The sequence below is a fragment of the Amia ocellicauda genome, chromosome 10, assembly GCF_036373705.1.
Source record: "Amia ocellicauda isolate fAmiCal2 chromosome 10, fAmiCal2.hap1, whole genome shotgun sequence".
NCBI classification, from domain to species: Eukaryota; Metazoa; Chordata; class Actinopteri; order Amiiformes; family Amiidae; genus Amia; species Amia ocellicauda.
In genome coordinates this window covers 17,376,121-17,520,299 of record NC_089859.1, presented here as the reverse complement: position 1 = coordinate 17,520,299, position 144,179 = coordinate 17,376,121, and the positions used below count along the sequence as shown (strand labels likewise).

Below are 144,179 nucleotides of genomic sequence, written 5' to 3'. Positions count from 1 at the left end.
AAATGAACTGCAACAAGTGAACAGACCAAACAGAATGGAGTGGTAGGTGTGCTAAAATAGGTTCTCACACTTTAGAAGTGCTGACACAGCCACACTCCATAATGTGAGCTGGGAGGGAGAGAGCATTGCACAGTCTTGGTGCAGAGGAACAGTGTGTGTGATCTCCAGCAGCACAGCGATCGTGTTCTGGTAATGAGGCGACACCGTTCTCCCCAGATCCCATGGGAGGGGGGCAGCAATGAGTGGCTGCCCCATTCTGACCCAGTTTCATCTCTACTGTCATACAGAGAGCCTGCGGCAGATTCATGAGATTCTAGAGATACGAAGGTTTGATTGGCATTTGAGGTAAATCTTAATGTATCCATCTTGCAAAGAGGTGCCTGAGAGCCCCAGAGATTACTAACTCGGGATTTATACTCCTGGTGTCAGAGAGGGGAGGGATATTTACTACACTGTGAGCATAGGTCTGCTGCAGGGATAGGGCATTACATTACCAACTGTCGCCCTGGGACTTCCAACACATAGGATTGGATTTATTTATTTATTTAGTTTTAAAATTGAATGCAAATCAGTTGCAAGATCATATTCACTCAATAATGGTCGCTCAAGACATAGATATATGTCTGACCAGTGCTTGTTATGAATGCACTGTGAATGTTGCTCTGCTGTAAACTGCTGAGGAAAGACACTATATAACAGCCAGGTCAGTCTCTCACTGTGACAGGTTCACTAACTAAAAATTGAACTAATTAAGAACGTCTTAACACAAAGAAAGGGTGTAATAAATTAACATTTAGAATTTAACAAATAGTGATTAAATGAAAAATAACACAGCAACAAACTACCAAGTAAAAAATAATTTAATCAAAAGCTCAGCAAAGAAGGATGCATTGTAATATAATCTGAGGGCACCTGGAGCTGAGTGTGTGCATGTATGTGTGTGTGTGGGGGAGTAATTTTGTATTGTTTTTGTATTAAGACAGCCATCTTTAATTTCACTTACACTCCACACTCCATTCCAAGAACGTGAGAAGAAGAAACATTAAATTGTACAGTCCGTCTTCAGAAATATTTAATAATTAAGACTCACAGACTGAGTAGCCCAGGGGCACTCAAAAATCCAGTCCTGGAGGCCCTTATGCCTTCTGGTTTCTGTTCCTCCCAAGTCTCTAAATAATGTATTTTAACCAATTATGTACTTATTTGGCCACAGCTATCATCCTCAGGAGGTAGGGCTCTCAGACTCTGCCTTGAGTTCCAACCCACCTGGCTCCCAGTCACTGAGCTCCTCTGATTAGCGGACAGACTTCACACCATTCTCCAGCCTGCAAGACGAAGTTACAGCTAGTGCACTTTTTCAACTGTTACCGGCCTTGAAACAATGTTTTATACATTATAACATAATGAAGATTAATGAAGTCACTGAGAGAGCCCCACATGGAAGTCTAACCAGAAGATACTGTGACCTCGCCAGCAGCAACTGAGTTTGAGGCCTCGGATTAAGGACACCTGTGAATCCTGCAGTCTCTCTTGCCTCTTCCTTTCCTCCAAATTAACAGACAGATGGCCTTTCAGCCAAATGGTCTTCTCCATGCCGCCTTTTCAAAAAATAAAATAAATAAAATAAGATAAAAGAGTGAGCCAGTCGATTGTATACACTGCAGCTATGGCGGCCCTCCGAGGGACGGCTCTTGCTGCCGCTCTGACCTACTTCTACTTCCTCAGTTGCCGCCTCGCTGAAGACAGAGCAAGCTGAAAATTCATTTTAATTAAATCAACCTCACGTCCGGGATTGAGGAGTGAAATATGGGCCTCCTACACGCAATCAGGTCACATATTCCCAGTTTCCAGAGGGACCAGTCTGAATGTGGAGCTGGGAGAGCTATCATTCCTCACCCTCCCTGCAGAATGATTTTCTAAAAGGAGGAGTGCCCCTGTGACACTCAAGCCTAAAAATAGGCCCAGATTGTCATTGACAAAGACCCTAGGTGCTTGGAAAACAGTAATCACGTCATGAGCTAAAGAGAGGCGCACTCGCTCCCAAAAATAACCCAACAGGAGCCCTGCCTAAGTCATATCAGAGACCACCACACCACAGGACCGACTTATGAATAAGGAGCCTTCTAGTGCATTGGAATGCTGAGCTTTATAAGCACTGTTCCCCAAACTGGTTAGTTGAGCATTCTGCAGCTCCATTAATCAATTAGGGAGCTGGATAGCTCCTGTGTTGGACTACATCAGAATATCCTCCTTTTGAGATCCACTGATCTGGGCTCTGGTTCCTGGCCTGTAGAAAATCAGGTTATCTCGCTGCAATAGCTACGCTTCACACAGTACAATAGCTGTAGTGGCAGGGTAACACTAGATTTTATCTGACCTCGAGTGGAAAGAAAAAAAAAACTGTTTCCATGGTGCTGGCAGAGACACTTGAACGCCAAACCAAAGGCAATGCGCTAAGAAATGTCTCCCTCACACCTCTCTCAGTTAGCCTCATCAACACTGACAGACGGGGCTTTGAAAAGACTGGGGGGCTGAGGGGATGACAAATAAGCGATACTGTGCCACTCCGAGGTAACTGAGAAGGGAGAGGAACAGCTGACCCACATTAGCTAACCAGCTGGGGCTCCTCTGTGTCTGTGACAGGTAGGGTTGACTGCATTGGCTGTGTGACGGCAAGTAGAGGCTGAGGTAAGGGAGGGGGAGATGGGACTGAGATCAGCTAGCAAGGGACTTTGCGAAACAGAGTCGATCTAGAACCTTCCTCACGTCCAGCATTGTTGGTTAGAGGCTGGGTCACCTGTTGTCAGCAACTCCAGTCCTGGAAGGGTCGGATTCCTGGAGCTTTTAGATGTACCATTGAACTGGCAGTTGACTCTGCATCTACCTTTGTGTCATTTTCTCCACGGTTTTCCATCGCTCCCCTCTTCCCTGCCCATCTCTCTCTGTCTGTCCCTGCTCACCCCCTCCTCTCACACTCCCAGGTCTGTATTTTGTCAGCGCTCCTCCAAGGAGCTTTGTTTCCACCCTTCCTTTGGTCGTCTATTTTTGTGCAAATTAAGCTTCACTTCAAAGGACTTTTGTTTTGTTAACCTTTCTGCAAAACATCAAAGTACATTTTCTCTTTGGTTAGCCTTGCACATTCAGCTTTTGCAAGCTGATTTTATGTACTATTTTGCTGCCGCCACACACTCCTGAAAATTAAATGCATAAAAAAAACACAAACACACACAAAAGAAAAACACAGTTTGCCAGTCAGTGTGCTTGTCTGTGTGTCTTGCAGCGCCCCTGCTGTGAGTTCTCTCCAGCTGAGTGCTCTCTCTCTGGCAGCTCTTAGCGTTCCAGAATTGTCTACACATCCCGGCTGGGCACTGCCTGTAGGTTCCGCTGTGTCTCGGTAACATCTGCCGCGCTCACCCCACTGCCAGCCAGAACCCCGGTCCTGCCGACACCGCACCCAGCTGCTCCCCTTCCGCTCAGGCATGTCAGCTCTGATCACTGTCTCTGTGATGCCTTTCTTGGCCAACCTGACGTCAGCAAGGCAGAGGTGTGAGTGAAAGGGAGAGAGAGAGAGAGAGGAAGAGGGAGAGGCTGCCTCTGCCACAGTGCTTTTTTAATTTATTTGTGCTAACAGAGCAGGGAGGGGACCCCAGTGCGGCCACAGGATTGCCCCTCCCAGAGATCGGACCATCCCCAACAACATGGCCCCATTCTTCCCATGCGCTGTTCAAACTGTTCTTCTGACCCCTCATAAAAAGGCACTTTCACCATTATATCTTACAAAGTTATTACACCCAGAACAGACCCACAGCTCTTGCTGCTCTGAGACAAGAGCAGCGTTCTGCGACTTATCGTATAAGACACTGCCGCCAGGCTACAGACTCCTTCGAAGGACACTTTCTAAGAGACCAGAATGCACCAGTGAGACAGTGGTCAGTGTGCCTAATAACAGTGCAGTCAAGTTGTCAAGAAGCACTGTGGCTCTCATTTTAGTCCAGATCTGCAGCTTGTGTGGACCAATGAGTGAAACCTGGGAAACAATGCGTAATCTGTTCAATGAAACAAACAGAAACTGCATCAATTCGTGGGGAGAGGTGAGGATTGCAGTATGAGCACAGGAGGTCTCTGCAGCCCTACAAGATCAGGACACCAGTACTGCCCTGCCAGGCCTGAGCACAGCTAGCCCTAACAAAAAACAAACAACAAACAGACAAACAAAACAACACCAACCAAAAATTCTTTAATAATCCCAGCACAAGTGAGTAATTATTTGCATTTGAATTGGAAGTATGACTGAGAGATTAGACTTTCCTGCTCTGGGACTATCAGAGACCAGGCTGGCTAGTCTGCTCTTTCATTCATTTGGAATTCCTCGGCTGGGAATTGAGGTTTGCCTTTTAATTGTTGTTCCGTGTTTGTTTGTTAATGTGAAGATGTCTTTGAAGATGCTCTAATTAAGACTGCCGGTGTGGAGGACAGTGTCCCTCTGCTTGCCGTGTGCATACTTTGATAATGGACACCATTGGGGCTTGAAGAGATGCAATGTATATGTCTGTCCTTTGTAATATAAGCAGAATAACACTACTGCATATCAAAACCCTTAACTTGGTAGCCTAATCATCTCCCTGATTCACATGAAACAACATCAGAAGACTTTCTGAAGCCACATTTACACACCCAAAGCCATCCTTGATTTGACAAACTGTGATTGTTTCCACAACCCTCAGTGTCTGTAAGTCTGTAAACAGCAAAGATGAGACAGATCCACTTAGGTCAATGAATTAGGGCATTGAGACAAAGCTGGCCAGCCTTGGTCTTGGAGAGCCATGGTGTCTTCTGAACTTTATTCCATCTCAACCATTAACTGCTTAACTGATCCAGTTTGTGGGCTTAATCAGTCCAAGGGATAGAACAAACCAAAACTTTGACTTACCCGTGAATCTCAAATTTCAAATCTATACCCTATCGTGGTTTCATGTATTGTCAGATGCCACTTTCTTCAAAAGCAAAATGCAATAGGGTACAACTCTGTAATTTGCCATTTGCAGAGGGGTCAAGGTTATGATTCGGTCTAGCCACAAGGTATTCAGCAACTGATGTTTTAGAGACACCGGAACTTTGGTAAAGCCTGCCGCCATACAGCTTCTCTCCAGACACACGGCGGACAAGCACTGCCTTAAAGAGCTCAGATTATAAAAGAAGCACCCCTGTGTCTCTGCAGGACCAGAAGTGAGTATCGCCCCCTGCTGATGGGTACACATCACAAAGCACAGGTTGTAAGGTAATGAGCCTGCCATTTTGTATTTATTTATTTGTACAGGTTCCTATAGTATTAAAATATCTTTTAAATGTATTTGTTTTTCCTAGGATTATTGCTCTGTATATAGTACTCTGCAGCTGTCTTTAGCTGGTTAATATGACCCATATCTCAGGAACGGTATCAAGTTATTAATACCACGCATGTGTGTTACAGGTTGCATAGTTTAAGGACCAAAACTGACAGCAGAGGTCAGCACCTGATTTAAAATTAATGAATTATATTGTGATTATAAGTTAAAAGATTTGTATTAATTAGTTTGCATGTGAGAAGATGCAGGGTCATGTTCTCTTGCAAGATCATTATTATTATTATTATTATTATTATTATTATTATTATTATTATTATTATTATTATTATTATTTTATTAGTATTATTATGTAATGGTCAACATTAACTCTTCCTACATTTCTTGCATTACACATACCAAACTTCATAAATTAATTCACCATGATACCAATTATATTTACTTTGTTTTGTACAGGTAGAATCGATAATTATTAATTTATAATCAAAAGAAAACACCAAAAACCCACATTGACAACAATGGTGGAACCCGCACAATTCATTCCAAATGTTGGAGAGCCAATTTCCAGTAAGGATGTTGTTTGAACAGATGCCCTTCCTTTAAATTAATGGTCAAATAACAAATTAACAGTCTCCTAATTTTTATTATCTTCACATTGATGTCCTGCACTGTGATTACACATTGTGGTACTGAAACTGCATGAAGTATTTGATTTCCTGTTAGAATACTACGAAACATTGACAGACACATAGGCTACATTAGGCTACCTTTATCCATTCCTTGAACTATTGTTGGAGTCTACTCTGTGAATTAATCTCTCATTTTAGATCATTATTTTGTGAACTTCGAAGAAATGCAGATGACAAGAACATGTTGCTGTTCAACTGCTCCAGCTCTTTTATTTAAGCTTTGTTCATATTGCCAGTCTTTTTGAACATGTCGAAGCTAAATCAATCAACTGCCATCTTGAAAATGGTTGAGCTCCAACATCCTGAACCTCCACAAGAGACAGATGTCTGAGAGTTTCCTTCAAGACTTAAGTAATGTTTCTTAAAGCAACAGGACCTACCTGTCTTCACAATTAGAAGATACATACATTTTCTATACTCCACCGAATGCTTATCCCATATTCTGTAAACACTTTTTTATTTAACAGTCATTAACATTATATACTACTACTGCTGTTATTACTACTACCGATTCTACTACTGATAACAACAACAATACTAATAATAATAAATGTTCCTAAACTTATTATTATTCACTCCTGACAACTACTGACACAGCTTTTCCGACAGATGAAACTTAGTAAAGTGATACTAACCCCTATACCAAAGGTTTTTTTTATCCATTGATCTAATCCAGAATGATTGACTGAAACAGATTAAAAATTCAGACAATGCCACTGAAAAAACAAGCTGACACACAAACACAGATAATGACAGACTTATACTGAAACACTGGCACATGGTGTAGTGATAGCCTACACTTTACCATTTATAACCCGATTTTGACCATGATAAACTATGATTTACCATGTACTTACCATGCTAGATCACTCAACATCTTACTGTATTGTTACCACAGTAAACCACAGTACAATCTCGTAGGGGACAATAGTGTCACAGCCTCATATTTATTCCATCGTCCTGTATGTCGTTTCTTGTTCACTAATGACACTTTTAAGCTGCCTTCTACAATAATTTGTATTTTCCTTATTGGGCTCGTATGTTCATATCATACAGGGGTTATGATGTAAAAACAGCTTAATGACCCTTGGGGCTATTTCCACTATATGATCAATAATAATACTTAAATATATAGTACTTACATACTATCATGAACATGCACATACCTACTATTATACTGCAGCTTCTAGCCTACTTACCTTTACATAGAATTACTGATGCATACTACTTCCTATACTACATTCTACTGCTACTACTCCGATTAGAAACAATCACTGATATTAGTCTGCATATTACCATAGAAATAATGCATATCCAGTTATATGTCATGCAAAAAGTAGTGTCACATACAAAGCTAATATGACTCCAGCTACGTTTCTCCTTGTATTTAATTTCTATAGCTCCCAGCAGATTTCCTTATCTATAGAAAGACAGCAGACACACCAAATCAGAAAATTAAAAACAGAGAAGGTAAACAAAAACAAGCCCACACAATCAGACAAGCACACATCCAACAGGTGCAGCCCCAGTGTTGCAGGATCTTGGCCCTCAGATTCAGAATCAGCCAGGCTACAATAAAGCATAGCCTTGGATAGCGTCCAGGTAGCCAGGGCCCTTTTACCACAGTCAATTTGCGTGGAAATTGGTCAACCTCCCACACCGCCCCTTGTTTATTTCACATTTCTGACATACATGGACTTTGCTGTGGCCTGTTTGTCTCTAATGGTTGACCTCTCCATGCTCTGCCCTGACCTGTGATTTTACCATGAATTATACCAAGGGTTAACCAAGGGTGAATCCTGGTGGCCGATGCACAGACTGGGCTTTACTAGATTCAGAGAGGACTGAGGACACTCCACCATCACTCGTCCTCCTCGCTCCAGCAGGAGAATCAACCAATCAGAGAACATCAATCAGTCAATATAAGCCTCCCAGCCCCTTCGCAGCTCCCCAGTGCTGTCGTGCTGGTTATCCCACAGTGTGCAGTGAGGGTGATGCACTCACCTCTCATGACCCCCTCGGCTAGCCCCACTGCCTAGCAAAAGAATGGGAAACAGGCTGTAGTGTGGCATAGGGGACAGGAAGGGGAGTATTCCCAGGGACTGCCATGGTGGTGTTTTCAGGCAACAGTTTGGAAACCTGCTTTGCCCTGAAAAACTATGCTTTCTTTGCTTCCCGTGTCAGGTGAGTCAATGCCCAGCGTGCACCATATACGCACAGGTTTTCACAAATCACTGCCATTAGGGGGCTTGGTTTACCTATTAAATAAGTATGAAAGTTAATAAAATAGGCTGTAAAAAGATAAATACTCTCCCACAGTCTGCCTCACAGCCCCAGAGAAAATACTGATTGTCTCCTGCTGCTCTCCTTGTTCAGCTCGTGGAACCTCTGCATATATTCCCCATCCTGTGTGCTCACTATTATCCCTGTGGTCTTGCAAGACAGTACTACATCATCGCATATTTGTGAGGTATCGCTCGTATATTTGTGAGTTGGATTGAGAGTTAAATCACTGTCAAAAATACGTCACAAAAGTCACAGGCCAAGATTGTGGATTGTGGAACAATTGATGAGGATTCAACAGCGCATGCTTTCAGCTACGGACCGCCAGTGTTGTGACAGGCAGATGCTCATGGGAAATGCCGATACTTTTTTCTTTAGCTTTTTTCTCTCTTAATAAGTCAATGCCAATCTTGTCAAAATGATAATGCTATGTGCTTATTGTAAAAACTATGCATGTGCAGGGCTCACAAACCAAACATTTGCCATGTCTTTTGAAAAGTTAATAGCTCATTTGACTTCCTCAAAGGTGGAAATCTTGCAGACATTTTGTAGAAACGTTAAGATAACAAAATATGGAATTATTAAATAAAAAATAACAAACTAGCCTACACATACAAAATTGTTTTTAATTGGATGCATACAAATTATTACACCGACTATTAAATGTCGGTTGTAAAATACAGTAAAGGTATTTTGCAGTCAACATGGTGTAATAATCTTTATACATCCAATTGAAAATGATTTTGTTTGAGTTTGTTATTTTTTTATTCCATCATTTTCATTTTTACCTTAAAGTTTCAACATAATGTTTGAAAGGTTTCCACATGAGAAAGTCAAATTCCCTATAAATATTTCCCTATGAACATAATTGGAATTTTAATTTTGTATGCCCTGCACATGTGCAGTATTATACTGTTGTTTTACAATTAGCATATAGAATTGGCATTTTGACGAGATTGGCAATGATTTACTACAAAGCACACAAAAACAGCATTAGCATCAGCATTTCACATGAGCATTTTCACGTCACAACACTGGCATTCCGTAGCTGAAAGCATGCGCTGTTAAATCCCCATCGATTGTTCCACAATCCACAATCTCGGCCTGTGACTTTTGTGACGTATTTTTGACAGGGATTTAAAGCTCTAACCAACTCACAAATATATGAGTGGTAACTCGTAATTTTCGGATCTGTATTTTGTATTTGTTATTTATACCTGCATTTAAAGCACAAATTCTTTTTACGCATATTAATGTTTTTGACAGTGATGTAGTGTGTGTCTGTGTGTCTGAGTCTGTGTTATGGTTTCCCCCTCTGGTGTCAGTACCCGAGTGGATGTTTCCACAGCTACAGCCCCTCCTCGGAAACCAATAAAGGGAAAACCGAGAGCCTCACACTGTACCGTTGCCGTGGCAATTCTTAATGTCAGGACTCCCGTCTCTGTTGCTCTGATGAGCTATCTCGCAGAACTCGGTTAGCTCTCTGCTCGCCGCAGTAATCCAATTTGGGTCCGTGGTGGGCCTTAGTTGACAGTATTTGCTGGCCAGAATGCTTGGCAACTGTTGCTAAGCAATCCAAAGACAAACCCTCTTTAAAGGAGCGAATTACCAGTGATACCTTTCCATACTTTCCAATCAGATCCTGTGATTGGAGGTGGAGGGGCTGTGCTGTGCTGTATTCTAATGTACTCTACTGTACTGTATTTTGCTGTGCTGTGCCATGCTATGCCATGCTGTGCTGTAGTGTACTGTACTGTACTGTACTGTGCTCTGCAGTTGTGCTGTGCCATAGTGTGCTGTACTGTACTACACTGTACTGTACTCTGCTGTGCTGTGCTGTAGTGTACTGTAATGTACTGTGTTCTGCCATGCTGTTCTGTGCCATGCTGTGCTGTACTCTACTGTACTGTGCTCTTTGCTGTGTTGTGTTGTGCTGTACTCTACTGTATTGTACTGTACTGTGCTCTGCTCTGCCGTGCCGTGCCGTGCCGTGCTGTAGTGTGCTGAACTCTACTATAATGTGCTCTTTGCTGTACTGTACCATTCTGTGGGTACTGTTCAAACCCAGCTCTCAGTTTCTCTGTCTGCCCCTTAAATTAAATAATAATTTACTAATGTTTTTAATTCCCCTGTTCTCCAGATACCACGGGCAGTCTGACAGTGGGCCACTGGGACTGCCTCCAACCGGCCCAGTGTCACCACACAGAGCTGCTCCTAGCTCTCCCCTGGCCTCAGATTCTCAGACTGGGATGTTTGAAAATGTTACCTGCTGCTGCCTGGAGGATGCCCCGTGTGACCAGTGGCAGACGGTGTCTGTGCACACAACTTTAGCAATCAGCAAGGGTGCAGAGAGAAGCTTCTTCTTGCCACTGGGGGGGCAGCATGTCTGTAAAGAAGATTTTTTTCGAATCGCACAGGCTGGGGACACCAGCTTCCTGCAACATGTCTCCTCTTCAGGATTAAGCACCTGCATTTGACAACAGGAACGCAATCCATATTCTGAGCCATGCACAGTTGCAGCTGGCTGGCATATGTTGTCCTATGTAGCTGTATGTATTCACAACCCGCCCCATGTGTGTGACACTATGTTGTCTATTTACACACTTCATTCACCACACCTTGTTAATTAATCAAAAACTGCTTTATCAACAATGTCTATTTAGAGTGTTTCTGGTGGCTGACGACACCCAGAGCAAAGACTGCATTCCGAGACTCCAAAGATCCCAGTGATCTAATATCCTGTAGTTTCTCTCTCACGCTAAAGGCTGCGCGTAGATCCCTGCATTTCCTGCCCAAGAAGCTTTAAAAAAAGGTAAAAAAGTGGATTTGGGCAGGATTTGGGGGCTTGGGGGCTTGGGGCTCGAGGGCTCAGTGGCTGTGATCTCAATGTGGGGTTAGGCTCAGGGCCTCGGGGGCCTCGGGTAGGGACAGAGGGGAAGAGGAGCAGAGATCTACTGTTTGGAGATGGTTTCATAGATGTACCAAACCTGTGACAGTAAGCAAGAGAGAGAATTTAGAGAGATAAATGGAGAGAGAGAGAGAGAGAGAGAGACAGGGAATATACACTCACCTAAAGGATTATTAGGAACACCTGTTCAATTTCTCATTAATGCAATTATCTAACCAACCAATCACATGGCAGTTGCTTCAATGCATTTAGGGGTGTGGTCCTGGTCAAGACAATCTCCTGAACTCCAAACTGAATGTCTGAATGGGAAAGAAAGGTGATTTAAGCAATTTTGAGCGTGGCATGGTTGTTGGTGCCAGACGGGCCGGTCTGAGTATTTCACAATCTGCTCAGTTACTGGGATTTTCATGCACAACCATTTCTAGGGTTTACAAAGAATGGTGTGAAAAGGGAAAAACATCCAGTATGCGGCAGTCCTGTGGGCGAAAATGCCTTGTTGATGCTAGAGGTCAGAGGAGAATGGGCCGACTGATTCAAGCTGATAGAAGAGCAACTTTGACTGAAATAACCACTCATTACAACCGAGGTATGCAGCAAAGCATTTGTGAAGCCACAACACGTACAACCTTGAGGCGGATGGGCTACAACAGCAGAAGACCCCACTGGGTACCACTCATCTCCACTACAAATAGGAAAAAGAGGCTACAATTTGCACAAGCTCACCAAAATTGGACAGTTGAAGACTGGAAAAATGTTGCCTGGTCTGATGAGTCTCGATTTCTGTTGAGACATTCAGATGGTAGAGTCAGAATTTGGCGTAAACAGAATGAGAACATGGATCCATCATGCCTTGCTACCACTGTGCAGGCTGGTGGTGGTGGTGTAATGGTGTGGGGGATGTTTTCTTGGCACACTTTAGGCCCCTTAGTGCCAATTGGGCATCGTTTAAATGCCACGGCCTACCTGAGCATTGTTTCTGACCATGTCCATCCCTTTATGACCACCATGTACCCATCCTCTGATGGCTACTTCCAGCAGGATAATGCACCATGTCACAAAGGTCCAATCATTTCAAATTGGTTTCTTGAACATGACAATGAGTTCACTGTACTAAACTGGCCCCCACAGTCACCAGATCTCAACCCAATAGAGCATCTTTGGGATGTGGTGGAACGGGAGCTTCGTGCCCTGGATGTGCATCCCACAAATCTCCATCAACTGCAAGATGCTATCCTATCAATATGGGCCAACATTTCTAAAGAATGCTTTCAGCACCTTGTTGAATCAATGCCACGTAGAATTAAGGCAGTTCTGAAGGCGAAAGGGGGTCAAACACAGTATTAGTATGGTGTTCCTAATAATCCTTTAGGTGAGTGTATATATAGAGAGAGAGACAGAATTTAGAGAGGGAAAGAGATGGCGAGAGAGAGGAGGGCGGCTGTGGGAGTTAGATATGGAGCCCAGAAGTGGGAGAGAGTTAGTGAGGGAGACAGGAAAAATGTGGAGGAGAGAGAAAGAGAAAACAGTGTGGTTACAATAAAATAAAATAATATATATATATATATATATATACAACATGGCCAAAGTTATGTGGATACCCTTTCTAATTAGTGGATTCAGCTATTTCAGGCACACCAATTGCTAATGGGTGTATAAAATCAAGCACCCAGCCATATGATCTCCTTAGAAAAACATTGGCAGTAGAATGGGCCGTACTGAAGAGCTCAGTGACTTTCAACGTGGCACCATCATAGGATGCCATATTTCCAACAAGTCAGTTCTTCAAATTTCTGCCCTGCTAGAGCGGCCAGGGGGTCAACTGTAAGTGCTGTTATTGTGAAGTGGAAGCATCTAGGAGCAACAATAGCTCAGCTGCAATGTGGTAGGCCACACAAGCTCACAGAATGGGACCGCCGAGTGCTGAAGTGCATAGCACGAAAAAATAATATGTCCTCTGTTGCAATAATCACTACCAAGTTCCAAACTGCCTCTGGAAGCAACGTCAGCACAATAACTGTTTGTTAGCTTCATGAAATGGCCAAGCAGCCGCATGCAAGCCTAAGATCACCATGCATGATGCCAAGCGTCAGCTGGAGTGGATAAAGCTCACTGGCATTGGACTCAGGAGCAGTGGAAACGCAATCTCTGGAGTGATGAATCATGTTTCACCACCTGGCTAGCAGAACACTACCTGCCCGAATGCATAGTGCCAACTGTAAAGTTTGGTGGAGGAGGAATAATGGTCTGGGGCTGTTTTTCATGGTTAGTTCTGCTGAAGGAAAATCTTAACGCTACAGCATACAATGACATTCTAGATGATATTGCGCTACCAACTTTGTGGCAACAGTTTGGGGAGGCCCTTTCCTGTTTCAGCATAACAATGCCCCCGTGCACAAAGCGAGGTCCATACAGAAATGGTTTGTCAAGATCAGTATGGAAGAACTTGACTGGCCTGCACACAACCCTGACCTCAACTCCATCGAACACCTTTGGGATGAACTGGAACGCCGACTGCGAGCCAGGCCTAAGTGCCCAACATCAGTGTCTGACCTCACTAATGCTCTTGTGGCTGAATGGAAGCAAATCCTTGCAGCAATGTTCCAGTATCTTGTGGAAAGCCATCCTAGAAGATTAATATTAATGCCCATGATTTTGGAATGAGATGTTTGATGAGCAGGTGTCCACATACATCTGGCCATGTACTGTATATTTATACATAGAGAGTAGAGAGAATGAGATTGAAAACATGGACATGGAAAGAAAGAGAGAGAGGAGGGGGGGAGTATCCAGTACCAAAAGCAGCTGCAGGAGAGCACTGTGGTGATTCGACAATCACATATCAGCTTGTTATCCGAGACATTCCCCAGCAATGCTGACCTTGTCCACAGAATCAGGTGAGACAGAGGCAGAGACAGTGCTTCCAGAACAGACGAACACAGCTCCAAGGCTCGGCCTCCAAACTAACGGTACACTCCAGCATTTCCAAATCATTTTGCAGCATCTCCTGAGGAACCCCTCCCTCCCTCCCTGCAGGCCTGCTCTTCCCTGCAGTGGTCACGGCTCGAATGGGAAAGGGAGAGTGACCCTGGCCTAATTGAATGATAATTCACAGCTGAACATCATATAATTAGTGCAGGGGTAGGTTCCTTCACGACTGATGTGACAAAGCAGGGTGCGTGGTGTCTGAGTAATAAGGAGCATTGACGTTACTAATAAGAAAGCAAAGGACAGGAAAATAATGTTCTGCTGGTTTATCATTCTTCTCTCATTATTTATGTATCTATCTATCTACCTATCTATTTACTCGTTGGTTTTGTTTTTACAGACAAATATACAAAAAATATGTAATTCAGTGATGTCAAAAGCTTCACAGTACAGAGCTTGTGTACTGACAGGATCAGGTGGGTCTTCCAGAGGCTGGAATCCACAGAAGATGGTCTTGAGTATTCTACAGAAGGTACAGGACGGACCGCGGAATGTGGAGAAACATAATTTCACTTTATTTTATGACAGCACAGATTTCCCTGCTCAGAGAGGGACTAGATAATAGACAGATGGATAGATCCATCTCACCTGGTTTGCTCAGAAACACATTCACACACACATGCACACACAGACATACACACATGCAGAGTGAATTAGGCTGCACAACCCTCCCCCCCCCCCGGCAAGCAGCAATCTCTCTCCGACAGTCAGAGTGGTGATGGGCTCCCTGGCTAATGGACTGTGAACCAGTCTTGAATTTGCAGGCAATCACTCTCATTAATAATCAGACGGGAGCCTGTGGATTGTTTTTAGTAAACGCTCTGAAGAAGGCCTGGCCTCTGGCGTTCCCATGGGTAAATGCAAAAGGCATGAATCAGGACTGTGCAGGGGAGGGGGAGGGAGGGGGTCCCTCTTCAGTCCACAGGCTGGCCACACCATGGATCGCAATGTCTGAGTGATCGTCCCCTTGCACAGCCCAGCCCTGCACAACCCTGCTGTTCATGACCACAGAAGACTTCTCACAGTGCAGAGAACAATGCTGTAAAACCCCTTCCGGCTCTATCCTTGACCACCATTTTATTTCAGTGTTTTTAGACAAATTTGTTTTGCATTGCCGTTCAGCACTACCAGCCGACTGGGTCACAGTACAGCATTAAAGACAGGTTCATTGACAAAAATTGCTTTGTCATGGGTGAAGGTCTCTTCATTCCTGCAGTCCGCTCTACTGGCTGTGCTTGATTTGCTATGGCCTGAGGCAACACTTCCAGGCATTGAGAATCAGCTTTCTATTGGGAATCCCCTCCCAGGTTTGCCATACTGTTCTGCACTCCACCAGCAAAGAAGGAAGGCTATTTAACTCAATGGTAAAGTCCTGTTGCTAAGCAGTACAATCTGATTTAATGATTTATTTGCTCACGGTCATATGCAAAGCATATGAGGTGTTCCCCCAGACAAAGTCCATGATACCATAATGAGAGAGAGAACAGCAGAGTGGAGAGGAAAGATCAGAGAGATGGGCGAATGAGAGGAAGGGGAGAGAGAGAGAGAGAGAGAGGGAGAGAGAGAGAGAGAGAGAGAGAGAGAGAGAGAGAAGAGAGAGAGAGAGAGAGAGAGCAGAGAGAAAGGTGGGGTGGAAGGGTGGGGGTTGAAGGTAAGCCTTGAATGCAATGTTAATATTATAAAAAAATATGCCAGGCTCTCCACTAAATAAAATACATTTTAAAATACAGGCAAAAAATAACAACAACAGAAACAGTCTAGCCTGGAAGCGGCTCCCTCGAAGCTGAAACGTGTAATTATTGAGAAAGAGATCAATGCCTCTAAACTAATCAGTTTACAGACTGCATTAGCTCTCATTCGAGAGTCCCTTCTCCCTCTCACACTGCAGAGAGGAAAATGTGCCAAGGAGACGAAATTATAATCGCTGCTCAACATACAAGCTGCATCCAGTACTGTAGATTATGCAGTTTCCGAACCCCATAGAGACAGCGCACCCTCTTCTCCCCTAGTGAGCAACTGGCAACTATTGTCAGTCATTCTGAAAGGCATCAACCACTGGATGTCTCAGGTTACTGTGACAGTGGAAGTCAGAGGTGAGGTGGGGGGGGGGGGGTTAAAGCCTTTTTCTTTTTTAAGTGTAGATCTTATTTTCCCGGTTTCCAGGAAATAAAAAACAAAGGCAGATCCTATTGACTGTGTCCTGTGCAATAAACAAACATCGGTTGTTAAACTGAACACACACCAGTGTCCCTTCCTGCAGCACACACACAGACACTCAGCTTCAGGAAACACTGTGAAGTCTGTCTATGCATTCATTAAATACTGTTGATTACAATTTAACAGCAGCATATATGTTGTGATACAGACAATGCAAGAATGATTCAGTGATGGGCTGCGTCATTGTGGCTCTCACTCACTTCTGCCCTGTCAACACCAGGCAAACACACAGTTTATTGATGCTGCAATGTATTCATGGTTCAAAAGAAATCAAATCAAATAATGCAACTAAAGAAATCAAATTCAGGTTTATCGCAAAGTCTGTTTCCCACGGGACTGATTCAAATTAATAGCATTTCACAGGAGTTGAAACAAGATGATTAGCAGAAACCCTGTGCCAGCCCAGGGCCTGTCAAGTTGCTTCCTGCTCCTCCACCACACATGACGAGACAAACCACTAAGTCCTCTCTCCTGCTAGCCATAGGCTCCTTCTTACTTGCTGCTTCTCTGCACCCACCCCAAAGAGACAGACAGTAGACAGAGCACACTCACAGCAGCCCCTTAATTAATTGATCATTTAATTGCACTACACTGTTTGTCAATTAGACCAGGGGTTCCCAATTTTGTTTTGTCCAAGGACCCCTTTGCCAACCAGATTCTGGCTGAGGACCCCCACCTACAAAAAATGCAGCAACTGCCTCATTATACTATGTTAATAAAAAGAAAAATAGAGAACATAATACCTTATTTTAACTGACAAGTTCAGATTCAATGAAGAGTTCAACTCACTCATAATGAGATGGATGAGCCTCTACGTTCTTTCATAATGGATCAACTAAAATATGTATTTTTTTTATAATACTGAAAATTACTGGCGGGGGGTGGGGGGATTTTGCTGCGGACTCCCTAGCGCCCCCTCGCGGACCCCTGAGAACCTCTGAATTAGACCTTTCAAATTGTGATTTATTGTTTTGCCTTTTTTGGATTTTTGGATTTACTGGAAACCTACAATTTATTTAATTTATTTATTATTATTGTTTGTTTTTTAGAATCTTAAAGTCAATTAACCAATTAAAATCTAATTCATGTAAATACAAATCCAATTAAGGCATTTGGATTAGGTAATTGAGAGCTCTGCTGGAAGACTGTGGGCATCAGGACTGGGCAGCCCTGCTCTGCTGTGTTGGAGAGTTTCAGCCAGTAGAGGACCGATCGCTCTCCTCCTGCCATTAGCCGGGTCATTATAATCAGGTGTTCCTCCGGCAAGCTGCTGTTGCTGTGGTGATTTAGTCGTGACAACAACACTATTTCAAGGTTGAAAGTGTGTGAAAGGGAGAGGAAGAAAAGGGCAGAGAGGGAGAGTGCAAGAGAGAGGGTGAGGTAAAAGGAAAGGGTTAGAAAAGTGGGAGGAGGAGAGGAAGAGGGGGACAGAGTGATAGAGAAAAGGACAGAGGGAGAGAGATAGAAAGAGAGAGGGACAGAGATGGAGAAAGGAAGATGCACTGAGGAAGAGAGATGTGGAGAAGGATAGGGAGATGAAGGCAGTACAAAGTGAGTCATCGTGCACAGAGATTGTCTTCTCTTTAATTGGTGATGGTTCAGGGGCATTGTGCCTGACGCTTGGTTGTTCAGGAGTCACAGGGAATACAATTCAATTTCTAACAAGTGGAGCTTCTCCATCACTTGTCCCTGTTGTGCCAGACTGACAGCTCCTAATAGAATTTCTACTAGAATAAGCAGAAGAAGAAGCAGAAAACTAAAAAAAAAAAAAATCACACCATGCTGATCTCAGAACTGGGCTTTGTTGTTCTGTTAACACTCCAAAACATAAAAAAAAAAAACATTAAAAAAACAATTGTAATTGAATGTGTGTGTCACTAGACCTGCATCCAAATTCTCAAAGAATGTGGAAGGAGGCGTACAAATCCAGTCCATTTTTACTAAGCAACTGAATCACACTGCTTCCCCTGAAAACATGAACCTGTCTTTAAACAGAATCATCTCAGTCCAGCTGCAGAGAGACGAGGTGGGATGTCACAGAAGCCCCCAGACACTGTGAGCTGTGGTGCCATTAAGCAAGAGAATGCAAAATAACAAATCACAACCAAGCCAGGGGCCTGGAAAGCCACAGTCTTGCAAGGCTCACAGAAACCTTTAAATCCCCAATGGTTTCAGATCCAAAACAAACAAACATAAGCAACGGTAAGTTACACCAATGAATGGAAATAATTGATCCAATCAGGAAGGGACAAATTCAGGCAGAGTGAACAGCAGAACACCCTGTGGCTTGCCCAGGCCCAGCTTAGATCAAGCCATTGACCCACCAGACGTGCACAGATTCAGAAAACATTAATTGATGGGTGGATTTCCTTTGGACAGCCTCTGGCAGTCAGTGAGCCATTGCAGTTGATTTATGAATTTTGATTTTCAGGGAAAGAGCTAGTGTGTTTATATCCAGGGCCATAGACTTGCTGCCTATTGGCCTGTCCGCTTCAGTGCAGCACTTCATTGGCAACTAAGTCCTTGATTGTGCATCATTTAAGCAATAACACAGCTGTATGGGACCCGTGCTGAGAATGGGGCCCTGGTTCTTGGTCAGACTTAGTGGATTTAAATGTTTTTCCCCTCCTTAAACTGGTCCAGCTGCTTTGTGACCAACAAACCAACACAATGCTGCATAAAGTAATGTTAAACAAATGAAGTATAGGTGTTTACATTCCTCCTTTTCTCACTTCACAAAGTGATTCATTTATTTTTTATTTTTTTTTAAATGTGAAATGCACTCCTGGAAAATATATAAAATAAAAAAACAAATAAAACCAACCAGCAAGAAAATAAATCCACCCTGAACATTGGTTAACCTCCCAGACTGAGCATTTTTGCAACTTCTTGGGTGCACAGGTGTAGCTGAGGTGCAGGCAGCAGTGACACACCCACACACAGTGACCTCACAAGCAGGAATCTGGGGGCCTGTGGACAGTAGCATACCCCCACAACTTTTCCCTTAACTAGCGTGCTGCTCTCAGATGGACGTTGTGCAACACTATGGTCTTAAACTGAGTAAACACTTAAAAGGAAAACTAAGAGAAAGTGGCATTGCATTGCTTTGTGTTCCACAGAGCTCTGACACATGGAGCGAGACCAGATGGTGCTCCTTCATCAGTCTTTCTCCCTGGGAAGATTGCTCTCCAAATCTGGGGCACCTGTTTCTAGTTGTTTGAAAACCAGGCCAGTGCAAACAGGACTCCATTAAGGTGTTAAGCTATTGAAATTCTGAAATCGGGTGGGCAATTAAAAAACATTATAACGTGTGGCTACAACACAGTTAGCTTAGCTATGTGCATTTTCAATTCACTGCATAATCATCATCATCATCATAAGAGTAGTTGTGTTGTTTTTCTACAAAGCCTTCTCTGCCTTTTCCTGGAGTGGGGATTTAAGAGCTGCTGTACTCACTGTCGTTTGATTTGATATAATTGGGCCTATCTAGAGGGACTGTCTCGTTATAATAATAATAACAACAACAACAACAACAACAACAACAACAACAACAACAATAATAATAATAATAATAATAATAATAATAATAATAATAATAATAATAATAATAATATAATCTCCCTTTTCCTGCATTGTGATTTGTTAATAGGACAAAATCTCTGTCCCCGTTTTGAGCGCAAAGCAGGTTATTCCCGTCATTTATTTTCTCAGGTGTAAACCCCACTTTAAACGTCGTTCAAGGGCCTCTCTGCATTGCCAAAACGGGTGGTGGGTAGGGTTGTGTCTTGCCCTTGGAGAGGACTCTGATTTTTTTGGGGCATGGGAAGCATCTGGGAGTCCTTTTAGGTTTAATATCTCTATCTGATGGGTATTTGCCTGATAATGCTTTTGATAAATATGTAGTATCGTGCGGGGATGAAAAATAAAAACGAACAAAACCTGTAATACCCTGTATACATCTAGATGCTGTATTTCGTATTTGTTCCATTCATTACAGCTTGATCAATGTAGGCTACATTTTATGCAAGAGCGTGGAGCTCGTAAACTGCTTATTTCTATCCCTGCATTAGTGTTTCTTCTGAAAATCCCAGCTCGGGTTAACAAGCTGCCGGGAGACATGCACGTCGTGACTGAGCTTGGCCGGGGCTGGCGGACGGCGTGTTATCATATCGCCAGTCCTCTCCGGCAACTCTGCTTGCAGTGCGCATGCGTAACGAGGTAATCACGATATTGTTTGTACCAGATATCTCCCACCACACACACACACACACACACATAAAAAAATGAATCATGTATAACCGAATGATTACATTGCTTGTTTAATTATAGTGTTAATTCGAGGTTTTTGGCTGGAGTGAGGCCAGCGGGCTTTGGGCTTTCTGCATGTATTTATACATAGCCTATATATTCAAATCGACCCAAACGGCACAGACTGGTCACAGACTGGTGAGGGGCCGCCACTGGAGACGGAGCGTGCAAAACCAATTCAGCATCGCCTAGTGAGTCTGGTCTGAAACCGACCTCAAACACAAAAGTGGCCATTAAAAGTAAGCTTCGTGTGAGAAATTAAGTATCGGAAATAAAGAAATATCTTTATGAAAAAGGTTTGTAATTTAGGTTATTTCCCGACAGGGTTATTTCTGGAATCGACATGATAACGCTATACTTACAAAAAGGCTATAGAGAAATAACATTGAGAGCACTTTGTATTTGCAATATAAACTCTGAAATACGGAACAGAGCAGTGAAGAAACGATTTGGAAAGCAAATCAATCTTTGGCAACAACAGTACTACTTCTACTACTATTAATTATTATTAATATTATTTTCGTTTATTAGACATGGGAAATGTCCTTGACAAACTTTTTTTTTTTTTTTATGATGATGTAATTCAAAATTGCTGCTGTAACTGAGGTGTTTCTGTTTGTAGTGACTTGAAATAAGAAAACACAAAATCCGCCATTTCTCATTTCTGGCTTTAGTGGTTACAGCAGGGAAAAAACTTTCACATGTGCTTGTGTCATATAGAACATCAACTTCAACTGATACGTCTACGTGATACTGAACGTCTTCTATGACGTATGAATTCCACATTTGTGTATGATTAGAAATCTAAAACTGTATTATTCATATAGTTAAAATGTGTAATTTAGCCTGTGCGAATTTCTATTAATAATACTAATACATATATTTTTACAGTCTACGTAAACCAGATACTAATAATAGCTTTAGAATTACAGGTATACTGAGATATAATTTATATTAATATTTTATATTATATATGTATGTGTGTGTGTGTGTGTGCGTGCGCGCGAGAATGTGTGTATAGGAAGATATTTGTGGCTTCCATGATTATAATTATTGCAGAACATTTAAGTCGATTAAGTTGTTTTCCCAAAAGTGCAAGAGACAATTAAAACTGCAGGATCAGTGCAACTGCAATTTCTGCTCCTGCTTGATTAAACATATTGAAAAATGAACACCTTGAAGTGCATTCGTCAGCCGCAGTAAACACACATAATGAAATAGTTTAACACCTTTACGGCCGATGCAAACGACGTAGCAGCTCTCGCACGACGCGCAGCCCGTAGCTTCTGGGTTTTTATTTTGTTATGTTTTTTACACATCTTGGCAGTCGTCATCTTTGCCCAAGAACATGCATGCACACACACCCAACCATGCTCTCTCTCTCCTGTCTTTCAGAGGGCTGCAACAGAGGCTGTCCCTGAGCTCTCCCCTGCCTGCCTGTCCAGGAATGTGCGAGTCCCAGCGCACCCAGGGCGGGACAGCGGGCTGCGACTACGCCACCGCCGCCACCACAACCTCATTAAACCCATCCGGCTTAAGCGACATCCTCGTCCCCGGAGGCGATGTCCGATGCCAATAAAACTCACGGCTGGGCACTTTAGCCAGGGGCTTGCAGGCATGGCTTCTCATTGCTCCAAATACTATAACCAAATGTGAGGATTGTGGCAGCCCTATTCCCTGTTCCTGAGCACTACAGGGCACAATAATAATAATAATAATAATAATAATGGTGATGACAATGATGCATTCCAGCATCCTGACCTACTTTATCTGTGGGTTTACTGAGAAGGATCTGAGCTGATCACTCCACATGCCGACAGCCCCTCTGACACCCCCGCTGCTGAAACCTAAACAGCCCCATTCAGATCATTCAAACTGTCGGCGGGGAGAAAATAATGCGGGTTTCCCCCCAGGAAACATGGAGGGAGTTAGAGGGAGAGACCGAGAAAATGAGAGAGAGAGAGAGAGAGAGAGAGAGAGAGAGAGAGAGAGAGAGAGAGATGGAGTAGGGCAGGATTCTGAACACTGCCTCTTCTGAAGCACTTTCAAGTTTAGGATCCTAGATCCGCTCCCCCGTTTCCCACCCAAATAGCCCACTTTATTTATCCATGCATGTATGTATGTATGTATGTATGTATGTATGTATGTATGCATGTATGTATGTATGTATGTATGTATGTATGTATTTATTTCTATTATTTCGTTCGTGCCAAACGAGGAGTAAGCCACACGAATTATCACTTTTCATTCCGTTAGGCTAACTGAATTATCCAGCGTCAGGCTGCTATGACTGCTGTTAAATTGTGTTTGCGGTCGCCCCCAATAAAGCCAGTAATGAGAAAATTAGGAAGATCTGGAACGGCTTCCATTTAAGGCGAGCCTGCACTGTCCATGGTGCTAAAGCTTAGTGCAATAGGATTGCGATAAAGGAGGGAGAGAGGGGAAGAGAGGGAGAGCAGAAAAATTATGATCAGCAAAATAATCGGATGAACCAAAGCGGCCGATACCATATAAAGACACACACAGAAAGAGATAGGCAGCTGCAGATGTGTTTCTGTCATTGAAGCCTTTCTTGTTGCGATTTAACTCAACTAGTAAATCCATCAAAGAGATAAAGCAAAAGCAAATCTGGCGGAATTATGCCAGCACTTGGTCACAAGTCGCCGCATTAACCCACCTGATCCATATTTTACAACACACACACAGAGAGAGAGAGAGAGAGAGAGAGAGAGGGGGGGGGGGGCTCATTGATCATACAAGGCAATCCGAATCACGATGCACACTCTCCCTACTGATTTGCAACAGTTTCACAGCCGGCAGTGACTGTGCAGCGGTGTAGTACAGCAAAAAAAAAAAAAAAAAAAAAAACAGAGAGGGAAAGAGAGAGGGGGAGAGATGGGGGAAGGCCAATTTACTCCGAAATGAAACCGGGTTTGTGCACAGCGGAGGACATGTGTACAATCCGAATGCCACACGCAGGCATTTTTTATTCTGTACTCCACTGGCCAACTTGGCATTACCATGTTAAATCAGCATCAAGTCAAACAGACGACAGATTATTTGCAAATGATTCCACAAGATACATATCCACTTAAATAAATGCAATCGCATATATCCGTCTAAATATACATATTACAAAAATATTCGATTACCTTTCATCCAATCGAGCACTTGCTTCGGTGTCCATTTGCTGATAGGCTCCATTACCAATGCCATAATCGATGTCACTGTTCTTCGTAATACACGCCAAAGCCTCCGTCTTAGTTGAGCGAGTGATACAAAATATAAATATATGTATGTGTAGGTCTCTCTCTATATGGATATAAAATCAGACAACACTAGAGTGCAGTGACAGGCACAGCTTTTCACAGCATGACTGGCTGTAGGTACTAGGGTATGGATGCGCTGCTGCAATCCACGCTTGCACACATACACACACGCTCGCTCTCTCTCTCTCTCTCTCTCTCTCTCTCTCTCTCTCTCTCTCTCTCTCTCTCTCTCTCTCTCGTTGTCTCTCAGCTGAGATGCCGAGGCTGAATCCCCCTCCTGCCTGCCGCCCCGCTCTCCAACACTGTAATAAACGGCGCTCCTCCGCCGGAGCCCAGCGCGTCTAGCACCTCCCAACTGCACTCTGCAGCATCACAGGCCGTGGCGCTGTGTGAGAGAATGAGGAAATGGTGCAATACGAGACACACAGCCCAGCACAGCACAGCCCAGGCCAGCACAGCCCAGCACAGCCCAGCCCAGCACAGCCCAGCACAGCACAGCCCAGCCCAGCACAGCCCAGCCCAGCCCAGCACAGCACAGCCCAGCCCAGCCCAGCACAGCACAGCCCAGCCCAGCCCAGCCCAGCACTGCCCAGCCCAGCCCAGCCCAGCACAGCACAGCCCAGCCCAGCCCAGCACAGCCCAGCACTGCCCAGCCCAGCACAGCACAGCCCAGCCCAGCACAGCCCAGCACTGCCCAGCCCAGCCCAGCACAGCCCAGCACTGCCCAGCCCAGCCCAGCACAGCCCAGCACTGCCCAGCACTGCCCAGCCCAGCCCAGCACTGCCCAGCCCAGCCCAGCACAGCCCAGCCCAGCACAGCCCAGCACTGCCCAGCCCAGCCCAGCACAGCCCAGCACTGCCCAGCCCAGCCCAGCACAGCCCAGCACTGCCCAGCCCAGCCCAGCACAGCCCAGCCCAGCACAGCCCAGCACTGCCCAGCCCAGCCCAGCCCAGCCCAGCACAGCCCAGCCCAGCCCAGCCCAGCCCAGCACTGCCCAGCACTGCCCAGCCCAGCCCAGCACAGCCCAGCCCAGCACAGCCCAGCACTGCCCAGCCCAGCCCAGCACAGCCCAGCACTGCCCAGCCCAGCCCAGCACTGCCCAGCCCAGCCCAGCCCAGCACAGCACAGCCCAGCCCAGCCCAGCACAGCCCAGCACTGCCCAGCCCAGCCCAGCACAGCCCAGCCCAGCACAGCCCAGCACTGCCCAGCCCAGCCCAGCACAGCCCAGCACTGCCCAGCCCAGCCCAGCACAGCCCAGCACTGCCCAGCACTGCCCAGCCCAGCCCAGCACTGCCCAGCCCAGCCCAGCACAGCCCAGCCCAGCACAGCCCAGCACTGCCCAGCCCAGCCCAGCACAGCCCAGCACTGCCCAGCCCAGCCCAGCACAGCCCAGCACTGCCCAGCCCAGCCCAGCACAGCCCAGCCCAGCACAGCCCAGCACTGCCCAGCCCAGCCCAGCACAGCCCAGCACTGCCCAGCCCAGCCCAGCACAGCCCAGTCCAGCCCAGCCCAGCCCAGCCCAGCCCAGCACTGCCCAGCACTGCCCAGCCCAGCCCAGCACAGCCCAGCACTGCCCAGCCCAGCCCAGCACAGCCCAGCACTGCCCAGCACAGCACAGCCCAGCACAGCCCAGCACTGCCCAGCACAGCCCAGCACAGCCCAGCACTGCCCAGCCCAGCCCAGCACAGCCCAGCACTGCCCAGTCCAGCCCAGCACAGCCCAGTCCAGCCCAGCCCAGCCCAGCACAGCCCAGCCCAGCCCAGCCCAGCACAGTCCAGTCCAGCCCAGCCCAGCACAGCACAGCCCAGCCCAGCCCAGCCCAGCACAGCCCAGCCCAGCACAGCCCAGCACAGCCCAGCCCAGCCCAGCACAGCCCAGCACAGCCCAGCCCAGCACAGCACCATACATTATAGTACACTACACCGAACTGACCTGCACTGCACTACATTTCATTACACTCAACAGCCCTAAACTACACTGTACTAACTACGCTTGCACTACATTGAACAGCAATAAAGTACACTGTGCCATACGTTTGCACACACACCCCCCCCCCCACCATTTTCCTAATTTACAGAAATGTGGAAATTTGGATTAATCACCGTACATATTTGTACATTGTTTTCTTGTTGTTTGACATTGCTAAGGGGATTTTGAGGCAACACATAAATAAAGTACAATTTCTGTTAGAAAGCGTGCGTGAAGTGCCACGCAGTGTGTCGTCAATGTGACGCGGCGCAGGAATCTCCAAACTGGGGGAATCCAGTAAGATGCAATAACTGATGGCCCGAATATATGATGTGGAAGTCTATAAAACCTACGAAATATGTGGCTGACAGGAATATGAGGCAGCTCATCAAACCTGACAGAGTTTCTAAATCGTCAAAACAGCTGAATTAGTAATTTGTTAAACGTGATTTGCTTTTCTGTTTGAACAGATGTACTAATTTTATGTTTAATTATTTGTTAGCAGACAACCCAGGGTGACACGGTTTTCACAAGGAAAACATGAGTTTAATGAGAAAGCATAAGAGCAAGAGTGCTGAGCTGCCAGGGACAGGCTGCGGGTTTGCAGGTATTGTTGCTGTTGTTATTAGCAAACTCAATAAGCAGTGCAATGAGTGTTCAGCGTCATTCCATCAATCACAACAACTACATCAATAAATTATGATATGCCATGATTAAGCAACATATGTAATCATGAATTAAATAATAATGAATTAAATGGCTACAGAAAAAGCACATCGAATGCTATCCACTCAATACACGCGGAATGTCTTTAGGCACATAGCTTCAGTATGCAATTATATAAGAGACGAAGTAAAAAAAGAGAATAAAGAAAAGACGAAAAACATAAAAAGCGTTGTCTTCCTGGAATTCATGCAAGATAGCCTACAGTATTGCAGTGTCGATCGAGTTCTTACTGTACGCTACAGCGCCCTCTGCTGGTGAAACATCGCAGAATTAGCAACAATATAACAATAATAATAGCTACTTAATTGTCGGTACTGCTAATAATTTCTACTCAAACCAGAGTATTAAAATGACATATTTGTAGGATACACAGTATATACGTTTTGTTGTATGCGACTATGAGCTGCCGATTCATATAAACACTTAATAAATGTGTTAAAAGCCCCAGTGATATCCACACCATTGCTCCCTTTAACTTGCTTGTGTTCACACTGTGAATAGTATTTGTCACTGATGCTTTCAATTTATATTCACCAGCATGTTCACCACAAAGTAAAATGGTTAAAATCACATCATCAGCACAATCTCACCATCATAAACACATGGTGTTGTTTTTATTTTCACAATATATTAGTTTATGTTGTTTGTTGTAAAGTACAATTGTATTAAATATAACTATATTTATAGTGTAACTTTATTGCCAGGTTTTTAGAAGAACCGGGTAGCACATGGGTTTCAAGTGTGCATTCCGAAGTCATGTTGTTTTGTAGCACACAGAGAAGCAGGTCTGTTCAGTGATCAAACGCAGATTATCTTAATCAGACATTTGCCAGCTGTTCTTCCCATCTAACCACAATGGCAAATGTTTTAAACATTTAAAATTATGTGGTTTCAGTAAAGTATGTACATAAAAAAAACAAGATGCCCGAGAGTGCCATTAACAATAGTAGTCACATATGTAGTCCCACACAAGAGTCCACTGAAAGGGGCAGCTGAATATTTTCAGCATAAGTATAATATTGTATTATGCCAGATTTCTAACATTGCACTGTATTTTTGCAATTTTGTGTCCTGGAAATCATCATGGGTAAGGGTGTCTGACAATAAATTAATAATATTCTTCTTCCCCGGAAACATTTTTTTGCTTTACATTTACACACATTCACAAACTCTGAATCACAAATCAAAGAACCACAAAATGACTGTAATTTGTTTTTAAGTGATTGTATTAAATATTCATTCAAAAATATAGAAAATATTATATATAAACATCAAGAATCAGAGTAGCCAAACTGCATTCAAATATTTATTGAGAAAATGTTGAAGTTGTGCAGGAAACAGAACAAAAAGGCTGAGTTTTTCCTGTAGAGTATATCATCTCATTCATTTTCAGTTTTACAAGAGAAGTTAAACAAGTGACCTCCATTATTACACACTGACAAAGCAGAAATGATTTTAGGGCACACCAGAGAGTCAAAAGATAAGGGGATAAATAAATATGATACAATATCGCACCATGTGACTTTAGCACTATGCAACTTACAGTTTATACTGTAACCATGCTTTTGAAAAAGGGTCACCTTGTTATAAAGATAACAGTCAAATACATAATGATTGCAAGAAAAATGTACATATTTGTATATTCTATGGTTTTATTATGCCACTGTTTAATATTTAACCTTGCATTTGTTTTTTTGTAGAAAACGAATTACATTAAATAATAATAATACATATTAAATAAACTGATCTCCACACCCCCTGAGAGTGAATCATTGACCGGCCACAAGACAAAAGGGATAATTTGCGCTGCCAGTTACATTAAAATGGAGGAAGTATATTTGTGCTGGGTTTTATTTTAGTATTGTTGTAACAGATAATAAACATGTGTTTCAAATACATGTCTGTGGTTTCTAACACAAATAGCGAACCAGAGGACTAGTCACACCGCTCCAAACATAACCACTCTCTCTCTCTCTCTCTCCCTCTCTCCCTCTCTCTCTCTCTACCCCACAAAGTCAATGGTGGGCGGGCCAGTGCAGCTCAGTTTTCAGGCCGGCTGCGGCTGTCACTGCCTTGATCTTGGCCAGCCATTGGCTCCTGTCTGCCGCCACGTCACAATCATGATTAGAATTGATGATCGGACGTTTTGATTTCATTGTCTGGCGCAGGGAGTCGGGAAGAAATCTGCTGAATTCGAGCGTTCGCTTGATTTCTCACCAAAAAGAAAGGTATCTAGCATATTATTTATCTCCTCGCTTTCCGTACCTTTTCGTCAGGCGCTCGGGCTGCTCCCGGGGGAAAGCACGGGCTGAAACTGTAGCCCAACTTGGGAATGGGAAACCGCAAAAGACATTTAAACACAAAAAAGTTTAGTTGTATTCAGGCGCATGGCCTCCAGGGCCTCCTAATCTGTTTTTCGTGTCGGCACCTCGCCCGGTTTTTATGCGCGGCGGCTCGCCTCTGCAGCTGTGATGCGCCGCACATTACCCGGAGCCATAAGTCTGAAAGTTACCGCGCTGGTTTCCTGTGCACAGGCTTTTCCATTCCGGCGACCAGTTTCTGCCCTTGTCGTGAACTGGGTGGATGTGTGTTGTTCTTCATCAGCAGGGCTCTTTGTAAAGCAATCAATAGCACACAACGGCCATGCGCACTGAAGCGCTAGCTAGACCAAGGGGAGGAATGACGTAACCCTTTCATTACCCCACCAAAAGGCACTTTCGAGTTTGTATTAGTAGTGCTGGTAATAGTGGGCGCTGTACTTGTAGCAGTTTGTTGACGCTTCAAAAGCATTCTTATTTTTTTAAGTATATATTGTTATTTTGTATACTCTGCAGAATAGCATGTGAACAGTTATTACCAGCTATTATTTTTTCTTTTTATGTCATTAAACGCAAATGCAATTTATATTTACATATTGTAGGGTAATTGGAGTTTTTTTATTATTATTATTATTAATAATAATAATCATTGATTTGGTTTTATTTTTATTAAGGGAGAGGACAATCGAAAAACAACAACACCAAAATAAATAACATTTTTTTAAACATTTGGATTTGCAAACATCCTAGAAAACTGCGTTCGGGGCAATAAGGGAAGACGTGTTATAGCCTACTTGTTTATTACAGTATGTAACCTGCACAGTGTAATAGATTTACACAAGTTCATCGTCGAGTGTGTCAGACACTACTACTACTACTAAATAATAATGGTGGTACTGCTAATAATATGCTTGGTATTCCTCTGATTAACCGATGGAGACATCGAATTTCGTTGTTTCTTTATTAATATTAATAATAATAATAATAATATTAGATTTCATACAACTTAAAACAAATAAGTTTAGATTATCCCCTAAATTGCTGACATATATTTAAACTGGTAAAACACACCGATCGCACTATTAGCGGGGCGGTGCGGGGCGGTGCGGGGCGGTGCGGGGCGGGGCGGTGCGGTGCGGGGCGGTGCGGGGCGGTGCGGGGCGGTGCGGTGCGGTGCGGGGCGGTGCGGGGCGATGCGGTGCGGGGCGGGGCGATGCGGGGCGGTGCGGTGCGGGGCGGTGCGGTGCGGGGCGGTGCGGGGCGATGCGGGGCGGGGCGATGCGGTGCGGGGCGGTGCGGGGCGATGCGGTGCGGGGCGGGGCGATGCGGGGCGGGGCGGGCTTGTGATCACAGCGCACAACTCGAGGCCTTTACGTCACTTTTCTTGACTCCAGCTGTGCTAACTTTAGCTGGTGCTAATTATTCAGTATAAATAACAGCGATTTATCGCCACTTGAAACTGCGTTAATCGAAAAATGGAATAAAGTCATCACCCCGTTTGTTTCAATTAGAATTACAGAAATGTTCTCTTATATACTATATTTATATACGTGGCGAAGAGTTTACATAACGCAGGTGTGGCCACGGCCAGAAACTGTATACTTTACTTTTCCATAGTAACTTGTACTGTGGAATAATAATAATACTAGTAATAATAATAATTACTTAAGGGCGATTTGATGTTAACGATCTAGACAACGCGACTTACACATAATAATACAACTGAAATTGATAATATTGTAGCTTTTCCATCTCCAAGTTGTGTGTGGAGCTGCATGGGCGCACAAGGGAAAACTTGTTTTGGGGAGACAGACAGACAGACAGATGGACTCTGTGATGCATGGCTTTCCACTGTATTAGTGCTCTGCTCAGTCCTATCTGTGTTTTAACTGCCCATGGCCATTCTCTCCATCGCAGCCCCAAGGACCCTCTGACTGAAGCACAGGGCTGTCGTTGTTTGTCCTTCTTGTTGTATTACCACGTTTTCAATACATATTTTGTGAACCCACCCTAAAAGCAACGAGAAACAGGTTAATTCTCTCTGTTACAGCAATTACAGGTACCAGAACATGTGAGTGTGTATGTGTGTGTGTGTGTATTTCTGAATGCCAGTATTAAACAGTGCAGATGATTTTAAATTGAGCAGTGAATACTGTTTTATTGGGTTTAGTATTTTACATTTCAAAATAATAAAAACATTCAATTTTTTTCAATACTCATGATTAAAAAAATTGTTTAAAATCAATCTTCTAAAATCACTTAAAAAAGTGATTAACTTAAACAAAATACATTAACTCAAATAAACATGTGCTTACATCAGTAAAACAATAAACTTGTGATAAAAGGCAAACTGCCAAACCAACAAAAAAAGGTCAAATACATTGAAAGTAACTGAAAATGCATCAGATAAATCAAAAAATAAATAAAACCATAAAATAAAAAACAAAAACAAAACAATCTGATGCATTTAAAATTAAAAACCAAACGGCCAATGTATTTGACAAAATAAGAAAACAAAACAACCAAAAAAACACAAAAAAACAAGTGCATTTAAAATCAACTAATTCTTTAAAAACAATTAAAATTCATTTTTCAAATCATTTTTAAAAACAATCTTTTCATTAAAAGTAGTTAAAAGATCTTGGACTCGGGCTCGGGCTTAAATTGAGCATTGAGGTGCTGAGCCATGGGTGTTTCTGCTTGGATTGCAGCTTGGGGTCAGGATAGGAAGACAGATGTGGGGGTGAGTGGAGGGTTGTGTAGGCTGGGAGAGGGTAGGGGAATATTAGGGTCCTTATACATGCAAAGGTCACTGGCTTCCAGGGAAATAATCCCCCCGTGGAAATTGAATAGTCTATTTTCTGTGGTAGAGCAGGGCCGGCTCACGTCGCTGAGGGAGGGGAGTACTGACCGCTGGCCTGTCTCCCCCCGCAGATGAACCTGCGCTCCGTCTTCACTGCCGAGCAGCAGCGCATCCTGCAGCGTTACTATGACAACGGCATGACCAATCAGAGCAAGAGCTGCTTCCAGCTGATCCTGCAGTGTGCCCAGGAGGCCAAACTGGACTTCAGTGTGGTCAGGGTAAGACACTGAGCACACTATAGAGTTTTGTTGCTCACTACACTGGCATTGACACTGTCTACTGTCATTGTATATATTACTGCACTCTAAAAATGTATTACTGTCTCTTTGTACAATACTACACTGTGACTGTCTACACCAGTGGTCTCCAACCCCCTATCCAGCAGGTGTTGTGTCTATCACCAATTTATAAACCTGAAACTATTTAATTTGAAACAATTTAGCAGGTGATTTGGTCAATTCAGTTATTTAGAAAGTATTGGAGCCCCTGGGGTCAGGAAATTCCTTGGTTGATTTGCTTAATTGATTAATATCTTCCATGTGTTCCCAGTATTAAGAAATTGGTGATTTAAGGTGACCTATAAGATAAAGTGGATTGGGGATCTCCAGGACCAGGGTTGGAGACCACTGGTCTACACTGTGCAGTACTGTGACTATTCAATGTAGCACACTCCAGGTGGACTTAAGTGTGGCCAGGGAAAGACACTGAGCACACTGCTGCCCTGACACTGAGCTCCCTTCCCACACTGTCTGTTTTCTCTCTGCAGACGTGGGTAGGGAATAAGCGTCGGAAGCTGACATCCAAGACCGAACAGAACGGAGTGGCTAATCATAGCCTAGTGGGTGGGGGCGGGGGGGGCGGGGGCATGGGGGCGGGGGCAGAGATGGTGGCAGTGCGAGGTGTGTCCAGCGTCCCACGAGGGGTGCTGTCCGCTCACCTTCTGCCTCCCACCTCCTCCTCCTCCTCCTGCTCCCCCTCTTCCTCCTGCTCCCCCTGCAGCAGCAGTGGCGGCGGCGGCGGTGGCGGCAGCAGCAACAACAACAACAACAGCAGCAGCGATGTGATTGTGACGGGGGTGTACACGCTGGCGCAGTCCTCTAGCCGTGCCGAGCTCGCCAAGACCGCCCCCAAGCCCTCACAGCGCACAGAGGCAGACACGCAGGTGGCGCAGGGACCCACTCACACTCCTCTGAGGAACGCCACCTCCCCCGTTTACAGCAAGGCGGCGGCGCCCCCCCCAAGAAAGACACCGACACAGCTCAGCCCAGTTTACTGCCATGTCAAGAAGTCCTTCCCCCCATCGGGAGAGCCGGCTGGGCCCCCCAGGACCTGGGCCAGGCAGTACCCCCCTCAGCCACAGCCGCACCAGCAGCAGCAGTGGCCCTTCCCTGGGGAGTCTCAGCAGCAACCACCGCCCCCCACCTCCCACTCCAGCCTGCCGGCCCGGCCGCGAGAGCCCCAGTCCGGGGTCCGGATCCAGCAGGTGTTCACGCTGGCACCTGAGGAGGGGCAGCAGAAGCCAGTGGGGAAGCAGGGGCATCTGTGCGGGGGGCAGGTGGGGAAGCAGGGGGGGGGGCACAGCCGGACACAGTTGCCAGACAGCATGAGTTGCTTCTCTATCGCCATGGAGACAGGCGACGCGGACGACGAGTATGCCCGTGAGGAGGAACTGGCCAACATGGGGGCTCAGATGCAGATCTGTTCTGCAAGGGGCAGCAGTGGAGGTAGCAGGGCAGGCAGCAGCAGCTCTGAGCCCGGCGCGTTACGACAGAGGGACAGTCCTGGGGGGCTGGGATCAGGCCGTGGGTGCGGGGGGGCACCTGTGGGAAACACCGCTGCCCCCACCTCCTCCCCACTGTCCTCAGACTCCTCACCAGTGCTGCACCCCGGTAGCAGGGCCTACCAGGTGCCCTCTACCTCCTCCCCCTACCCCTCTGGCCATCCCGCCTTCTTCAGCAGCATGGCGGCTCGCAGCGGATTCCCTGGCAAGCTGCAGAGCCCTGCCCCCAACCATGGTTCACCACAGAGCATCGGCAGCTTCCAGGTCAGTGTGACATCATCCTGTTTGCCACCTCACCACACAGAGCTGTGGGCAAGTCCATGTTGTGCGGTTCCAATCCCAGTTCCAAATCTGGAACTGTGACGCATCTTCAGTTTCAGTTCCGGAATTGAGGAATTGTCCCCAGCTGCTGCTAAGTAGAGGAAGCACGGGTGGGATAAATTGTAGTCTGAGGTGTTATCCTTCAAACGGTGTACTGCTTGCCTTGAGAATCTGTTTTTTCAGTAATTATGAAGACCTTCCTCACGGGCCGACCAGTCATGGCCTCACGCGGTCAGACCTCCACTGGGCCACGGCTGGGTGGACAACAGATCTTAAGGATGGTGTGAAGTCTAAAATTATCATAAACAGGGCTTCGGTAAGGACTCAGTGTCTGGCAGTACAGTGATGCCCAATCCAGAGCTGGAAAACAATGCCATTGCCTGGTGCCAGGTGTCTAACTGACTGATTAGGAGATGTAATCAATGGTGAATTGTTTAACTGAAGAATAAATAATGTGTTCACAGTCTCCACAGGTTGGTGATGTAAAGTGAGCTATTAAACTTACTGCCCTGTGGGGCTAGACCAGGACCTGGGCTGCAATACCCCTTGAATACATGAGTGTAGGCAATCAATTCTGCAGTGATACGGCTTCCTGCACTAGTGACTCAATGCAGTGAGCTCATGTGTCCCGATGGTCTCATTTTATTGGTGTTACAAAAAAAGGGCAGGGTTAGAGCAGCTGCTTCTTTGTAGGTTTTGAGGTGGGGGGTCTTCAGGCTGGCGTGAGCTATGCCCCCCCGCTCCTCTACCCCTGTGCCGCCGTGATACATCAAAGTGCCATGCAGGTTCACACTGTCTCCTCTGTGCTGTGTTTGCAGGTGTCGGGAAATCTGAGTGTCCCCTGGATCACCAGCAACTCCCGGAAGAGGACGGTAAGTGTCAGCATATCGTTCAGCAGAGTCACACACTCATCCACTGTGCACCCCCCTCTTAGGACATGTGCATTTAGAGTGTCAAAGAGTGGCACCCTAGCAATGTATCAAAATTATCATCCTAAAATAATATTCATTATTATTAGTCTGCATGTGATAATGGACAGAGTCTTTTTCTCTTGCAGGATCTTTAGTATTGTTATTTATTATTATTAATATTATGTTCCTTCATCATCATTCCTCCCAGAGTGAATTGTGACACCTGGATAAGGGCGTCTGCTAAGAAATAAATAATAATAATGAATTGTCAATCAACAGTCAATGATAATTTCCATAGCCAATTAGCAGTAGGGGTTTACAGTGGTTGGAGCCGCTGCTGAGCAATGATTTCCAACCACGTTCTCATATACACTCACTTTATTTCACATTTGCTATTATTATTATTATTATTATTATTATTATTATTATTATTATTAAAATGTATTCTCCCCACACTGCTCTCCTTCAACAAGACAGTTTGTTAAATTAAAGCAGCTACACTGGACACACCTGTTGGTAACTACACCGATCATCCATAACATTATGACCACTGACAGGTGAAGTGAATAACACTGATAATCTCGTTATCATGGCACCTGTCAGTGGGTGGGATATATTAGGCAGCAAGTGAACATTTTGTCCTCAAAGTTGATGTGTTAGAAGCAGGAAAAATGGGCAAGCATAAGGATCTGAGCGACTTTGACAAGGGCCAGATTGTGATGGCTAGACAACTGGGTCAGAGCATCTCCAAAACTGCAGCTCTTGTGGGGTGTTCCCGGTCTGCAGTGGTCAGTACCTATCAAAAGTGGTCCAAGGAAGGAAAAGCAGTGAACAGGCGACAGGGTCATGGGCGGCCAAGGCTGATTGATGCACGTGGGGAGCGAAGGCTGGCCCGTGTGGTCCGATCCAACAGACGAGCTACTGTAGCTCAAATTGCTGAAAAAGTTAATGCTGGTTCTGATAGAAAGGTGTCAGAACACACAGTGCATCGCAGTTTGTTGCGTATGGGGCTGCGTAGCCGCAGACCAGTCAGGGTGCCCATGCTGACCCCTGTCCACTGCCGAAAGCGCCTACAATGGGCACGTGAGCATCAGAACTGGACCACGGAGCAATGGAAGGAGGTGGCCTGGTCTGATGAATCACGAGTTCAAGGTGTTGACTTGGCCTCCAAATTCCCCCGATCTCAATCCAATCGAGCATCTGTGGGATGTGCTGGCCAAACAAGTCCGATCCATGGAGGCCTCACCTCGCAACTTACAGGACTTAAAGGATCTGCTGCTGACGTCTTGGTGCCAGATACCACAGCACACCTTCAGAGGTCTAGTGGAGTCCATGCCTTGACGGGTCAGGGCTGTTTTGGTGGCAAAAGGGGGACCTACACAATATTAGGCAGGTGGTCATAATGTTATGGCTGATCGGTGTATAAAGCCACCCCTGAGGCTGCGACCATTCACTGAGCCTTGTGTGAATGAATGCACGCAGAAAGCATTTTAAATTAGGCTGCTATTGACATGATGTGATGCTTAAAATGTAAATAGATTGAAACATGAGATTAATCTATGAAATGTGGCTAGACTGCATATCGAGTGAACTTGGAGAAATGCCGCCTGACTGGATTGATCTCTTTTGATGTGTCGGGAGAAGCGCTGTGACTCTGAATTATGCGTTAAGAAGAAAGCACTGCAATTAAGCCTTTTCCCTTTCGCAAATAAAAGAACTGGGTCAGGTTTTACCCTGGGCATCACGGCACTGGGTTGGCGCAGTCCAGCTGCTTCCAGGAATTATTTTGGTGACCACGTTTTTAGAGTGATTTAATAGAGAAATTGTAATAAACCTAATCAAAGCAAAAAGGTGAACATGAAGCAGGACTGCCGGTTACCCTTCCTGCAGCCTTTCAGTATTGGTTAAAGTTTGTGGTGTGTAGTTTAACATTGCATGCCCTGTATATGAAGTCTCTGCTTGCAAGCTGGCTGGGGATCCAAATGCACCATGTCTGTTAAGTAACTAAGGGTCAATTAAGTAATGAAAAGCCAATTAAGGAATTAAAGTCCCAATTGGCCTACAGTCCTGTAATGGGCTGGATGTTGGAAGAGCCAGGACTGCCTGCCCCCGGGCTAAACATCCCTGGTTGTAATGCCACAGATAAGCCTCCAGTCACCATGTGAGTGACCATATCTTAATGACCATGGTGTTGCAGCCAGGACAGTACTGAGATAAAGAGGTTTTTGGGGGTGCAGTGGAAACAGTAAGCATGAAGACTTTCTTATAAATTAATCAGGTGCTTTTGCTGTGCATAGCAGGATCTGATTAATTTCACCAGTGCTGTCAATATTCAGAATACTATCTACACTCCATCCCCCATCCCTGCTCAGGTGTCCTGGAGGGGGGGTGAAAGTTGCATGAGCGTTTGAAGTGATTCTGGGCTTAATTGACAGCCTGGTGTTAATGAAGCTGAACAGGGTTTAATGAACACTGGGAGCACACTTCAATTACTCGGTCTTGTTTCTTTTCCGAACCTTCCCATAATGCAGCCACAAGGGACAGGGATGAAAAACACATTTATGTATGTATTGTATGTATTTATTTATTTATTTAGCTATTAATTAATTTGAGAGATGCCTTTATGGGACACAACTCTCATTCAGAAACAAAGTGCAGAGTTGTGCGGTTGCCAATGGTTGCACTGAAGAAAAAGGTGCTTAACAACCGTAGAGCACATCATGCCTAATGCAGTCTATGCCTAAATAATCGGATAAAGAAAATAAAGTGCAAATTGTACAGCACAGTGTAGCACAGGTCAGTAGAGCACAGCACAACACAGCTCAGCACAGTACAGCGTAGCACAGCACAGCTCAACTCACCTTAGCACAGAGCAGTAGAGAACAGCAGAGCTCAGCACAGTACGGCGTAGCACAGCTCAGCACAGTAGAGCACAGCACAGCTCAACACAACTTGGTACAGTGTACAGTAGCTCTCAAAAGTATTCACCCACCTTGGACTGTGTGTTGTGTTACAACATGAAATCAGATTGGATTTAATCAGGAGTTTTTGCCACTGATCAACACAGAAAATGTCCATAATGTCATTGTAGCACAGTACAGGATGAGTAAGCTGCTGTTCTCTGCCCACTCTGGACCTGAACCCCAGGGACATGAGGACAGGGTCAGGTGGACTGAGTCAGTCAGAGAGAGCTGTTTCCTCGTAGGGTAGAGTGCGCAGCTGGGAGAATGAAGCAGTCAGCGCCACACCGGCCATGATAAATGGTGTGCTGTCCTCCCCTGACTGTGGAGCAGCAGTGCCATTGATTTACAGCTTGTTCCTGTGAAGCAGGAACACAGGACTGTGTGTGAGGCAAGCCACAGCTCCCCGGGGGGGACATAGGGGCTTTGATATTGGCCCTGCTGAGGCATGGAGACATGGGTGGGGGGAACTATGTATTTTTCCTGGGGGGTTGGGTGGAGAGCTGTGTGTGTGCACACGGGGGGGTGTCAGGGAGAGAGCTGTGTGTGTGTGGGGGGGTCTCAGTGTGTACTTTGCAGCTTTGATCCCGAGATGAAGTCTATGAAAAGGTCATGTGTGCTCTTCTCTGATTCAACAGCACCAGCCTCAGACTCCCACCATGCCAGGAATATCTCTCTGGCATGTGGGGGCTGGCTGTGTGGTGGAGTATGACACACAATGTCTCTGTAGACTATGGCACTGTGCCCAAGTACTCTGCCAGATGGACAGACAGACAGAAGTCTGCAGTCCCAGGCAAGTTCTATTGTTGCTGTGCTGCAGGCACCCCTGCCAGGCTGCTGCCCTGTCCACAGGGATATTTATACACAGTGCACAATCCAAAGGCTAAAATTAAACTGCAAATAATTACTGTGTACAGTTTAGTCAGTGACTCTGAATCCACAATATAGCTGTAAACCTAGTGTTGCTTTTATATTTATTATTGTTTATTTATTAATGTACCTGTTGTTGCTTCTCTGCAGTTGCAGGACCGGACGCAGTTCAGCGACAGAGACCTGGCTACACTGAAGAAGTTCTGGGATAATGGCATGACCAGTCTGGGCTCTGTCTGCAGGGAGAAGATCACAGCTGTGGCTGCTGAGCTCAATGTGGACTGTGAGATAATCAAGGTACACAAAGGGGAGAGGTAGAGGAGAGGAGAGAGGGCAGAGAGGAGGGGGAAACAGGAAAGGACAGAGAAGAGGAGAAGAGATGATAAACAGGAGAGCAGAGGAGAGAGAAGAGGTGAAGAGTAGGAAACGGGTGAAGAGAAAAGTTGGGAAGAGGGTGACACTGTAGAGCCAAGAAGAGAGGAAAGTACAGAGCAGGAGAGAGAAGAGAAAAGAGAGGGAAGAGGAAGATGAAATTGTAGAGGCAAGAAGATCTGAGAAGGGAGAGGAGAATGTCTAATTGGTTGGAGTTTTTTATTGTTTGTTTGCTTATTTTGTGCACTGTGCTTTGATTAATAAATTATTAAATAAACAAACCTTTGAAAATCCAGAGAGACAGAACTAGCTTCTCCAGCTAGGAGGAGGGAGAAGGGGGGGGTAGGCCTGAAATAGATGCAATGCTGCTGCATAACAAGGAACCAGGACGGCAGAGGCTTTCTGTATCACCCTGTATATAAATAGAGTTGGGGGTCAATGCTGTATTGATCTGGGACACAGAGGAGAGAATGGGATTCTCACAGGGGGAGAGGCTGTCAGGGAATGAGACTGCAGGACTGGAGGAGGAAGGGGCGGGGGGGGTTAGAGCATTACATAAGCTGACCTCATTCATTTTTAATGGAAGGAAGGAAAGAAGGGGAAACGAGGTTGAGGCTGCTCATTTTAATATGGCTGGGGTTGTGCAGAATGTTTTTTTTCTTGGTTTGTTCTTTAAGTTATGAATCAAATACTAGGGGGAACCTGGCGAGTGAGTGTAGATTTAACCAGATGCTTAGCCAAAATCTTAGCTTGTTTTATTATTGTTTTATTTGATTTTAATGTTTCACAATTGCTGACTTTCTATCACTGAACAAATGCACTGACTGGACTGGCCCGCTTGCTTATTGACTGTAACGACAAGCTGGGCAGTAAATCCAGAAACAGATGGACAGACTGAGCCGTGCGGATCTGTCCCTTGCAGGCCACGGCTGGCGTCCGGTTTGTGAGGGGCAGTGGGCACTGATCATTGAGGTGGAGCTGTTGAATGAAGCAGCAGCCCACAGTACTGCTCTCTCAATACAGAGACAGAGCAGCTGCACAGAATCCAGCACCATGCATCATGCACACTTATCACAGACTCCCCCTAGTGTGGGAATGGCGGCACTGCTGGTTCACACTTTTCACTTACAGCAGCAGCATGTGCATGCAGGAGACAGAGGTTAGCCACCAAAGGATTTTGCCAGGCAGAGTTCCCACCCCAGGCATATAGCACAATTAGAGTAGCACCCTGAACCCTGATGTTACTTGTAAGGTTTATTTGCTGAAAAGCTTATGCCTCATGTGAGTGTGAACAAGTGTGAGTCTGTGTGTGTGTGTGTGTGTGTGTGTGTGTGTGTGTGTTTTGTGCAGTCGGGGTCCAAAGCTGAGATTTGGTACTTCCTTCATACTCCCTCACATAGCTGGAGGTCCGCAACTCCAGTTCTGCTTGTTTCACAAGAACAGGTCATTCTGATGATGTATCTTTATTTATTAATTTAATTTGCTTGTGCCTGAAGTTCGGCTGCTGTAATCACATCTCTCAGTAGGTAAGGTACACTGCCTGTGTCTGAGCCCCAGGAGCAGGCTGCTGCTCTAATCAGCTGTATAATGTATAATGGACATCTTCCTCTGAGCTACAGAATAATCAATAAGGTGATTTAAATTAAACCAGATGCCCCGCTGAACTGCACAGTTTAACATAATCGGATTTGTGAACCTCATAACAATATCTCATACTTTTGTCATTATGTCGTGGTTAAAATGAGCTGGAGTATCTGAACAAAGTAGGAAAAATGTAGCACAATGTAAACTACTGTTTACACGGTTTCTTCTCCTCCTCCTCCATCTTACTGCAGACCTGGATTGGCAATCGTCGAAGGAAGTACCGCCTCATGGGCATTGAGATCCCACCCCCGAAAGGTGGGCCGGCAGACTTTACTAACCAACCGGAGCCGGGGTCACCAGAGGCGCTGACCCCTGGGGGTGACACGTGCAAGACCTCGGAGCCGACTGAGGACAGCGACCGCAACGACGAAGTGTCCATCTGTCTGTCTGAGGGTGAGCCCACACCACACTGCCAACAACACCACACCACACTATACCACACTGCACCACACTGCCACACCTCACACAGACACACACACTAATAAATACAGATACCTAAATACACACACATAACAAACACACACATACAGACACCTGAACAAGACACCTCACATAGACAAACTTACAAATATATACACTCACACACAGACACACATCAATGCACACATACTCATATCTATATTACTAAGTGGGGACCATAGCTTCAAAATATTTTCATACATAGTTTTTTTTGTTTTTTTTTAAGTTGGCTGCTTAAATACTAGTATAAAAGCAGGTATGTTAGTGGACACAGTAGTGTTTAAGTATATGCTTTAATAACATGTATAGAGGCATTTTCCCTGTTGTGGGAAAATGTGTGAAGTTCTTTTGTGCCACACCCTGAAGCTCAAGCAAGCATTCAGGGGGGATCTGGAGAAAGAAGCTCGGCTCAGCCTGTCTCTGCCTAGCCTCCCGCAGCTCTGCCAGTTTCCCCCAGCCTGCTGTGGAAGGTGCAGCTGACTTGGAGCGCTTTTTTAAGGAAAAAATTAAGCCCATAAACACTGAGCACAGAGCTGTGTGAGCAAACACTGTGCGCCAAACAGAGATGTTTCAGCTCAGCATTGCAGTGCAGGGGATTGTTTCAGATTAATTAAGTCTTTGAAACCTCAGAGGAACAATGCTGTGAGTTTATCACAGATCTGTACTGCAGGGAGCAGTTGGCATTGAGTTTGCTACTCTGCTTTCATTTGGCTAATTAATAATCCCCCAGACCAGATAAAAAAACAGATGTGCTGTGAGTGATGTCATAGCTGCTCCTGCACACCTCGCCTGACCACGTGCGATACGTGTGTTACCTCAAGCTATTTTGATGCCGGTTTTTAAAAATATCTGCCCAGTCCTTTAACAATGTTAAAAATAGATGGAACTGTGCTTGGACTGCCCAGGGGAGGGGGAGAGAGAGAGGAAAGAAGAGATGGTGAGAGAGGGAGAGGAAAGGAGAGACGGACAGTTACAGGGAGAGAGAGAAGAGTTACAGGGATAGAAATGATGTTGAAATGGTTCTACTGGGGGGTGGGGGGAGTGTGTCTGCAGCTCCAGTAACAACGTGGCGGGGGGGGGCAGCTGATGATCTATGTCCCACAGGCCTCGGTCACTGCTCAGCCTCGCACAGTCATCTCCCCTCTCTCTCTGACTGGGCCACTGATCGTCCTGTAGCCTGGACCCTGTATCAGAACCAGCATCACCAAAACATAGCCTGGCCTGTGCAAATCCCACCATAATCCCCCTGCATCCCCAAAGGGCTCGCACCTCCTGCTCCTGCCAATTTTTTTTTTTCTCCTGACGAGATTTCCAGCCCATTACCTAGAAAATGAATCTGTTTTCACGTGATTTTAGCAACACCTGTGTATCGTCTGTATGACAGAGTACCTAAGAATAAGGAGATTGTAAGGTTAAACAATTAAAATTAAGAAAAAGTTGAGGTTAGACATACCTAGCGCTCCAGTGGGGGGGGGCTGATATCAGTTTACATTAAAACGTGGAGCATCTCGTAGAGCAGTGCAGTGGGGGTGTGACGCCCCTGTGTGACTGACCAGCTGTCTCTGTGTTCCTCCAGACGGGACGAGCGACACGTGCCAGCAGGAGGAAGGCGAGGACGGTGATGGCGACGTGGAGATGAGCTGCACTGCCCTGACCGACAACGTGGTAGGACCTTCATCCCTCCTCCTCCTCCTCCTCCTGTTATACAAATATACTTATATACACTCTATAAACTCTACAGTCTCGCCCTGGCTCGTCCGCTGCAGATGCTGGGCAGAACTCTGCTATGTGTCTGTGCTGTAATAGCTTCATTACAGATCCACCTACTCCTTTGATTCATACCGGTTAATTAAAAAAAAATGTTTTTATTTGTTTATTTATTCACTTATTTTAAACAGAAAATAGAAATAATAGATGACGAGGAAGATGAAGACGAAGATGAGGATGACGCCAGTGGCTCGGACGTGGAGCAGATGCAATCATTTCTGGAGTACAAGGTACAAATCAAATGACCCTCTGTCACTTAAGTCTGGATCAGGATCTCCAGCCACGCCCCCCTGTTTTTAGAAAGTACTCCCCCAGTGTTGAGAGTGTGTTACGTCCCCCCCAATAATGTATACCCAGCACCATAGCCATAGGGGATGTGTCCCTGCCAATATTGACAGCGTCCCCCCCACGCAATCTACACTCCAGTGTATACGTGTATGTGCACATGCATGTGTGTCACAGTGGAGGTATCCACAGAGCATCAGCCTGCTCGGAGCACAGAGATCTGCGTGTGCATCTGGCCCCATGCAGAGAGAGCTCCTGCTGAAGGCCTCGTGACGGCAGTGTAAGCAGGACTGCCAGTGTAGCCAAGGTTTAGCATTCAGAGTGGATTGTGAATAGCACTGGCATAAGGTCAATTCCTGTGCCTGCTGGCTTCTTGTCAATCTTCAGTTTGTATGCTTGTCTTTTGATGTCAGATTTGTTATTTGTGTTGCGACTTACTGCCTCCAGGGGTAACGGGGGCAGTGTGAAACAGGCCCTAGCACAGTCAGCTTCTGGAGCATTTCTCAGGCAGCACATGAACCAGAAAGTGTGCATCATCCACAACCTGTGCAAACTACCTAAAACAACCATGAAAAAAATGGTTATTCTTGTTGTTGTTATCATTTTTTTTTATTATGATCATTATACATATATGTATATTATACATATAAATATGTATGCATGGGTTTTGTGATAGATAAGTAGATTAAATTAATATGTCCGTTCACTCGTGTGGTATTTGTTTTTGTTTGGTTTTATTTTCGTCTTTCAGAACGAGGAAGTCAGATACCTGGAGAGCGAGCTAGAAAACCAAAAACAAAAATACTATAAACTGCAGACCTTCACCAGAAACCTGCTCGCAGCTGTGAAGACCAACAACACAGAGAAGCAGCAGGTGAGAGAGCAGTACAGAGGAGGAGAAAGGAGGAGAGAGGTGATAAGGAGGAATGATAGAGAGACAAAAAATAGACAGTATAAAAGAGTAAGAGAGGGAAATGGGGGGAGAAACAATGAAATAGCAGAAGCAACAGAGTGATAGAGAAATGGTGGAGAGTGAGATGATAAGAGAAAGAGAGGGAGGTAGGGAATGCCTTCTATGAAAAATCTTTTCTACCGTGCTTACTGAAGAGAAAAATTGCTCTGAATGTTACAGAATGAACCAGAATCACCTCACTGGCCTGGAGGGATTCTTACACCAGTGTCTCAAAAGCTGTGTGTGTGTCTTTGTATCTATACTGGGACGTTTCCTTATTGGAGGGCAGAAATTCAAACCTAGCTTGGTGGTTGAGATGAAGGAGAGAGGCCTGAAAGAGAAAATTATACAGGATACAAACACATGGAATTGACTTTGAAAGGCTTAAACAAGGTTAAAACATTCCTGTCCAGTGCAAACAGACTGGAAATAACAGACCATCAGGAATCACCCAGCGCCTGTGACTTGGCTGTGCCTAATGAATCCCGGCCTGGGTCACACTGCTGTTCGACCAGGAGCCTGATTCTGTTGTAGCCGGTGTGATTTGGAGGCTGGTTGTAGCTGAAATGCTATTTTTACTTCCCGTTTTTTAGCTGTGCTCTCACCTCCTCCTCTCCCTCCACCCTGCAGGAGCTGCTATCCAGCTTACCTCACGAAGTGGAAGACAACTGGGACTTCTCACCAGGGCAGGCTGAGCCCAGCACAGCCCTGCCCATGATTCAGGGCTATTCCTCTGTATCAGAGGAGAAGGTGGATCCAGGGACATTGTGACACTGGCCTCCTGGCCCTTCACCCCCCACACACAAACACACACATACACACACACACTTACCCACCCCCCCACTGTGCCTGCAGGCTGACACCTTTGTCTGTACCAGCAGGAAGGCGTCTTCCTACTGCGTATCAGACTGCTGCCTTGTTCAGCAAGACTCTGTGAACAAAAGATCATTAAAAAAAATGGATAACTCACAGCCTTCTGTCTTTCATTTCCTGTTGTGAATGCGGTGGGACCGTGCATCCAACCATACTTGACAACAACAACAAAATCCCCTACACCTCCCACCCCTCACCCCGCTTCCCAAACCTGCTTCCTCTCTCACTTTCTAGACCTACTGCTCAAAGTTCATGATCAGCCATAACATTATGACCACCTGCCTAATATTGTGTAGGTCCCACTTTTGCCGCCAAAACAGCCCTGACCCATCGAGGCATGGACTCCACTAGACCTCTGAAGGTGTGCTGTGGTATCTGGCACCAAGACGTTACCAGCAGATCCTTTAAGTCCTGTAAGTTGCGAGGTGGGGCCTCCATGGATCGGACTTGTTTGGCCAGCACATCCCACAGATGCTCGATTGGATTGAGATCTGGGGAATTTGGAGGCCAAGTCAACACCTTGAACTCGTGATTCATCAGACCAGGCCACCTCCTTCCATTGCTCCGTGGTCCAGTTCTGATGCTCACGTGCCCATTGTAGGCGCTTTCGGCAGTGGACAGGGGTCAGCATGGGCACCCTGACTGGTCTGCGGCTACGCAGCCCCATACGCAACAAACTGCGATGCACTGTGTGTTCTGACACCTTTCTATCAGAACCAGCATTAACTTTTCCAGCAATTTGAGCTACAGTAGCTTGTCTGTTGGATCGGACCACACAGGCCAGCCTTCGCTCCCCGCGTGCATCAATGAACTTTGGCTGCCCATGACCCTGTCGCCGGTTCACCGCTTTTCCTTCCTTGGACCACTTTTGATAGGTACTGACCACTGCAGACCAGGAACACCCCACAAGAGCTGCAGTTTTGGAGATGCTCTGACCCAGTCATCTAGCCATCACAATTTGGCCCTTGTCAAAGTCGCTCAGATCCTTACGCTGCCCATTTTTCCTGCTTCTAACACATCAACTTTGAGGACAAAATGTTCACTTGCTGCCTAATAAATCCCACCCACTGACAGGTGCCATGATAACGAGATTATCAGTGTTATTCACTTCACCTGTCAGTGATCATAATGTTATGGCTGATCGGTGTATGTGTAATGGTTGTTATCAGAAGTATTATTTCAAACCCTTAATTTGGAACAATTTTATTCTGTAATTCATTTAGTTTAATAATTACTGCTTGTTAAACTGTACTGATTTGTCATTGATTTCTGTGGAGCGGCCGTGGCTGCGTTTACACACACCCTGTCTTAAACCGTCTTAAACCGTCTTCACCTCAAACAGCTAGAATCTTTAAAATTTTCTGAAAAACAAAAGTCTGGTTTCCTGAGCAATGATCATTTCTACTCAGTGAATCACCAAATTACATTGTTTCAAATGACAATGGGTGTAAATATTTATATCTGTAACAGTATGTGTATGTATTCAGACAGCAGGGACCGCATTGTGGTCTTTAAACAGAGCACTGCCCCAGGAGGAGAGGCCTGATACACAGCAGTGAAACACAGCTCCAGTCCAGGAGGGTGGAAGTCCTGCAGAGAAGTCCTACGTGCGTCTTCAGAGGCTTATCACCAGACCTGCTGAAAGGGTTAAAGTGGATCAATTAAACATTTAAATAACTCAATTAAGTGAGGAAGTGGCTGAGATAGGACACAAACAAGCAGACATGTGGCCCTTGGGGATTAGAGTGGTGCAGCTCTACTACAGAGGGGGGCAGACTGTTATTCAGTATCCAGGGACGATCCACAGTATTGTCCCAAGATAAGGTGGCAGTGTGTATTACTGCTAAGAACATAATTCCATAAGGAAACACGGTTAGGAGGGGGCTGGGGGCAGTGCAGGGTGCTTAGAGTTGCATAAGCTTGTAGAGTTAAGGCAGACCCGTGTGTATGAATTTAACTGTAAAATATTAGGTTTATTTTTAAACAGAATTTGCAATATCAGAACTGTTTCAAATTATGTACATAAGTACATAAGCATTTGCTCTGATAGTTGCCAACTTACCTCAGGAGGACAGGACTGACTTTCCTTATCCCCTGCAAATCACTAGCCTCCCCCCCAAACACCACACGCACACATTCACACACTCCCCAGAGGTGCCACAATATTGCCCGGCATTGTTGATGTGTAACTCGGTCGTCATACATACACAGAGCTGGCCAACAGTGCTACTGTCTTTAATTCACAACTGCAGGCCAGGAGTCATCACCCTGCCCCCTCCCTTGCCGAATGGGATTGGAGAAAAAATAAAGGAAGTGAATAGAAGGGATTGGTTGTGAGGTCAAAGGTCAGCGGGCTTAGCTGTCTTGATCTTAGAGCTGGCAAAAAAGAGAGAGAAAAGAATATAAAAATCTTCCCATCAATCCCTCAGCTTATCTCTCCCACACACCCGTTCTAAATGCCCTTTGGAACAAATGTACTTCCAGATATAAGAGGCTTATACTTGTCCCTCCTGTCCTGCCTTTACTGGGGTCACACTGCTCCTGCTCTGTTCCACAGCACACTGGAGGATTTTAGGCAGCCAAGGATGACAAGGAGATGCGTCTGGCCACTCTCCTGAGGCAGATTACCCAAGACTGCAGAGGGAGAGAGAGAGAAAGACATAGAGTCACATCAACACAAGAACATTAGAAAGGTCACAAACAAGAGGAAGCCCTTGAGCCCCTCCTTGCTCATTTGGATTTGTGTAGCTGATATACACTCTGTTGACCCCCCTAAAATAAATGGGTAGTAGTTTGCTATGCACATGCCCAGTTTGTCATCGTTTGGTGTGACTCCCCAAAGGACAGCAAGTCTACTTCTTAATCCTAATTTAAACAAACAAGCAATGTATTATTGCCAGGAGAGTGCTAATAATAGATTGACAAATGTAGATTGATTTATTGATTTAGCCTGATTAATACCTAGCAAATACAAACAGATATGCATTGCCCCCAAACCTGATACAATTAAAGAGCCTGCAGCCGTGGTGTCCAGCCCTGCTTCTGAAAAGTTACAATCCTGCAGGTTTTACACGTCTCTCAGAATCATCACTCATTGATGTCATGTTGACTATTTAAACCCAATAATTGAGCCAATTAGGTAGTTAACAGTTTTGATCAAAAACTAGAAGACATTGTGGCTCTCCAGGACCAGGGTTGGCCAGCTGGTGTAAAACTTGCAGTATGCAATACCCTGGGACAGTGTTCTGGACTCCGCTGCCCTGTCACTTGAGCACAGTGTGTTTCCCTGTGGGTCCTGGAGGCCACAGTGCAGGAACTTCTGGGTTCCCTTCTGCCTGTGGTAATAATGGAATCATTGACTCAGTTATTAATTGATTGGCCCAAATGGCCACTGTTTCCAGGTCATAGACCATTGAGGATGTAAACTTCCTTCAGATCCTATTGGAAAATAAGTTAATTTTGTTTACTTTTGTTCATTTGTTATATGTATTTAATTACTCACTTTGGTTTGTGTTCACCCCAGCGATGAACTGGCATCCCATCCTACGTGTATTTCTGCCTTGGATCCTATGCCTGCCGGGATCGGCTCTGGCTGCCCCGTGACCCTCACCAGGATAAGAGGTTTCAAAGATGGATGGATGGGATATAATTCAATATGCATATACCCTATTACCATGAGCTATTAAGTCCTGGGTATGTACTAAAGTGGATGGTCAATTAATAAGGTCAATGATGCCCACCCCACCTATTGATAAAACATATTTTATATTATTATGAACTCTTAGAATGTTTATTTTCCACATTGCCTTTGTTTTAGCTATTTCACTTTGTATGTTTGTACCATGTTTTGTGATAAATAGAACATTTTTTCCTTCTTTTTAAAAAGAAAACATTTATTTTATAGTTTGTTTTCCATAAGAGATTTCATATAAAGAGTGGAGTTGTTGTGAACACAACCCCATCCATCCATCTTTGAAACTGCTTATCCTGGTGAGGGTTGTGGGGAAACTGGAGCTGATCCTGGCAAGCATAGGGCATAATGCAGGAATACACCCAGGATGAGATACCAGGACATTGCAGGGCAACACACTCACACACACACACACATACATACCTACAGGGCAATTTTAGTGTGGCCAATTAACCATGTCTTTGGAGAGTGGGAGTGCCCAGAGGAAACCCATGCAGGCACAGTGAGAACATGCAAACTCCACACAGACAGTCCCTGAGCTGGGACTTGAACCCGGGACGCCTAGAGCTGTGAGGTAGCAGAGCTAACCACCACACCACTGTGCTACCCCTATTGTATATTATACTGATTTTATATTGCATAAGAGCTCAGATAGAATTTAAAACAAAGGAAGTAATGTTCAGACTGTACAATGCACTAGTTAGAGCTCATCTGGATACTGTGGACAGTTCTGGGCTCCACACTTCAAGAAAGATATCGCTGCTCTAGAGGCAGTTCAGAGGAGAGCAACCAGACTTATTCCAGGTCTGAAGGGAAAGTCCTACTGAGAGACTGAGGAACTGAACCTTTTCACCCTGGAACAGAGGAGACTACGTGGGGACTTGATCCAAGTCTTCAAAATCATGAAAGGCATCGACCACATCAAACCAGAGGAGCTTTTCCAGATCAGCAGGGACACACGCACCCGGGGACACAAATGGAAATTGGGCTTCAAGGCATTCAAGACAGAAAACAGGAGACACTTCTTCACACAGAGAGGCGTCACAATCTGAACAAACTCCCCAGCGATGTGGTAGAAGCTGAAAATTTGGAAACAGACTGGATGGGATCCTTGGATCACTCAGTTATTAATGGACACCAAAGAAGCACGATGGGTCGAATGGTTTGTAAACTTTCTTATGTTCTCATAAATAAATTAATACATAAAATGATATCAATAGTAATAGTAAGACTGACATTGATGGTTGAAGATGTATTTCCTAAGCTCTACTGCATAGCATAATGCAATGCAAACTGCGACGGACCTCGCTCCAGCAGTACCTACGAGCTTGGGATGAATCATCGGCATGATAACCACACAGCTTCGCAGCGAGCAAACGTCTCCGCGGCGTGGGTGGGTGTGCATGCAGTTTCAATCTGGCTCAATTACCTAAAAGCCCCACTTGCAGCCTCAAACCATTTCCCGATTCCCTACGCCGGCGCAAACAATGGGTTTTGTGTGGGGAGTTTTTTTTATGAAATATCAACCACTTCTGTATTAGTAGTCAAACCCTCACCGCCCGATGCTATTTTTGTACCAGATGTCACATTGTTTCCTTTTTTCTCCCGTTTCGCTGCTTGCGATGGGGGGGAATCCTTAACTCGATGACGTCAGATCTACGTCAACTTGTAATGTGTTTCCACGCTCCTCAGGTGTAGAGCGGCGGCCATATTCGGAGATCTATAGCGGAGCGCCTGGGCTTTTCTCGGTCCGAGTACAGGACCCCAGTCCGGCGGACAGACCTGCACAGCTGTCACAGGACCATCGCTGGCCGTTTGTTATTCGGAGGCTCAGGCCAGCGACAACAACCTCCCCAGCCGCAAACGAGGGGCCTTCACCCGCACGGGCAGCGGAAAGCAATGCTCTCTGATGCGGCTCTAGTGTGACTACGATGCCTTTTGCCCAGTCGCAAGATCCCTGGCACAAAATGGAGGTGCACAGTGTTAGTAGTGAGGTATGTATCGCCACGGACGTGATTTCTGTTACTTCGTTATTGTTGTGTGTGTGTTTGGGCTCTGGGTGAAGCTGCGGGAGGATGGGGTGTATTTGCACTCTGGGTTTTTGATTTGGGGGTGTTTGCTGTAGTTGGGGTGGCTTGCAAGTATTTATCTCCGCAGCTTCGCTAGGCCTTGCCAGTATAAGTTTATTAATGTGATTTCGGATTTACTTTGTATTATGTTTTGTCGTTAAAAGTGTTACGGTGGCCGTATGGGGCGAGGAATGTCAGTCGCAGCATCAGTGTAATGAAGTAGACAAGCGGGAACAACGGGTCGGTATAATCCCATCTTGACACGTCGGTGGGTTTTTGCGTGCTTGTACTGCCCCAGCTCCCCAGTTTCATGCATTTTGTGAAATATATTTTACACAAACTTTTTGGGATTGCATTGCACGAATTATTGTGACTGTCAAATTGCATTACAAAGTATTCAACGAATCGATAGCAAGTTAATCCTAACGAGGACATATCGATATAGAACCATATTTTGAAAACATGATACTTTTACAAATTAAACCCCCCTTTATTATTATTAGCCTATTATTAATGATGATAATAAAGTTGAGCTGCTTTTCTTGTATGCCACAGCCCGATCTGCTGTTCAGACGTGTGTTTGAATATAATGCGATCTTAATTGTTAGTATTAATATCAACAGACAACAGCGACATGGAAGCGTACACTCCAACTTGTACGATGCTCCGAATTCGGCACGCCAGCCGCGCTGACGTCACCACGGATTAAACAATCGGAAATGTTTTATTTCCTGTCCAATGTTAGGTAACCACAAGCAAACAAGATCAACTAGTTCAAAAGAAGAATCAAAAAACTAGAAATACAACTCTCCGTGAGGCGGACAAATCCGTCGCAGAATATAGTCAGCTGCTGGTTTTACATTGCTGGTCAGAAATCCTGAATTGAAAGAACTGTATTATTTGACTAAAATATCAGTTAAAAATACATCTAGTTACTGGCGTCACAAGACAAAGCCATCCCTGCATAACTACACGCACAGATGCATGGCGCCCAGCAGTGCAGCTCTTTCTGTGTGGTGTGAATTGGGACCAACAGCATTACTTTGCAGTCTGCGAGGATCTGTGCAGGATGCCCATGGCTGTGTGTCCTGTCCGATGTGAGGTAGCAGTTAGTGTGTGCATTGGTGATTTATACAAGACGACTTTCTCACACACTTATTTCCCCAATATTGTGTGAGTGGGCTCTGATAACCACTGTTCCAACTAACACTCGAGTTTTATTTATTAATTTTTTTGCTGATGGAACAAATGCCCATCTGCTGACATCAAGTGAAACAGGCGGGTGAGGAACAATGGCTGAATTGATTGTTTAACAATAGCCTAGCATCCCCAAGCCGGTACTGTCCTTTCATCTCTCTGCTCTACGTCACTCTTACCGTCCTCAGAGTGCGGGGATTGTCTGCAAACCTACAAGAATTAGGAATGACCATTTGTATATATAGATAGATCTATGCCTCTATGCAGCATAAACAAAAAAAACAACTTGGTGTACATATTTAATTTGATGGTTTAATTTAACTGTCTGACAGCTGGTGCAGTGTGTACCTAAACTTAGACCTGGTCCTTGTTTCGGGGATAATTGTGTGTGGGGGGGGATTTGTGGTAGATTTCTAATAAAACAGCAGGCATAGATAGAGTACATGCATCACATCATGTATTTGCCATCTTGAGCATTCTGCAGAACCTGTCGGATGAGTCATACTCTGGAATGTCTTGGTAGCCCAGATGTAATCACCACAAATAGTTTGCAGGCTGTAATGCCCTTTATTGATACTGTATCATTCTGCAAAAATATTTTATATATTATATTAAAAAAAACATCAGTATCAGTATTATTTTGTATGAATTTTTGTAATTCTTATTATTCTCATGCTTTTTTTCTTGAAGTAAAGATTCCATTCTCATTGAGGCTCCAGCCCCTCCCACACACACAATCATGCATTGCACACTACAGTATTGTTACAGTATGAGCTTGAATGTTTGTTTGTTTATTTATTTAAGTTACTTTTTAATAGATTCTTGCTGTCCTTGCTGACTTGTTCCTTCTAGAATGCACATTTTCTACACTGCAGGAAAACAAAAGTTCCGAGTTGCACTCTGTGCAGGGGCTTCATACAGCCGACACCAGAAAGCAATAATTGACGTATCTTCCCAGAATACAATGGCTGTGGCCTTCAGTACCTCTCACACAGGCAGTGCTTATGTCACGTCCGTTGAGGTTTTGAATGTGTCCTTGCCAAATGCTTTCAAAAAGCTCTGAACACTAATGATAATCAAGATAATACAAATAAAAATCCAAAGCTTTTACAAAATAACATTCTCATTGCTCCCAGCAGTCTTGCAGCACAAAGAATCTGTGCTAGCCAGCACTTTATCTGCCCCCTCCCCCCCCAAATAAATGATTTGTACAATTTCATCATTGCGTTGGCTTGAAAGCTTCGGATTGATCCACAGTCTAATATTAATGGCATGAGATGGAATTGCAGTAACTGGCATGCTTGTCAGGGGACGTCTGTTCCTCATTGCCTTGTATGATGTTGCATCCGAAAAGGCGGAAATAACATCCCACGGCAGAATGTGATCCTGAGAAGTAATTTCTCTGTGTGCCGGTGCACTGGGGGATGCAGTCAAGAATGCCTTTTGCATCGCAGTTTGAGGCAATTCACTTTTCACAAACTGCACGGGCTCTTTCTCACCAGCCCATAACAAACCTTTCTTACCTTATGAAGAATTGATGTGTGCAGACAGACAGATAATTGTGCAATGATCTAGTATAATCAGCAAAAGTTGTGCCAGGGCCTGCAGTATATTTAACCTGGAATGTCTCAATACTGTGGTTCAGTGGCAACCGTTTTCCCATCCCTGCAAAACCAACATATGTGCGCACTCTCGGGTTGTTTCTGACTGCTTGCATGTTTCCTTGCAGTACATTTCTTGATTTTACTGGGCTGAATAGTTTTTACACTCCCAGGAACAGAATGGGGAGGAAAACACAAACAATCCCCAATTAATATTTTCAATTTCTGTCTAAAAGAGGACTCGGGAGATGGGTCAGAGACTCAGGGAGTGGCTGCTTGCCTGCCCGCCTTCACCGGGTCATGCTGTGGAAATTAATGTGTGCCCCCATCAGTGTGCAGCTTGCAGGCTTTTCCTCTGGATTTATGAAGAAGAAGTAGAAGAGGAGGCAGTGTGCAGGTTGAGAGGTCCTCAGGAGTGTGGAGAGGATGCGTTGGGGGGGTGGAGTGGTGGAATGTGGTGGTCCATGGTGAAAGCGGAAGTAGATTTTTGTGTTTTGTATTTTTTTGTATTTTTTTTCAGACTTAAGAGAAACCTATTTAGCAGCGTTGCGATTGCAATGAATCAGCTACCTATGATAGCAATGTGCATGTGCAAAAGCCTTCAACTGATATGGTTTTGCTGTACAGTAACATTTTTAACACTGGGAAAGCGGAATTTGTGTTATTAATATTTATTAATATTATTATTATTATTATTATTATTATTATTAATATTTTACTCTCCCCGCATCCTCTGCACTTGCTTTTGGCAAACATTTACACTACAGCAGTTGATTTTTAAGGATAGTCTCATTGTTGCTATGCAGCATTCTCCCTTGTTGGTTGGTTGTTAGGATTTTTTTGACGTTTTAATGAATGAATAAATTAATGAGTTAATTAATTAATAAAAATAACCACATAGGCCCTGGAGTTTCCATTTAGCGTCTGGATGCCTGGGTTAAGTGAAGGCAGAGGCGAAACTGGGAATTCTCCACACAGTCTTATCCCAGAAGGGTCTGGGCACATCAGCTCAGCGAGCAGCGGCCGTGTGTTTCTCGGTAGTTGAGAATCTTGCACTGCTCCGCCGCTGCTCCCCCCTGGCCAGGCCATCCAGGGGTGCCGTTTGCCAGGGATCAGTGACTGCAGGCATGTGTATTCATCCCACCTCTCAGCCTTGCAGCCCTATGTCCCTCAGGATATGTCACAGATATGCAGCTTCATCTTTCGAGTTCCTCAACTCAAAAGTCACAGGAAAAGTAGGCACACAATATGCAGCCCTGCGTATGACATTGCACCAATTCCATTCGTAATTTTTCTTGCAAGATTCCTCTTTGATTACAAAGGCCAGTGCTTATGCACACCTAAAGACGTGAGCCAGCAAGTCATACCACTAGATAGTCTTTTTTAGTTGAGCCCCATATGGTGTAATTTTAGAGTCATAAAAAAACTCATACACTTGTTTATCTTGTTAACTAGGTGATTGGCTATACTTGGGCAATTCGAGATGATGTTTGCTGGAGTACAGTCTTTGGCAGTTTGTCCATTCAACGCCTTTGTCTAAAAATGTAACTGGCTCCATATTCTCTACATACACTTCGACCCAGATTAAATCAAACATGAAACTTATTTTTATTTCCTTCAGCCCTAGGGTAACCAGTCTTCAAGTGCTGTGAAAACCTGTTGCCATTGGCAGCTTGGGTGAGATTTGGGTTTAATCTGGACATTAATATTAACTTTGCCCTCTGCTAATTGTGTGTTTAGTCGTGCAGTGCAATGCACACTTCACCTGTGCAACACGCTTTATTGACTTGGGTTGTTTTTGGGGAGCATGGAGGAGAATTGAGCTTATTTGCTGCTTCAAAGTGTGAAGCATTTGTTAGACTGACTGTTTCTCGTGGAAGAGTAATCTCGTACCCATATTCCTCTGCCAGGAGACGGTAGGGACTCTTATTACCTGACCCATTTTAACGGGCACATTAAATGCCACAGTCACACCCTTGTCTTCTTTTCTCCTTCAAAGCGAAGCAGTCTTATTTTTTTTTTGTACGCCTGATCACATAATTGAAATTGCCCCCAACTGCTTCTGACACCAGTAAAATTAATGCAGACTAAACCCTTGTGCTTTAACTGCACCCAAAGGCTTCATTAAGTTTTTCAATCTGGAGTTTTTTTTTCCTCTTTCTCTCAACTCCAATGCTCAGAAAACTCCCTCCAAACCATCCGGAGAGGGGAGAGTGAAGAGGTGAGGAAAATGACCAAGGGAAATAAAGAGAAACCGTCTGTTGCAGCTCAAGCCTGCACCTGGCCCAAAGCCATGTGGAGACCTCAGCCGGATAGAGCACTTCCTCCCAGGGGAGAGAGGATATTGCCAGAAGGTCACTGACACTGCAGTTACACTAAGGGGGGGCAGGGGTTATTCAGTGATTATTGCTGCAGGAAAAAAAGGGACAGTGAATGTATGGATTAAAAAAAATAAAAGATTTAAAATTTCAGGGCAGGGTTTTTATTTTGCTTTTGTCTTTGTTTTGATGGAAATGATTAGGAGTTTATTTAGATTTTGCAGAGAAAGTGGGACAGATTTGGCTCTCGAGTAAGAAAGGTCAGAAGGGCCCCAGTGAGTGTGCTCAGATGAGCTGCGTAGTCCTGCGCTGCTTCACTGAACTAGATTTGTATTGCTTTGCATTACAGCAATCGACCTTAATCTGTTTCATATGCATGTGTATTTATGTAACCGCGTGTTTGTGTTTGTATAATGCAGATCATACGCCAGGTTCCAGAGTGTATAACAGCTTTGCACAAAGGGTTGTTGCACAAAAACGACCGCATTTTTACAATTTGAAATGGCTCCGATTTATTTTTTGTTCTTGTTTAAAGCGTAAACCAGCAACATGGATTTGTACTCCCAAGATAATTTATTAATAATCACTTTTTTTTTTTCGTTTATTTTGTTTCCCCTAAAACAAGAAATCGAAATCTGGTAAGAGTGCGAGTGTGGCCAGATTCCTGGGGGTCAGGGGCGGGGAAGGGGTGGCAGCAGTGCGAGTCACGAGGGTGTGATAGCGTGTCAGGTTCTGGTTCACATTCGAAAAGCCATTCAGCCTTCCTCCCTCACAGTCAAGGTTTCCTGCAGCAGCCTTGAGCAGTGCTGACGTCAGCCAGTACACGATATCTCTCTCTCGCTCCCTCCCTCCCCTTTCTTTCTCCTTTCTCTCTTACTTGGCCTTTGTTCTCTTAGTCTTCTCTCTCTCTTCCCCCTCTCTTTATCCCTGCCAGCCCAGCAATGGGCCTGATGCTGAATCCTCACGCATTCAGGCTTTGACCTTGGACCTTCTCTCACGCATGCTGCTGGCCACTCATGTCACACATGACGCAGGCATAGCTGCACAACCAAGGAGCATGAGGAACGTTATGACAAGTGAGGAGTTGTTTCTTCCCATCATTGGTTGCTGGTGGCTAATCTTCTAGTGTACCCCCAAGTTACTTCACTCAGCAGTTTCTTCTAGACACCCAGAGAGAGTTGCCTTCATCTGCCTGTCTGGCTAGCTTGTTCCAAAGAGCAGCCTCCTGATTCGCCCCCAAATACACTGCTCTTGTTTTCCTCTGGTCACCTCAGGCCCTGGTTTCCTCCTTAGCTTGGGTTTGCCTGTGTGTTGACTTTTTTTGGCATTTGTTTATTTTTTACTCCTGGGATTTTCAAAGCTTCACTCGTATAACCACTTGTTGTCCTCTGTCTGTGTCTAGCATCCAGCCATGAATTGTCATGGCTGCACAGTGCTGAAATGGGAATACATCTAAAGTTTTGGGGATAAAGCCAGGATTTGTTCTAATTTATTTCACAATAATATCAGGTAATGTTTGTAATCTTGATCTTGATCATAACAGCAAGGAGTGGGCAGAATTATGAGGATTATATTACATTACATTATACTTTTCACAGTAAATGTCTGCTTTTGGTGGATATAATGTGATTTTAAAAGAATTTTGTCTGGCTTTAATGTGGAATACATACATCAACATATTTCCTTAATAATAATAAAAAAAAAAGGAAAAAAAAAAGGATTTGGGAATTTGGAATTACAGGTTATCAATTTTCCCCACCTTTCCACCGACCCCACTGCCATAACCCCTGCAGCACCCAATCCAGTTGGTGTCAATCACAAAAATTGCTCTGTATAAAACACTAATGTAGAGGAGAAATGCAATGAAATGATTACAGAGAAGACGCTTCATGACAGCTTTCAGGAATATGAAATTCTGATGTTAATTATTAAATTCAATGAAATTTTAAATCTGTATTAATCTAATTTATTTATTACACTTAGAAGTTATCATTTGCTTCATCGTGGTGAAGGTCTGCTTTTAATGCCATGGGAGTCGCAGGCAGGCAGGCAGTGCACTCCCAGACCCCCTGTGTTTACTGTTCTGTTTTGTTGTTCTTCCAGGTCAATGGCCATCAGATCATGGATGAACCGATGGAGGAAGGAGAGTCTTTCTCTTGCGTGAGTACGCAGTCTATGGCGATGGAGCGCCTCTATGCACGTACACACAATCGCACAGAGCCCGAGGCTGTGCTTCTCAGTCTGGATCCTGCTGTATGCTCACCTGCTCTATCCCACCTTCTGTTTAAATTTTTCCCTAATTTATTAGGAAGCTATATGGATATATATTAGGAGTGGGCAGTATACCAGTTTAAATTTGCCATATTTTATTTGCCATATCATGGATATCATAATAAATTAAGTCGTTTAGGCGTATATTGTCAGTCAAGTGATACAGTAATTACACATTTTTTCTTCTAATATAAACAAACTGTAGCAAAGAAAAAAAAAAAACTAGAAAAGTTATATTGCGGTATTTTGTTCACAGGAGCAGACTGGTATATCGTCAATTTGTTGCGCACTTCTTATCACAAACATTTAATCACAAGCTTTTCGTCACCAGCGACTATTCATCACCCGCAATAAGTCAGACAATTGCTCACTGACAATAAATTGTGATCAACAAGTTTTCTGTTAGAAATCACTATTTATAGTCACCAATTAAGGCCACAATATATCATAAGTTGTACTAAAAACAAATAGCGCTATACTTTATTTAATGTACAAATTATGTAAATAAAGGCCCTATAGAACTATTAATGAATCAAATAAGATGCAGTATGTATTCAATTTGTTAGATATATACAGTGAGTGAAAAAAGTATTTGATCCCCTGCTGATTTTGTGCGTTTGCCCACTGACAAAGAAATGATCAGTCTATAATTTTAATGGTAGGTGTATTTTAACAGTGAGAGACAGAGTAACAACAAAACAATCCAGAAAAACGCATTTCAAAAAAGTTATAAATTGATCTGCATGTCAATGAGGGAAATAAGTATTTGATCCCCAATCAATCAGCAAGATTTCTGGCTCCCAGGTGTCTTTTATACAGGTAACGAGCTGAGATTAGGAGCAGTCTCTTAAAGGGAGTGCTGCTAATCTCAGCTCGTTACCTGTATAAAAGACACCTGTCCACAGAAGCAATCAATCAATCAGATTCCAAACTCTCCACCATGGCCAAGACCAAAGAGCTGTCCAAGGATGTCAGGGACAAGATTGTAGACCTACACAAGGCTGGAATGGGCTACAAGACCATCGCCAAGCAGCTTGGTGAGAAGGTGGCAACAGTTGGTGCGATTATTCGCAAATGGAAGAAACACAAAATAACTGTCAGTCTCCCTCGGTCTGGGGCTCCATGCCAGATCTCACCTCGTGGAGTTTCAATGATCATGAGAACGATGAGGAATCAGCCCAGAACTACACGGGAGGATCTTGTTAATGATCTCAAGGCAGCTGGGACCATAGTCACCATGAAAACAATTGGTAACGCACTACGCCGTGAAGGACTGAAATCCTGCAGCGCCCGCAAGGTCCCCCTGCTCAAGAAAGCACATGTACAGGCCCGTCTGAAGTTTGCCAATGAACATCTGAATGATTCAGAGGAGAACTGGGTGAAAGTGTTGTGGTCAGATGAGACCAAAATCGAGCTCTTTGGCATCAAACTTGACTCGCCGTGTTTGGAGGAGGAGGAATGACCCCAAGAACACCATCCCCACCATCAAACATGGAGGTGGAAACATTATGCTTTGGGGGTGTTTTTCTGCTAAGGAGACAGGACAACTGCACCGCATCAAAGGGACGGTGGACGGGGCCATGTACCGTCAAATCTTGGGTGAGAACCTCCTTCCCTCAGCCAGGGCATTGAAAATGGGTCGTGGATGGGTATTCCAGCATGACAATGATCCAAAACACACAGCCAAGGCAACAAAGGAGTGGCTCAAGAAGAAGCACAATGAGGTCCTGGAGTGGCCTAGCCAGTCTCCAGACCTTAATCCCATAGAAAATCTGTGGAGGGAGCTGAAGGTTCGAGTTGCCAAACGTCAGCCTCGAAACCTTAATGACTTGGAGAGGATCTGCAAAGAGGAGTGGGACAAAATCCCTCCTGAGATGTGTGCAAACCTGGTGGCCAACTACAAGAAACGTCTGACCTCTGTGATTGCCAACAAGGGTTTTGCCACCAAGTACTAAGTCGAAGGGGTCAAATACTTATTTCCCTCATTAACAAGCAAATCAATTTATAACTTTTTTGAAATGCGTTTTTCTGGATTTTTTTGTTGTTATTCTGTCTCTCACTGTTAAAATACACCTACCATTAAAATTATAGACTGATCATTTCTTTGTCAGTGGGCAAACGTACAAAATCAGCAGGGGATCAAATACTTTTTTCCCCTTACTGTAAATAAAACCTGTCTCTCTTGATTTAGATTGAATACTTCTTAAAGTCCTTCAACGATTCCAGAACACTCTTTTATTAAATCCTACAGTTTCCCACGGCACTTGTAGTCTTTTCAGATCTTTTAATCTCACCCCTTTTTATCGATAAGTCAGGCTATATGTATGTAAATGGACTTCCTACAGAAAACTACCATGCCCAGAATGCATCACTTCATCGTTGTGTTTACATGGGGTACGTTCACATCATGCAGACTTTCGTCATTCTGCACATAATCTAAACGGAATATGACCATTTAGCTTAGACTTTCCACAGATTGTGGTCATGTTCTTGTAGTGCAGATGTTTGCAGTTCTGCACAGATCTGCACTGCTCAACTGATGGGATCAGTGGAATTCTGCAGATCTGTGCAGAACTGTGGAAATCTGCGCTACAGGAACGTGACTGAATGCACAATGACTAAAGTCTGCTTGTCTCACCCCATGTACACAGGGTGCGAAGTGTATTGGTTACAATTTGAAAAGATTACATTGTAATGACTGGTATTATGCTGAAAACAGACTGCATGTTTTGTATTTGAAAAAAAAGTTTCCTTTTCATGTAGCAATAATTGCTTACATTTTCTTTACCTCCTGAGTAATTGAAATATTTTCACATTCAATTTAACTTTATACTTATTTAATTCATATACCTTTATTTATGTTGTGTGTATGCACAGTTTTGTGGTTTTCAGGTACATAGTATGCTGAATGCCTCACCCTTTCAGGTTTTAAATGTTTAAAGCAATCTTTTATTTGTTGTTGTTGTTATTATTATTATTATTATTATTATTATTATTTTTTTTTTTTTTTTTAAGGGGTCCATTTTAAGGGGCCTGCTTGGTGTACATAGTGAGAAATTCTTACAGTCAGTATGGGTTGCCCACAACAGGTGAGCATGTTCAATGCAGAGCAGTATGAGGAACAGTGGGAAAAGGTATTGCAGCTAGTGATTAGTTTTGATAGTTGGTATCAAAAATGTGGGCTGAAGTTTGGGGAAACACTGACCAGGAGGCCTGCAGCTGGGCAGCGCTGGAGATTAAAATCCCATTATTTAAAGGGTTTCTGAGGTATGGTTTAAATTTGCAGGCAGGCCCAGTTTACATTGCATTTTCAGCCCACAGGCCTTTCACAAAGATCAGTCCGCAGCACTTCCTGAAGGGCTCAATAACTGAAAGAAGGGCAGTGTGCCACTGGAATGAATTGCTGTTAAAATCCAAGGACAGGCCTATGGGTTAGGCGAGGAGAAACGTAGACGTTCGTTGTTCTGTTTTAATTGTTTTTGTAATGTAATTAATCTCAAACTATGCAAATAAGTCCACTTCCTCTCACCTTAACTCTGCACAAGAAAAGTTTCAAGAAGTACAGCTCTAGGCCCAGAACCTTGCTGCGCTCTCCCTGCGAGGCCACTGCGCCTGCTTAATAACTCACCCACCGATGTCCTCCACAGCATGTGGCAGATTGACATGCCGCTAAGCTGATTAGAGCGTCTTTGAAGGTTTTTTTTTTTTTTTTTTTTTTTGTTCTTTCCTTCTCTCTCTCCGCTCCTCTTGGCTCCCAGCAGTAGTGAGAGTCTTGTACCAGGATCACAGTGTGATTAATTATTCAAGGTGATATCTGTCCCCCTGCCTGGTATCTAGTGCAGTACATCGTATTTGGTGGCTGACTGTGCACAGGTCCATCAATAGCAATTGCCTCAACATATCTCCGGCTTGCAGGCTCTGAGTGGCCCTGAGCTGCAGCGCTATTGGGCTATGCCCACGCCGTGCACCTCTGCTCCTCTCCACACAGGAATCAATGAGCGGCCCGGTCCCAGGCAGCCGGGTCGGGACAATGATGAGGGCATTGCAACTCTCCCGTATTTCATTTTTATAGTATTTATTTAATTTGCTTTCAATCCACTCTCTGAAAGTGGAATGTAACTACATGGCTAATTTTATTGATAATTTGTTAATTTGATTGTTTCCTGATTAAAAAAAAAAAAAAAGTAGTTTTCAACAACATAGTTTTTAACTCTACGAAACGTAGCAGTATGTATTGAGTTAAAATACTACTCTTTGTTTATTTTGTTTCTTGTTTTGTATAAATTATCATTGTTTTTCTATGTATTTAGATTGTATTACTGCAGCTGACCAGTGTGTTAAATATGCAGTGCAATGCTGCAGGCTGTGGTCCCTGTTTTTAGCCACAAAATATAATAAATAAATACAATTAGTGACAATTATTTTTATTTGAATGTTGCGTTTCCAGGATGAAGGCACCATTAAGGAGATCCCTATCACTCACCATGTGAAGGAGGGCTGTGAGAAGGCAGACCCCTCGCAGTTTGAGCTGCTCAAGGTCTTGGGTCAGGGCTCGTTTGGGAAGGTGAGCCTTTGACCTTTCATGCCATAACCCCTTGTTATGCAGCCTGCTGGGAGCTCTGTGCTTGTGTGATGGTGCTGGGCGCTGTCACAAACATCGTCGGATTACTGGAGGATTGGGTATTAGAAGCCTGCTGGGATTACCTTGGCCTGATTTCACCACTGATCTTGCACTGGATTGTATTTGTCAGTTTGCCTATCCACTGATCCACCCCCCCGTCTGTGTCTACCTGTTGTACGTGCTCAGTATGTTTGTATGTTTAAACTGTATGGCTGCTTTAGTATTTAGCCAGATCAGCTGCACTTGTCAACTTTGCAGGGGATTTTAGCTTTAATATTGCCAGGGTAGGTTGCTGGTACTTTTTGCAAATTCAGTTTCGTCTTCCTCGGATATCTTACTGAGGGTGGCTGGACAGGGTCAGTGGAGGAAATATAGGGGATTCATCTAGTGAAATGGCATGTGATCACAGTAGCTCTAGGAGTTTCATGGAAGTCAAGGGGGTGGTGACGGCATCACAGTCTGGTTTAAATTGGCCTGCAGGCCCAGATAACATTACATTTGTAGCTCATGGGCCATTCACAAAGTATAGTCCCGAGCCCTTCCTGAAGGTCTCCATCACTGAAAGTAGGACCACTGGTATGGTCTGCTGTTGAAACCCAAGGACAGACCTGTGGGCTAAGCGAAGAGAATTTAAGACGTTTGTTGTTCTGTTTAATTGTTTTTATTTCAAATGTAATTATTCTCAAACTATGCAAATAAGTTCACTTCCTCTCAACTGAACTCTGCACAAGAAAAGGAACAAGAATTGTATCATGGACGTGAAGGGGGTTCGGGCATCTAAGTCTTTGAAGCTGTGCTTGTGTTTTTCAGTGACGCTTCTCCCTCTCACCCTCCATGTTTTGTCAGGTCTTTCTTGTTAGAAAGATAGTGGGGCCAGATGCGGGGCAGCTCTATGCAATGAAAGTACTGAAGAAAGCATCTTTGAAAGGTAAGATTGAATTACTGACCCATCTGTCTGTTATTGACCTGATCTAACTTCTATTTCAGCAGCTCTTCTGTAACACTTATGTTATTCAGAAACAGGCAAGTGAATGCAATTTTAGCAATCTGGCGTAAAAAATATAAAAAAAGACATTTCCCTCTACTGACCATTTTAACAGCCCCCAATTGCCCCAATTCCCACCCCAGTGAGCCTCAAGATCTGGAAGTTACAGGTGGTTTTTGATGTGGTTCACAGTGTGCAGGGACCCTAAACTCTTGCTTTTTTTTTTTTTTTTTTTTTTTTTTTTTTTTTTTTGGTGTGCATGCATGTGTTTTAACCCTATGCTGTGACTATGGGAGGAGGGGGCAAGCTCTGGCCCAGTTGGTGCCTGCTCTTCTTGCAGAGCTGCTGCTTGCTCCTCACTCCCACACAGCTCTGTGTCAGGATGAGTCACAGCCAGGGACAGAGCCATGGAAAGTGGAAGTGGGAGAGGCGTATAAATAAATGAAGCCGCAGAAAGAAAGGCGGGGCTGGATGGTTGACGTCACTGTGCTGATGAGTAGCGACGGGAGGAACAGAGCAGCCTGGCTGTAATAGCTGGCACCAGGCTCCCCCCCTCCCCTTTTCCTGACGCATCCCATTAACCGGGACCCGCGAGCTGAGCATCGCGCTAATGGGGGAGATGGATGCCTGTGGCATTCAGATTTTATTTGTTTTGGGAGAAGTGGCCCTCTCTGCGGACCTGCCGGAGCCTACAGCATCTGTGCTTGGAATTCTGCAGGTCTCTTAAAGGGCCAGCGTAATTTGTGCTCAGCGTAATTTGCCCCTGGTGGGGGGTGTGATCAATTCATTGATTTGTTTGAGTCAGTTTTTATTTGTCTTGTTGCACCACAAGTTGAATTAACCAAGTCTAATGTACGTTTTGCCTATTTTGTCTATTTAAGTCTTTCTTTTTTTTCTAGTGAGGGATCGAGTTCGCACAAAAATGGAACGAGATATATTGGTGGAAGTAAATCATCCATTCATTGTCAAATTGCACTATGGTGAGTCTCCCGCCTGCTCAGTGGCATCAGTGACTGGGGCCCCCTTGGCTCCGTGGGCAGATGGTGTGATGCCTACAGACAGCCAGGGATAGAAATTGAATCCCTGAATATTTCAGCTTGTGAATTCTGTGTGGGGCAGTCTGAGATTGAGCAACGCTCCCGCTTCCGGCTGCCATCCATTATTGTCCTCAGTGGGGCTGTTCTCCGCCCTGCCTCGCTATCTATCGCATTTGGAACGTCCGTTTTTAGAAGAATTTTACTTCCCAAAGTTGAAAAAAAAAAAAATAATAATAATAATAATGAAAAGGTGGGAGTGGTGTGTTTTTAAAGTTGCGTGTACTATTGAAGGCCCGGATTAAATCATAACTCCCACTGACCCGAGAGCTGCAAATGGCAAAACCTAGTGTGTGGATGGGGGGGTTCCACTAGGGTAGAAGTTAAATGCACACCCCCCATGCATAAAAGAAAAAGCCAGCCTCGAGTAGAACAGGCGATAGAATTGTCTATTATTGCACCTCTACCCCGATATATAGTGAATTCAGATATAATGCGGTAAAGCAAAAATGGTTATTGAAAGAAGAAACACAAAGCAGAGCGCATTTACTGCATAAAATAAAACTACAAAATCGTATTTTTTAATGGCTTGTTTTGGTGTTTTAGAAGCATCTTCAACACCAGAAGTTTTTCCAGTTTATCAATGTCTCAAAAAATCTCCAAAATGTTTTCAAACTATTTAATAGTTTGCAGTTCATATTACTTAATCTACGTTTAACACAGTTGGCTAAGTGACAAAGGGGCCCATGCTCCTATATGCTAAAATACCAAAATCTTTTTTACAAAAATTTGCAAGGATGCATTTTCCTAAGCATTACATACAGACCAAATGATTGATGTATAATGTAACCTAGGCCACATGGTTGCATTTAGCAGCGTTTAATACTGTACCTGTGTGAATACACTATATTGTAAAGTGCTCTGAATAAGGACTCAAAGAAATGCAAGCAGGGGTTTCTTCACAGACAAACACGTATTGCAGTCAGTGGGGAACAGCAATTGGGTAGCTCCATTCTCGGGGGCACCGACACCCAAAACCCTCAGAACCTCTATATATCCCCCTCTGCCTATATGCAAGAGGAATTAGTCCCCAACAAGACTAATCATGTACGGCTTGCCAGTGACACTGCATGTAGCACTAGTCGAGCAAGCTTATAAAATAATTGATGTAATTAAAAAAAAAAAGGAGATGCAATGTAAACATTGTAGAGAAGATTTATTTACTGCATACAATATTTGCTGACTATTATTACAGAAAATGCTCGATGCCAAAGCAAGTTCGATATAACTGGGTTTCACCTATAACAATGTACTCTCTAGAGGACCGCATTATTTTGGGGTAGAGGTGCATTATTATTGCGACCTGGACTGAATAGGGTGCTGTGCTAGTGCCCCTAGTGTACATATATGTGTTTGCCAGTGAAATGTGCCTGTTGGGAGCGATTATTAGAGAAGAGCATCTTATGCCAGATGGGCCCAGCACTGCATCTGTGCTGCTGTGTGACTAATCCTGCTCCCCGTCCCAGGCAGGGTTTAATGTAGCTCCAGATGTGGGCAGTTGCCGAAGCCTGTTTTCTGTTAATCCCCATCTGGCCTCGGCATCTTCTGCAGGCCTCTGCTCACCCTCTCTTATTTGTACCCTTCTCTCCTCTGCTCTGCTCTCCTCTCCTCAGCCTTTCAGACAGAAGGGAAGCTGTACTTGATATTGGATTTCCTCAGGGGTGGAGATGTATTTACTCGCTTATCCAAAGAGGTAAGCTAGTGATTCTGTCATGCTTTCTCTTACTGCTGAGCAAATAATAAAAACTGAATTTCTCTTTTAGGGGTTTAAGATTTTTAGTTTTTAAAAAGTGTTTAGGGGAGAAATTTACAAATAAAATACTTATATTAGTGAAGTTGGGATCCAGCTCCATACTGTTTGCAGAAAACAAAAATATTACTTACTATTTGCATTTGTACACAGTGCAAAGATGGAGATTTTGCACAACACTAACCATGAGGGGTTGCTGTGATGCTTTTGCAATTACCGCATTTCCAAGTTATTATAAGAGCTGGCTTATCTAGCTGGTAGGGGAGGTGTTGTGTGAAGTTGTGGTGCGTGCAGTTCTAGTCAGAAATCCATCACTGTAGTGTTCTTGCCCCTAGTTGTTTAGTTAGTGAATTTATCAAGATCAATAAAATTCCAGAATAGAAGGGGTTGCAGTTGTATGGAGAGATGCCTAATGAGTCCTGCATTATTAATGGATTTGAAGCCTGCTTCCTTGCTCTCTTCATTGACTTGTGTGGTCAGTGTTGCTGGCTAATCGGCTGTGGGCAGCTGGGCTACAGCTCAGTTCCCCTGGTGGGCTGGTTCTGTGCAGTAACTGCACCCTCCCACACAGAGCATGACAACACCAGAGGATGCTCCTTCACACTAGCAGGGTGACGGTCAGTGTGTTCTATAGTGTAAAATATTTGTTTGCCCCTTTTTCTTAAAAAATAAATGTAAACCTCTGCACGCCCCACAATTGCCCACAGTACTTTACAATTTGAATATTTGTCTATGAATGCAAGGCCCTTTCATTAAACTCCCCTCTCTTTTTTTGTTTGTTTTTTAATTAAAACTATATAAACAAATGTGAACTTGCCAAACTTTTTATCCCCATAATAGTAAAATATTGTCCTTCATGTGTCCTAGCTACTCATATCCAGTCTGTAGTATTCCTGAGGGGGGTGCCAGTTAATGCCCCACTCTAACATGTCTCCCACTGACAATTGCCAGTTCCCATAATTTTGATTAGTCAAAATTGTTTATGATGTCATTGCTGTGCCTTCAAAAATCGCATGGTTTTTCATTTGTTCTTCCTTTTCCCTATTATTATGATTATTATTCTTATTATAATTATTTGAATTCTGTGAAACCAGAGATCAGAAGGTAAATCTGTCCAGTTCTTATTAGGTTATGTTTACAGAGGAGGATGTGAAATTCTACCTTGCAGAGCTGGCCCTTGCATTGGATCACCTTCACAGCCTAGGCATTGTTTACAGAGACCTGAAGCCAGAAAAGTAAAGTATTCCTCTCCCTTTGCCACATTGCCTCTCAGAGCCTCCACTGCCTCTCTGCTGTCAGATGCAGAGCGTGCCTGTGAGAGTAGAAATCTAATGCTCAGTGCAACTGTAACACTGTAGATGTCCTTTCAGATGTTGTACTCAGATGCGTGTATTTTTTAAAATTTAATTTGATGTATAATGTTAAAATAAAACCTATATGTATGTATTTATATGTATTATTATTCATTATAATGTTTGTTTAAGGGTTCTATAGTTACCAAACGAGCAAAATGGGCCAAAATGGCATCCCCTTGTGTGTAACCTTTCTTATGTTCAAGCTGTCCTGTTTCTGATTTTCATTTATAAAATGTGAACAGTTCTGCCAACTTCCTTTGAAATGGGTTTTAAAAATGTGTTGCATTTTTCCTACAGTTCTTAAAACCTCTATGCAGGGAAATCTGAAGCCTATATTAAATTTGTGTGCCGATATGACAAATATCACAAGATTTGGCTTTTTTCTAAATAGTTTTTATGTCATTACAGCGTCTCAGAGACGGCTGTTAGTGGGGCTTGGCAGTACTGTTCGAAATGTGTTCTTGATGAATGTATTTTTTTTGTGCGGATGTATTTGTGTACCTGTATTGGAGAATGTGATTTTAATTTTCAGCATTTTGCTTGATGAAGCAGGACATATCAAGTTAACAGGTATGTACTGCCTTTGTTTTATTGCATTTTATGAACTGATAAAATCAGTAATTAAACTTTGTGAAATTTTTGCCCATGAGTTATCAGTGATGCTGAGCTTCTTGATTGCTTGCACATATTTGTCCTTCAAGAACTGGATCTTCTATTATTATTTTAACAATTAAAAAGTACATAATTCAGTAATACAATCAAATGCTTAATGTTAAAAATATACATACAATACATTTAGACTGTGTTACAAGTTGTATGCGGTTAGACAATGTAACTGAAGCAGCTCTTTTTTAGTTTAGCAGTCAGTAAAGAATGCATTGTTTTTGTTATGCTTGTGTGTTGTCTGGCCTTGCTGCTAACGCTGCTGTCCCCCCCGCCCCCCACGCAGACTTCGGGCTCAGTAAAGAGTCTGTGGATCAGGATAAGAAGGCATACTCCTTCTGTGGCACTGTGGAGTACATGGCCCCCGAGGTGGTGAACCGGCGGGGACACACCCAGAGTGCCGATTGGTGGTCGCTAGGTGTTCTAATGGTAAGTCACGATGGGCCTGCCCCTTCCAGTCCCCCGAGCTCAGGTCCTGAGTGCTGCTCTGCCGCCCTCGGGTCAAAACAACTGCAAAAGTTGTAATAAATTGAGTTAAAATTGCTGACTCATAAGTACATTTACCAACATATTTTCAGCTTGTGTGTTTCCTTGAGAAGCCTTTAAGTATCTCTCTTTCCCTCTCTCCTCTCCTCCAGTTTGAAATGCTCACTGGTACGTTGCCCTTCCAAGGCAAAGACCGAAACGAGACCATGAACATGATTCTCAAGTAAGTGCTGCTGCTGTTCCTTGTTTCACCCCTCCAATTAGTAGTCTCCAGTGTTTCCCCTACCATTACACTAACACACCATCTCCCAACAATAAAAAAAACAAAAAACAATGCGTGATGACAAAAAAAAAGAAAAATGCATTTCTGCCAGCCAGTGACTCTACACAGTGTCTTAGATCCTTCATCCATCACTTCAGACTGTCAGCAGATCCTCAGGTTCCTCTTGTGTAAAGTGCACTGTACCGTTTCTGTCATGCTTTTCCAATTACTTCTGAGCTTTGTTTATAGTTTATACACCAAGATTGTAATGGGATGTATAATTTATTAATTTTTGTTTATTTATTCCCTTTTCTACTAACAGAGCAAAGTTAGGCATGCCACAGTTCCTCACCCTTGAAGCCCAAAGTCTTTTAAGGATGTTGTTCAAACGCAATCCTGCAAACCGCTTGGGTAAGGAGTCTCATTTTATTTAATGAGATATTTGTGCAGGGAGGAGGTGTTAATGTGTGCCTGTGGGGCAGTGGTAGGCTGCCCTGGTCCTGGAGGGCCAAGTAGTCAAGTAGTTGTCAAGTAGTAAGCAAGTAGTAGCCAGACTAGAGCTGCTGTTGTAGGCCAGCAAAGGAACATGTTTTTCAGGAGTAATCTAAAAAACTCAAGCTGAGGATGTTTGTTGTCAACCCTGTCGTCTGAGAGCTCTTCGGACCTCAAACTTTTTATTCTGGCTGCCCTCTACTGACTAGGGAGTTGGGGAGGATGATTCATAACCTTAAAATTCTGCCCTGTCCTGGGATGTATCCTGGGTCCAAGGGCTGAGTGTGGGTGTGGGTTGCTATTGTGCAGTGATATTGATGGTGTTTCTCTCTCTCCCTCTGTCTCCTTCTCTCACTGTCCTTTCTCAGGGGCTGGCTCTGATGGGGTGGAAGAAATCAAGAGGCACGCTTTCTTTTCCACAATAGACTGGAACGTGAGTCCCACAGATTTCAGTAGTGGAAGAGATGGTTTGAAAACCCTGCTGCTTTAGGGCTCAGTTCTGTGCCTCTGCTGTAATATTGTCTGGTTTTGGCAAAGACTCATTGACTGTATTGCTGCAAAGTAGACACATGCACGCACGCACGCACGCACACACACACCCACACACACTGTTAAACTACGCAAAGGTCTCGGCACACTCCGTATGCACGCCCACTGTCAGTTGTGCATGGGTGGAAGTGCTCTCTCAACTGCTCTCCCCCTCTCTCCTCCCACCCGTCTCTCTCTCCATCTCGGTCCTTTTTCTCTTTATTTTCTTCACCCCCACACACGGCCCTAGCTACAGAAAACAGCTTTTCCCTGCATTGATGGCGACAGCCCCAGCTCCCCTTGGTTGGCTTTTTAAACTGTTTGCCGAACATGCTGCTCGGGCAGAGTGCCAGGTGGAGAGGAGAAATGTGCTAATGGGCCCCGCATGCAGCTTTTATAAACCTGCGGTACTTTATTGAGCATGAGGAGGAGACGGGCTGCTCATGCAGAGTGCACAAGGTTAATCTGTCCCCCCCACCATACTCCCACTCTCTTGCTCTCTCCCCTAATGCGCACTGTATACAATACTTCAGTGCGTTCACTACAGCATCATCCGAGGTAACGTTTTAACAGCATTTCAGGTGAATGCTGTGACGGCTCAATCATAACAACAGAAGTAGACTTTAATCCTTTCACCCCCCCGCCCCCCCGTTTTAGCCAATGTGCACGCTATGAACACAGACTTAACAGTAGTTTGTGATGTCTTCACTTGAGCTTTGTGAAGTAAAGGCATAAATAATATCTGCCAACTTGTTCCGACTCGTTGGTTACAATGCCTGTCAGTATGTGAAAGTTTAAGGTGAACGAGGTGAGGCCTGTGAGGTGACAATTATCCAGTTAAAATACACAACACTATGCATAGCAGAACCTATTTGTCACATTTAGGTTCAGAGGTACAGAGCTGTACCAACCTAGATTAAAACATTTCAGTTTCGTAGAAGGACATAAAAGGACTTGGAACAACCCTAATAAATATATATCATGATTTGATTTGGTTATTTTTATTTATTAATTTTTTCTGCCTGTTTGGTTTGCAGAAACTGTACCGGAGGGAGATTCAGCCTCCTTTCAAGCCTGCTGCAGGGAAGCCAGATGACACATTCTGCTTTGACCCAGAGTTCACTGCCAAAACGCCGAAAGGTGAGTGGAGAGGAGCTACTGTTATTCTTTCCGCTGTTCCCATCTGCCCTACAGAGGCAGCTTTACATAGCACATACTGCCAGTTGTAGCATGTCTCTTTCCAAACTGAATGACATGTCTCACTACACTGATGTGCACGTACCCACAAAAGAAACTCACACACACCAGTACACGCATGCTGTATGGAACAGTCTTAGACTGTACTTTCTGATGCACTATTGTGAGTATGTATACAGAAGCTGGATCATAACATCATGCGTGTGTGTGTGTCTGTGTGTTTGCAGACTCCCCAGGCGTGCCCCCCAGCGCCAACGCACACCAGCTCTTCAAGGGCTTCAGCTTTGTGGCCCCTGCCTCACTGGAGGAGAGCAGAAATGCTCCTCTCGTCAACATCCTCCCCATCGTTCAGGTACTGTCCCTTTCCATTTTGCTGCCTTGCTGTCACTCTCTGGCCTCATTCAAACTAGGGGTGGGTGATATACCGATATGAATGTGAATACAGGTATGACGTTGTGCCATGATATATTGTCATATTGTGAATATCATGATGGATACATTAATTAAATAAATAAGGTGTTTAAGCCTAATTTGCAGTCGAATGTTCCTGTAATAGTTACACATTTTTTGCTTTTACCATAAATATATTGAGGCAAGGAGAAAAGCACATATTATTGCACTATGGGTAAAATGTAAAAATGTGATCTATTGTAACAATTGTAAGTCACCCTGGATAAGGTTGTCTGCTAAGAAATAGATTAGTAATAAAAAACGTAGCATTATAATATTAAATAACAGATACAGTACATATTCCCTTACAAACTAAAGACTGGGAGCTTTCGTTTGATGTCTTACTTGCATAGGGTCTTCCTAACCTGAGCTACAGGCTTTGCGAAATCTGCTATTTCTCAGTGTACAGGGCTAATGGATATGCTTGCGTTTAAATTTTTTCCCTCAGTCAGCTGATTAACCCTTTATAATACGAAAGACCATTTTTCTTTCATTTGATAAATGCATAATTGAAAAATTTTAATATTCAGTGTTACTTTATACTTATTTAATTCATACCTTTTATGTATTGTGTGTTTACATAGTTTTGCTACAAGGAAAGAAACGTTATAGTTGCATACTATGTCCAATGCTTCACCCTTTCAGGTTTTATAATGTTAAAAGCAATATTTTGTAATTTATTATTATTTGCGACCCCAACTTTGAGAATTGATGCTCAAACTGTGTGTGTGCTGTACAGGGATGCACTGCACATCACGTTCCCAATGCTCAGCACTTTCATCCTTGTATCCCCCTTCAGCTGAAGGCTCTTGTACAAATTGTAACAATGAAGCCAATATGCACTTCTTCCTTTAATTTTTCTGTGCTGTTTTTCGTAATAAATAAGGTGCCAGGCATACCCGCTAGATAATGTAGACTTGTATGCAAGAATAGAGCTACTGTGCAATATCCACCCCTGCGGTGCCATGAAGTAAAGAAAAAAACAAACGTAAATAGTTATAATAAATTGAGAGAGATCTGTGCAGTGAAACCTCCCAATGACTTGCACAGGACACGGGCCTGTCTTGCGCAGCTGTGAAGTTCCAGATTAACTGCATTTGCTGGCTTCCCTGACCTGATGTGTTCACTCACTGTTGGTTCTCTCAGGCTGTTATGCATTTGAGCATTACACACCACACATGCAGAGCTGCCTCGTGTGAAGAATTGTGTATAATTAAATACCTGAGAGGAACCACCAGTGCAGTGAGATTTAAATGCAGTGTTGCGTTGTTGCGTGTTCACAATCCCAGAAGAGAATTCTTCAAACTTCAAACTGAAATCCAGAATACATTTCATGAAATAAAATAAAATAAAAAAAGCTTGAATGCCATATGCTGTTCAGAATTCTTTCTAGGGGAAGGGTGTTAGATACCCTATGTATAGAGATATAGATTTAGATTTAACATTCAGTGGACTTTTATATATTTTTTTAAATATTTGAATGTTGCAGCCACAGCAGTGATGTCCATAATCTTGCAGTACAATTTATATTCCTTTTGTCTTGTGTGTCAGCAGCTGCATGGTGGGGCGGCGCAGTTCTCAGAAGCGTACGATTTGAAGGAGGACATTGGTGTCGGCTCCTACTCCATCTGCAAGCGCTGCATCCACAGGGTCACCAGCATGGAGTTTGCTGTCAAGGTAAGTCTCCTCGTAGACAACTGGTCGGCACCTCGGCTTTGGGAAAGGGTCTGGAAGTTAATGTTGTTGTGTTAAAGATAAACACCAGATGGCAGTATTATCCCATGCACAGTTTTGAAATTCCTTGGATAACTAAAATGATCTATAAGGAAATCTAGTGTATCTATTTCTGTTGGGGTGGCTTATACAATGTTGTGGCAAATGGGTCCAGACCTTACAAAACATGTCAGCTGTCAGCAGAACAAGGGTAATGATAAACGTTTCTGACTAGTCGGGGGGACGGGGCAGAAAGAAATGGTCAGTAAAGTACAGGGTCCTGCTTTTATTAAAAACCGCATAAAGTCCTCCCTCCCCATTCCCCTCCACCTGGAACATAAATCTTATTTTTATTTATTTTTCCTCCTACAATGGCAGATAATTGACAAGAGTAAAAGAGATCCTTCAGAAGAGATTGAGATTCTGATGCGATATGGACAGCACCCAAATATCATCACTATGAAAGATGTAAGTGTGTTCAGTTACCCCAATACTATTAATCTGACACTTCAACTCGAGCATGCAATTCCTCAACAGACCTCAGAGATCAGCATACTTTGTCATTTACTAAATACATGGTTTTAAATCTTGTTGAATGATGTGTATTTTCAGACTGTAAAATTGCACTTCTACAATGTTTCGTCATACTTCTTGCTTTTGCATTACTGGTATGTCCCCTTTCCCTTAGCTCTTAACTCTGACTTAACACCTTGTGTGCACTTATCAGCTTTTACAATCTAGGATGTAAGACTTGTATATTGTTCACTTTATATCTCCTATACACTTGTGTAAATTGAAATTTGTAAATTGGATTATGCCTTGAACTGCATTGTATTATTGCACTTTGTATTGCTCTTATATTTTGTCCCTGGACAAGGGTGTCCATATGCATATCAGTGTGTTATTTCTCTCCCTGCTCCACCCCAGGTGTATGACGAGGGCAGGTTTGTGTACCTGGTGACGGAGTTGATGAAGGGTGGGGAGCTGCTGGACAAGATCCTGCAACAGAAGTATTTCTCGGAGCGGGAGGCTAGCGCTGTGCTCTACACTATCACCAAGACTGTGGATTACCTGCACTGCCAAGGGGTGAGAGACAGACACCGACACACACAGAGACACTGACACAGATACCAATAATGGTCACTCACTTGCACAGACATGGATAGGAGGCCTACGCCTGTCCAGACGCCAATAAGGAAAGCGTGTGAGAGAAGATGGAGCGAGGAGAGTTGACCGTAATGAACATTTAAACTCCGAGAGGAAGCACAGAGAGGGGTGCTGCTTAACCGCACCCAGCAACAGGCAGGGGGAGAACATGTGCAGGGGGATTATTCTGAGTAAGGGGGGCGCAAGCAGAGTGTGAGGAAAGGTGCGTTCCTGTGTGTCCCTGCTGTGATGTGTGGGTGCCGGTTCTGTTTTCCAGGTTGTCCACCGGGATCTGAAGCCCAGCAACATCCTGTACATGGATGACTCTGGCAACCCTGACTCCATCCGCATCTGCGATTTCGGTTTTGCCAAACAGCTGCGAGGGGAGAACGGGTTGCTGCTCACACCCTGTTACACCGCCAACTTTGTCGCCCCTGAGGTTTGTCTGTCTGTCTGCCTGTCTGTCCCTCCATAGCTGACATAAATGTTGCACACCCCTGTTGTGTGTCTGTCTCTCAAATTCAAATTTGCTTTATTGGCATGACGACTCTGTTTCAACCACTCCCAGAACACAGTGACCACACAGCCGTTTTTCTTTGGCGATCCAGGTTTTCTTGTGCAGGCCAGTTTCTATGGCCTGGCTGTGGTCACGGAGTCTGTACTTGGTCAGGATGTGTCTTTTTTTTTTTTTTTACTTTGTCCCTGAGCAGATATTCTGCCAGGGTGAACACTTTCTTTACGACCAAATAATATTGTAGTTTATTATTGGATTCAATTTCATGTTTCCAGTGTAATTTGTAACTGGTTTCCTTATTGGTATTAATAGTTATCAATTGGTTTGCTGAGTTTTTTTGCTGGTGGTGTTTTGAAGCTCACTGTTGTTAATTTGTGTCAGTTGGCTGAGCTCCAGTACCATGCTACTGTAGGGTTCTCTCCCACAGGCTGTGTGCAGTCGTGTAGTAAGGTTATGCCTATTTTAATATCATCTATCGTATATCAACGATGATGTCAGTCATCAATGATAATTTGTTTCATTTGCACTTTGTGTCTCGGGGGCGTGGGAGTGCATTTTCCACTCAAATATTGCCTTGTAAATACATTATACATGCATACTACTTTCGGCTGAAGTTGTTTTGAATCAAAAAACATAGCTACACAAAACATTGTGGTTCATAGCAAAAACATGTTGTTTATAAGCTAAACTGTAAAAGTCTGTTTCTCTCTGTCTGTACTCTGCATTCTGACCAGTGCACTCTGGTGCACCGTGTGATCTGACACCTGCCTTCATCAGCTGAGAGTCCCAAGGCTTTCGGAGGGTCTGTGGATTGGCTAGATAGTCGTAGAGTCACGGTCTGTGAATGGGTAGAAAAATATCAGATCTCTAGGCTGATGAGAGATCCATGGTAATGACCTATCCATTGGTCAATACCATCCCCATGTTCTGCAGATATGCATAGCAGCAGCCAGGAAAGATGCGATGTAAACAACCGGCACATTTCTTTTGTGCATGCTTTATTCTCCGGGCACTTGCTCATGGACAACTGTAATTACACATCTCAATGAGTTACTTGACAGAAAAAGCTTTACCAACATAAGTTTTCAATATGTTGAATATAAGAAGTAGCCCCACATTGCCCTGTCCGCAGGTGATACTCTTGCATTGAGGTTCATTCAGAGACGGTTGTTGTGGAAATTTGTTGACGCTACAGCTGTGATCAACCTGACGGACACCTTGTACAGTGTCTCACACCACAAACTGTTTAAGTTTCTATTGCAGTAGCAGGGTATTAATTAAGCACAGCTTTATATTGGAGAAAGAAACACAGATTTTATCACTGATTTCTGTTTTTTGATATAGTTCTTTAAAGTACTTTTTCAAAATATTACCATTTTGGATTGTCAAATCTGGTTTATCCTTTGAATTGATTCTTCAATATAGTTTAATGTTTTTCCTGGTTTAAGAGGCTCTTGTAATGTTTGAGAGCCTGACTGAATCTGAGGCGCTGCTCTGTGTGACTGGACTCCCTGTGTTCCTGGTTTTACAGCTGCCTCAGGTCTTTTCTGGCTTACTGAACATCAAACCACTGTTTGGGTGTGTTTCCTTGCCAATTTCTCGAATTTGCTATTTCAATTTTGTGCTGTCAATCTCAGGGCTGCCCATTGCTGCCAGTCTTTAGTGCTGGACTGCATCCACTTGTATTTGGGCTGAAGGTCAAATAGTGTGGCAGGGGGGTCCAGGTCCTTGATCAGATCAGCTGTTTGGATTTTCCAGATATAAGGTTACTTGACTGTGGTCTGACAAGTGCTTGACCATAAATGCATTGATATATATTATGGGTACAGGTCTGTAATGGCATAATCTACCATACTGCTCCCTAAGGCCGAGCTGTATGTGAATCTGCCCAGAGAGTCCCCCCAGGTCCTGCCATTGATGATGTGCAGACCCAGGCCTTTACAGAGATGCAGGACTGTTCTAATTAACCACGCAATCATGGCTGTGTCTTTGAGTGTGTGGTACAAAGGGGAGCCTCCTCTGCCCTCGCTGGACAGATTTGGAGAGTTCCCCTTTAAACCAGACAATAATGCCTCTTGAGTGTCTGCCATGTTTAATCTTGTTGTTTTTAAGGAGGGTATGATCAGCTCTTTATACTTGTCTGGGCAGTGTGTGGACACTTCTCTACTACTCCATGTTTCATGGAGGATAGTTATATCTACATTTATAATATGTGCTTTCAATTCCAAAGGCTGTGGAGCATAATCCTTGAATATTCCAGATGCTTATTTTAACTGATCAAATTGTTAATTTATATTCTAGTCATATTTAAATGTGTATATAAAAAAGTAAGACAAATGTATTAATCTCTGGAAAAAATTGAGACCACTCCAAATTTAAGTGGTCTCTTAATTTTTTCCAGAGCTGTATTGTATTTTGGTCTGTTTCTCTCTCCGTTAAATTCAATGTTTTGTTTTATTGGCATGCCTTATATGATTTATTGCCAAAACATTTACAAAAGGAGATGATGATAAATTAAAACTGAGATAGTATTAGAAGGGGAGGATAAAAAATAACTAATGTATACATTTACAAATATATAATATTATGAACAGAACCATCTTAACAAGTGTGTCTCTGTTTTTCTGAAACACACCAAGAAGTCCAGTTATCTGTTACCTGGGGGTAGTGGGTGGCTCTGCGTGGAGCCTGGTGCTGTGCTGTAACCATGTCTGTGTCTCTGGCCCGCAGGTGCTAATGCGACAGGGCTATGATGCCGCTTGTGACATCTGGAGCCTGGGTGTCCTCCTGTACACCATGCTGGCTGGGTGAGTCTGAATGCACATACTCGAACACTGCTGTTCAGCCTACAGCTCCTCCAGTCCTACTGACAGACAGGCAGTGTCTGCAACCCTGGGCATGTGGAGCCCAGTCTCGCTAGTTTCTTTTTTTGTAATGACCTTAAATCACAAAATTTCTAATGTGTTTTTTTTTTTTTTTTAGCTTTTTTTAATAATATTAATTATTAAGTCCTGTATGTATTATGGTTACATTATCCGTGTATGCACAGAGGAAAAGAGAAGGAAGGAAGGAAGGAAGGAAGAAAGACCGAAGTGAGAATGAGACCGGCAACATTTCTGGGGAACTATTAAATAAATATAGATAAACGGATGCATTAAATTATGTAAGGAAAGGAACTAGTCTGTAAGTAAATAAAATGAGTGAATACGTTTTTGTGAGTATGTAAGGTGGTGACTCCGGGAGTTGCTCTTGTGCAGATACACGCCCTTCGCCAACGGCCCCAACGACACCCCAGAGGAGATCCTGCTCCGCATCGGCAGTGGGAAGTTCTCCCTGAGCGGCGGGAACTGGGACACTGTGTCCGATACATCCAAGGTAAGATCTGCCCACGCCTAGCCCACCCAGTCAAAGCACAGCCGGCAGGCCATCTCTCACACACCTGATTTCCACCCAACACTCTCAGCCAATCTGTCATACCCTCAATTTTCATAATTTACTGATGTTACTTGCTCATGTTTTTTTTTTTTTTTTTTATGTATTCCGTAGTGGTAGTAGAAATAATTGTTACATGTATGCTTTGAAAGAACTTCGAGCTGTTGACTTAACTGTGAAAAAATGCATTATTAAATTGTTATAATATATGCATGTGTATTCTTACTTTGTCTTTTCTGCATTGTTTGTGTATATGAAGTTGTCTCTTGGCCTTTGAGTGTTAACCATGATCCTACCTGTGACAATTTTGTTCCAAATTTAGGACTTGTTGTCCCATATGCTTCATGTAGATCCACACCAGCGATACACTGCAGAGCAGGTGCTCAAGCACTCCTGGATCGCCTGCCGGGACCAACTGCCCCACTTCCAGCTCACACGGCACGACGCCCCACACCTAGTCAAGGTAGGTGGGGGTGGTGCAGGGCGGGAGTTGAAGGTTACTCTGACTGTGTGTTTCAAAGCATTGTAAGACAGGCACGTGTCAGATATTATAATAACTGTGCACATTCTAGTTATTATTTGTATACACAGTACTGTGCACAAGTTTTAGGCAGGTGTGAAAGAATGCTGTAAAGTAAGAATGCTTTCAAAAATAGACATGTTAATAGATTATATTTATCAATTCACTAAATGCAAAGTGAGTGAAAAGAAGAAAAATATAAATCAAATCCATGTTTGGTGTGACCACCCTTTGCCTTCAAAACAGTATCAATTCTTCTACTTGTTTAAGTCTGGTCAGAAGTGGCATTCATGGAAGACTTGAGGCCAAAAAGCCATACCTCTGACGTGGCAACAAGGCCAAGTGACTCAACTATGCATCAAAACACAGGAACTGGGTTGCAGAAAAATTGCAGCAGGTGCTCTGGACTGATGAGTGAAAATTTGAAATATTTGGCTGTAGCAGAAGGCAGTTTGTTCACCGAAGGGCTGGAGACCAGTACACGAATGAGTGTCTGTAGGCAACAGTGAAGCATGGTGGAGGTTCCTTGCAAGTTGGGTCTGCATTTCTGTAAATGGAGTTGGGGATTTGGTCAGAATTAATGGTCTCCTCAGTGCTGAGAAGTACAGGTAGATACTTATCCATCATGCAATACCATCAGGGAGGCATCTGATTGGCCCCAAATTTATTCTGCAGCATGACAACGACCCCAAACATACAGCGGAAGTCACTAAGAACTATCTTCAGTGTAAAGAACAAGGAGTCCTGCAAGTGATGGTATGGCCCCCACAGAGCCCTGATCTCAACATCGAGTCTGGGATTACAGGGAGAGAGAAGCAACTGAGGCTGCCTAAATCCACAGAAGAACTGGGGTTAGTTCTCCAAGATGTTTGGGCCAACCTACCTGCCGAGTTCCTTCAAAAACTGTGTGCAAGTGTACCTAGAAGAATTGATGCTTGAGGCAAAGGGTGGTCACACCAAATATTGATTTGATGTACATTTTTCTTCTCCCTTTTACCACCTTTTTTCTTTTACCTCCGCTCAAAATGGGCTTCACTGAACTGCATGGTGCAAGTGATTCAGAGGCCCATAAAATGCGCCTGGCTGAGGCTCCTCCAGTACCTGCAGCTGCACATCACCTGTTTCAGAGCTCACAGTGGAGCTGTGTGCAGGCCAGTATAAGCCTGCACTGACCGCAGCCCTCCATTCAGACTCCCGTTTCCCCCCAGTCTGATTGGCTTCAGATCATGGACAAATCAGAAAAACCAATGCCCCATTTGTAAAAAGTAAATTACACACACAATGGCTGGTGCTGCAGGCCCTGCTGTGTACATTAACTCACCATAAGGCACTCTCACAAGCTTTGGTTTCAGCCCCTGTAGTTTGTGGCTGTTGGCTTCCACACAGCACTCCGGTAGCTCTTTAGCACCTGCATCATAATGCCAAGCAAATTAGTTTTCCTCCTGTGTGAAACGAGGCCATTGCCAGTTCTTCCCATTTAGTTTGGAGACTGAGGCTGCATCCTTGAATCTCTGGCCGTCGCCTTCCTGTGTGTTGTCATGAAGGTGTGGGTTGAAAGAAGTGCCCCCCCCATGACAGACTGGGTAACCTCTTGGTGAAGAGTGAAGTCGGGTTTCTGCCAGGGCCTGTGCTTGTCATGCTCACGCATGTCTTGTGTCTCTACCCAGGGAGCAATGGCTGCTACGTATTCCGCACTGAACCACAAGACATGCCAGCCAGTGCTTGAACCCGTGGCCGCCTCCAGCCTGGCACAGCGACGCAGCATGAAGAAGCTCACATCAACGGACTTGTAGTAAAAACCCTTTTTAGTTTTGTCTCCCCCTCCTCTATTTGTTTTTGGTTAAAGGATTGCTTTTATTTATTATGATTATGATTCCCTGTCCCACCCCATATCCCTAATTTGTTTTCCCATCTTTCATTTACCCTGCCCCCTCCCCCCAAACACTTTAGCTTACCTCAGTGGCCCATCCCAGCCTCTAGTGTCCTGATCTCGGAGACTGGGAGAGGGAGAGTGGAGTGGACAGGGAGCACCATGTGTTACAGCAAACTTATTTTTCCAATCAGGGAGGAGGGATATCAAATAGAATCATTAGTTTAACACATTAAATATATACAAACATGTATATTGGTACTGTTGGGGAAAAACGTATTTTTTTCTTCCTTTTTTTTTTTTTTTTTTTAACCGTCCTGTTTCCATGTTGAGGTTAGCACCAGCGCACACTGTCCATTCACTGTGATTGGCCATGTCAGAGCTCACTGTGTACATCAGCACAGAGGTCAGTACTGCACAGCGCTGCATGTCATTCAGGCCTTCCGGAGCGCGCTGTGTTTGCAAGGAGTATGGGGTGAGTGAGGTGGGGAGGGGTACAGTGAAGGGGCATTATGTATGCCCTACTCTGCTGTCTCTCTCCACCTCTCGTTACTGCATTACCAATCCTGACATCAGTGACTTTCCCAGACATGCTGGCAAGAATCTTGTTAGAAGCAAGCTACTTTTCGTGAGAAAAATGAATAATAATAAACTGATTACATAAATAATTAAAAACAATTCCTAGGGCATGTGGGTGAACTGAAGATATGAGATCTGAGCTGTGTAATACAGATGCTTCTCTGCAGGCCACAGCTGCAAGCAATGGGGGGGGCGGGGGGGGGGCTATTCCCGACCACTGTCAACGATTCCCATTACTGCATGTCCTGATCCATGAGAATAGGGCAATGTTATGGCTTTTTATTCCAGCTCATTTTGAAGAACCTAGTTTAAGCTTGATATTTGATATTTAAGAAATAAAACGTTTTTGTATTTATTTATTAATTTATATATATATATATATATATATATATATATATATATATATATATATATATATATATATATATATATATATAAAAAAATATTTGTTCACAATTTTTTTTGTTTTGAAGTTTGCACATGGGCTAGACGGGGTGTTTCTCTTGTGGTTTTTCTTTTAGCTTCAACAGTTGCCCAAGGTTTTAATCATCATTGTGGGCAGATCAAAAAAAAAAAAAGAGAACTGGTCAAAAACTAACAAACCAAGAAGGTCAATTAATGTGTATTGTTGCACATTGAGGTGCATGTAGGTACAGTATTATCCCTGAAGGGTCAAAGGCCAGGGGGAAGGATGGGAATGGGACAAGGGTCAGGGAACTTGGAGCGAATGAGGGAGGAGGAGGTCCAGAGGACCCGTTTGCCTCGGCATCATTACTCTCTTCAATGACATTGTGGAAATTGTATTATATTGTATTTATTTCGTTTAATTTTTTAAAATCTATTTTTCTTTCGAGGTCTGTATATATTGACATTAAAGATCATTATTGATGGGTGGTGTCAGCCTGTTTCTGTGTGGGTGTGACACAAACAAGACAATGGGGTTAATTATCAGTTGCACTCACAGGAGTGGCACTCCTTCCATTTTCCCACTCTGATGCAGAAGAGCGTGGGACAGCCTTGCATGTAATGGGCTGTGATGCAGAATGGCACAATGGACACACACGGCTTGCCTATGGGATAGATAACTTACTGTATATACATTTTACTTGGAAAGTACAGACTATATAGCTCTGGAAAAAAAGAGACCACTGCACTTTTTTTCTTAAATCAGCATCTCTACATGTATGGCAGCCATTCTGTTCCATTCATATTTTTATTTGGAATTTGGGAGAAATGTTGTCAGTAGTTTATAGAATAAAACAAATGTTAATTTTACCCAAACATACCTATAAATAGTAAAACCAGAGAAACTTGACTAACAAAAAAAAGATTAACAATAACTTGTTGAACTTTGCCTTTACAAAGATGCTGCCATTTCTCTGAACTGTTTGGGAGTTAATGATTGAGGAAGAGCCTTGCCTCAGTGCTTCTAAACACTCATCCCTGCATTGCTGGGAGAGAAAACCAATGAGTTTTAAATTGTACTTCTAGAAGTTTGTTATTAAGTGAGAAAAACTATAATGTTTAAGTTCTTATGCTTGAAACTCCTTTCCTCAGCTGTAACTAATGTAGTTACTAATTACATCACAGCTTTGACCTATATAACAGCTTCCATTTGGTCAATGCTAGAAAACTAGCTAGCCAGGGTGTGCGGTGGTGTTTATCATATATAAATTAAACTATTTAGTGCATTAAATTGCCCCATTTGAAGCTGAATTTATGTCTAGGAGTACTAGTAGTATATTTCAAGAATTGAAAACTAGCTCTTTCAGCCCTAGTGAAACTTATGTCAATAAGTAATTTAGACAATCCCAAGTTACCTAGAACTGAGCTCCAGGAATGTGTAAAATACACCAAAGCGCAAATCAAAACCAAAGTCTGAAATTCTGTGAGATTTCTAATACTGTAGTGTTCATATGGTCATAGTCCCCTGCTATTGGCACTGTGAGCAGTCCCTCCCCAACAGCAGCAGCAGGAATCCTCCACTTTCTCTGCATCCTCCAGTGTCTCCGGGAGTCTCCTGCCTAGTGTCTCAGGTAGCCAGATGGCCAGGAGGCCTGCTGTCGTTGTCAAGACAGCGAACACAATGAAGGGACTGGGCTTCCATGTGTCTCCCAGTAGGATGACCCAGGGACAGAGTGAGCTGCCTAGCCTCCCCAGTGTGTTACAGAAGCCAATGCCTGTAGTCCTGCAACATAGAGACAAGTGTGGTGAATCAGCTGTGCCTGTACCATAGCTCAGTAGTTCAGGAGGGTTGGTCCTGCTCAAGGCTGAGCGTGGAGAGCTCTGGGTGGAAATGGTGCTGGTAGGAAGGAAGCAGGGAGATCTCAGCACCTCTGCTAACAGGATACAGCTGACAGGAAGTTGTATAAAGTGGGGCAGTGCTGTTGTACCCTTGAGCAAGGTACTTCACTTAGATTGCTCCGGTAAATTACCCAGCTGTATAAATGGGTACAAATGTAAGTTACCCTGGATTAGGGTGTCTGCTAAATGACGATAATGTAATGTAAAGTGCCTTCCAGCTGATTGGGTCATTAAAGTGACATCAGTTCAATATCCCCTCAGTGTCCCCCTTGTTCTCCAGATTCCAACAATCTGTTAAACATCCAACACCAGGCTTTCTGCACGGCCCATCTCTACCTGAGAGGGGTTGGCATCACTTCCGCAGAGTAGAGGTAGACACCGGTGAAAGCTGCAGAGATCAGGAACTGTCCGACCAGGCAGAGTCCCACTGTCAGCCATGCCATCTCTGAGAGACAATAGAAAAATTGTACATGACAGCAGGCCACTCCCCAACTCCTATGGGGGAGATCCTATTGATGGAGGAACCCTGCGGCAAACGCATTGCCACTGTCTAGTGAGCTGGCTTGAATGTGCGTTCAGTGGGTGGTTTCTGAGCTGGGACGCTGGGACTGAGAGGCAGCTCTGACACTGTTTTACTCACAGTCCTAGGCCCAGAGTCAGTCCCTGAGGTTCAATCATCCCAGCCTGATATTCCAGAAGTATCAAACCAGTAATTAAGACACTTCAAGTTTACAGCAGTGCCATGAGTGGAGTGATCAGGGCGTAAATAACAGATATAATTGGACTTGGCACCCCAGGCTTTGTTGAAATGACAAACCTGATTTACAGCTTTGCTACAGAGTGTAGGAGTATTCATATTGAAAAACACTGAGGAAGAATGTATAATGTGGGGATATGAAAGCAACAGGCTGTCCAATCCAACTCATGCAGGGTTCGGCCACCATCTCTTCACTGATTACTAAGGAAGTCACCCTCCCATGCTCCTCCCAGTCTGCACTCACCTAGCCAAGCGAAGGCTGCCGCGCCCAGACAGGCGCCCGCGCCCAGCAGCTGTGTGCCCAGGAGCAGCAGTTTCCTGCGGGTCCGGTCCAGAATCAGCAGGAGGCCGATATGCGCTGGAACTTCAGCCAGCCCGATCAACAGGAAGTTGACGTAAGGGTCCCCGGACAGGTTCTGGATGTTGTAGACGAGGCCGTAGTAGGAGCAGCACACAGAAAACCTGTGCAGGCCAGCATTGAAGGCATGGGGATGAGATAGGAACTTGAGCAGTACTGCCCAGTAACACTTCCTTATCTACACATACATCTATTATACATTTACATATATGTATTCAACGTTAAAAATGGCTTGACGGGGTAACGCTGAAGGAGAACACGCACCAGTTGTAGCATAGGATGAGGGTGTTGCGGCGCAGTATTGGTGTCCTCAGTAAATCAGTAGCTGTGTACTTCCTCTGGTCTAATCTCCAAGCCTGTGTGCACAGAGGGAGAAATACATTATTATTATTATTGTTATTGTTGTTGTTATTATTGTTGTTGCTGTTGATGATGTAGTGTTGAGAAGTGCCTGGCTTGCCTTGCTGTCTGTGCTGGCGGTCAGGATGAAGTTGGCAGGCAGGGGGCGCTGGTTAATCCGGGCTGCCTTTCTGATGATGACCTTGGCTTCTTCTTCCCGGTCCCGTAGGATGAGCCAGCGTGCAGACTCGGGCAGGAACCTGGGGCCAGAGGGGGAGGTAAGCTTGAGAACAAAGATGGGAATGTCTAGATGAAGGCGGGGTCAGACTCCAGGCCCTGGGGGGCCACGGTGTCTTCTGCTCACTGTTGCAACTCTTGGCTCTTAAGTTTGGTGTAAGTAAACATGAATTCAGCACGTCTCTAGACTAGATGTTTTGTGGGTACAATATCTTGGGTAATAAACATATTTTAAGTTCTCTGCTGGAAAAAAAAATGAAATGTGAAAATCTCATCAACCCTTAAATTAATTAATTAATTGAGAGCTCCTGTTTGAACACAATCCTGAAGACACCGTGGCCCCCCGGGACCAGACTCAGCTTCCCTGGCTTTAGCATCGGGTTCCCCCCACTGCAGCACCTATCCCTTGCACTGGACACTGTGACGCCCACTTTCCAAGTATCAACTGATCACACCCTGGTGTTCCTTGAATTGCTTTCACTGTGCCCCCAGGCAGGCCTGGCACACTCACCAGCAGCAGAGCATTACACCTGCTGACACCAGGGTCACGGTCAGCTGGATCATCCTCCAGCTGCCCGACCCGTATGCCACCCCTGTCAGCAGCACGTGGCCCAATGTGAAGGCCAGGTTCATGATCATTCCTGGCACCTTCTTCTTCGTTGGTCCAACAAACTCCATCCCTGTTGGGGGAAGAGGAAAGCGCTGCAATTTGGAAAAAATGTAACACCCTCCATGATGAAACAATATTGGAAGGGAGAGGAACAGCATTGTATGCCATGTACAGGGTTGGTGGCATTCTTTAGATATGCCCAATCGGGAGCTGAAAGTAGCCCGTTTGACTTTTGTGACTAGTAAGTATTTTCATATCCTCTCCAGGGTGATGTCAGCCGATGGTATTTTCAAAATCCTGGGATAACATTTCTGGTGATCTTGACATTTACAAATCCCTTTTTTTGGTTATGGCCTCAAAGAGCAGCTGTACAGAACTGGTGCCTGAATCCAGGGGCAGAGGGGGAAACTAGTTGGAGTCTCCTGATGCCTGCAGTAAAGACCAGGACCCTCTGGGCGCCTCACCCAGTGTGTAAGACACATTGTACAGTGCCAGAGACAGCAAGCCATTCAGGAACCTCAGGACAGTGAAGAACCAGAAGGCTGGAGAGAACACCATCCCCAGAGTGCACAGAATGGCGAGAGCTGCACTCACCAAGACCACCTTCCTACGGCCATACCTGCAGAGAGAGAGAGAGAGACAGACACGCACACACACCCTAGTAACTCTCTGTCTCTGAGTTCATAGGACACGATTTGTGTCCAGTCACATTGTTATTTTTCCGACATATTAATAATAATAATTTGTATGCACAGGAACAATGTAAGAAATATACTCTGTGTTTGATGTGCCAGGCTGAGTTTGCATGAGGATTATGATACTTATCTCCTTAGTGGCCATTTTAAGTTTACAGAACAAAAACAACCATAACCCTAATGCATCTCAAAGTTTCCTGAAAAATGTAACCCTACCCCTCACCCAACCTAGAGCCTAGCCCTTGTGTTAAGCCTAAATATTCCCAATTCAGGAGTCTAGGCAACCCCAAAAGCACATTTATAGTCATTGGTAAATAAAGTTGGTTTAGGCCAAGACTGGGTTGACCTAGGGAATGACCAGCCCGTGAGGACGAGCCCATCAGAACCCTCTCTTCAACTGGGTGGAGGCGGAGGGAGGAAAAGCAATGAATTCTGGGAGAGGGAGTTTTATTTATTCTTGAGTTGGTAGACAATTGTGACATTGGGGTTGTCCTTCTCCTGAACTTTAATTTTAAGCTCCCATTAAAACGGTTGAGAGACAAGCCCTCGTTAAATTTACATTGGAGACACCTGTGTTTGAAGCTACTGAGGAGCTCCTCACAGGACAGGCCTAAATCACTGTAGGTCATTGGTTTTGAATGACTCTTCTCTAGGGACAGTCACTGAAGATTAATCTCCATTCCTTTGATTTATGCACATTGCTCCTTGCCACGCAGCACATCTGTACTTAACCTGTCTGCCACCCAGCCCACTGGACTTGACCCAACTAAACATCCCAGCATAAACAGCACCGTGTCCAGCTGCCTCATCCAGCTGCGCTCACACACCAGGTCCCACTGTGGAAGGGAAGGGAACAGGCTGGTGTTGTGGGAATCAGATAAATGGTCTGCATTCAGTCATCATGCACAGGGACACACTTATTCTTGGGTATGTATTTATGAAAGTATTTATTAATGTATTTCTCTTTTTGTTTGTTTGTATGTAGATACACAGGGTTTGCCAATAAACTCCACATCCATCATGAACAACATTGGGTCACTTTCAGTCCACTTGGCCATACGTCTGTACCTTTGAAGCCACCACAGCAGCCTAGGGTCTGCCAGAAAGTAGTTCCATTATACATGTGGCCACAGCGCCTTACCTCTGTCACAACCGTACTGGAGAAGACTGATGTGTCATATTCCCAAGCCTGACAGGACACCACAGATTGATTCCAGCCATGTTTGGGGGGATCAGCACTGTCCCACTCCTCAGGCCTGGAGGGGAGATTGATCTGCAGTTGTCAGAGAGCATGATAGCAGGGGAGAAGGGAAAAATAAAATATTAACCACAAATACTAGACACTAGGTTCAGAAAAACAATAACACACACACAACTACACAAGGTAGGTCAGGCACACTGAAGCGCTCACCTGTGTCAGGTTGTATTGCTGACACTTGCTCCAAAGGTATTTTCCGTGCTGGGATGTTTCTGGGGGCACAGTGATGTTCCACAGGCGTTCCTTGCTGGCATTAGAGATGGTGAACAGGAATGGAACCTCTGCGGGCTGCATGTTCAGCGACAGGTCACGCACACAGACACAGACACACACACAGACATACAGACATGCATCATCGGAGGGAGAGTGTGACATAGGCTGACTGTAGACTTTGTTGAACACAGTGCCCTGGTTTTTGGAGTCAAATATAATATACATCTTTTAATATTTCACATTGTAAAGGAATCAGTATGTTGTCTGTTGTCAGCTTAAATATTAGCCAGGTGCTCCTTTATGAATGTAGCCTGCGAAGATCTCACAGGAATTGTGGTCAAAGGTTGGGCTGTCATGAGGTTAAAGGCTGGACAAGAAATGCTTGAGAATGTGAAGTGTGGAGTTTCTCTCAGACAGGCAGAAATGTGTAACTTATCAAGTTGTCATGGGCTGTGGCCACGAATCTAACAAATGTTATTATTATTTGGGACAGGAGAATCCTAAAACACAACCTACATGAAGACTTTTTTCTCCTTTTCATAGCACAACACACTGTGCAAGTACTGTTTAAACTAAAAACTATCTTCATATCCCTCTGGAAGTCCTGGCTGTGCACGTGCAGAGGTGCAAACAAATAGTAATAATTTCTTATCTGACTCCTAGGGGGCGAAAATTGAATTCCTGTAGCAATCCATACTTCAGTTTTTCAGGTGACAGGTTAGCTCTTTTTTGCAATGTTGACTTTTGTGCAAAGAACATTTGATCTTTTTAGCTTTCCAGGTGGGTCAGCTACCCAGCTACACAAATTAAGCTGGCAGCATTGTAAAAAGTGAGCGAAGAACAATATGAGGTAGTGGCAGGTGCAGAGGTGCAGACTTTCACTAAAAACAAATTGACAAACAAGCCAACAACAAAAACAGCAGTGGCCCTCCCCTTCACAATGAACCTAAAAAGTAATGTTGTGAGTGTGAGGAACATGGGAGACTAGTGTTTATAAAACCATTTAGGTTGCCTTGGATAAAGTGGAAGTAGTAACATATGAGTGCAGCAGGAGTTACAGTGTTGCAGTATAAGTTTGGGGTTTAGCAGCAACTGCAATAGTAACAGTAGCAGCAATAGTAGTAGTTGCATCAATGCCAGTAGTTGTATCTGCAGTGCTGTATCCATACTTTTGAATTGTCTCTTACCTTACAGTGATGTTCTGGTGTTGCACACAGGAAGACTTGGGCGAGGGTGTACCAGGCAGAGGTGAAAGCCACAAAACACAGGGCAATGTACATCAGCTTCTGGTATTTCCCAAAGTGGCCGATGATGTCCAGTATCTGCTCGAAGGTGTGGACGGGTAGGGCAGCCTCCTCCTGGGTCAGCCGTTCACCCTCCTCCTCTCTGGGGCTGGGGGAGCCCATGATGCCGCTGTCCTGGGCTGCCTTTCCTCCTCTCTGATCTCCTGCTCCACCTGAGAGCACAGACACCGGCTCCTGCTGCTCCCCTGGACTGGGACTATTCTAACAGCCGGCACTATTGTGGAATGTTGACTGATTTCTTCTTCCTTTTCTGCCGAGTAAATTATTTGAGATTTTCCAAGTCAGTTGCCATTTGGTTTTGTATAGTGTCCATTGGTCCATTCAGCTATTCATAATTCAGTTTTTCAAGTGATAGGCTAAACCGTGAACATTTTCTTTCAGCTTTTCCAGTTTTGTCAGCTATATAAATAAAATCCTGTCAACATTGTAAAAAGTGAGAGAGCAGAGAACAATAGTGTATGAGCGTCACGCACCTCCACCATCCAGCCTGCAGTGCATGTGTATGTGTGAAGGCCCTGGCGATTGATACCGTCCAGCAGCTTCTATTATCTTACGTATGTTATTCATTCACTCGATGCCGCACACGATACTGTACTATTCTAGCGCAATATCTCTAACAATTATGTTTCGATCATACAAGTAACAACAAGAACAGAAATGCACACTAATCTCACTGAAAACAAACTAATCTTTAAAAAAATTGTTTTTGTGTCTTGGCAGATGCCCTTATTCCAGGGTAGAAGATCAGAATAACTTGCAGAGCAGCCTTAAACAAACATCAGAAACAGAAGTCACTCAGCAGGCTTTCAACTTTTTATTTTTTAGAGCACGAATAAAACTACACATTGCAACTCATTGCTGCGCCCGAATGGTTAGTTATTGGTACTAGCACTTAACTGTGAAGGGCGGTGTGATCATGAAAGCACTGAATGGCATTTGGCCACAATATCTCACATATTTTGTTTTTCCATTTTTTACTAAAATGTACATGTATTTTCTGCACTTGTATAATAATAATAATAATAATAATAATAATAATAATAACAGCATTAAAAAAGACTACACTAGAACCTGTGGATCAATCCCCGCGTTTGTTCGTTGCAGTTGAAACTGAAAGCGAACGGCCGAGTACAGAAGGTCAGTCAGTTTAAACCGATTGATCACGATATTTTATCATACCGTGCTCTTGTTGTATTTCGGTTTAGACACCCGTGCGGCAATTCTCGGGAGACATTGCTCTCTCTGTACTGGTTAAGAGGGGAAACCATTGTTGGATTTCTCTTTCCCCATCAATTCTGCAATTTATATGGGGTGCCAAATGGCAAACAACGATTTTTTATTCCGCGGTGTCATTTTCACAGACGTAACTTAAATCTCATGTTTGTCTACCTGTTTAACTAAATCCTAAATCCGCCATCGCTGATTGCAGAGGTCACCCACTTTCCACGCCCCCGCGGCTGACGGACTAAATTACTTATTTTGCAAACCCCAGATTTAACATTAAGCGTTTACATTTAGATTTCGCCTCTACGTTTAGATTTAAGATAGTGAAGATTTAAGTTCAATATTTATTTTCAAAACCCAGATTTAGGATTTAGTGAAATATATAGTCAAACAGCATTTTTCAGAATGGAGAGTTTATATATATATATAAATGTGGAAAAAAGGGCTTAATTATTTCTTAAATCTGCGGAAAAACAACACTATGTAAAAAAAAAGATCTGCGACACAAAACTGTGCGTTGTTTTACAATTGGGCCCTATAAATTCCTTGGCTCATATTACACATTGAAATACGGGGTTTAAAATGGCGAGATTAGTATGTGTGCTATGGTAATGTGTACTTACTTGCATATGTTCCACCTCAGGTATTTAAACCAATAGCCTATTGGAAATGCTGGTGGAGATCAAGACCAGGTGTCTACAGAAACAAAACTTTACTGTGGGTGGACTCGGAAAGTCAATGTTGGTGAATTATCGTTTAATCCTCTCTGTGGTCTGTGAAGCTCAATAACCTGGAAGCATTGCTGACACTGATGGTGCATCAGGCCGTTTTCTTTTTTGGTGTGTGTGATGTTTGATGATGTTGGTGCAGAAACAACCCGAGTTGTTTAGAGCTGTAAATGATCAGGAATGTGAGTAAATACATGTTAAGAAAAGAGGCTAAATAAATCCTCTAATGCCATTTAATTTGATTTTTTTTAACATATCTAAGATGCAGTGCACCAGAGAATGGGTTCAGAGGTAGTGATGTGCAATGCGCTGGATTATGGAGGTATTCAAATAATTAAACTGCTGTGTACAACCGTAAATACATTAGCAGACTGTAACAAGTTGAGTTGCTTATTTTCTGTCTCTCTCTCATAATAATCATTATAAACATAGAAGCAAAAGGCCAAACATCATTGAGTGCATTAGTGAGTTTGGTCCCCTTCCAAGCAATATCTGTGTAAAAATGTAGTCTGCGTAGATGCTGAAACTATCCTTTGAGTTCATTGGGTGCTTCGTACTTTGCATCTTTGGCAGTAAGACAATTGAACTAAAGGCAGGTAGGGTTTAGACGAACAAGCCGACGTGTTCTTTACACACTACAGAGAGCACGTAAATTGCCTCTTGAAGGTAATTTCCCTGGCAGGGGGGGCGAAGCGAGTGCCCTGTAGTGTATTTTACTGCACCTTCACCCGGCAGATGCTTCTTCCTTTCCTGGGTTGCTTTCTTGCAGCCCTGAGACGGCTTGATGGAAGCTCAGTAGCACTTGAGCGCCTGTAGCGTAGTGTTTAATTAAAAGAACATGCTGTTCATCTTTAATTCTCCCTCTCTCTCCGGCTCCCTCATGATTAACCCCCCCTACACCCCTCTCACCGATGCACAGCCTAGTCAGCGTGCACACGCAGGGCCTCCACTAGGTGGCAGTGTTTGCATGCCTGTGCCGGTTGCAGGAGAGGCAGCCGGGTGACGCACCGCCAGCTCCCCGCAGCCTGCTGTGCTGTGAATCCTCTTTCTTCCCACCACGGCTGGCTGTGACTTTGAGTGTCATTGAGATGTGAGGAGAAAGACACACACACACACACACACACACACACATTGACACAGGTGGCAGATCAGGCATGGATGTTCAAAGCCCATGGCACAGCAGCTGGATTCATTTCAGGGTTTATGATCTTCAGGCCCAAGTGTAAAGATCTGCCAATGATGCCAAAAAGCAAATATGTTTATGATTATATAATAATAATCATAATAATGATATTATAAGTGCCCGATGTTGGTATATGTAATATATGTGTGTGTGTAATATATAGCTATATATAGGCTATAATGCATATGTGTGTATATTTAATATATAATGAATATGTGTGTATATATAAACTGAAATGGCTCAGACTTGCACAATGGGAGTCTAGTTTATATTCCTGCAATCATATCAAGGTGTTGTCACTGCTGTGTTGCCTCTACTCTCTCGCATTCGTTTGTTTCTTTTGAATCGCGCTGCATGAGGCCTGAAAGGATGCTGAAGCCTTCCTCAGCAGAGGAGTTTGTCTTCGAAGGCAGCCTGGAGGGAGGGTGGACTCCACCTTGGAGTCTCTTTCACAGCCTGCGCTGAGATTAATTATGTTGTCATTCTGTTGACCATCACCAGTGTGTGTCTTGGACATCCTGTTGAAAAAATATGTGTGTAAAGCCCACCACACTCCAGTGCTGGGAATGTGAGTGCCATAGCACAGTGGTTTGAGTTTTACAAGTTGCAGCCTGCTTTAACATATGAACCATCACATCAGAATAAGCAGATAGTTGGGCACTGTCCTTAACTCCACGTCTGTCTGTACTGATTTACTTTAAAGAATGTAATGAGCAATGAACAAAGCACATAGTGTTTGCTTATATTTTCCAAAAACCTGCAGAAACGCATCACACTGCATTGCACTGGGGGAGTTTATGGCCATCACTGAAACCCTGGCACTGGGATTGTTGTGGTCATTTATTTATTTATTTATTTTCTCCTGAGCATGGATCCTGTGGTCATAACCATAGAGCACATTTCGCACCTGCTTCTCCCCACACTGAAGGCAGCCATTTCATTATTTAAATGCCATAGGGACCGGTGCAATCACCTCTGTGCCAGAAGGCAGCAGCCGCCAGTCTGTGTTACGAGACCGTAATGCCAAAATATGCAGTGCAAATATGCAGTGGTTTAGACAGTTACAGCAGCTGTTTTTAGGAACTTATTTGCTCCCCCTGCCAGTCTTTTTAAACACAGGCTGGCTGTGGGGTAAATATTGCAGTGCTCCACTTGTGCAGTGCTTATTTATTTATTTTCTCTTCCTGTCAACTCAATTAAATTAGAGAGCACAAAGCCAGGCTGACAACACCGCAGAGAGGTAAACACATTGTTAATTAGATTGCCACAGTATTCTTTGTTTTGTACTCATCACATTAATTACTCCTAATGTCTTCTCTGTGTCCTGTCACTTTTTTTTTTAAATGTTACTTAGTTTTTATTTAATTAAGTTCTTCCTAAAAGTACCATGCTTTTCAAGGTGTGTCTCTTTATTTTTTTATTCAATGCTCTGTTGCTGGGGTGAAATCATGCTCAGGTGTGAATTTATTTATTCCAATTAACTGCAGGCCCCTGAAGTAAGCCAATTAGTGCGCCACACTTAATGAAGTCATTAGCTGTCAGATTAGCTTTTCGAAATGCTTGTCACTGGTACAGGAACAGGCACAACACTTGGCTAATAAAACTAGCAGAATTAATGGACTGAGCAGCACAGATAATGAGTTAATGTGGAACAGATAGGACAGAGACTGATCAACCCACTGTCTCAAATGAAGATATCATTGAGGTAGTCATTTAGTAAAAAAAAAGATGTGTTCCTCTGCGGTAAATATTCTCCTTTCTCTCCTATATTAGGTGCTTGTCAAGCGTTAAGTGGAGAGTAAAAGCCTCTGCTAAGTGTAAGCCATTATTAATGCTGTTTGAACCCTTCTTTTAATACAGCTTTTAATTTCCATTGCGTTGCTATTCAAACTCGGTTTTTGTTTTCCTGCCTGGGGGGAACCCCTTTATATATGTATTATTATTCCCGAGCACGGCATCACACAAAAAAAATGTTCTACTTCTGTATGATCCCCTACACAGATTCTAGTGCTGGTAAATACAATCCTGCACGGACAGCAACCTCGCAGTGGAGTCACATGCCTGGATGAGACTGTGCTCTGCTCAGGGTTCCTCATTAGCCATTGCTGAGGTCACATCCCCAAAGCTTGGTCTGTGCTCCCCCAGAGTTGTAATCTTAAACCTGACAAGCCATTTCTTGTATATTTATGGCAATTTTTTTAAATATGTATCTTATTTGATTTTATTCCATTGCCCTTTAATAGTCAGCACATAAATCTCTGAAAAGTTGAACATTCATGCTAAAAATACAATGGCGATGGCCAATGGCAGCAATGGCCAGAGGGAATGTTTAATGCGTTAATAACCTAAATGAAAGGATCTCTCATGATTTTCATGTAAAAGAGCGTGGATTTTCATATTTTGAGGTTAATGAATTCAATTGTTGTATCAACAGTGTTCCTTGTCTTTTGTTGGCTTTTTCCTCTTGAATGTGGGTTGCTCTGTTCTCTTGACAGTTTAAATGGTGCGTCTTTATTCCTCAGATAAACACACAGGTCTCCCTTTGCACAGCTGTTTGATCCAGTTCCAGGTTTTGCGATCAGCCTACAGCAGAGGAGGGATATTTCAAATTGTTTGTGGATATATAATAATAGACAGGTGTGTGGAGATAAAATATAAAAATATTACAACTTTGTTAAAGCACTTTAACATCTTCACTCTTCCAATGATGTCACATACTTTTGTTTGTTCTCGGATCCATTTATTAGATTTTCTGTCTCTTTTTATAGATATATATATATATAACACACTGCAGGCAAGCATTCTTAGACTGAGATACTGAACACGATGGCTGCTGAGATTTTGCCTGTGAGCAGTGAGTTTTTGTGTGATGGAGGGTTTCCTGTTGAGCATACTATCCTGGACTTAAGTGAATCGTAAACGTGAAATTGATTTAGGTAACACAATTAATCTTATCAGGAGTTCCTTTTCCCACCTTCCCCCAATGGCTCCTTGTGAGAATTTGAAAGAGGCAGCTACCTTTCCACACTCTCTGGTGAGCTGCATGCTTCAACCCTGCTATCTGATTATTGTTTTTTTTTTGGCAGTAATGCAAAGACTTTTTTTTCCTCTCTCGTAAGACAGCCTAACCCCTTTAGTATTTCCTTGCTGTGAGTCGTGTCTTCCTCTGAGCTGCTTCCATGTGTTTAATATTAGAGCCTCCATCGGGAGCAGGACAGACTAGCGAGACAAGGTTGGTATGTGGCCTCGTCCACTTTGGGAACCTTATAACAAGGGACAGAAATTATGCGGACTGCTCAGAAAGAAAGCAGTATTTAATTTAATTAGTTTTGACCCAGGGAGAGATTGTGGATTGTAACTGTACTGGGACTCTATTATCTATTGTTTGTTGTCACATTTGACCAGACTGCCTCTACTTCCTGGAAGTGGGAGAATAAATACATAAATACAATGCAGCTGTATATTTATGTGTGTGTGTATATATTTCTATGTATAAACAGGAGCTGATCTGATGTATGTCCAGCGATGCATGATTCACAGTGGATCTGCAGGATCTGATCCAGGAGGTTGCATTTACTGCACTTTCTAATGCTTCGAAAATGTTTCTTGTGAAAACTGTAAATCGCCTTCGACTAAGAAATAAATCATGTTGATGATGTTCATATTGGGTGCACAGCAGTGCTGGGGGCTCCTGTGCCTGCTTATTTTGATATGGCATGAGTCCTTGGGGATTATTAGCTTGGGAGAATGCAAGGTTGTATACACACACACACACACACACACACACACACATATTTACTGATATCATTTTAAATGCAGGGATGACCACAGAAGGACAGGATCGTTATGTAATCCCCATACACTGAAGGAAAACTTCAATTTGCTCCAGAGCTGCATAGATGTCCAAAGGGAGCCATGGTATACTAACCCAAACAGAGACTGACTTTTCTGTATGGCAGTAATGTAAATTGTAACATACTATTTTGCGATTAGAGACAGTATTTGAGCTGATGAATGCCGGGTATGAGTCGCTGAGCTGCGCTGTCCTGTAAATATCTCAAACTTGACATGTTTCCAAACATGCCGAATACTTCTGCAAAGTTCACACAATTCATATTAGTTAATTAATTAATTAATAATAGCGGTACAAGGAAGGCCAAGCAATGCCTAAATGACTCGTGTATATTTTTTATAACGGCTTAAGTTTTTAATTAGAGTAACTTTTAATTGGCGCTAACTGACCCTGAGTGTGTTGGACTGCCCAATAAAACCACAGTTACCGGTCTGTGGTCTCGCATATACTATATTGCAGGTGACATATGAAATAAATAAACCCAGATGCAAGCATCTCTTTAACAGACCAAGCCTGTATGCCATATTCAATGTTGTTTTGCACATGCATACTCGAGTGCAGTGCGGCGTGCCTTCTCGGATCAGGAGGAAAAGTATACAAGAATAAGACATGCAATGATTAATCCCGTGTTTTTAGAGAATGTCTTAATCAAGATTATTATTATTTATTTATTGCGATAAAAAACATTTTAGTCCCCCGTCCCCCGTCCCCCCCCCCAGTCGTATTTCGCTTGTGCAGCGCAGTCACGATTGGGATCAGACTGGCAGGCGGATTGGGAATCAATAATTAGCGAATACTGTCCCAGATCCCGAGGTGTGCTTCCGTTTAGTGCTGTTTCATTAACCTTCGCACCATCTTTTTCTTCGCTATTTTCTTTTTCTTTGTCTTTGTTTTTAACTACCTAACCTGACATTGAAGCTATGATAAAATGATAAGTTCACGCCTTTAACGCAAAATTGTTACAATTAATTTAAAATGAGCAATAAAAGATTTGAATCAAGCTGTTCTGTGACGGGCCAGAGCTCACCAATCTCATATAACCCTGACCTACACAGACAGGTGTTATATTTGGCGTCACCTAGTGGTTCTGATGTAGAACTTCAGAAACAGGTTAAATATCCTGGACCTGGGAGGTAACGCTGGCTAAAAACTATGTAAAGTTCCTCCTAGTTGACCTTCTTCAAGGTAGATGCGTCTGTTGCGTGTGTTGTAGCTTAAAATGTCATTCGCGCTGGAAAAGTGTGATGCAATGTGTGAAAAGAAATGTTAACGGCCTCACGTCCTCGACTGAACAGCTAAGAAATCATTAATTTTATTATCGCGGCAACAGAGTTCCCCCGGGGCAGGAAAGGTGTCCCTTGTGGGCGTGTTCTTGCTCGTTCTTCTGTTTCTCTTTCTTTTGTCCCCGGCGGTGGGATGTATTTAATGAAACACAGCGATTACTTGACTAGGCTAAACGTAATCTTGTTTTTACACAGGTACAATGCAAAATACATGCGTCACTTGCTTTTGTGTGTCTGTGTGTGTGTGTGTGTGTGTGTGTGTATTTATATATATATATATATATATATATATATATATGTACAAGTACAAGTAATGTGTAATAATAATACAATCAGAGTTGTAGTTATAGTGTAGTACAGTACATGATAGTCTACAGGATCTACTGTAATATACAATATTGTGTCACAGTCCACTACAGCTTTTTGAGCACAGTGTATTACTCATTACAGTATGTTAGGACAATGTCCATAGGTTTCTCTAGGGCAACAGCAGTTGCTGTGTGCTGGCGAGGTGGAGGTCTCCTATCTATTCGCAAATCCTGGCACACACACACACACACACACACACACACACAGACCAGTGGATGTTGTCATGTGTTGAACTGGCATACTATAAGGTATATGTTAGGATTCACTTTTGTCCCTCCCTGACACTGGCCTCTGTCCACTGACTGAGGTCTTCATTGACATGTCTGAGACTGACTGATCCTCTGACTCGCTGGCTGTTTCGCCTGTGGGAGAGTCTATATTCTGCATATGACAACACACAGTGTACCAGTCTGCATCAATCTTTTTCAACCCTTTAAAACTCAAGGCACATCTTACTTTAAATGTTGCATGGCACACCAGCCTCTCCTCCCCACCCACCTAAACACTTTAGAAAAAAAAACTTGACCTTTAGTGAGAGACCTCAGCTAGACTCAGTTGACTGGCAGAAATGTATTTATCCTTGATAAATGATCAATTTGTATTCCTTCATTATTGCATGTGACTTATTCTCATGTGTCCTAAACATCCGTGACTCACCTGTGCTGGCCTGATGGCACGCCCATGTGCCACAACTCCCTGGCTGAAAAACACTGTTCTGTCTATCATCCAAAATTATTTTAACAGATACAGATAAATACATTTGCAAAGAAGAAGCTGGTGCATACTCAATACTGCTCACCCAAATACTACTACCAGTCTACTGCAAGGAATTTCTGCTCCTGGCTTCAGTCAGGTTCTGCTGGTGGTAAGAGAACACTTCACTTTACTTCACTTCTGCAGAATCAGTGTAATCAAGATAAACGAATATGTAAATTCATGCACTCTGTCCAACAGCAAAGTGTGGGCTGTGCAATGCAATTATGAAAACCTCCATCTTAAATGCATTGCTTACAAGCATTACAGCATATATTCCATCATAAAGGACTTTGTGTTTGGCTAACCACATTGCTGAATCATTAACCCTGGGACCTGTTCTAGCGCTGGTTGTAGCCTTTATAAGACTCCAGGTAACTGCTCTTTTAAGAGTACCAGTGGTCTTCAAGAAATGCTCTAGTCTTTCTCTACACACTGTACAGAGGCCGCCCATCCTTAGGCAATACAGAGACCCACAATACACACTTTAATATTGAAGTTGTATAAGCTTCAGTTTAAGAGCATTGGAAAGTAAATTATTGTCTATGACTGGGCATAATAGATCTCTCCTTATGGTACATACTATCAGATTGTAACCTACAGACACTACTGTTACGACCACTACTGACTTATCATAGAATCACCACTTCTGCCATACATATACTTCAACTGACACTCGCCCACCTGCTATTATACTGCCGTTACACTGACATACTATCAACATACTACGGTAAAAAATGTTACATATTCAGTAACATAGTATTGTCACATGCAGATGCTTTAAATGTTATTTAGTGTTGCCATACTGCTGCCTTTAGGGCTAGTTTCCATATAGGAGTACATTTTGCAGTGTGTTTCGGAGAAGTTGGTGACTGCAGCTTGGAGAGTTCAGGTTTTTGCAATGAAGGCTACACTGTGGTGGCATGGCTGCCCTTCCATAAAGATAGAAATACAATAAAAAAATAAAGTGTTCAAAATAAATAAAGCAAAAAGCTGGTGAAGGGATCATATAAGATTCAGGTCAGATGATGATGATTATTATAGGTAGTAGTATTTTAGTATTCAGTCTACGACTCTCCCTTCAGCGTCCTACAGCTCCGCTTGCAGCCGCCTGTGCAGCCCGCAGTCGCAGCCCGGGAGAGCGCATACATTACCCGGATTAGTATTCCAGTCAGGGCCCGCTACTCCAGGCGAGGCCACAACTCCTTCCGCTCCGGTTTTTTTTTTAATCTGACCTCCGTTTTCTCCGAAATGAATCGCATTATATGTGTATGTGTGTGTGTTTACAATATATAAAACAACCATTTGGCCTTATCGAGTAGGTCTTCAAATATTAAAATATATTATTGTGTGTATAAATGTGTGTGTGTGTATCTATATATGTATAGATAGATATATGTGCGTGTGTGTATGCTATATATATATATATATATATATATATATATATATATATATATATCATAAACACAATATATACTAATATTATACAGTATTATGGAAGACTAATTAATATGTATTATTTGTAATAATAAACTTATGGGACGTATCTTTAAAATTATGATAGGCCCGCCGATGTATTACAGTGATGTATTCTCTCAAGCTCATAAATAATGTATAAAATAGGCCTATATGTGATTATACTCGACTGTTTCCACTGCGCAAGCGCCCGGGGAGCCAGGAGCAGTTGGTGCGGCGTACAGGGTTACACACTTCCCCAGTTATTTTTAACCACCCAGTGTCATACACTGTGATACGCCTAATCTTAATGCTTTCAAAAATAAGATAATGCTTTTTATGAACTGTGTGTCCAATTTATTGGTAACTTTATTGGTAATGGCCTAATCTGCTTTTAATATAAAATAATCAAAATAATTGTTCTTACTAATTTTATCGTTTCAAAAGCATTTTAGGGTGTTCTAACATTAACTGGAACATACAGAAAAAAATGTATACACTTTTAAATTTACATTTAAATTATTTTACGAGTTGTATGTTATATTTACAATTTGTATGTTGTTGGGGTGTTACAATTTCCACCAGATTCATATTTGGGCTAGTAAATCTAATATGATTTAAACTTTCCTTTTTGATTAATTTAGTTTACACGCAAGCATTACTGGAAATGTTTTTTTTGTTTGTTTGTTTTTTTGTTCCACGCACATACATTAAAACTATTTTGTGGAGCATCGAATAAATCCGTCTTTCCTGTCGCAGATGACAATCCTGGCTGCAACCACTTATATTTAAATAATATTCTGTCAATCTCCTTCTGTGCATTATGAATCAATGACACACAATGATACCTTTTATAACATTTAGATTTAATTTAGTTAATTTATATTGCGACAGTAGTTCAAATGAAGGCATGCCGAGGCCTGCCGTACACGGGCATAGCGCAGCCCGCCTGGCCACTGTGAGCTGTGGAAGACTGGGCTCCGGCGCTTCGGCGGGTTGCACGGCGCACTGCGGCCAGGATGGGATGATTTGGAGACGGATTCACAGTTCCCGTTACCCCGCTGCTGCCTTCAGGAGGAAACTTTCACGGTTTACACTCAGCTAGGCCGAGGGTCTCGCCTGCACCCGGCTAAGTATGCACTGAAAATGCACAAGAAGCGGCGGACACTGTTCAATATCTCGTAAGCACTGTGATTAAGAGGACTGGTAACACCCAGTTCTTTAAAATTAAAATCAATAATGGTGGTTATTATTATTGTTGTTTTTGTTTTTGTTGGTACTACTAGCTGTTAATACTATTATTACTTTTATTTATAATAATAACAATAACAACAACAACAACAATAATAATAATAATAATAATAATAATAATAATAATAATAATAATAATAATAATAAGTAATAATTAGTAGTAGTTGTAGTAATAATAATAATATAAATACCTCCAGTCTCCCTCCAGTTCCTTGCAATGTCTGTACCCATGGGCTCAGAAAATAAAGTTCCCTTGGAGGTCACTGAACTACAGTCAATAGCCACCTCAATGTGGAATATCACATGTTCTCGGTACTATTCACATTATTATTATTATTATTATTATTATTATTATTATTATTATTATTATTATTATTATTATTATTATTATTTGCAGTAGTAGTAGTAGGCCTAATTTATTTCAAAGATTCTCTCTGAATGGCGGTTCATTTGAACTTTACATTAACAAATACATTTCATAATTAAGGCAGTTATCATATTACTTCACTTTTTATTTTCAGGTTCAATACATTGCTACATAATTTTAAATTTTACGTTTCTACTTTATTTATAATTATAGGGGGTGCCCAGATAAACACTGGCCGTTTAAAAGGTATATAGTACATGCTGTTGCAGTAAACAAGAGACTGCTGCTTTCAATAGGTTATTAATGTCGCTGTTTAAACTTTGTTCGGCTAACAAGGTGCATAAGTACACCCACAGATATACTGTTAGCTGTACCATGCAGCGAGTTGTGTTTTAATTTACATAGATATATTTAAAGTGTGTAAAAGCATGTTTTGTATGTATACATGAATGGATGGACGTATAGTTAGACATGCGTCGAAACTTGAAAACAAATCGATGAAATTCAATAATAAAAAAATAAAACAACAAACAATTTCGATCCGTTGTGAAACAGAGTGAAACTACACTGTGCTAAATTCAGCTATGTAGAAAACTCGTTACAAACGTTAGGCTTCAACGTAAAAAACTGTAGATTTATGTATGGAAATATTGTCTACATACGAAAAGCTCCCAAACAGTTTTTGTTTTCTTAAAAAACGTTTATTTAAACGGGTTTGACTTTTTTTTTCCTTCCCCTCATACAACAAATAAAATATATTGCCAATAAACCCTCAGCTAAAAATTGACACCTCAAATATAACAACAAGCTTGTTCGTTTTTATTATTCCAACATACATTTTGATAACGGTTTTACATTTCGTTTCAAAAACATAATACAAGGTTTATACTGAAAATAAATAACCGCTGGGACTGCCATAGTATTTGGAATAAAATTGCTGAAAACTTTTTTTTTTTTAATGAAAATAGCGTTTATTTTACATCACTAAGTGCATGAATAAACTAAACGGTCTTTGTTTAAATTAATAACTTCAAAAAAGTTTATTATACAAAACTGTACAATAGCAAATATTGGAAGAAATATTAAAGAAATAAATCAAAAGCTGGAGCATTAAAGATTACAAAACTTTAGATATTGAGCGTGTACAATAACATAATGATATATAATGCATCACAACGCTTTCATATTGGCAGGTATCTTACGGTTCTCCTTTTGATATTAGGTTTAAATGCCATTTTTTTACACAGTAATATGGTCGAGGATAGGATTGATAATCCATTTGTTCGCGTTTGCGTAGAGAACCATAAAACACTCCACACGCTTATGTGCATTGCTCTCTGAAATGCTATAGTTGTATTTTTTTTCGGGGGTTGGTGTTCTTCTCGAAGTGCTGTACTCGTGTTTTTGTTTTAGGCCAAGTACGAAACAAATCAAACCAAACAATACAAATAATAATGCAAATATTAGCCCCACTATACTTCAGGTGACAGGACAGGTGTGCGTTGCCGTTATTCGAATAGTGCATGGACGCAGAAATGAAAAGGAAAAATAAAATAAAATAACACTAAACGCTACCTCCTAAGGTGTCTCACTGTGGATTAAAGATAAAGTGTCTTCAATGGTTACATTAATTACAGAGTGCTGAGAAGCAAACGTGGTGTTTCATCAACCAACGTATAGTTTCACACAAATGTGGAGAGAGAGAGAGAGAGAGAGAGAGAGAGAGAGAGAGAGAGAGAGAGAGAGAGACGGAGGTGAAAAAAGAAAACATCAGCATAGAAATAACTCCATTCTTTCTGTTCCCTCGTCTCCTATGTGAAAACGTCGTGTGCAGTGAAAATACAGTAAAACACCTTATTGGGTCAAACGGCAAAGCAGCAAACAATACGAAAAAAATGAAATAAAAAGGCATAATAAAATAAATGATTTGCCCATTATATCTGATTCACCTGATGTATATATATATCTATATCGATATATATATATATAATGTTGTGATAACCAAGGCGCTGGGAGGTTATTAATAGGCACACGTCTGTATTTCAATCCTTGTAGTAGAAAAAAAAATAAAATAAAAATAAAATAACGTTTTTGTTTTGTTTTGTTGTGTGTTGCTGTAATAAAAAGGGGTCCGTTCATGGAATCGCGCAAACGCTGGTTTGCAAGACAGTGCACAGCCCCCAGATGCTGTAGATTGGGGGTGGGGGGGGATAATTGTTTTGTTATTGTTTTCTTTCTCCTAGTCCCTATAAATTTACCATCGCACCACCAGAGAGAGGAGGGGGGGAAACAAGAAGACCCATAATTTAAAAAGCCACTAGATCCGCGCTTCTGTGAAAGAGTCTGGCGGGGTGGATCCCGGTTCCTCGGTCAGAGATCACGGCAAGAGGAGCTGTCCGTGTTAACGCTGTGCGAGTAAACCTCGTGTGGCTGCTGCTCTCCCGGAGGAGTCATTCTTTTCTCCTTTTGTCTTCTGTTACAAAACCAGACACGAACCACCTCTTTCTCTAACTGCAGGCTGTCAGCCAAGGAGGAGATCTCCTGGGCTGCAGGTTTAGGGCATTTCAGAAAGTGGGTCTCCAGCACCCCTTTGACGCTGACTTCGATTGAGGTCCTTTTCTTCCGTTTCCTCCCTTGCGCTGCTATTTTATCGATGCTGCTCGGGCTGCCCGTGGACGAGTCTGCCTCCTCCAGCCACTTGTTTAACAGGGGCTTCAGTTTGCACATGTTCTTAAAGCTCAGCTGCAAGGCTTCGAACCTGCAGATGGTCGTCTGGGAGAACACATTGCCGTACAGGGTCCCCAGCGCTAGCCCCACATCTGCCTGCGTGAAGCCCAGCTTGATCCTCCTTTGTTTGAATTGTTTGGCGAACTGTTCCAACTCGTCCGAGGTCGGCGTCTCCTCGTCGGAGTGGTCGTGGCAGTGGTGGGCTCCGATGTCTGCGTGCTCCGGCGTGTCTCTGAGCCCCGGGTGCAGGCTCTGGCTCTGCGCTGAAGCCGGGGGAGGTGTCAGACCCCCGTGCTCCAGCATGCCATTGACCGTGAATCCCGGCTGCGTGTAGATGTTGATAGGTTGTCCACCGGTGTTAATAGATGAGTTATGAGACGCGCTTGCTCCCCATGCTCCTGGATGATTTGTATGGGGCGAGTGATGGGCGACATGAGGAGACCTGTGATGAATGATCGCCCCGAGTTGGAGGTCTTCCCGCCCCGGTTTCACATCCTGCTGCTCCAGAGGACTGGCTGCTAAAGACGTTGCCCATGGGCTCCCCTCGGATAAGCTGGTCACCCACTGGTGCCCAAGAGGGTGTCCATTGCTGGGGACTCCCTGTAGGTATTCACTTTGGAGAAGTTTCTGATGATTCCTGAAAGGGCTCCCTTGTTGCATGACCGATGAATCTGTGTGAACCATAGAATTGGAACTGATAATGCTGTAGGGATTCGAGGCAGCTGTGGCCATGCTTGCTGTAGATCCCCTACTAGTTATAATGTGGCAAAGGGAACTGCTTCAGCCTTTGACATCTACCAGGCTAGGGAGCCAAATCAGCTAGCAGTTAATAATTGGCATGCCTCTGGCCCAATCGCCGCGCCGCCCGGACGCACTAGTTGCTGCGGTTGCCAATCGGAGCGCAGGAGGCTGTCTCTCCCGCACCAAATTGGGTTTGCGGGAGACCGAAGAGTTAAATTGACACAAAACAGGAAGTGACTCACTCCACAGGCTCCATTGGGTACTTCTGTGTAATTGACTGTCCATGCTTCAAAGATCTTATTAACTATTTCCTAACTTATTTAAGCACGGTTATTACTACTGCTGTTATTTTTTCCTCTTAAAGAAATGCAGATAATATTTCTTGTCAGATTGCGTTTTTTAGACTATCTGTAGACATCCGAGGAGTCTTTAATAAGGAGCCCGTTGCCTTTTATCTAATTGAATCATCCATTATTAAAACAGAAATGATATATCCTTCGAGGTGTATAACCCCAGTGTTTACAGCCAGGTAGAGACTAAAGATTTCACTGTGCTCTGCTGCACTCTGCGTCTATACATTGCTGGGTAAGTGTGAGACCGGGCCTAAGTTTAAAGGGATAAAGTAAAATATAATTCAATAAAATAAAAATATATATTAAAAAAAACACACAAAATAATAAACTTTTATTGCTTAACTAGACACACTAATATTATTGTTGTTAATAATAATAATGTATGTGTGTATATATATTTTTGTGTGTATATATTATATATATATATATATATGCACACACACTTGGCAAATATTAAAATAATTAATAAAAAAACAAATGCATAATTTGTGTGTGTGTATATATATATATATATATATATATATATATATATATATATATATATATATATATATAAATTGTTTTACTGTAAAACACATGTACACCCCCCACACACCTTTGATCAGTAAGACTAGTTCATTAAATCCTTTTAGTCTTCTATTGCTGCTTATAACGCGCGACGAAACTGCTTAATGCCAGTGTTGCACGTAAACAAAAAGATCCTTTGTGGTTGCAGTTTAGATTGCGCAAACTTGCGAGCACTTCTTTAAGAATCTCGACAGGTCTTCACAAAGTTGAAAAAAGACCTCTCTGCATATTTTAGAGGTTACCTAGCTGCATAATTATATCTGCCATTAGAAGACTACATCAGAGTCCCCTTATTGGTTTGAAATTCCATTAAATATATTGCAAGAGCTCCCAGGTTAAGCTTGATTTAAATTTGCATACATTTTCATACATTTAGCAGAAATAAAAGAAGCCTAGCAGCCACCAGAAAGTCATTAAAGACCGCAGTTTCTCTAAAGGAGTCTGAGCGGAAGAAAATGTTGAAGAAGCTCAAAACGTTTGTCAGGTGAGCTTTGCAGGCGCTGATATTACGGAACTGTAGTTTGTTGACGTTCTAAAGCCTTATAAGTGACAGATTGAGCAGCGGGGCTCTGCGCGACTGGCGACACAGGGATAAACTATTCAATATATTATGTAAACATGGACCAGGGATGCAGGATTTCGGGGGTATTTCCAAGAAAAAAGTATAGGCTACATAGAAAACATATCGAGATGTGAAACAACACGTTCATCTGCGTGTCGAACAAAACCCGCAGAGATCTGTGTCGCAGTGTATTTCTGAAAATAATAATAATTCAAATGTGTAGTGTGTGCTTAACCGTCTTCTTAATAGTATTCAAAGAGAAATCGACAAATGAAAAGGCTGTGTTTATTATTGTTTTTTTATTTTTATTATATTTTCAGTTCATGGCCGTCTACTTTAATACCGTCTTGTAAATGATCGCATATCGAAACGTCATTGTTTTTCATTAGATTTGTTTCACGTCTTTCCGAAGCATTCGGTGATTTGGTCACTTGTCCAAAATGCGTTGTCCTCACTTTAGGAATTAAACCGGTTTTACAATTGAGTTGAATTATTATTATTATTATTATTATTATTATTATTATTATTATTATTATTATTATTATTGTGTTGTGGTTTTGTTGTCAGATTTAAATCCGCTGTGTCAGAAATATTGCTCTTTTGCGTGTTGTATTACTGCATATCTTTAGGTGTCTATTACAAATACCTCACACAAACGGAGATAAAATATCACATTTGAAATAATCCGGAGGTCAGTGATTGTCAAAAATCACAAATTAATTGTCGGGAAGAATTATATATATATATATATATATATATATATATATATATATATATATATATATAATGTGTGTGTGTCTTTGTGTGTGTGTATATATATATATATATATATATATATATATATATATGTGTGTGTGTGTGTGTGTGTGTGTGTGTGTGTGTAATTGTTATGTAGTTTTGGAAATAGAATGAAGATTTTTCTCTCTCTCTGCACAGTATAAAGTACTTGAAATGTATAGCCGGTGTGATGGTAACGGCAGGGCTGGTGTGGAGAGGGGTTTCTGTCGTTCTCTCTCGATAGTCTAAGTTTCCAAGTGTAACAGATGCTGCTCTCAAGCCGTTCCTTGTGCTGATTTGCTTTATTCTGGCGCACATTTTTCTCCCCACGATCCGGGTTTCCATAGAGAGCGGAATAAAAGGCGGCCGCGAGCACAAATCGCCGTCCCGAGCAGAATAAAAGCCCTATTGAATAGAGGGCCCTGCCTGGACCCGGAGGAAAATAAGACCCTCCGAAGCTACTGTTACAAGAGGCTAGAAATCCTGTAGCTTCCCCGAACGGTGCAACCTTATGGGAGGGGGGGCGACGGTGGGGGACGTGATCTTGTTTAAGATTTTTATTTTGCGTTAAACTGAAACCCACGTGTTTCTGATAAATCTCCTGGGATTAAACGAAGATATTTAAACATCCTTATAAACACACGCACACACACACACACATCGAGGAAGTGCACATCAATCTATAACATGACACAATTAGAAATATGCCTGAAAGACTGGACGTGCATTGTGCGAACACTGGAAACTGTTGCGAGTGCGCTGCAGCTTCACCTTCAGTTAATACGCACAGGACGCGACGTGCTTTTGCTGAAGTTTTAGGACATGTGTATAAGGGAGTTTAGTTCAAGCATTCACGACTGAATTAAAAAAAAATCATTCATCTTTATGTCAGTAGGCCTAATTATTTTTTTAATCTAAAAAATATAGATCTCTCATTTGAAAATGTTGCATTCGCAATGACGAGTTCACACCAGGACAAGGCGATTCCATGGAGAAATACAACCTATAACATTACAATAATGTTTCCTTCAAAGTTGAAGAGAACATTTAGCATGTACATATGTCGATTTTAATAGGAGAAAACGCTATTGTTGTTGTATTAAAGTTCAACTTTATTTGACTTTATTATACATATTTGTAACAATTTCTCATATTTTCAATAGTTTTTCGGAACCCATTTATCTTACGATGTTTATTCTAAAAGATCTGATGTTTATGATGCGCGATGTAGGTCACACACAAACAACTGAATTTTAAATTTCACACAATATTTATAATGCTGGCATGTATTGTGTAGTCTATCTCCAAGAGTTTTTCCATTTTTTTCTAATAGTGGATCCCTATATTAGCATTTTAGTGTAATAGATTATGCAAGTCCACGACATTTGGAATAGTATATATCCGTTAATATAACTCGTAGTTTGTATTGTCTATGTCGTAACGTGTCGGGTAGAGAATGAATCGCGAAATACTTTAGCTTTTCCTTTAGATTTTATGATCATAGGCACAAACGAACCACACGGACGCATCCATACAAATCCACAAACACAAACACATGCGCTCTCCTTTATCCTAAAATCTCACGTCAATCTTCAGTTAACATAAGTGTGTATCTTTAGTTGTGCGTTTCCAGCACTTTATGTGACAGGACATTTGATGCAGTTGCCCGTATCTCGACACAGAGAAGACGGGCCTGGCTTGTGGGTAATACAGCGTGAAGCCCTCAGCACTAGCTGTCAGTCCGTGTCGTGACCTCTTTAACTGCGCCTTCACCTCCTCACAAAGCCGCCAGCGCTGGGCTCGCAGCCTGGGATCCGGCCGCCTGGGCTGCAGGGTGCACAGTTAGGGGAGAGAGGTGGGGCACGACGACGACTTTGTTTTAAGCAAGTAAAAATCGGTACTCGATGGTTTTATTGCGTTAACAAACCAAAAATGTACATGAAAACGTCGGGGGACAAAATCAAGAGCTAATTAACTAAAACGTACACACACTCTGAAATATAAGCGTCCGGTCTTATGTGTGTAAAAATAAAAAAAATGAAATTATTATTATTATTATTATTATTATTATTATTATTATTATTATTATTATTATCCCCATAGTACAGTGCATTTTTCGAAAACGATTAAAGACCTCTCAAGGTTTTGTTGTTGTTGTTGTTGTTGCAATTTAAGTTTTTCAAAACTGTAAAAGAAATGTAAAAGAAAAAAAAAACATTTTTAATTTATTAAGAATTAAAGGCTAAATAGATAAATAAACAGCCTTTCTCAAATAAATGACACAATTATCTTGTTGTTGATTTGCTTTGATATTTACGGGATCAATTACCCCCCGACACCAAGCAGTCAGTGTATCTGGGTTACTGTTAGAGGCTGTCGAGGTTTTCGTTTTCCAAGTTGATTTGAAAGTTTGCAAATATGGGGTTTACTTTGCTGAAATAGCGAGCAAGGACGTATTGAGATTTTTTGAACTCGTCTTTTTAAAGCCATTAATAGATTTACCACTCAGCACCCATGTTTTGTAGTGAACCGCCTTTGAGATTTCCCGCATCATTGTTTTATTCCTTATCAGAAATGTCATGGAATAGAAGTAAACAGTAAGACAACAAGGCATTCAGATGAAGTGTCTATGAAGAATACTAGCGAATTTAAAACGCTTGAATAAATTGTAAATAAAATAAAATATAAAATGTTAAATACAACATTATATAAGAAAATCTAAAACAAATAAAACCTGGTTAAAAAAACAGGATAAAACATTGTTAAAGTTAATAGGGATTGTTACTTGTGACACTTGTTAAGTAAAACAACTACATATACTGTTAACATTTCGAATATTCTGTAGTTATGTATTCTAGTGAGGTTCTACATATTAATTAATTATTGCATTATTATTATTATTATTATCATCATCATCATCATTATTATTATTATTATTATTATTATTATTGCTATTATACTTCATCAATTGACCAACATAATTACATGAATGTAATGTATACGTACCATGTACCTACTATATATATATATATATAATGAATATTCATATGCATACATTGACCTGCGGCTTAACCACGGCCGTGCCAGTGCTTTAGGGGGTCTGTTTGAGCGCTGTGAAATGAGATCTCAAGGAAGTTTTGGCAGGGGGACCCATGGCTAGTGGAAGAAATGCATTAGTAACGCCAGAGCAAATACACTGTAGAACAACCGGGGTGAGTCGCTCCATGCAAGCTGCACAACCAGTTCACCAGCGGACCCCGTCTCTACTGGACCGCAACACCCCACTTTGTTTAGTCTGTGGCCCAGAGGCCCGAGTGTGAGGCAGCCTCTGGTGTGCCTAGTTTCTGGTTAAGCATAGGGGTACATATAATGTCCTGGAGCGCTGTGATGGACATTTTCCCATAATCTTCTTATGGACTTTAATGTATTGGCCAGCGAGCAGTCCTGTACACTTGGTGCACTTTTCTCAAACACGTACTTGGTCCACTGGACTATTGTTTCATATGTGTTTGCGACTGATAGATATACACAGCCCAAACTGTAAGCTACACCTGTCTGTATAAATTCGAATGATTCGGCGTATTAATAATAATAAAACAAAGTACGCGGAGATGTCCTCATCTGCTGAGTTGTTACTCCTTCTTCCCCGCCCCAGCACACACAAACACACACGTCCCAGCAATGCATACCCTATTGCGCATCATTGTGGCTTAATCTAGTCTAGACGAACTCACAACTTTTCTAAGTGAAGGAGATCTTAGAAGAAGCTCAAGCGTAAGACAGAAGAGAGCAATTGTATCTCATGTAATAAACGGCCTCGTTCGTTTTTTCTATCGGTATTCTGTGTTGGTGCTCTTCAAATCGTGTTAATTTAATGTTGTTGATTTTTTTTTTTTTTTTAATTATGAAACAAGACACCGGATAGATTACAAACTGGAGACTTTATGGAAACCCGCTTTAGTTTGAAACTGTCTGCGGTCTGGTGCATCTTTCTCAACCAGTTCGCACTTGATTAAAATGTCTTAAACTGGCCAAATTTGGAGTCAAACACTGCAATGTATGGGGCAGTGATATCTGAGATTGGTTTTACAATTTGCCCAGCGCGTCTCACATTTAATACACTTTACTGTCCTGGTTTTGGAAATATTCGTCCAACTAGCGGGGTCTAAACGCCTTCATGTATTATTGTATATTAGTGTAATAAAAGCGATGATGCAAAACACATCACACCTTTAGAATCGGTATTTAAATGAAGTAGCTCAGATATTATTATTATTATTATTATTATTATTATTATTATTATTATTATTATTATTATTATATTTGTTGATGTTGTTAGTGTGTCACTATGCTTTAAAGCAGTGTATTAATGAGAAGACCAGTCTCCCCTTATCCGTCAGCTTCATTAGTAGGCTATTTGTTTACACTGGAAAAAAGTGCTGAAAACAAAGTAATAAGATGTTCATACAGGGATGCTGTGTCAGTTGTTTTCGGGAAAGTCAAGACATGACGACAATGACATGAAATGAGAGCAGTGTGTGCACTTTACACGGTTGTGGAAACCAAACAAACACATATTTGTGTTAGCGACTTAATACACAATCTGTGTCTTCAGTGTGAGCACCACATCTTTAGATTTCAATAGGTAATTGTTTGTTTTTTATTATAAAGGACTAGACAAAATCATTATTTTTATGTTGTGGGAAACAAGTTGAACATGACAGGCTATATATAGAAACAGAAGATACAATGTCCTGCAATCATCTCGGAATACTATTGTATAGTGTATTTTATTATAGTTAGTATTGGTCTTGTCAATTACGTAACTTAAAGGGATTTCGTTTACATACTATTAGTCGAAAAAACGACACGTGTGTGTGTGTGTGTGTGTGTGTGTCTTGGGGGCAGGGGGTATTCCTTTCAGAGTAGTTATGATACAAGAAATTCAAACTGTGTACATAAAAATGTATAAATAATCACCGGCGAATCAAATAATGCACCTTATTTTCTCTTGGTATTTGGTTTCTTCCTGCCGTTACCAGTTAGCTCACACCCGGCGGGGGCACGGTGCGCTAATTGAAATCCAGCGGGCGGAAATGGATGCGAATTAGATGCCACTGTTTACAAATGTGAGAGAGGACAGACACAAGTCCCCTCTCTGGAAATGTCCCAGTAATACTTTGGGACAGACTTCTGCTTCTCTTCCACAAGAGCTTTCGATACGAATGGAATAATAATAATAATAATAATAATACTAATAATAATAATACTAATAATAATAATAATAATAATAATAATAATAATAATAATAATAATAATAATTAAACATAGGCTACACTTTAAAATTGTACTTCTTTAACACCCAAAATGAAAATGTTGCCATACATCGAGCACGTGCGACGTCTCTTCCAAAAATTCTTATTCAAATTAGGTGAATATTGATGCTGCTGTAATTAAGGGTGTAGACAAATGTCAGATAATTTGTCTGAATGTATGGATTTATTGATTTACCGTATTTATTTTATTTAAGAGACGTGGGCGGTGACATGTTAGAAAGGCTGTGTATCCGCTGCAAAGGCAGATCCGGAGCGGGAGCCTCTCGGCCGCCCTGGCGCCGCACCGGCCGCTGAAGCCGCTAGTTTTGACATTTACAGCATCACCGTGCAGGTGTCGAGACGAGGCCGCTTGTGTGCAAACCAAGCGCCAGTATAAATCACACATCCCATTGCGATTACACTGTTGATAGGCTACGTGTCAGAATACTAAATCAATGCTACACTTTATTCATGTATTAATGTGGGGGGGGTGTAAACTAAACTTATATATAGCAACACTCCAAAACTATTCACCCGATTTCGGCGAAGTTGCTGGTTTAATGTACGTGTCCGTTATATTCGTTGTGTAGGCTATAATATATATATATATATATATATATATATATATATATATATATATATATATATACACACACAATATATTGTTGTGCAGAATCAGGTGGTACTCAAAATATAAAGCCACTCCACCGCTCTGAACTTCATCTCCCACGACGTAAATGTGTCTGTGTATATATATTTGTATTTATATATCAGTGGGTTTGGCCTATTTCAAATTATATATATAATTTGAAATAGGCTGATCCCACTGATTGTTTCCAACCGATTTTATATTGAATCAGCAGTTTTAACAATTTTTACCGTTGTAGTTGTTACTACAAGAATAGAAACAGGGAAATAGTTGTATACACAGACCCATGAATAGTGCCAGTGTCTGAAACGATGTGTTGACTAATTGTTGTATTGGTCTCAGTGCATTTTTTTAACTACTATTTAAATAAATTATGATGAAGATAACAATAATACAAATATTGTATACTGAAATGATGTTCAGTGTGTCTGCATACAGGCCATTGTAGATGAAACAACTTCCCCTCCTCTATTTGTATATTTTCTGTTTTTATTGTCGAACGGAAGTTCTCACGACTCTGTATTTGCATAAGTAAACACTAGACCAAAAAGCAGTTCAGTATATTCGGTGATATCGATTAAGAAATCAATAAGATGTAATTTGATATAATTTGTTTTTGAATTAACAAAAAAGTACAGTTTCACCTTTTACCGGACTAGAAATATATATATATATATATATATATATATATATATATATATATATATATATATATATAAACGAATCCTGTGGATAGGGCTACATAAAATATCCCCAGGGCAAGTTTATTTATCTAAGCAATTTATTTATTTGTTTGTTTGTTAATTTCGTTGGAGTTATCAAGTATTGAAAACTGATACTTTAATGCTACAATATTTACATTAGGCTACACTGCAATCGCTGCATCCACATGCTGGTGAATTCGCACCCTCCCCTCTTTCCCACTATCAATATTTATGTTGAAACTCAACATGTTAAAATAATGGTACAATGTAATATTTGTAATAACATATTTTTAATTGTTGTTTGTAAATATGATTTATCCAAACAAGATCTACTTTCCTTTTGTTATTTTGGGTAACATCCTTAAAGACTTATTTTTTGAAGTGACATGAAAAGTTAGTATTCCCCCCCTTCATGATTAATACATAGTCTTTATCAGTGTATTGAAATGGGTGTAAAATATTTAAATGTATATGTTTTAAAGTTGGAACATCTACTGATTGCTTTAATGAGATTAACGGAATTATTGCAAAGGAGAGACGATGTATGGATTATCAAGCGAAGCATTTCGTTGTGTGTGAGATGAAAGCACTGGGTTTTATGCAGGCTATTAAAACTGCATTACAAATTAGGCCCCGACCATGTGCAACCGACTTTTCGTAGTGTGTGTTCGTAACCAATGTATAACCTATTAACTGAAACTCGTTTCCCATTCTGACGTGATAAAACAAACAAACAGAGACCCTTTTCTAGATCATGGTATTAATTGCAATAGAAAATGGTGTGACAATCTATTTAATTTTCGAATTAAAACAGACGAGGAAGCTCCCTGAAATAGGGCAGCACAATTTAATAAATACATCAATAAAACAGTTTCAGTGTGTGGCACATTAAACGCAGCTTATTCCCGTGTGCGCGCTCTGCACTTGTTGCTGACGGGCCGCTGTCACTGCTGGCGTGCCCGCGCTTCAATATGCTTGCGGGATTTTGCGGTGCTGAACGGCGTTTGGTGTCTTTAGTGGGATTAATTTTGGATTTGACGAGTCTCCAGGCATATCGAGGGATTATCCGTTAAAAAATTTCAGCGCCGGCTTCAATTATATGGTGGGATAAAGAAACCCAATGGCTTTTTAAAACGCCCAGAAGATTTATTTTTATTTTTTTCAACAAAGCTTTAATGACTCCAGTGCAGCATTTAAAAGTTCTACTTAGGTAGTGTTTTTGGGAATCTTTCACTACGATAAACACACATACCATTGCTCACACACTTGCAGGCACAGTTTTAGATCCATGTTCTTAAGTCTGGGTTTAATGCTTGATTTTTCCCTGTCTAACTGCCTTGATGATGGTAAATTGTCCATTTGAGTCCTGCAGGAGCTTGCATGGTAACATTGACCACCAAGGCTCGACTAAAGTCTTGACAAACCCCAAAAGAAAACAAAAAAACAGATCAGCCCAACCAACCATTACAAATTTCATTTTTTATTTACTTATAAAGCAACCCTCTCAGACAGTCACTCCCTGTTCCCAGAGGCCTACGTGCATGTACAGTGACCCGACACATGAGATCACCCCGATGGCTGGGTTGTGATCTACCCCATAATGCCACATCGCATTACCATCTCTTTAACATCAAACAAACTCTTAAAGCTGCTTTTTTTCATACTTGCTCAAAGAACTGCAGACCTGAGTAACACAGCCTTGTAATGGATCCCCTTTGGTGAAACCTCTCCAGCAAACACTCTGAACAATACCTAAGGGCCCAGGTCTGGGACAGGGGGCCAGGCCTGAACAAAAGACTGTTGGTTCATTTAGAACCAACTAGGTGAGTGGAGGAGAGTGGAGGAGGATGGAGGGGGTCTATGTGTGTGGTTAAGAGAGTGGGGGTGTTGAAGTGTTGAATAAGGCTGTTAAAGTTACCCGTCTCGTCTATTCACACTATCTTGTTAGGTGTTTAAAAGGTTTGTGTTTTAGTTTGCTTATGGTTCATCAACTTGAACTCTTTCTCAAGGTGCCTTTTTGGAGGGGAGGAGGTTCCACAACCTGGTTATAGATAAATGATTATAGGACATGCATGTGATTTATAATGAAACCTTTTCATATTTGATCACTTTTATTCTTAACCCCACTGAGTGATTGTTCAGCCTCCATTTGTCACTAACTCAAAGGTTTTCAGACATCACCTTGGTTGTAATGGTGGAGAGCTCAGGATGGCAGTTGTTGCCCAGGGCCCAGTTTATACCCATTCACTGCATTTGTGTGTTGTTCTGTTTTGCTTTTATTTATCTTCTTGAGATGAATGGGAAAACTTTGCGTGCATTTACTAAATACTGTAACCGAAGTCCTCTCTGTCATCACCACAAATGAGAGCTGCCACAAGCAGTAGAGCTATTCACCAATGCATTCATATTGTTTGGCAAGTCTTCGATTGCAGATGTTTGGTTTCCCGGGTTTTGCCCACCACTCTATTAGATGCATCTTCATAAATGAAAAATGATGTGTTGACTTTAAGTCACTTTTTACATCATTTCTATTCTTGTAAATGTAAAACTCCTGCAGCAGAAATCTGCCTTGCATCTGCTGTTGAAGCAAGACTTACAGTACTTATTATTAAATTAAACTGGGTAATCTTTTTTATTTTCATTATGCATTTGGGCACCTACAAAATGCCACCCAATTGTGCTCTATATTAAAATGTCTGTTTTTGGTTTTCTCTACTGTTCTTGTGCACCTGAATTTTAAGGGGGTGGGGGGGGCTGTGATGCTGACCCCTGGTCTGGACATTGGTCACAGCTGCTGGTATCTCCTTGTGCTACTGGCGTTAGGGGCTTCCTGCACAACCTCTCAGATGTGTGGAGTTTCACAGAGCAGCACATCTCTGGGAGGCAGAAGTCAATCACACCCCAGGCTCTTGACTGAAGTCCTGAAAGAATGATTTATTTATTTATTTATCTTGTGGAGAGATTGACGCTCATTGTTTCTGTGAGTGGCGTTTACATCTGTACCTATTTACAGCCTTGGCTGGAGCAGACTCACCTGTGTGTGGGACAGATACTACATACACACGTGCGGGCACACACACACTCACACAAGTATACATGTACGCACACACGTTCACACCACTGCTCCTCTTCTCAAGATGCCGTCTACCCCAGCTTGCTCATGCACATCTGCATTTGTTTATTTATTTTCATTCCCAAACTGAGAAGTTTGGAATCTGTGTGCCGACAGCACCCTATGCATCACCAAAAGGGAAAGATTCATATAATCTTAAAATATTAAAAAGGAATCCAGTACTGTTTCCCCCCTTCTTCTCAAAATTTTATTATTTCTTGCCTGTACCCTGTACCCATCTCCCACCACCATTGCCTTCCCCCTTTCTTTCTCTTGCTCTATCTATCTCTCTTTCTTTCTCTCTTTCTCTCTCCCCCCAACTTACCCATTTGATCCTCTCCCCAAGTCCCTTGGCTGAACCAGCCTCTTTTTCCTACAGTTCTGAAGAGGGAGGAACTTCAAAGTAGGCTCAGGTAATTAGCAACTGAAGGAAATCTAATCTAAACCATCGGCCCTGCTTTGCACCCAGGTCTTCCACCACAGCCAGCAAACTGGGGAGGGCCAATTCCCTGTAGCTTCCAAATCTGCTTCCTCTGAACCACTCTGCCAAGCCTGCAGTTATCACATCTGCATTTCAAACACACTGTCTCTGGCATTAATTATTAATTAGCCTACAGTCACTCTGGAGGATTATGGATCCAGCCTGCACATACTTATTCATTGACCTCTACCTTGGACTTTTTCTTTTCTTTCCTTTTTCTTTTTTTCTTCTTCTGTAAGGGAAATCCCTCGCCGGGATTCGTTAAACACTTCCCCTATTTTTATTATTTTTATCATTTGATACCTCCCCCAACCCACCTAACAACACCCCTGCCAACTTCTGTTTCTGGAAGGTGTATGTATATGTGTTTTCATGATTTGTGTTTTGTTTGTTGTGTGGTGGTTGTTTTTGAGAGTGTGGACATGCAGAGTTAAAGATGCTTTATTTTGGGTTGTGATGCCACTGTGGTGTCATGCTGATGTTTCTTCACACTGCTGCACTATAGATCAACCTGGGCCACAACATGGATTACATTTTTCATTTTTTTTTATTGAAGGCTTTTTTTGTGCCATTCATTAATGAACAGGAATTAATGTCCAGCCATGCAGCAGATATTCCCTGCGTTAACTGTGCTGCAGTGAGATGGGACAGGCCTTTGGGACCTCTGAGAGGACATGCATGCCCTGAAAGATTGTGTGTGGGGTGCTGACACGAATATGGCTGGACTATGCTTCCTTCTCAAGCCCTGTCCCAGCAGTGCAAGGCTGGAAGCACAACAGCTTGCCCAGGTGACTTGTGGGATTTGTGGGGCAGGTCTGGGCAGGGCTGCTCTTGGGGCGGCAGCAGTGACTCCACATCCCTGCTGTAGGACCTGTTGGCATCGCACACACTTTCCCACGAAGCCCGGACCCCATGCCTGAGGAACGGAGAACAGATTGTCTAGAACAGTTTAGACCCGGCCCCCGTGGGTCAACTTCTCTCTGCACTTTATTGACAGCTGTCTTCACTTGTTCTCTGAAGGACGAAAGTGTATGTGAATTCACCCTCTTTAGCTTCAGAAGCACACATATATCTGTGTGTGTGTGTGTGTTTATGTAATATGCAACACTGTCAGTCAACTGCAAACCCACCTGTTATTCATGAGAACGGTTTTAACTGTGGGCGATGCAGACTAGAGACTGTGCGAACTAATTGGCAAAAGGCTCTTGCATATTTTTTGCCCTGTGGATGTTTCTCATAAGACTGTTTGCAGTGTCTTACAAAGAAAAGAACAAGAAAAAAAGGGCATCCTAGTAAATCTGAAACGGGCCTTTCTGGTACCATCCCAGCCAATCGGCACTGCAGCACCGCTCTGGCAACCGCAATCAGCTCGAATCAATAGAAGAGGGAAACAAGAAAAGAGTCCTTCTGTCCTGTGAGCTGCATAAAGAGACCTGCAGTGAGAGGGTGGGGGATGGAGGGAGGGAGGGAAGAGGGGGGCGAGTGGGATTCTATGGGATGGATTAAAGTGGAAAACAAACATGCTCGCAGCTTCAGGATGAGTCAGAAAGCCTCGGCGCCTCCTGTCACTGGAGTGAGTTATTAGAAGAACCTGAATCTTCATTTTTTGATGTATTCACTGGTAATTACAGGACTTGTGCAATGTTTTATTTTTATAGAAAAAAACAAGAAATGGTGAGACAACTCTGGAGAAAATTGCTTGGTTGTATGCAAGCATCTTGCACTTGTGGATAATGGTTACTACCTGTGATGATGTGTTACTTTTGTAGTAATAATAATAATAATAATAATAATAATAATAATAATAAAAAGATGGACGACAAAATGCTTTGTGAATTTAGAGTGATTCATTCTTGCTGCATGAATCCTGTGACTTTATGGATAAATGCGTCTTGCTGGTTAGAGCAACTAGTATAGTCAAAAGCAGTAGGTGATCATGCGCTGTCCTAAACTATGCGACGTGTGGCTTCCTTGCAGACCTTTCCACACAGGCAAAACAGGGTTAGGCTTCCTTTCGACAGGGGGAAAGACACTGACATGCTGCCCTACGTGTTCTGGGGCACTGTGGTTTACTGCAGTGTTCTCTCTGCAGTTTGAACAGAAGGTGTCAAACCCCGAACCTCTGTGCATTGCCTCAGCCCAGTGGAAATTATATTTTTCTCCTTAGTTTGCAAAAAGGCAAAAAAAAAAAAAAGAGAGAGGATACCTCTTCCCCAACTGCCTAACACCCCCCCCACCCCCGCTTTCTTCTCCCCTGCAACCCCCTCCACCCTGCAAAAGGATGAATTAAATCTCTCACTTGATTGCTGATTCAAATGAAGGCACACGGAGAACATGTGGGTTTTAAGCAGGCGCTGTGGCAAAACCTCATTAGATTGTGTTCAGCTGCAGCACTGCCTCCTTGCACTGAGTGTATGAACCTGTAAATCACTGGGGGAAAGCAGCCGAAACATTTTTATACATATAATCAGACACAGAGAAAACAAATGGATGCAAGCCCTAGGGAGGAGAAGGGTTCTCATTAAAATAAACACCAGACTGCCCAACTCCGGTGCATATGGGCAGTTGTGCCATTAACACCAAAAGCTGAATTGGAGAAGAAGGGGTCACTGCTAAATGAGCAGTACACACCTAGACTGAATAGACTGGAATACACACTACTTTATCTCTGCTCTGCCCTGCCTTTGCACTGTGGCTGCAGTTCCACTACATGGAACAAAGGCACACACACACACACACAAAACAAAAGGTCTTGGTGTTTTTCAAGGTTGCAGTCGTCAGTTGATTTTAAAGGCACTGTGCAAAATACCTAGTCTTTTTGTTTCTTCTTCTTAGAAGATTGATTCCTATTATCTTATTTTTTCTTTCATTCATTCTTTAATTCTTGAATTCTGTGCTTAAGATCAATTGTGGCCAACTCCTGGAAGAGCCTTGTTGCAATTAATGAATAAATAAATATATTTTAATAACTTCCACAGGAAGTGTTAGCGTTGCGGTTACAGTGTGGTGGTTTCAGCCGTGCTTACCCACTTCCTGCAATGGGGTTTGTCATTGCTGTAGTGTCTCTCTCTGTCAGCCAGGGCACTTAAACAAGTGAGCTAAAACAAATATATAAATAATGGTAAAATGTAAAAAAAAAGCAAGCCACCCTTGTACCAGCACAGGAGCGATAAAGACAACATACACGTGTACTCCAGGACCAGCACTTTCAGGCTCTCTGCTATCGTCCACTGTACGAGACCCACAGTGCACAGGGGCAAACTGCTGCATGGAGCATTGCCTGTGGAAAGAATTCTTCCTTGGTGTTCCTCCCTGTCCATGTGTTTCACGGTGCTACAGTAACACTGTTGCAGTAGTCCTCAACAATCCACCCTGTTTCATACATAACATTTTATATTAAGAGGAGATAAAAATAGTTTACAGATCTTCAGCGATCCAACCATTTAAAAATAATAAATACATAAATAAATAAATTGGAAATTAGGAAAATAGTCTTATCGTTAAGAAATATGTGCTAATGTAATAAAATTTAGTAATAAATTTAAATCTGTCTTTGGGTCTGGGTATATATATATATATATATATATATATATATATATATATATATGCAAAGACCCAGAATGCTGGACTCCCAGAGTCACCATGATATCGTACCACAAAGTCTGCTGTTTTTGATTTTCCTTTAGTCTTTACAGTCACTCAAGATAAAAATTGTATCTATTTAATCTTTCAAAAATATGTATTTAATGTTTTGGGCTTTTTTCTGATGTCTGAACATCTGATGATCTTTGAAAATGGGGTTTCAGAATATTTGTGAAACCCTGTGTAATTACTATGTAATTACATTACATTTTCACAAACATACAAGCATTACCCATTTCACCACATATGTATTATTAGTATATGGAGTATTAGGAACCTACCTCTAGATTGTGCAATTTATATTTCTTTGAAAGCAAAAGTGCATTTCTTTAAACTGCAGCATGCAAAATATATTTTCACACCTTTGTGTTTTAAATTGCAAATCAGATTAAATCATTTTCTTTTCAGGCAAGCTGTGATTTATTATTTTCCTTGTTTCTTGAAGTAAAAAAGCACGATGTTTAATACACGGACTTGAGGGCAAGGAAGGAGGGGATTGTGTATGTGTGTGTGTGTGTGTGTCTGCAGTGTGGTGTGTGTGTATGTTTGTGTCTGTAGTGCCGTGTATGTGTGTGTATATATATAGTGGGGGCTCAGGGGCTCTCGTTGTCTCCTTGGCTGTCAAAAGTAGATGTTATAATTTGCTTCCTGGAGACGTCAACGGCTGTCGATGGAGGTTAAAGTGTTACATTCAGATCAGGTCAAAGGTCAGTACCAAGGCAGTAGACGTCTGGAAGCAAAATAAAACAAAAAACAAAAAAGCCGAGTAGAGCAGGACTACTGTATATAACACGATCGCACCACAGTGCCTCTTAAAGGAAATATCCAATGGAATTATTATTGCCATGCAGAAAGGTTACTTTTGTTTCTTAAATGTGCTTTTCAGTTTCACTTTTATTTTCCTGTTTTTAATAGTCTGTGGAAAATTAAGTAAGGGAACTACTGGGTTACTGAGCATCCTCTGTTATTGTCTGTATGTTGTGCAATGCACATCATTGAGCACTACATCTGTAAACCTACCTCTGCTCTGCTCTAGTGACAGAGTGGCGAAAGATAACCCATTGATTTTATGTCATTAAACTTATTCCAATGAGTTTTACTTGCCTAATTAACAGCTAATATAATAGTATTTGAAAACAATACACAACACTGCAAAATATGTATTGTGTTCATTTAGAAGTGCAAGAGTCTGTTTGGGTGTTTTGCAGATGTTGACTCCTGTATGATCAAATATCTTGTAGTAATTTGCAATGTTATTGAATAATTATTTCAGTTTCAATTGACCTTTGTATGTATGAGAAGGCACATCCTACTGTGGGCTTTATATATATTCTGTTTTACCATGTGAATGCTAATTCCTGCAATGTAAATGTCATCCTCGTCACTGGTTCACTCCTCCTTTGGAAAAATGCAGAGACCCAGAATGCTGGACTCCCAGAGTCACCACAATATCGTACCACAAAGGCTGCTGTTTGTGATTTTCCTTTAGTCTTTACAGTCACTCAAGATAAAAAACCATAAAAACAACAACTAGTTTCAGGACGTAACCCCAAAAGGTAAAAATGTGTTTCATTTAATGTAAAGAGCAACAGAACACAATGAAATCAGATACTCTGGGGTTGCTGGTTTTAATATTTTGCACACGCGTCGAGGCCTCGACTCTGGGCTCTCTGGAATGAGAGATCTGTAGATTTTGCATTCTGAACAAATTGTGCAGTCACGTCTGGGCTGCAGCTCTGCTTGTCTTCCTCGGTATCCACCACGTTGGCATCCCACAGCAAGGAGAAACGAAATAACCGACAAATTAATAAAGCCGTTTTCTAATCTCACTTAGTCTTCAGAATGTTTTTTAATTGTGCACGCATGCAAGGAACCTCTCCCAATGTCCATCCCATATCATACGTGCCTCTGTCTTCAACTCTGCAACCTTTCAGCCTTTCCAAACTGGGTTGACAAAATAAAGAAATTCCTTAAAAAATAAGATTGGGGGGAGTGGTAAAAGAGCTTTGTGCTGTAGTGCCACACAGATTATCACTCCCTCTGTCTGAGTTTCAAATCACCTGGGTAGAGATTTTGCTAATGCCCCCCCGCACATACACTCACTTTTTTAATGTGCTTTGATATAGAAAAGGACTCCAGAAAGCAGTGCCTTGTATTGCACTGAGCTGGCTGAGCCCTGCCATGTGCTGTGCCCTTCCTCTCGTTATCAAATTCTATTAGCGTGTCTGATGTTTAATTGCTGTAGGCTGTAACACTTTAGCTATTTAATAACTGAGAGAACAATATTCGTTCTGTTAATTGACAAGTGTTCAGCAAAAGTTATATATTATTGAGATTTCCACAGCGTCTCTCTCTCTCTGACTGGCCCTCGTGATTCGCTGTGTACAGCACTGGTGTTTAGTTTTTTCTCTTCTCCCTTTTTTCCTTCTTTTTCATTTTTTCATTTTCTTATTAATCTCCTCCCTCCAGCACAAAGGGTGGCTTGCTATGTGTCTCTGCGCAGCTACGCACCTCCTTCGGGCGAACAGGAAAAGCTAAAGATGCATGATTGAAGCTTGTGTGTTTGACGAGTTTTGAGCTTTTTCTTGCTGAACAATCAACAATTTTTGCAAAAAACAAAACAAAACTTAGATGCATCGTTTAATCTTTTTTTATATATTTAATTGTTAAATATATTTTTTAAAAACATCAGCCAGTCAATCACAGCCTCTCAGTTTGAGACTTGGATGAGAGCTCCTAAAAGCGTTACGCTCCTCACCTCACCTTGCAGCGAAATTTGCCAAATCCAAAGACCCCATGGTGAGCTTGTATCGCATTGCATCAGTCTTTCACAGTCCTCCTTAAAGAGTACCTTGGAGTGAGGTTTTTTTGTGTGTGAGGTTTTATTTATTTATTTATTTATTTACAAAAGTGTCTGGTACATATAGCATGGTGGATAGCATGGTGATAAATGTGGCCCAGAGTGTTGTAGGAAGTCCGGTGCTGCCAGACCCTCTGAATTCTCATTGATGATTGGACTTCCTTTACCTTCCCATCAACTCCCCACCCCCTACCCCCTGCACTCTCTCCCTGGCAGCTCCAGCAGCCTTTTGTCCAAATTCCAGGTGGCATCTTCACTTCAGTATACAAAGTCTCATTTTGCAAAATGGGTCAAGGATTTCCCCTACAAGTCACTTTAGGACCCCTCCACATGATCTTAATCGGACAAACTATCAAATGTAAAAATATAAAAAAGAATTAAAACTGCTGGTCTCACTCATGAGTGAAATCATTCGCTGACTGTATGTTTGTCATTTTCTTCCCCTCTTGTGTTTTCCTTCTTTTTCTGTTACTTGTTTCACGCCTTGGTGCGCTTGATCCCAGTTCATTGCTCCATTTTATTCATGTGTTTATTGCATGCTCTGAGCACGAGGGGGGTGAGTTTTGATCCGGTGTTGTAGTACAGCTCCATCTGTGCTCCCTGCCCATGTATGTTACTGGCATGGGAGCTGTCGCGTGCTGTCGAGTGCTGTGCTGTCCTGCTCTGGAAGAGGCTGCTCCCCTGGCAGCATGTCGATCGTGTGTCAGAGCACCCTCTATTACAGTCCCCTGTCCCGTATTCTTACATGGCTCCCGACAGAATGTGCGTTCGGGGGCCACGGCAGGATCAATTAGCCATCTATTGATTTGTGCTAGTGTGCCCTCTCAGGTAATGACCAGCAAATCCCTAATAATATATTATAACGATCGCTGGCAATGAGCAGGCCGATTTTAGCAGCTTGTACCCACTTGAAACGGGGAATATTATAATGTATGGGAGACAGTGATTCAAAGAGAAGGAAGAACAGGGCTGAGTTTACAGGCGCGGCTCCCGCTTCTTGTTGCTGCTTTCATCTCCTGCACTGTCCTGCTGTGTTTCAAATGGAATCTTCTGCTTAACTAGTGGACTCTGAAAGGGGTCTCTATCTAAGTGGTAATGCTGCAATGACTGCGGGGAGATTGCACACGCTTGCACATTAGGCACAATTTATGCATTGCCTCCGCTGTGTGACCTGCCTAAATTAATGTCACAATGAAATACCAAGTGTGGGGGAGTTGGAGGGGGGGGGGATTGCAGATTACTTTCAGTTTAGGGAGAAATAGTTTATCGTTTGTCTTTTTTTGTGTCTTTGTTTTGTTTTTATTTGTTTTTTAATGCTAAAATGAGTCACTCAATGTTTTGCATAAAAGGTGCAGATGAATAGTTTTTGTTGTGCACACAGCGTTACATGTGTTTTCAGAGCAATATCAAAAAATGTTCTCAAACTGCCATACAGATCAAACAGAATACAAGAACGTAATTGGACAATCTGGAAAAAGTTAACATTGCAAGTTATAGTGAAATTAAATAAAAAAACAACCACATAAAAAGTCATTTAAAAATAGTTTGTGCAGAATTTACCAGCTGGTCAGACGCTATACTGGCTCCAAACTAAATGAGCAACTAGATTTCCAAACTCCTCCTTTTCACTCTCCTGTTCCTTAAAATCCTCCGTGTCATTGATGGAAACCAGTGCAGAGAGATGAGTGTGCCAGACTTCTGCACACCATTTGTGGTAGACTGCCAGTGTCTTCAGCGCAATGCTGCCAATGAAGATGCCAAGGTCCCATCATCACTGCTTACTGTAATAAGAACCGGGTGCAGAGAATTGTGTCTTTCCTATGTCCCGTCACCACCATTTTCACACCAGGCTGTGGACAGTGGAGTTGGTGGTGGGGGTGGGGGTGAGTGGAGGTTTGCAAGTACTGTTCTGAACCTTACCTGGTCCTGGGTTGCGTGCTGCTGCAGGCCCGAGCTGCGACGCGCACTGCGATTGCTTATTCTGGGGAACATGCCCCCCTCCCCCCTTCACAGAGACAGGCCTTTCTGCCTCGACTGTGCTGCTGAAATCAATGCTGAGTCTGTGTGCTCCGGGTTAACTTTCACACCTTCTACTGAGAGGAGACATCTCCTCTGTGTCCCCCGCCCCCCCTTGCTCACAGCCTTCAAGGTGAGGCACACTAAGGCTTATTGTGCCCCTGGACTCGGAGCCCCCGGCAGAGGAAGGTCAACGGTCAAAAATGCTTCCTCTAGGCTTGCACTGTTTTCTCTATTTTTGTGTTTTAACTGTCGGGCTCCATCCCTCCCTCTGCCCCCCAGCAGCCACACAACAGAGGAGCTATAGAGAGATTCTATTAATCCTACATTTCTTAGATAGTATCAGGGGCGCAGTGGGTTTTTGCAGAAATTAATTTGTCCTGACAACAGGCCTAAAGATTGGAGTCCAGGGATCACTTGGCGTATTCCCTTTTAAACTGAACACAATAATAAACCGAAGGCTGATAACGGCTGTTCTAGAGACCACACAGAAGGAGGAGCAGGCGATGCAGCCTCCCTGTCAGATTGCGCAGTCATACCATACATCCCAGCCTACACTGCTTTGCCAGGTTCACTTCCTGTTTTGTTTCTTTATAATACAAAATAAATGAATGTAATAGATTCTTGTCTACTAACACACGCACGCTCACACACACTCACATCACCGCACGCTGGTGTTGTGCGCTTCACAGATGTGCATGTTTCTGCCGTGTGAGCTTAGCGCTGCCGAGGTGCCTCTCCACGCGGGATGCAGACAGATTGCGCTGCCTGACCCAGCTCGGCAGAGGCAGTGAACTGTGTTTGTTATGACTGTAAACAAGTACCGTGCTGGCTTGATTGCAAAACAAATTTATCTGGAGGGGGGAAAGGGAGGGAAGGTGGTGGGGGGTGGGCAAGTGCGCACTCTTGGTGAGGAGCGCACTGCTTCCATCTCCCTAGTGGGGGCAGGTGTGTATGTATGTGTGTGAGAGAGAGAGAGAGAGAGTAAGGCTGGGCTGGAAATGAGAACAATGAGCAAAGGGAAGAGGGTCTAGAGCCCGACCTCAACAGGGAGCCCCTGTACCCCTCTCCTCGCCAGTCACACATTGACCTGACCTTTACACAGCCACCATAAACCCTCTCAGTTCGCATTACTCTGTGGCACTGTGTAACGTGTATATGTAGTGCAATCATATGTTCACCTTGGCAAAACCTATAGGTTTCGCCTGAAATGTCCAGTTCTCTTTATTACATTTTGCAGAGTTTTCACATTTAAGATAATTGTTTCAACCATTTTGAGTGAGAAGTAAAGCTGTTACAGTAACTATAATGAACACAGGCACTGCCTCAACAACTTTGCAACATTAGGACGCAAACACATATGAATAACAGATAAAATGACTGCATACAAAATGCAAAACTAGTTTCTCTGAACCTCAGGGCTTCATGGTTCTCAGATTCTTTCCCAGAATGAGCCGAGTTAAGGATCAGAGCTACTGGAATTTTGTTCTAAAGAAAGAGAAGGAATCCCTTGAGTTTTTCAGCAAGAGGAAGAAGGAATAATATCTAGCCCACATCTGGTGGTAATCATAAAACAAAAAATATGGGAAACATTTGATATAGCATAATAAGTTTATACAAGACACTTAGTAAATATTTTGAAAGGATTTTTTATTTTATTTTATTTGTATCTCCATCTGATGTTTTATAGTGTTCTTTTTTTTTCTTCATAGAATATTGTGTTTGACTTGGGCAAGTGAAAAGCAACTTTTTCCATTCACTAAGGAACTTGGGAGTCATGAGGTGGAAGTGGCTGCTGACAGACAGAGTGCTTTGAGAGTTACAGCAGCCCAGTGGTATAGCGGCTGTGAGGGAGGCTGATGTTAGACTCACACTTGCAGAGTTTTGGTAGCATTGGGGCTTCCATTCCAGGAATTTAATCCAACCTGGTTGTCCTTCAGGGAACTGTAGATCTTTTAAATTACACAGTATCAGATTGAAGAAGTGGAATGAGGAACACTGATGGAATGGCAGGCAGGTGCCAAAGTCGCAGGGCCTTACTGCACTGCCACAGGCCTCATTGTGCATGGGACCATGTTGCGCTAATTTCACTTGACTAGACTCCAACCTCTCCATCATTGGTGGACTGCTGTTTTGGTGTAACAGGCTTGACACTCATTTATTTGGGAGGGGGGAAACAGGGGCTGTGCAGGCTCAGTCTCAGCAGAGACGAGTTGGGTCTAACTGCCCACACTACATTACCACAGTGCTGTCAATGAAGAACACCCAAAAGGCTGCAGCATGTTTGTGATGGGGGGGGGGGTCCTATCACTAATCATAATAATAGTAGATTGAGATGGTGAATGTCTAGCACATAACCTTGACTTAATTTCTTTAGAGTGTGCGATATGCATTTTATTGCATATTAACATGTTGAGAACAGTCTGGATGTTCTGTTACAAATGGCAGTTGTATATCATATGCAGTTGAAATGACTTGGTATGCATTTAGCACAGACGCATACACGCACACAGGCACACGCAGATGCACAGGTACACGTGTGCATGAGTGTAAACCCTACATGAAATGCCTTGTTATGAGATGGCCTCTCATTTGCCTGGAATTTAAAATTAATTTCCTTGAGTTGGAAAAAAAAAGTTAAATCAAATCAGATGCTTAATTAGGCAAAACCAATTTTCACACTGCGTAGGTTTGTATTTTTCATCATTACTGAGTAAATTCTGTGAAAGCTGGGGGGTGGTGGGGGGGGGCTGGGGATAAAACAAAACAAAACATGCTATGGCACTTCAGTTCTCTGCGTTAAAACACTCTGGGAAATACAGGGCATCATTCGAGCTGTGAGCACTCCACTGCACGCCCCCTGCAGGGTACCCTTCTGGCCTCTGGCCTTCTGTCCTGGTCAGATCAGTTCAGTTCCAGGGTTGCTCTGCTCTGTGGTTGGGTGTGAGGTAGGTGTGAGTGAAGGCGACAAGTCTCACATTAAAGATCTGCGGCTGTAATTGAACATTTGGAGGCAGGCTAGCCTGGGGCGAGGTCAGGGGAAGGTTAATCAAAGGAAACAGCCCAGAAATGGCACTGATTGCTTCTAGTGAATTTGTAATCTTTAATCCCTAACTTATCTTTGACTGAGACTGTTACCTACAACCCTCTCCCCTGACCTTCCCTTTTTTCTAAAGTGGTGTGTGTGTGTGTGACAGAGAGAGCATTGCATTAAATCTCTTTTCTCATCAAAGGAGAGTGTACTCCCCCTCTATTTATTCCTGTGTTTTAATTTTATTTGTTAGTAAGTTTGCTTTGATTTTATGTATGTGGTCATATTCCTATTAATAAAGCTGTCACTCTGCCTTCCCTTTTCCTTGTCTGAATATATCCCCCCACACCTCCATCTCCCCTGCCACACTTGCAGAATGTGTGCTCTGACTGCCTCTAAAGGGTGAGTGATACTAAAGACACACTAATCTGCAGCACATGTTCAAGAACATTTTACATGGGGTGACTTTGTGTGTGTCCATTGCGTCTTGAGAGGGTGCAAAGTCTAGGGAGGTTTCACTCCACACTCTGCCGAGCGTCTGTGGGTAAAGATCCTCGTTGCCTGAGAATCAGAATTGACATCCCTGGGCCCTTTATTCCCACTGAATTGAAATTACACAATAATGGGTAGTGCTCCTAGCTTTTGTCTGTCTGTATGTTTATTCATGTGTTTTTGTTTTTGTTGCTCTCCTTATACCTGCTGCCTTATCTGTGGTGTTTTTCTCTGCTCACATGACTGCTTCTTCCAATCAGGCCTGATTTATCCACTCAGTGAGCCATCTGGTGCATTGTGTACCATAACCTTGCTCTGTAATTTCTTCCTCCTTGTACACATTTCCAAGCCTGATTTTTGAAGTTTATAACGCTGTTTTTCGGGTTTGCTACTTTTTTCTCCCTATGTTTAAAATCTGGTTTGTTAATTGATTGTGTACTGTGTGTTGCCCCGCTGCTGTGCTGGTCCTACAGCTCTGCAACAGCAAGCGTGCTCTGTGAATCGACACTGGGAGGCTCTGGGAGGCACTGGGAGACATGAACAGAGCATGAAACTGGATAAACTGGTACTAAGTTGATTGTTTCAGCTCTGTGGATGGATGATTTTGATGTAGTTAATTAATTTTCTATTGTGTTCTGTTTTAAATGTCTTTGTCCTACCTTCAGTTATTCTGGAGTAAATCTATTGACGCCAAACCCACGTATACAAGGCTACCCAGATGAGACAATGGGAAACCATATGTCGACAATATGACATATTGAAATGATTACTTGTTTGTATGTTTATTTATTAACTCTACATTAAGCCACTGCATTGGGTGCACAGGGCTGAACTCACTGAGGCCCATACACCTGATCATGCGCAGAGGGGGTCTGGCCAGGGGAGCTGGGCCTCCTGGTGTGAGTGCTGGAGAGAGCAGACTGACTGTGCCCAAGGGACAGGCGCAGCTTGGCACAGTGAAGATGGCACAGCTACAAGGGCTGTAAGGTATGGCTTGTACAGTGGGCAAACAGGCGGCATGCCAAGTCAGCAGGCCCAGTGATAGACAGCTGGATACCTCCCATCCTGGGGAAGACACCCAGAGCCACTCACCAGCTGCAGTGCTGAGAATTGACTTCCCAGCCAGTTCCAGCCATCGCCTCTGCCAGTCAGAGGGCACAGCGCATTCCAGCTGAACCTGCCCCTTCTCACTCTCTCTTTCTCTCTCTCCCCTCTTTTGTTTCTTCCCTTCCAGCCTGCATTTTTCTGTTTATTTTCCCTCATTGTTTTTTCCTCATTCATGCTAGTTTTTTTCTATCTCTCTCCCTCTCTCTTCCTCTCCCTTTCTCTTTCTCTCATCCACTCTCTCTCTCCCTCTCTCTAAATAGTTTCTCTGATTTAAGACCACGCCAGTACTTCACTCTCCTACACCTAGGGAGGGCGATTAATTCAGGCTGCCCTGCACTGTATCTACAGGGTATACTCCATGCATGTGCAATGTGTGCATTATGTATAACAATCCAGCTGGGAAGCACAGTGCTTTCCTATTAAGGGCTTGTAACTCGGTCCTTCAGGGATAAGATATTGCGTGTTTAATGCAAATGGTATAACGCTGAAAGTACGTGAAATTTTAAAAATTGCCCCAGAGACATCAAAAACTTCAGAGGTCAAAGATAGTTTTTCACAGAAGGGGAACATTTTTTAAATCCAAAGCGTGACTGCAGCAGAGAAGTGATTGTGAACAAGGTGAAAAAGAGTCGTGAGAGACTACTTATTTTTTTCACCCAGGTGTTTGAGGTGAGGTTAATACACAAAACCAAAATGAACAAACTAGGAGTAAGATATGATGCAATCTGCTCCAATCTGTAGTGATGAATGCAGTTGGAAGCCTGTACCCACTCAAGCAACCTGGCTGTTTTGGCCCACCATTATGCTGTTGTGCTTGTGGATCTGGGTTAGCTTCCTGCTTAGGCCTAGGTCCCCAGTCCTTTGTGATTTTAATACCCCAGACAGTCTGATGTGTGTGTTGCTGTCTGTCTAGGCCCCGATCACGAACTAGACCTCCTCCTCCTCTCTCTCCTCCTCCTCTCTAGGTCTCTTCTGTGTGCAGCAGTCTGGCCATGGCCAAGCACAGCTGGGGAGGGGGAGAAGCCATAAGTGCACACAGCTAAAGAGCTCAACACTCCCCTCCACCCTGCAGTTTGTTAGTTGTACTTATAAATGAGGGAAAAGACTAATGAAATCCTCAAATTTTAAGATTATGTTTCTGCTGATGGTGTTTTTGTGTTTTTGTTATTATTATTATTTATTTCTTGGCAGTTGCCCTTATCCAAGGTGACTTACAGAATATAAGAGCAATACAAAACTGCAATAATACAGTTACATAATACAATTACAGGTTCAAAATTGCAGGAGTGTATAGGTAAAATATACAGCTAATATAAAATACCATTCCTACATTCTAGATTTTAATAGCTAACAAGTGCAGACAAGGTGTGCTGAAGTCATAGTGAAGAGCTAAGGGGAAGTGAATATAGGTGAAATAATAAACATAAACATCAAGAATACTAGCAATGTTGGCTTTCTGGGTAGTGTGAAGACTAATTCGGTATCTGGAATCTTTTGCAGAATTTAGTTGATGGCCATGAAAGCAGAGACACCTGCATCTGTCAGCTTATCAATATCCTGTTTGCACTGTATTGGCAATAGAGATGCAACGGATCAGCGTTGAATTGTGACTCCTCCTGTGTGCTGTGTATCATGTTGTGCTGTAATGCATTACCCAGAGCACAGCCTATTTCAGGCTCTCAGGCTTACCAGTGTCTCCTGAATGATATATCAGCTTTATTTATTAGTCAGAAAGCATTTTCCATCAAGGTGCCAGAGTTCAGTAAGTGTCCATGTGCAAAGTTTAAAATACTTTATTTTCCAGCAGAGATGAACAGCTGTTCTGTTTTTCCTCAGCAGTGAGACGTAACTCCACTGTAGTTAAGAGCGTTGACATTAATACACTTGTCAAATAAGATGCATCTACATAGCATCCTTAATAAGAAGTCAGTTAAACACTGCACTGTGACACCAAAATGCATGCTGTTATTTAGGCATGTTACAATGTATTTTTATATATATATATATATATATATATATATAATGTGTGTATATAATATGTGTGTGTATACTGTATATATATGTTTGTGTGAATGTGTGTATCTATAGTTTTTAATTTTTTTCCATAGTTTAGTCTAGTGTTTAAATAATTACACTTCAGCAATATTGAGCACCAACACTTAGTGGAGAGAAAACAATAACAATAATAAATTGACATAAAACAACATTATTGATGTCTTGTATTTTTTTCTTTTAAACTGCGTGAAGACCACGAGTCACTGCTCTGTGATTTCTTGACGAGGTGCGAGAGGTGCAGGTGTGGTGGCTGTGGAGCTCTTGCAGCCGGCTTTGTGCGAGGGGCTTGTGTGCTCCCAGTGCTGACTTCTCCACGCTCTGCCCTGTGTGGTCATAGTTCAGCGACTACTGATCCTTCCACAATTCCAGCCATGCAGATGCATTAGCATTCAGCTCTGGGTATGTTAGGATAATAGCATTAAAACCAGCCTTTGACCCTGTTGTCATGGATACAGCACAATGCAAAACGCGTAGCTGGGAGCGAGAGCTGCTTTCTCAGTGCTGCCTCATGTCTCCTCCTGCCAGGCTGCCTTGATTCCTCCCCAGAAATGTTTATTTATTAATAATATTCATATTATTATTATTATTATGACTAATACTATTATTATAATGACTTCATAATAATACATGTAAAATAATAGTAATCACTAGAGAATGCATTTATATATATGTATACATAGAGAGAGAGGGGGGGTAGATAGATAGATACAGTGCCTATAGAAAGGCTATACCCCCTTTCACAATCTTCATCTTTTGTTGCCTTTTATCCTGGAGTTAAAATGCAGTACACATTCTACCCCATAACTTTCAAATTTAAAAAATATTCTATACATTTTTACAAAATGTATCAAAAATATAAACTGAAATAGCTTGGTTGGATAAGTGTCCACCCCCCTTGTAATAGCAATCCTTAATTAGCTTAGGTGTAAGCAGTCACACACCAAGATATGTGGCCTTCGCCTGTGTTGAATTGTAGTGATTAATATGATTTCAGCATAAATTCAGCAGTTCCTGTAGGTTCCCTTTGTTGTAGTGAATTCCAAGGCAAAGACTCAACCATGAGCACCAAGGAGTTTTTAAAAGAACTCTGGGACAAAGTTGTTGAAAGGCACAGATCAGGGGACGCTTTAAAAAAAAAGCCCTTGAATATCCCTTGGGACACGGTAAAGGTGATTATTATATTATAAGTGGAAGGTGTATGACACCACCAAGACCCTGCCTAGACCAGGCCGTGCCTCCAAGCTGAATGACTGAGCAAGAAGAAAACTGATCAGAGAGGCTACCTAGAGGCCGATGGCAACTTTGCAAGAGCTACAGGCTTTTATGGGCAAGACTGATCAAATATGTGACAACAATATCCCAAGCACTACACCAATCTGGCCTGTATGGTATGGCAAGAAGGAAACCATTACTCAAGAATGTCCACCTTGAAACCCATGTGGCAAAAGGTTTTGTATTCTGAGGCAACTGAAATGGCAGTTTTTGGCCTAAATGTTTGGCACAAACCTGTCACAACCTGAATCCAATCGAATATTTGTGGCCTGATGTGAAGATTGCTGTCCATCAGTGCTCCCCAAGGAACTTGACAGAGATTGAACACTTTTGTAAAGAAGAATGGTCAAATTCTGTCAAATCTAGATGTGCAAAGTTGGTAGAGACCTTTCCTAGCAGACTCAAAGCTATAATTTCTGCCAAATGTGCTTCCACCAAGTTTTCAGTTTTGAATTTTTATATATATATATATATATATATATATATATATATATATTTCAAAATAAAAACTTTTTCCCCTGAATAGTATGGAGTATGGTGTGTAGATAAGTGGAAAATCTTAATTTACATACATGAACCTCTGAGGCATTGACACAACAAAATGTGAAAAAAGTTCAAGGGGACACTGTCTATAGATATATAAATTGATAAATTGATAGATAGCTATATATAGTAATTTGATCCCAACTGTTCCATATAAGATCCTTCTAATGATGTATCTGAACATGGTACAGTAGTGTATGCAGCAGGCAGTGCTTGGTCTCAGCTTGACGGGAACAAAAAGCCACACCTCAGGTAACCAGGTGTGGAGAGTGAAGCACGGTCATCCTAGAACGTCCTCCTGTTCTGCTATTGAATGTCTTAATCCAATAACTAAAAGGCTGTCGGGTTTCATTTCAAGGTAGTCTCTCCATGAGTGAGTTTAAAAGATTATTATTTTCTTTTACGTTGCAAAATGCATAAACTAATGGCTGGTGGTGAGAGGTGAGGGAAAGGGTTTGTCACCCTCACCACCCAACAGAAGGAGGTGTGCTTCTGAAAGCAGCAAGTAGGTCCCTTCGAAACTGCGCGGTGCGAGTCTGAGAATTCAGGGGTGGAAGAGAGGCAGAGGTGTTTGGAGAATAGCCTACATGCTGATAAGGGACATCAAGGTATCCATTTCATGGCTTTGGTTAATAATAATAATAATAAAAATAATAAATGCATTAGTTAATTAATTAAATTAGGTCTGCGGTAGATATATCAAAGCCTACTGTGTTTCAGATGGGGTGGTCTGCATGCCCTGATATTTAGTGGATACGCATTAAAAAAAACATACAGAACCTGAGCTTTATCCATGAGTCACCGTGCTGTTAATAATTGACTCTGTCTATTTAAATGCTTAAGACAGATAAGCTGTGAGATGTGGTCCTGGCCTGCTGTAATCACAGTTCCACGTTTTCAGGCACAGGGATGGTAATTACTCTGCTGTTAACTTTTAACTGAGCAGCCAGCCCTCAGGCGCTGTGTTGGCTGGAGTCAGGCAGCCAGCTTTTAATGCTCTCTGAAACTCGGCAACCTCCAGAAAATGCACAGGCACAGGCGGTCATGAACGGGAGAGGATGGGGGCAACATGTTTAAAGTCTGATTTGCGCAGAACCCAGATTTCACAAAGGACCCTGCTAACACCAGTCAGCTCACTTGTGCACTGTCTCCCTCTATGGCTTGCTCACGCTTTCACTCAGTCACTTTCTCACACTTTCCCTGACTTGCTCGCTCACTGAGTTTTACTCGCTCAGTTGCACAGTCACTCAATCACTCACTGCAAAATGTCTGTTCCAGTGCAGCAAGTGAAATATTTGTTTTGTTATGAGCAATGACAATTAATAAAGTACTATCTTATCTTATTGTTACCTTATGCATGACAAAGCAAAACTTGTTTGTGCCTATATGACACAATACTTCACTTTGCTGAAAGAAAGCTGCGCTCCTGGCGTACTGTTGTGACTAATGCTTTGCAAATTATGCTTTGATGCAAATAAGAGCATACAAATAAACACAAACTGCACTCGCACAAATCCTGTATAGATATTTGAGAGAAAATCCACTTTTTTACTTGCTGTAACTTTCCATAAATTGAAGTCAGATTCTGGATGGTTTATAACACCCTATTCATTATCTGTTACATGCTACAAAGGATGTATAAGCATATTTTGGACTTGCCCTGTTGTGGGACCTTTGTGAATGGTGATACATTTACATGTGTTCTGGGCTCCACTGTGGATGAAATGAAAAGCCCATCTGCTGATCCTTGCGATCACCACAATGAGCAATCCGGTCAAGATTGTTGCAAAGCGTTTTGCGCGCACACACACACACACACAGGTTCCACAGGTCACCACCCACACTGCCGTTTAGCCCACTCACACACGCACACTCATTCCCTCACTCCTTCCCTCTTGCTCTCCCTCCTTCATACGTGCTCTCTCCCACTCTGACTGTGAACGTAATTGTAGTCTCTGCATTTGCAAATGGTGCTTTGAGGTTCATCCAGCTAGAACGTCAGTACCAGCTCGGAGATGCCAGTGAAAAACACTAAGTTGTGTAGAAGGCTTGCATTTAAAACTCGCAAAACCAGCAACTGAAAAAGGCTTGTTATGTAAGATGTGGCATTCAAACTCTGTGAAAGTTTTTGCCAGGATAAACAACTTTCTAGACCTGAGCCGGCCCTTTATAGAGTCATATGGGACAGGTTAATGTGCCATGTCTAATCCTTCACTATGGGGTACCTAGTGTCTGGTGTGCGCTATTAATAATGATCTATTATTGCATTATTGATTATGCTCTTAACATTTATGGACTCTTTGGACATGAGGGTGATTATATATTCAACTAAAGGGTGTAATGCTCCTATAGTGTACTTTAATTACGGCCACGGGCAGATTTCAGTGCTGCTAATATTATTTGCATGCTCAGTACCAAGTGTTGTAATGGATGGCTTCAGTTTGTAAATGTGTAGGACGGAAACTGTTGCTGTTTAGTTTAGGGGAAAAGGTCATATAAGTGGAGTGTTATGTATGATCCTGACATCCAGAAATGACGCATGTTATGATGCCAGTTCAAGTAGGTATAAACAGTGTATTAGTCATAATGAGGAATAATTACATATGATCTGCCTTAAACATTGTTCGGTGTCTGAGGTGCAGCCACATTGCAGAGCATGCTTTGGCATCTGGGGAGGACACGTGATTGGTCTCAAACCCATCGTGAAGATCTGTGATTCTTGACTGTGGAGAGATGCCACCATGGGCAGGGGGGGGGGGGGGGGGATATTGAAATACAGGTTTTACAGCTGAACTTAACAAACCTAAAAAAGGACTGTCCTCCTCCCCGACCAGCAGAACCACGGTGAGCGAGAGACTGTTTCATCAGTAGAAGGTCTTGTGTCTGTTCCTTAACATTTAAAGCATTAATCCAACTCAGTTTGTGTCACCCCCCCCAGCAAACAGCATCCCAATAATTGAATTATTGTTTCAGGAGAGGAAACATCAGAGATTTTTATATAAAAAAATTATCACTGTCAGTTGCCTGAAAAGATACACAAATGTATAGTCTTGGTTTTGAGATTTGGTTTTCCTATTTGCTTTGTCTCCAGTCAGTGAGCGAGTTCAAGCTCTTCGTGGAGCCCTCCGAGGCCGTGTGGGGCGGCGTATGAAAGGCGAGAGTGTGCGCTGGAGCCGTGGTTCCAAGGTGGTGAAGAGCTAGAGAAGTCAGCTGTCTGTGGCTCAAGGGCAAGAGGAACAAAGAGTCTTTTCACGACGTCAGCACTTTTTTTTCCACCCTTTTCTCCAGAACATGATTCCATGCGAACTTGGGGGGAGGGAGATTACACTCCGTTGAATTAAAAAGAAAAAAGAAAAAAGAAAATAAAGCAATTGCTCATAATCTACAGGCAATCTCAAGTACTGTCTGTTTTATTAGAATGGATTTATATGTTAAAATAAAATAAAAAGATGTAATCTTAGAACGAATGTATCAGTCTTGCAGAAGACCATGTTGACTGAATTGTTTTTATTAGGGAGATCCCTTATCGGTGGAACATGGCAGGTTGAGGCAAGGCTGGAAATAAGACTCCCATTGCAATAGCAGACTGGTCCATGTTAGGATTTATAAGCGCTGGTGTTATAACCATTTTGACTCTTTGCGTGCCAATGCACCAGAAGTCAAATTGATAACACTAACTGGGACCACTGGAGCTGTGAACCTATGAGCTTCTCGTTCCTGTCTTGGCACCAAGATTGTGGGCATGCATTTTCTTGTAGTGCAGCTCAGCCAATCAGCGTTGAGGATATTCTCAGCTGTAAAAACTGTGGCCGGAGAAGGAGAGCACTTCCAAAGCTGAAAAGACACAGGATGGTGGACGGTGACTCATTACAAACTCAGTGGAAAAATGCACAAATGTGAGGAATGATAATCAGTAGCTATGTTAAAGGTGTTTGGAGGCAGGGGTGAGGGTAAGGGTGATTGTGAAGAGGGGCGGGGGAGGGTGTAACAGCCCCATCCCCATTCTTGTTGACATCCTGTGACAAACTGTTTAAAATACATAGTGAGAACTAGAAAAAAATAGCACACTTTGCTATGGCCAAGTTCCTCTGTCTTTGGCTGTGATGTGGGAGCAGGAGGCAGGGGTGTCAGACTGAGCGAGCAGGGAGGGGCCGTAGCAATGCTGGCTGAGGAGAGAGAGAGAGAGAGAGAGAGAGAGAGAGAGAGAGAGAGAGAGAGAGAGAGAGAGAGAGAGAGAGAGGTGCTGGATACAAATAGGCCCATGACAGCAGAATCCCAGCATCCTCAGAATTAGGAGCTGAAGAACTTCATATTGGGAGGGCAATGAAATGGAGGAGTTGGCACAGTGCTTGTCATTGTTTATGTGTCCTGTAGGTGTTTTAGTTTATAGCAAGTGTTACTTTAAATTGGGTGTGTAAAGAGAAAACTTGTCTAGCTGCACTACAATGATATATTGATCATTGACACAACAGTTGAGCACATAGGACGCCAGTGTATTTGCAACAATCAGTTTTTCTGAAGCATTTAAAACAAAACAAAATATAACAAAAACAATAGGCTCACTGACCCTAACCCTGTGTCCTTACATGTTCCAGTAACCAGTGTACACATCTGCTGGGTAGCCAATGAAGGAGTGGTTTAAACCAATAACCTGCCATCATCTCTCTCTCTCTTTCTCCCTTCCTCCCTCTCTAGTTCATTGGATTTCAAACTGGAGTGGAGAGAGGAAATAAAAGGCAGGCTGTGGCCCTTTTAAAGGTGAAACTGACTTTCAAGAACTTAAAATTTATATTTGTAAATGTATGATCCATTATTTACACAGAAGCCTTGAAGTAATAGGAGAAGGAGAGTGTGGCAGCGAGGAATACAGGGATGCAGGGCTGTGTGCCTGTGCGGGGTAGCCCTGGAGACGGTCAACCATGGAAAACAGGATACACCTTTCTGGATGGGTAATTTTCCTTATTAAAACAACGCAGCAGGAAGCCCGGCAGGGGAGAGTACTAAAACAAGGGTTTTTTTAATCGTAATTTCCCCTGAAACAATTTCCCAAGATAGCACAAGGTGGAGATGCATGGGCTGAAGCCAGGAGGGGGGTTGCACTGGGAGCAGGGAGGGATGGAAGCGGGCAGCACAGCCCCCTGGCACAGTGTGCCAGGCAGCAGGGTGGGCCAGCAGTGGCTATGGCAAGGAACCTGACCCCCTCTATGTACACGGAGACTCATTCACAGACACAGGAAGGCACACGTTTTGTTACTCCTCAGCATTGACCTTATTGGTGTGATGCCCATGGATCACCCACCCCCACATTCCCTTTGCCCTAAACCCTTGTAATTATGAATTATTCAATTAACCTTAATTGTTTTTATTTTAATTTAGTTTTCTGTTCATTTCTACTCCCCCCTCTTTGTGTTTTCATTCCCTCCCCCCCATTCAAATTCCTCCTTCCTGCTACACATTCCTAATCCCTGGACACATCCCTGACAAGAAAATCCACCTTCTTAATGCATGTGCACTCTCCGTCCCTCCTCCCCCTGTATATATATATATATATATATATATATATATATATATATGAGAGAGAGAGAGCGAGAGAGAGAAATAGATATATTAAAAAAAACTTCCATATATTGACTGCAGTAGGTACATGCCATTCATTGTAGCTGTTCACACCATGATCATGTACAGAAATTAATCATGCGGTATTTCTGCTTTGTTGTTCTGTATTTGAATCTGGAAGCGGAGTACAGAAAGTTATCACCTAGGAAGATCACAGGGATTAGCACACCATAGTACTCTGTCTGGGCGGTACTCCCTGTCCTGGCCAGAACAGGGAAATTAAAAGCATTTTTTGCAGATGGCAAACCGTCAAACAGTAGGGAGGATAATTCTGGGCTTAACAATGTATATGTATATGTATATATATATATATATACATAAATAATAATACATACAATATTGCTGTGTTTTTGTGATGTGTGTTGTTGTGTTGTAAGCCAATGAAGCTGAAGAAAAATTTCCATTTTTCTACCTTGAAAAAAGGACAATAAAGCTTTTGAATTTAATTTAATTGATGGCAAGCTTGTGTTTTTACAGGGGACAGCACTAACTTAGGATAAACCTAACCCTATCTTCCATCTCACTCATTCCTCTCTTTCTCTCTCCTTTCTCTCATACAGCAGTGAAATAAACTAAGGAAGTGATAGAGAGGCATGTGCAGACTAACACAGATGTGTGGCTGAAGTGCTGTGATGGAATTAAATATAAACCTATCTGTCCATTCATTATTTGTCTGTGCTTCAGGTATCTGAGCCAGTGAAGAAGGTACAACACACAAGCTTACACACACACACACACACACACACACACACACACACATAGACTCTGGTACCATCCTGGCCTGCAGTATCACAGATCTGAAGAAAGTGTCCACTTGTTTGTGACTGTCCACTGCTCTCCAGTCTCAGCCTACTTTCCTGAAATACTCTGCTTCAGCTCAGAAAGTAGGATTGTGGGTAGCAGCAGCTTGTGGACTGAAAAAAAGAAAAAAAAAAAGAATTCCTGCCTCTCTTTTGTCGCGTCTCGCTCCTTTCATGATATCTCGAAGCGGAGCTGAGCGTGGCTGCAAACAGATGGCAGGACGGTGCAGATGACCTTCTGAGTAGTGAGCTGGTGCTGGTGCTGGCGGTGGCGGCTGTGGCTGCGGTGGGCTGTATCAATGATCTACATGATTAAGTGGGGATTTAAAAAAAGAAAAGAAAGTGAAAGAGAGAGAGAGAGAGAGAGAGAGAGAGAGAGAGAAAGAAAAGCAGTATAATCCTTTCAGCTTTCAAGATACAGTATAACAACCCCCCCACTCCCCCATTCCTCCCTAGTCCTGTCCCTGGTCTCGCAGACTTCAGGGCACATTTAATAGCCGTGATGCAGCTTGCATGCAGCAGCAGTGTTTTTGCCTAATGATTTTCAAGGGGATGCAGTCCTGAGTGTGTGTCAGTCAAGCAGCTGGCAGCAGCAGCTGCAGGCCGCAGCCACTCCAGAGTGTGTGGGTTGTGGGCTCTTCTCTAGCCTGCCTGCCTGCAGGCCATTTACACAAACCGTCCCCTCCAACCTACCAGCTCTCCTGCCTGGGATGAGATACTACCTGAGCGGGACCAAAGACAAGCCATGAAAACATATACCCTCCTCAGTATAAAATCACTCCAGATTTCATGCCTCTTACAATAACATTGGAACAATATGAATAATGGAGATGGCACAGAGGACAGGTCACACCAATGAATGTACATACAGACACACACACGTATATGAACATGCCTGTATGCCCCTGCCCAATGCCCAGACCCCAACATACAGGAATACACAAAACTCATACACAGCAATGCAGGGAAGGGAATAGTGTGGAAAACTACGCCCAGCCCCCCAAGATTAAAAAAAACCCCACACACACTCACACACACACAAAAAACCTCTTGCTGCAAAAAAAATAAACACTGATTCCTAAGTTGCCTTCCTCAAGGAAACGTTCAATCTATTTTTAAATAAAGCTAACTTTTGTAATCTATCCAGTACTTAGAATGCTGTCATTGATCTATGATTTATGTGATTTAAACCACCTCTTGGCTGTTGCATTGGTTTCTGTCCAAGGAGCTGAGCTGAATACTAATCCAGGGATAAAATTTATGTTGAGGCGTTATCAGGGAGAGCCTCCTGAGAAAGGCTAAGACACTGGGCCTGTGTGGCAGGCAGGTTACTTGTGCAGGAGGAGGGGGGAGGCGTGCAGTTAATAATAAACAGAATAGCACGGATTACATCTAATAATTTATTTACACGGCATGGAATCTCGCATTCATACACACAGTTCACGAGGTCGCACCGAGAAGGCTAACCAGAATCGCATGCGTGTTGTAAACATGGTGTGCTGCATTATTTACACCCTGGACTGGGGAAATTGGCTTTCCTTTAATTACAGACTGGAACCCTTTCATCTACTTTGTTTTTTTGTTTTTTATTTTTGCCTTGCATGTGCACACAAGGAAATACAGTAAACGTAAATGGCATAATTTATTTTTCCACAGTCACCTTTTCCCCCAAATTCTGAATTAAATAACCACACAGCAAGAGCAGCTACAACAAGAAGAAAAAGAAACAAACAAACCCTGCAAAGGTCAAGCTTGTAAAGGCCAATAAGAAATACAATTTTAAAGCATTCGTTGGATAAGAAATAGCAGGTTGCCTTGGTTAGGGGAAGCTAAAGGGCTCCACACACTTCTGCTTCTCACAGCTGGAAGGAAGTGAATGTCGTCTGTAGTTTGCTTGTGTGCCCTGGGAATATAGCGGTGTATGCATGTATGTGTACACATGTTGGTATGCTGTGGTTTCAGGTGGTTTTGAAATGTTTTATTTGAAACCTTATAAAGTATGCATTTCACCAGTGGAGGAAGGTGGTGAATTTGAACTCCGGTGGAAATGCCGGCATTCACATGGAAATGGGAAGGGGAAAGGCCAGGGGTGAGGGGATTACTCTAGCTGAGGGTAAAAGGTCAGAATCACCCTTCCAGCTGTGTCCAGTGCAAGAAGCTGAGATGTAGCACAGCAGCTGTGTTAATATAGCACCCCTCCCGCACGAGGAGTCCCAGGGCCCTTGTAATTAATTAAAAAATCTAAATTAAAAAGATACGATCTGTACCATGATTCACAAGATAATGGGTAATGATTTTTCGCCCTGTACCTCTGCAGATAGCAAGCAGGTGTACCATTTAGT

General features: G+C 42.9%; 5 protein-coding genes and 1 long non-coding RNA gene across 9 annotated transcripts in view; 3 read left to right on the top strand and 3 right to left on the bottom strand.

Moving 5' to 3' along the window:
* Positions 1 to 24,464, bottom strand: part of LOC136760082 (connector enhancer of kinase suppressor of ras 2) — a 111,018-nt gene extending 86,554 nt beyond the window's left edge. Inside the window, exon 1 of the mRNA XM_066715329.1 lies at positions 23,885 to 24,464. Coding sequence (XP_066571426.1) covers positions 23,885 to 23,948 — 64 coding nt within the window. The 5' untranslated portion in view covers positions 23,949 to 24,464. The remainder of the gene's footprint in view (positions 1 to 23,884) is intronic.
* Positions 24,465 to 28,791: 4,327 nt separating this feature from the next.
* On the top strand, positions 28,792 to 45,168 carry hdx (highly divergent homeobox). 2 transcript variants are annotated; one of them, XM_066715327.1, is made up of 10 exons: positions 28,792 to 28,923; positions 31,948 to 32,094; positions 32,643 to 33,920; positions 34,796 to 34,849; positions 38,869 to 39,015; positions 40,926 to 41,127; positions 42,770 to 42,858; positions 43,092 to 43,190; positions 43,997 to 44,119; positions 44,828 to 45,168. In XM_066715327.1, the coding sequence occupies exons 2-10, from the start codon at positions 31,948 to 31,950 to the stop codon at positions 44,966 to 44,968; spliced, it is 2,280 nt and encodes a 759-aa protein (XP_066571424.1). In that variant the 5' UTR covers positions 28,792 to 28,923; the 3' UTR covers positions 44,969 to 45,168. The 2 variants fall into 2 exon arrangements, with proteins under 2 accessions (XP_066571424.1, XP_066571425.1); XM_066715328.1 differs by having other exon boundaries at positions 31,884 to 32,094.
* A 5,259-nt stretch (positions 45,169 to 50,427) lies between these two features.
* LOC136760077 (ribosomal protein S6 kinase alpha-6) lies at positions 50,428 to 82,267 on the top strand. Of its 3 annotated transcripts, none has more exons than XM_066715325.1 (22): positions 50,428 to 50,755; positions 58,050 to 58,106; positions 62,665 to 62,781; positions 63,685 to 63,766; positions 64,723 to 64,803; positions 66,531 to 66,610; positions 67,796 to 67,902; positions 68,555 to 68,592; positions 68,972 to 69,114; positions 69,324 to 69,394; positions 69,756 to 69,844; positions 70,294 to 70,358; positions 71,491 to 71,593; positions 71,878 to 72,002; positions 73,652 to 73,777; positions 74,192 to 74,281; positions 74,741 to 74,899; positions 75,237 to 75,398; positions 78,204 to 78,280; positions 78,731 to 78,848; positions 79,256 to 79,368; positions 81,093 to 81,231. In XM_066715325.1, exons 1-21 carry the CDS (start codon positions 50,693 to 50,695, stop codon positions 79,361 to 79,363), a joined length of 2,061 nt encoding a protein of 686 aa, XP_066571422.1. In that variant the 5' UTR covers positions 50,428 to 50,692; the 3' UTR covers positions 79,364 to 79,368; positions 81,093 to 81,231. The 3 variants fall into 3 exon arrangements, with proteins under 3 accessions (XP_066571422.1, XP_066571420.1, XP_066571421.1); XM_066715323.1 differs by having other exon boundaries at positions 50,429 to 50,755; positions 79,228 to 79,368; positions 81,093 to 82,267; XM_066715324.1 differs by having other exon boundaries at positions 50,430 to 50,755; positions 73,655 to 73,777; positions 79,228 to 79,368; positions 81,093 to 82,267.
* Positions 82,268 to 83,068: 801 nt separating this feature from the next.
* LOC136760079 (organic cation transporter protein-like) lies at positions 83,069 to 90,051 on the bottom strand. Its single transcript, XM_066715326.1, has 11 exons — positions 89,833 to 90,051; positions 88,586 to 88,720; positions 88,316 to 88,447; positions 87,907 to 88,010; positions 86,944 to 87,098; positions 86,381 to 86,549; positions 85,754 to 85,892; positions 85,558 to 85,649; positions 85,180 to 85,397; positions 84,515 to 84,623; positions 83,069 to 84,062 (listed from the first exon to the last, which is right to left on the bottom strand). The coding sequence occupies exons 1-11, from the start codon at positions 90,049 to 90,051 to the stop codon at positions 83,795 to 83,797; spliced, it is 1,740 nt and encodes a 579-aa protein (XP_066571423.1). The 3' UTR covers positions 83,069 to 83,794.
* On the top strand, positions 85,294 to 89,879 carry LOC136760080 (uncharacterized). The gene is made up of 4 exons (XR_010820148.1): positions 85,294 to 85,330; positions 85,862 to 85,910; positions 87,891 to 88,101; positions 89,840 to 89,879. It is a non-coding gene; the product is annotated as an uncharacterized LOC136760080 (long non-coding RNA).
* Positions 90,052 to 103,120: 13,069 nt separating the features above from the next.
* On the bottom strand, positions 103,121 to 105,955 carry LOC136760076 (POU domain, class 3, transcription factor 4). The gene has a single exon (XM_066715322.1). The coding sequence runs from the start codon at positions 105,872 to 105,874 to the stop codon at positions 104,786 to 104,788; it is 1,089 nt and encodes a 362-aa protein (XP_066571419.1). The 5' UTR covers positions 105,875 to 105,955; the 3' UTR covers positions 103,121 to 104,785.
* Positions 105,956 to 144,179: the final 38,224 nt, after the last annotated feature.

Excerpts from the sequence above, each read along its gene's own strand:
- hdx (XM_066715327.1), top strand. The coding sequence starts at position 31,948 with ATGAACCTGCGCTCCGTCTTCACTGCCGAGCAGCAGCGCATCCTGCAG. Across the intron at positions 32,095-32,642 it reads TGGACTTCAGTGTGGTCAGG|ACGTGGGTAGGGAATAAGCG; the intron begins GTAAGACACTGA and ends TTCTCTCTGCAG. Across the intron at positions 34,850-38,868 it reads GCAACTCCCGGAAGAGGACG|TTGCAGGACCGGACGCAGTT; the intron begins GTAAGTGTCAGC and ends GCTTCTCTGCAG.
- LOC136760077 (XM_066715323.1), top strand. The coding sequence starts at position 50,693 with ATGCCTTTTGCCCAGTCGCAAGATCCCTGGCACAAAATGGAGGTGCAC. Across the intron at positions 73,778-74,191 it reads GCATGGAGTTTGCTGTCAAG|ATAATTGACAAGAGTAAAAG; the intron begins GTAAGTCTCCTC and ends CTACAATGGCAG. Across the intron at positions 79,369-81,092 it reads ACGCCCCACACCTAGTCAAG|GGAGCAATGGCTGCTACGTA; the intron begins GTAGGTGGGGGT and ends GTCTCTACCCAG.
- LOC136760079 (XM_066715326.1), bottom strand. The coding sequence starts at position 90,051 with ATGGGCTCCCCCAGCCCCAGAGAGGAGGAGGGTGAACGGCTGACCCAG. Across the intron at positions 88,448-88,585 it reads AGCAATACAACCTGACACAG|ATCAATCTCCCCTCCAGGCC; the intron begins GTGAGCGCTTCA and ends TGACAACTGCAG. Across the intron at positions 87,099-87,906 it reads GTGGGCTGGGTGGCAGACAG|GTATGGCCGTAGGAAGGTGG; the intron begins GTTAAGTACAGA and ends CTCTCTCTGCAG.
- LOC136760076 (XM_066715322.1), bottom strand. The coding sequence starts at position 105,874 with ATGGCCACAGCTGCCTCGAATCCCTACAGCATTATCAGTTCCAATTCT.